At 46.9% G+C, this 127326-nt stretch overlaps 4 protein-coding genes and 2 long non-coding RNA genes across 14 annotated transcripts; 3 read left to right on the forward strand and 3 right to left on the reverse strand.

The window, feature by feature from the left end:
- Positions 1-31723: 31723 nt before the first annotated feature.
- LOC113934746 lies at positions 31724-53235 on the reverse strand. Its single transcript, XR_003523783.2, has 5 exons — positions 52984-53235; positions 35503-35925; positions 35184-35295; positions 34520-34777; positions 31724-31869 (listed from the first exon to the last, which is right to left on the reverse strand). It is a non-coding gene; the product is annotated as an uncharacterized LOC113934746 (long non-coding RNA).
- A 1703-nt stretch (positions 53236-54938) lies between these two features.
- Positions 54939-70975, reverse strand: LOC113934745. Its single transcript, XR_003523782.1, has 5 exons — positions 70635-70975; positions 69850-70043; positions 60808-61715; positions 60007-60176; positions 54939-55322 (listed from the first exon to the last, which is right to left on the reverse strand). It is a non-coding gene; the product is annotated as an uncharacterized LOC113934745 (long non-coding RNA).
- Positions 70976-76337: 5362 nt separating this feature from the next.
- On the forward strand, positions 76338-79644 carry TEX48 (testis expressed 48). The gene is made up of 5 exons (XM_027614680.2): positions 76338-76350; positions 76739-76951; positions 77056-77119; positions 78076-78227; positions 79332-79644. Exons 1-5 carry the CDS (start codon positions 76338-76340, stop codon positions 79433-79435), a joined length of 546 nt encoding a protein of 181 aa, XP_027470481.1. The 3' UTR covers positions 79436-79644.
- Positions 79645-81762: 2118 nt separating this feature from the next.
- TEX53 (testis expressed 53) lies at positions 81763-85269 on the forward strand. 2 transcript variants are annotated; one of them, XM_027616117.2, is made up of 4 exons: positions 81763-82035; positions 83326-83495; positions 84173-84292; positions 84938-85269. In XM_027616117.2, exons 3-4 carry the CDS (start codon positions 84184-84186, stop codon positions 85036-85038), a joined length of 210 nt encoding a protein of 69 aa, XP_027471918.1. In that variant the 5' UTR covers positions 81763-82035; positions 83326-83495; positions 84173-84183; the 3' UTR covers positions 85039-85269. The 2 variants fall into 2 exon arrangements, with proteins under 2 accessions (XP_027471918.1, XP_027471919.1); XM_027616118.2 differs by lacking the exon at positions 81763-82035 and adding an exon at positions 83101-83184.
- Positions 85270-90467: 5198 nt separating this feature from the next.
- LOC113934675 (ubiquitin-conjugating enzyme E2 N-like) lies at positions 90468-92833 on the forward strand. Its single transcript, XM_027616116.2, has one exon. It carries the CDS (start codon positions 90488-90490, stop codon positions 91079-91081), a length of 594 nt encoding a protein of 197 aa, XP_027471917.1. The 5' UTR covers positions 90468-90487; the 3' UTR covers positions 91082-92833.
- A 724-nt stretch (positions 92834-93557) lies between these two features.
- On the reverse strand, positions 93558-121087 carry TMEM268 (transmembrane protein 268). Of its 8 annotated transcripts, XR_003523753.2 has the most exons (11): positions 120994-121087; positions 119993-120307; positions 116318-116505; positions 109471-109604; positions 107194-107301; positions 105914-106063; positions 101962-102072; positions 100649-100729; positions 99601-99786; positions 94175-96367; positions 93558-93968 (listed from the first exon to the last, which is right to left on the reverse strand). XR_003523753.2 is itself a non-coding variant. In XM_027616111.2 (10 exons), exons 3-10 carry the CDS (start codon positions 116424-116426, stop codon positions 96188-96190), a joined length of 1059 nt encoding a protein of 352 aa, XP_027471912.1. In that variant the 5' UTR covers positions 116427-116505; positions 120213-120307; positions 120994-121087; the 3' UTR covers positions 93558-96187. The 8 variants fall into 8 exon arrangements, 7 of the variants coding, with proteins under 7 accessions (XP_027471912.1, XP_027471911.2, XP_027471908.2 ...); XM_027616111.2 differs by having other exon boundaries at positions 93558-96367; positions 120213-120307; XM_027616110.2 differs by having other exon boundaries at positions 93558-96367; positions 109471-109580.
- Positions 121088-127326: the final 6239 nt, after the last annotated feature.

Genomic DNA, 127326 nt, shown 5'->3' on the forward strand with positions numbered 1-127326 from the left:
CCTTGTGGAGTCGATTTTTATGTGTTTATAAGGCAGTGGCTACATCTGCCTTTCACTGCTGGATCCCAGCACCTAGCACAGTGCCTGGAGGATAGTGGGTATAGAATGAAAATGTGTTGAATGAAGGAATACTCAACTGGGAAATCGCTTACTGAAAGGAAGAAATATAGATTTAAACATCCTTAAATATTTGCATTGAGTAGACTTATAGTGTTTCATTATAGTGAGTCAAAGACTTGAAACTTTAAGTTGAGATTGAAGTATAAAAACATAAACATCCTTATAAAGGATATTAATTCTATTCCTGAGACATGCTGACACTATGAAACATATAAAAATGTTGCAGTTTAAACATCATCATAAAAAAAGTCTTTAAAGCCAGAATACACCTACACTTACTCCTTAGTAGAAGAGTTCCCCATATGCTGAATTTTAAGCACACACGAATTTGATCTTAGTAACCTTAAGAATTCAAACTTTCATCTAATCGAGTAACTCCAGTTGGGTGAAAGTTATAGAAAGAGTAAACCTTAGCTTTTGCAAAGCCTTGGTTAAGATGGACAGAACAGAAAGGTTGTTCACACGGAACGCAGGAAATTTACAATGCATAGAGAACACAGGAGGCCTAGGAGAAAAGAACTGCAGATTTTCTTAACATTTGTAAACACTCAGGTAGAGGACCAATACACGCACACACATACAACACGCACATACACACACGCACCCGGGAGCCTCTTGAGATGTACATTATCCCATAAACCAAATTTACAAAATTTACAAGCATTCCAAAACTGAAATCCCCAGAAAATGAGGGTCCTTAGGGGTTTCTCTGTACAGAAAAATGTCCGCACCAGTCCATTAGGAAGCAAAGAAGTAAGCATCTTCCCAAATGAAGCCCCATTGTGATGGTAAATCTTCGAAAAAGGTCAACAAAGAATAAACCCCGGGAGGTGGTGTTCAGCGTGACTAGGCATGCAAGGCCTGGACTCAAACGCCTAGCTTCGTGCTCTCCATCGGGGTCCTGGCCTGCTAAGTGACTGTGGGCACACGACTTAGGGCCTGGAAGTTCCACCAGCTGCACAACCACGGGCTTCGCCCTCTTCATCAGCGGAACGAGGATGATAATGACACCTTCTCATTCAACTGTCGTGTGCATGACATGAGACCCCCGCGTCTAAACTGCTTAGTACCCTCTCCATTCTCCATAGAATGTTGTCTACTACTATTATTTTTATGTCAGACTTCTATTTCCGTGGGCTGAACACTAATGTTTTCATGCCCTTCTCCCCAGTTCTGCAAAATACTCAAGAAGGAAAAGCCAGAATTCTCTTGGGGGATATCAGCTCCCAAACGGTTTGATTCAGATGGTGTGGGCAAGCCTGAGTCCTTTTTTTCTTTTTCTGCTAATGTGAGCACATTTCTATCTTGTGCAGTCTGCCAGTTGGACTCGAGACCATCAAAGCAAGTTAATTTAAATGTTACTACAAGGGTGAAACAAGAATCCTGGGGAGCGTGAGATAAGCTGCCTGGCAGCTTCTCCAGCCAAAGACACAAGTTCTGTGAAATCAGGATTAACCCCTCAGCTCCTGCAACTAAGTGAGACTTCAGAAAAGATGTTCATTTTCTTCTCATTGTGTTGGCTCCCAGCCACCCCCCCCCACTCCCATTCCAGCGGCAGGTACAAGACACACACTCAAATGCAATTCACCTCCATGCTGACACTGACATATACACACACCGTCACACAATTTGGCCCCCTGTGTGCATACACATACATACACACACACACACACACACACACACGCACACGAACCCCCTCATGCACACACACATTCAGTCTCCCATGCTTGAACGCGTGCACACACGTATTCACACACATCTTCACCCCCACATGTGTGTACACACTTTCACAGACACATTCAACACCCTGTATGCGTGTGTGCACACAGATACTTACAGAGACTCTGGATCCCTTTGCTCTTCCTCACAGGGGACCAGTCTCCCACACCAGTGGCTTCACTGTCCTGTGGATTTGGAGAAGGAGCAGAAAGACCCCCATCTGGCTAGTCTTGTTGCCTTTGCCCTTGCTTTGGACGTTCAAAGGATGCTATGAGATGGTGCCCACCGAGTGGAAGAGTAAGATTAATTTGAAAGTCGGATCTAAGGATCTTTGTCCTCAACCAACAGCAATTCTGATATAATAGAACCCAGAGTTAGATTGGAGGGGCACAGGGGCGCCTGGGTGGCTCAATTAGTTAAGCATCCAACTCTTGATTTTGGCTCAGGTCATGATTTCAGGATCGTGAGATCGAGCCTGCTTAAGGTACTCTTTCTCTCCTCTCCCTCTGCATGCCACCCTGCCCCTCCCCATACTATCTCTCTCTCTCTCTCAAAAAAAAAAAAAAAAAAAAAAAAACTGGAAGGGCATAGCCCTTCTTCCCACAGAGCCCTTTATACTATGTTCCCAGAACATCTACTCACTTTGAACCACTCAAGGCTCTCCCTACGACTGTCGAAGTGACAGCCTTTGCAGGACGGTCCAAAGATCTGGAAAGCCTCTTCCCATCTTCTGCTCCCTGCCCTTTCTCAGTCTCCTCTGGCTCACTCCTACTCATTATTTGGGACCAGATGAGATGTCCCTTCATCCAGGAAGCCTTCTCTGACTCTACACATGCCAGTTGGGGCAGCTTCTCCCTCTTGGCTCTCCTGCAGGGCTGAGCTCGCCCCTGGCACTTACCCACTCTGCTGTGTCACTTCCATTGGCCTCTTCTACTGGACTGTGAGCTCTGTGAGAGCAAGGATTGTGCTCGCTTCATCTGGGAGTCCCAGTGTGCATCACATGGCTGGAACCCACTGTTTATGTGTGCGTGCATCTTGTTATTCACAAAGGTAAACAGGAAATGGAGAGCTACTGTGCATGACCACTTTCTAGCATATTTGGTTCTGATGTGTTTGGACTGAAAAACATGAGGATCTTGGGGCTAGAGAACCCAGAGACACTAAGCGGCCCCACCTGAGGACATTCCTGTGGGTTCAATCTTAAATTCTTACATTTCTTTTTGATGTCTAGCACCTAAATTTCACCCAATAGTTGTCTAGTGAGTAGACCAATGAATGAAGTGGATAACACTGCCAAAGAGTGGAGAACTCAATGGAAAGCTCTAGCCTGTAGGAATAAGGTATCCAGGGTTCCAGTTTTATTTGGGGGCATGGGATTCACTGTTTGAACCTGGGCAAGTCCCCTCCCTTGACCGAGTCTTAGCCTTCCATCTGCACAATTAAAGGATTGGACCAGAACACTGGTTCTCAAAGTCAGTTCCATGGAGACCTGGGTGGCCATTGAGCACTTTCTTGGCCTCTATAGAATAGGAGGGGACTCTGCACTACCTTGGACATGGGGCTTCATAGGCCACAGCAAGGGGTTTGGGGTAGATGAGCCTGAAGGGCCAGATCTTTGTAAGTAACCTGAAAGGAGCAAGACGTCCAGCCTGGTGGAATATGTCTAGAATTTTCCATGTCAACTGGAATAAAACCAAGGCTCTAAAAGGGGCAAAACTTAAAAATCAAGGGCAGTATCCTTTGACAAGTGGTTTTGAAGCCTTCATTTATTTAGCTCACAAGAGAAGGTTCTCCCAGACAGCAGTGATAGCTTCAGGAACTGGGAGAAGATGCTCTTTACCTGTCATAGATTCAGGAAGAAGAGTGAAGCCTTATGGTCAGGGCTTCAGCCTTACGTCAGCCACACCCAGGGCTGGGTGTGGCTTTGGAAGCTCAGTCACTTCCCCCATTGAAAAGGTTAAAGAAGTTACCCAAAGCATTAAGGAAGCTAAAAATTTTAAAGGACTTTTGAGTGAATGCACTAATTTCCCTTGTAGGTAATGAAGACATCCCAGCCCTCCCTCACAGGAAATGAAATCTACAAGGTATGGGGCTTGGAAATTCTACAATCATACACTAATATCAGTTTAGACCAGCTAAAAAAAAAAAAAAAGAGGGAGGCTTTTTTTTTCCTATTAGATTTTTGTTAAGGAATGTACAAGAGATCCTAAATTCAAGATGCAATGGGAAAATTATGGAGAGTTCCGTGTAAGAAGAGGGAAACACCCATTTCTGTCTGATGTCCCATTTCTACAACAATTCTCTTCTGACCTGGAAGCTCAACCAAACACTTTCTGGTCATGAACTTGGACTTTATCTCTCTCACACATGCTTCTTACAAGGTATAAAAAGAACATAAACCACTAGCCCAGTACCTGAGATGCAGTAGGTGCTCAACAAAAAAATGATAGTAACGTTCAGTTTCTGACATAATTTCTGAAGTTAGCCATTCTGTTACATTTGTTTAATTGTAAGCGTCATTCCCATCTAAGTAGGAAAATTCATAATTAATAATGTATGATCATCATTTCCCAACTTGTAAACATCTGCTGCACAAGGAGATCCAACTGAGGGGCACTCAACCATAGAGGCACACCAGAAACTTCAAAGAGGGTGTCAACATGCCAATTTTGGAAAGCTTGATAAATCACGATCTCTAGGATCAGGCCTGGAGAGGTATTACTTTACATCTTTTTATGTGGTGTGATTCAGTACCTCTGGTCTATTCCTTCTGGAGAGGAGTAGGTTGACACAGCCAACCAAACATGCATTAATCCTATTCTCTCTCTTGAAACCCTCCAAAGGTTTCCCATTGCAATTAGAACCAAATCCCCACTGTAGGATTTGGGGATGTGGTCTACCGGGTCCTAATAACCAGGACCCCTCCTGCCTTTGACTGCTATTCCTACCACCCCCCTCCAGGGATACCCAGGGACTTTGCACCGGATACCCTCATGCTCATCATGTTTTCCCCAGAATTTTGTGCGGCTTGCTCCTTCCCATCAGTTATTCTTAGCTCAGATGACACCTTCTTGGAGAGGACTTCCCCAACCATAGCAAGCCCGATCCCCACCCTGCGATTACTACTTTGTCCCACTTTCTATGCGCATGCAGCACTACCCCAAATCATGTTTGTTTGTTTTTATTGTCTCTCTCTCTCCACCCCCATTAGGATGTAAGCTCCTTGAGAGCAGAGACCCTGCATACATTGTTCATGGTCATGGCCTGATGCCTGCAGAACACGGCGTGACGCAAGGTAGGCACTCAAACAAACACTGATTAAATAAATGAACTGAGTTCATTGGCCTCCTAAAATGATGTTAAGTCCACAGGTCCTCTCTGTTGATATGTTGTGAATCTCAGGGAAATTCCCCTCCTGAAATTCACTGGGTTATTTTAACAAGGGATTGGAAATCCTAATTACTCAGTTCACACAATGCTTAATGAAGCTGCTTTCAGTTTATTCAATTAAAAACCTTTCTTTCTCCTGACCTTGCTGATTTAATAGCCTTTAGCTCTAAGAAGTGAGAATAAGAAGTGGGGTTGGGGGGGAAAGCACCTCGTAGCATTCTTTTTCACCAAAGCAGCTTGATTTAATCCCATGGATCCACATTTCTCATGATTGTATTTATGGCACAAGGTGCTGAATTCCCCGCTCCTAAAACTTCAAAGCAATAATTACCCTGCAGGCCTCGGGTCCTCCCCAAGACATATTGCATATGCGTATTACATAATGCGAATTCAGCAATTTGCTGAAGTATGAAGACTGCGTATAGAGCTGTGGTTTCAATATGTTAAGAGCAGAGCCTCTTTGTTTAAATGAAATGTGAGATGCTTTGAAAATGAGACACTTGGGGGGCAGGACCCCAAGCGTCTATGGTTACTGCCTGTGAACACAGATCAGCAAGTTAGATCACGTGGGAGTTCTGCTGGTCATTCCACTAGGTGAACAGGTGTGATGCAGGGGTCTCAGCCCACATGTCCTTTAAGAGTACGAGCTGAAGGTGGCTCCATCATTTCAAGGTATGGGTATGCGTTATCCATGCAACATGCCCAGCAATTGGAGGACAGTGTTGCTCAGCTGAAGGTACAGCAGCTCCACTTAAGAGAGAAAACTGGCTGTGATGTGTACGTTGAGAGTCCTGCCTTCCAAAGCCTCTCTAGAGCCTCTCAGAGCTGTGCCTTCCAAAGGGGTTTTCGCAGGCTGCCTTTAAAATCTCACCCTGGTTAGAATGGGATTCCACCAGGTGAAAACAGATAAAGCAGCATTGCTCTAATGAAGTTAGGTGGGAGAAATTCCAAGAGCCTTCTCCTCCCCAATGCAGCCTTCCCCTGACTCTCTTCACCTGTCTAGAAACTGAGTCCAGAGCTCTCTGTAAGATGTGTGTGAGGTGTGGCGCCTGCCACCAGGAGGGCTGCAGGAGATCACATGACTAAACAGCCAGAGCTCAGTCAAGGTGTGCCAGCCTGTTGGGGTAGGGCTGGGGGTGGATCCTGAAGGATCTGTCAAGACAAAAAAGAACAGGCATTTCGATGGTGGGATCAATGTGAAAAATACAGGAACAAAGAGAAGAGCTGATATTTAGGGAGGAACATGACTTCGCTGGAGAGAGAGATCGGCACAGAGCCGGAAGGCCAGATAAGGCCAAAACAGCCAGTGGAGCTGGTGTGGACGTCCTGAGCCGGGCTCTATTCTGAGAGTCCCAAGTGTCACCCAATGCTGTGAGGCAAGATGGTGCTTCGGGGAGACCCCTTTCAACTAGTGTGCTTCCTACCTTGGTGGCGTTTCTCACTTTTAATGTCATTTTATTTATTTCTGGCTCAAAGGGAGCAGAAAAAAATGAGGAAGTGAAAAAAGAAGGATTAATGACTATTCATTTCAGTTCGTATCTGTTGAGGGTCTACTACACACCAAACATTAGGATATCCAACAATTAAATAATAATGTCTGGACATTACAGAATTAAGTAAGAATGTCCAGACATTACTGCCAGAGACACCATCATGAGTAGCACAGACAAGATCTGTGCTCTCATGGAAATCATATTCTAATGGGGGAAACTGGTAACAAGACAGTCACTACCTGGAGAACTAAAATATGGTGATGGAATCAGGAGCGGTTGGGTGGGCAGAAAGGAACCAACTGCAGTTGATCAAAAGAGGGACATTCTAGGTACAGAGAGTAACTAGTGCAAAGGCTTTAAAGTGTGATGAGCTTGAAGTGTTCAAGGAATGGACAGAAAGCCAGTGTGGTCTAAGAAGAGGGGGGAAGGGGGAGCAGGGCTGTAAGATGAGGTCAGAGCGGCCAATAGGGGCCTGACCATGTAGGGCTCTGTATAAGGAGAGAGAGTAGGGCTTTAATCCACAGGCAATCAGAATTCATTATAAGTAAGCAAGACAGTGGGGGACCTGGGTGGCTCAGTCAGTTAAGCATCTGCATCTGGCTCAGGTGATGATCTCAGGGTCCGGGGATGGAGTCCCGAATAGGGCTTCCTGCTCAGCATGGAGTCTGCTTCTCTCTGCCCCTCTCCCCTCCCTCCTCCCTCCCCCTCGGTCTCTCCCCCATCCCCCTGCTCGCGTGCACTCTCTCTCTCTCTCTCTCTCAAATAAATAAATAAAATCTTTAATTAAAAAAAGTAAGCAAGGTAGTGACATAATCTGAGTTATATTTTCAAAGAGCAATCTGCCTGCAGTTTGAGAATAAATTGCAGTGGTGCAAGAGTGGAAAGGAAAACACCAATTAGGGGATCATTTGGATGATCTAAAGCAACAAAATGGAGCTATAGTCTATAGATGTAGATTCAAAAGAAGTGGATTACTTTGGATTACGTTTTTCAAATAGTTCCACATGATTTAATACTGGAATGGATGTGGGGGCTGAGGGGAAGAGAGGAGTCAAGGTAACACCTAGTTGTCTGGGCTTTAGCATCTGGCTGGGTGTTGCTACCATTTACTAAAGTGAAGTCAACCAGTGGAAGAATGGCCTTGGGTGTGGGGATAATCCAGAGTTATACTTTCACTATGTCAGTTTTGTGACGCCTTTTGAACAACCATGTGGAGATGTCAGACAAGTAATAAGCAATTCAAATCTACAGTCCTGGGAGAAGTTAACACTAGCCAATATATTTGGGTACTATCAACACAGAGATTTTTTTTTTTAATTGAAGTATACTGACTATACAGAGATATTTTTATTTTTATTTTTTATTTTTTAAAGATTTTATTTATTTATTTGAGAGAGAGAATGAGATAGAGAGAGAGAGCATGAGAGGGGGGAGGGTCAGAGGGAGAAGCAGACTTCCCGCTGAGCAGGGAAGCCCGATGTGGGACTCGATCCCAGGACTCCAGGATCATGACCTGAGCCGAAGGCAGTCGCTTAACCAACTGAGCCACCCAGGCGCCCCTATTTTTATTTTTTTTTAAAGATTGTATTTTATTTATTTGAGAGAGAGAATGAGAGAGAGAGAGAGAGCATGAGAGGGGGGAGGGTCAGAGGGAGAAGCAGACTCCCCTCTGAGCAGGGAGCCCGATGTGGGACTCGATCCCGGGACTCCAGGATCATGACCTGAGCCGAAGGCAGTCGCTTAACCAACTGAGCCACCCAGGCGCCCTATACAGAGATATTTTTAAAGCCATGGGCTGAGTGAGGTCATCTAGAAAAACTGCACGGATACCGATGAAGAAAGAGACCCAAGATCAATCTGAGACATCCCAAGATTTAGAGGTTGAATAAAAAAAGAAAACAAAGGAAACTGAGAAGTGTCAGCCAGTGAGATAAAAGAAAACCCAGGAGAGTGGGGGGTCACAGAAGCCAAGAGAAAAGAGCTTTTCAAGAAGCAATGCTGCTGGAGACCACACAAGGGAAGACCCAAGAAGTGACCACTGGATTTGACATCATAAAGACCACTGGTGCCCTTGATAAGCAGTGTTTCAGCATGGTAGTGAGCATCTGTTTCAGTCACCTATCATCGAGCGACAAGTCACCAAGCACTTAATGCTTTAAAAGAACAAGTTGTCATTTCTCAAGATTCTGTGGATTGATCGGCAGTTCCTCTGCACGTGGTGTCAAGGGTGAGCTGGAATGGTTACAGTCATCTGGAATCGAATCAACTGGGCTGGAACACCCAGCATGGTTCACTCAATGGCTAAAATTTGATCCTGGCTGTTGGCTGGGAGCTCCACCTGGGCTGTGGACCAGAGAGGCTACACCTGGCTTAGGTTTCTCACATCTCAATTCTGAGAAAGAGTGTCCCAAGAGGGACCAGTCCATGCGACCAACCCAGGCAGAAGATGCAGAGATTTTATAAGCTAGCTTCAGAAGTCATGGAGCACTGCTTCTATCATGTTCTATTGATCAAAGAAAGCTTAGAATCAAGGGCTTTTTTATTAAAGTATAGTTGCCATACAACATTACATTAGTTTCAGGTATCTGACATAGTGATTTGACAAGTCCATCTGTCACCCTACAATACTACTACAGTACCATTGACTATATTCCCTATGCTGTACCTTTTATCCAGTGACTTATTCATTCCATAAATGAAAGCCTGCACCTCCCACTCCCCTCCCCTCATTTAGTCCATTCCCCCCAACCCCTCTCCTCTGACAACCACCAGTTGGTTGTCTGTTTTATGGGTCTGTTTCCAGATTTCACCTTTCAATAAACTAGCAAAGAATATGTAGTTATATTTAATCTTCCATGGGACCATAGCCTAATGGAAGTAAGTTGAGAGGGGAATTTGAGGTGGGGAAGGGGAGCAAGAAGCCTCAGGTAACTCATAATTACCTACACACAAACTCATGAACTTGGCTAAAACAAAACAAGGTCCTTATTCTGATCCTACTAGTAATTCCTCCAAGCTTAACTCCCAATTTACAACCTTACAACTCAGCAAAACTGCGAAATATGAAATTAGATAGGAATAAAAAATCAGGGGTGCCTGGGTGGCTCAGTCGGTTTAGCATCTGCCTTCAGCTCAGGTCATGATTTCTGGTCCTGGGGTGGAGCCTCACATCCGGTTCCCTGCTCAGCACCCCCACCTCTGCTCACGTGCTCGCTCTCGCTCTCTCTCTCTCAAATAAATAAATAAAGTCTTTAAAAAAACTCAAACAGTAAAAGTCCTGGAAGAAAATAATGATAAAATAGTTATGCATAAAAAGGTGGAGGTCTTCCTAAGAGCTCTAACAGTAGAAGCTAAGAAGTAAAAGTCATTTGGACTAGATGAATATTAAAATTTCTATAAATCAAAAAGGATTTTAAAAATCACCAAAACGAACTAAATAATAAAAAATGAAAAATTAATTAAAAATCAACCAAAAACTATGAAACGTTAATAAAATCACTGATGAATTCTTACAAATCAAGAAGAAAAACAAACACCCCAATGGAAATGGGCAAAAAAAAAAACCCAAACAGCCAATAAATAGATAATAAAACATTGAAGCTTCTCTGGCAATAAAAAAAATGCAAAATAAAATGTTGAGATGGCATTTTCTGAAAATTTAATGGGCAATTGTTTTTAAGTCATCACTCGAGGTAGGCAAGTTTCAAGGAAAATGGCACCATCAGATACTGCCAGAAAAAGTACAAATTGGAATATGCCTTTCAGGAGGAGAATTCAGCATTCCTGAATTATCAAAATTCCCAGGTGGATACAGGGTACTATTGCTCTACAAACACAGACGGTTTTTCCTTTTCATCAGGCTTTTGCCAGACCCTTGCCCCCTCTCTGGGATTCCGTACCCCCACACTCCATTGGTAGGAAAATCCTGTTTGTCACTTAAAACCCAGCTCAGCTCTGAATTCCTACAACAGGACTTCTGTAAACCTACGTCTCTCCAAGGTGGCAGAAATCACACCTTCCCATGTGCTATTTCTGTGCCTTTCTCAAGTCTGTGTTGCCGTCGCGCTGCAATATAATTATCCACCTTTTAGCTGGGCCATCTTCCGCAAGGCTCTTAAATGACTCTCAAGTTCTTCATCTGGAAATGAAATTAATACCTATTCTGCAGGGCTGTTGGAAAAATGAAGATACTCTCTATTTGTTGATATGTAAACAACAAAGGACTATTTTTCAAATTCTTGCTCTTTTTATACTCTGTCCAGCTCTCCCCTGCTGCTCGGTAATGGGCTTCCTTAAACATGGTTCACTCCAACTCTACTTCTGTGCAGTCACCTTAAATATTAAAAAGAGTCTCATTTCTATTATAGCTTGGTCCATTTATTTTGTAATTACCATCGCATAAAATTCTCCTCCTTCTTTGCCCTCCAGCCCGGTCATGCTTGCAGTACCAGCAGCCTGGGGCAGGAATTGGATGTGGCAAACGCTCAGCCCTTCCATCTTCCCGCCTCTCTGCCTCCACTGTTGGGGTGGGAAGGAGGGAGAATGAAGGTGATCTTGTCCTTGCCCAACTATTGGTGGGGGACTGTCTGCTTCCTTCATTGCTCATGACACCCATTCCCTTGTGTAAGCAAACACACGGGCATCTTTCGGGGTGAAGGTGAGTCCCCTTCTTGTCAGGTGTCTCTGCTTCTTGGTCCACCTGTTGAAGGACTGGCTGTTTCTCTCTGGGGGCCAGTGTTCAAATGCAGGCTGTTTTGTAGTCACCTGTGGTTGTTTGGAGGGCTCTCCGGGTACTTCCCTCTCTCCAGCCCTTGATGGGGGAAACTGGGTGAGGTCTGACCTCTTCCACTTCTCCCAACTCCGCAACCCTAGGCAGCCTGTCCTATACCCCCTGTCTGCAGAGGCCTCTTACCCCATCAGTAGTCCCCTTGGAAAAATCAGCAAAAAGGTTTAAGCCCCAGGCACCTTCTTGGGGTCCACTCCCCCCAGGGGAGACTCCTCTATCATTTCAGTGGGAATGCAGCTCCCCACGCTTCTCTCAGATCCCCTGGCTCTCACCTACCCCTTCTCCACAACCAGCACTCAGCTGTAGATCAGTTTCTCTAAAGGTCCAGATGTTCAAAAGATTTCAGAAGTGAAATAATCAGCCCACTCCAGCTTTGTGGGGAGGGTGGGGGAAGAGATGTCAGGCTTTCCCAGTTTTTAGGAAGGAGAGGGGCAAGTCAAATGCCCCTCCATGAGGAGGGGAAGAAGAAGGGAGTGGAAAGTCCATGATATCAGTGCTCTCCACCCCCACACTTCTTCTTCTCCTGGCTTTCTTTTTTTCTTTTCTTTTTTTTTCTTTTTTTTCTTTTTTTTTTTTTTTTGAGAAAGAGAGTGAGCTCACAAGCGGGGAGGGGCAGATGGAGAGGAAAAGAGAATCTTAAGCAAGCTCCATGCTCAGCATGGAGCCTGAGGCAGGGCTTGATCTCACAACGCTGAGATCATGACCCAAGCCAAAACTGAGTCGACGCTCAACCAACTGAGCCACCCGGCGAGCGTCCCTCTCCTGACTCTTATGCCCCACTCCTTCGCTTCTCACTGGCAAAGGCCATTCAACTTGCTCAGCCTCTGGGACCTGAGGGCACACAGGAAGTCTTTCACCAAGAACTAGACCCCCTTAACCTGGATTTGGAGGAATCTACTAACTCAACAGGATGCAGTCTCCACTGCAAACCCAGTCCTGTCTGGTAACCTCCAGAGACATGAAAACATGCAGTTACAGACTAATCTGTTCATTCACAGAGAGAAAACAAGTACCTAGCATAGTGTTAGTGTGTGGTAATCAACACCAGTAGTTACCGTCTGTCTTGACGAGGGACTCTTTTAGAAAAGAGACTATATGTTGTTAAAGTCACTTCAATTCAATCTAACAATTATCAGTTAAAGACCTTCTGTGGCCTAAATACATGGCTAGCCATTATCTCAAGGAGCTTATGGCTAGTGGGGGAAATAACAAGGAACCAGATGATCACAGGAAAGGAAGGAGTGAAGGGGACATCACAGGCAAGTTTCCCAGTGGAAGGAACAACAGAGCTACTCTGCCCAGGCTGCATAGGAGTTGGGCTAGTGAACAGAGATTTAAGTAGAAGAGAGAGCCCAGGCAAAGGCCTGGGGATACAGGCAGACTGGTATGTTTGGGAAACTGGAGGGGATTTAATACGACTGAGACAAAAGCACTGGGAGTGAGGGGGGAGATCAAGGGACACAGAGAGAGATAAAGCCAAAAACGTAGCTGGAGCCGGGGATGAGATGCACTATAGGCAATGTTAATGATTTTCAACTTTCTCTGGAGGGTCCTGGAGAGCCATGAATGGACTTGAAACAGGGGAAGAACTTGATAAAATTTCTAGTTTGGAAAGATTATTCTGGTCTCACTCAGTAGTAAAAAAAAAAAAAAAAAAAAAAACTGGTCGGGGCAAGATTGGAGTCAGGAAGATCTATTGGGCTGTTGTTGCTGTCATCCAGGGAAGAGGTGACAGTGGCCTGGACTAAAGCATTGTCAGAGGGATGGAGAGAAGAGTGAAGACCAGAGATATCGTGGCACATCCAGCAGCCCCCAACAACTGATAGAATGTAGTGGTTGAAAGAGAAGGAAGCAAGTACGATGCCCACGTTTCTGGCATGAGTCACTGAATGCATGATAGTGCTACTCTCAAACTTGGGTGACCCCAGGGGAAAACAGATTTGACTCAGAGCATAGGATGGTGGTGCACTTAATAGTAGACATGGTTTGCATACCCCTTTCAACAACCCTGTAGGACAGATAACACTCTTTCGATCTCAGAAAGGGAGACACTAACAGTCTGGGAGGTGGAAGGTCATAAATCCAGGAAGAAGAGGAGCTGGGGCAGATCTCCTCTTGACTCCAGGGGCCCCAAGGAACAAGAGAACCCCAACAGGCCACATTCCCAAGACCAACTTGGGGCTGACCATCATTAATATCACCCTGGAAGCTCACGCTTCCTGTTTAGAGGAACAAAGGCAGAAAATCCAAGAGATATCACCCACAGTCATTTCTATCTATTTCAAATTCCCCACCACACAGGGTTGGGTCCTGGATTTCGTTATCTCCACCACACAATTTGCCAACCCTTCACGCACGGTTAAAATGGTCCCTGTAACCAGGGAGGTAACATCAGGCAAAAGGTAGCATTTCCTCTTCTGGGAGAGTTGTCCCCACCCATTCCCTAGGCTTACTTCGCACATCCACGGGTCCTTGGCTACCGTGGTCTTGGTGTCACTGCAGTGTCCACTCCCCTCACATCTTCAAGCAATCATGCAAAAAGGAAGTCATGCACCACCACAATTATTAACCACTTCTCTCTGCTCAGAGGCGAGCCTAGTTCCAGCCCCGCTATCTGACGTCTGTAACTTCTGGACTTCCAGAGCATGCAGACCTCAACCTTCTCCCCTCCCAGCAGTGTCTAACAGTCAGCCATCAGATTTGTATCGGGCACCATCTCTGAACCAGTCATCATGTCTGGAACCATGGAAAGTTCAGTCATGAGGACCCATTATAAGCCAGGGCAGTTTTGTGTATAAGACCCAAATTAAAGTCATAGATTAACAACACTGTTGAGCACCCACTAGATGCCAGGCAACCTATTAGTGCTTTCCAGATGGTAACTCCTTCTATCCTCATAACAAGCCATGAAATAGAAATTATTTTCCACATTTTCTATATGGTAGGAGACAAGACTCAATGTAGCAAAGACTGGGTAAACCCCCAATAAGCTCATTTCTCTTCTTCCTGTTCATACACATAGACTCCGTTTCTCAAACTCCCTTGTAGGTATCACTGTGGGTATGAGTCATGACCGATAGAAGTTACATGTGTCACTTCTGGACCTAGCCCATAAAAGCTCTGTGTGATCCTTCATCTTCCCTCCCCTCTGTCACATCCAAGAGAATCCTGCAAGTCACATGGAGAAGATGACTGAGACTATTTTGGCCTCATTCCTTGAATCACTGCATGGAGCAGAATGCCCCCTCCTTGGACTTCAAGAGAGGGAGAAAAACAAGTTCTATTTCGATAAGCCACCAAATTTCAGGGGTTTCCCGTAGCCAACATTCATTAATGAGTACAGTAGGCCCCAAGCACATCAAACCATTTGCACAAAGCCCACCAGCTGGTTAGTGGCAGAGAACAGATTTGAATTTAGGTTAACCTTATTCCAAAGACACTAATGTCATGCATCTCATCCATAGATTTGGCTGGTCTAAGGAAGAAGATGAAAAAGCCAGAAAGAAAGCTAGCAGTGAAAAGAGTCAGAGAAAAGAAGACATAAAGTATTCTTGAGGAACATGAACGGAATAAATGTTCTCTGCTGGAGAGTTACAGGAGTGAAGATTGGAAATGTACACTGAGTTGTAACAGTCAGCATAAACTAGGGCATGTTGCACTTACAAACAGAATCAGAATCTCAGGGGTGCCTGGGTGGCTCAGTCGTTAAGCGTCTGCCTTAGGCTCAGGTCATGATCCCAGAGTCCTGGGATCGAGCCCTGCATTGGGGTCCCCGCTCGGCGGGAAACCTGCTTCTCCCTCTCCCACTCCCCTTGCTTGTGTTCCCCCTCTTGCTGTGTCTCTGTCAGATAAATAAAATCTTTAAAAAAAAAAAAGAATCAGAATTTCAGTGGCTAAACACAACCAGAGTTTACTGGTGGCTCACACTACATGTCCAGGGCAGGTCCCCAGCAGTTTGGCACACGTCACTTCTGGTCATATTTCTTTGGTCAAGGAAAGTAATGTCACCACACATCAACTCAAATCAGGGCAAGTACAATTCTACCATATACCCAGAAAACAAAGATCTGGAAATATTTGGTAAGCAGTACTAATGGCTATGATCAGGTCAAAATGGGATAGTCCTGGAAATCATTCCAGGGGAATTGGGAATGGAAATTGGGAATTGGGAATACATTCCACTGGGAAATATTTCTATTAGAGGGTTAACCTTCTAACCCTTCTCAAAGGCAGGAATTCTTTTTTTTTTTTTTTTTCCAGATCTGGAGCAGAATTATAGATTGAAAGACCATATACAGGTTTTGGAAAGGAATGTATATTGGGAATATATACTGGGATATTTATTGGGAATTTTAAGAAATTTTGACCCCAAATTCCCTTTAAGTACAATAATTACATAATATTTATGCTCTTTGGTTCTGGAGTCAGCCATATCTGAAACTCAAATCCAGACTGCCAGCCACCAAGTGTGTAATACGGAGCAAGCTGTCCAGCCTAACTTAGACTTTCTCATCTGTAAAGCCAGAATGATGGCAGCAGTTATCCCATAAATACCAGGGTTCCATGTAAAAGCCCCTCACAAATTCTTTTTAAAATATTAGTCGCTGTTTAACAACCAAGAATTCACGATGGCATACACACTCTTCATAGCACTGCTTGTAATAGTAGAAAATTTGAAATTCTCTAAAGTGCCAGCCATATAAAAATTATTCCATGTGTGTGCAAAGGAACAGAGAAAGAAAGAATACCAAATAGTTATTTTTTAAAAAAATATGATAGAATCAGATACATTGATTTGGAAAGATATCCATAATCTATTGTGGGGTTGGGGAAAGCAAGTTGCAGAACACAGTGCACAGTTGATTTCAAGTGTGTGTCTATATACATTTGAGACAGGATAAGTATATTAAGTCATAATGAGTCCTATAAAAATATTTTGTTTTTTTTAAGATTTTATTTATTTATTTGAGAGAGAGAGAATGAGAGATAGAGAGCATGAGAGGGAAGAGGGTCAGAGGGAGAAGCAGACTCCCTGCTGAGCAGGGAGCCCGATGTGGGACTCGATCCTGGGACTCCAGGGTCATGAGCTGAGCCGAAGGCAGTCACTTAACCAACTGAGCCACCCAGGCGCCCCCCCTATAAAAATATTTTAGAGTATGTCATAGGCAGTGATTAGTTGGGGATGGGGTACCATTTGAAACTGGGGGATCAAAAATTGCCTTTCAGAGTTGAGCTGTGAATGGTAAAATGTTTTGTATAAAAAAGAAGGGCTTACATTAAAAAAGTGAAATCTTGCCATTTGCAACAACGTGGATGGAACTAGAGGGTATTATGCTAAGCAAAATAAGTCAATCAGAGAAAGACAATTATCATATGATCTCACTGATACGAAGAATTTGAGAAACAAGGCAGAGGATCATAGGGGAAGGGAGAGAAAAATGAAACAAGACAAAACCAAAGAGGGAGACAAACCATAAGAGACTCTTAATCTCAGGAAACAAACTGAGGGTTGCTGGAGTGGAGGGGGGTGGGAGGGATGGGGTGGCTGGGTGATGGACACTGGGGAGGGTATGTGCTATGGTGAGCGCTGTGAATTGTGCAAGACTGATGAATCACAGACCTGTACCCTAAAACAAATAATACATTATATGTTAATAAAAAAAGGGGGGCATGACCCAGCACCCAGATGTTGGTTTGTAATTCCACTCTCCAGTAAAAAATAAATAAATAAATAAAAATTTAATTTAACTTAATTTAATTTAAATTTAAAAAACAGGACTCCTTGGAGAAATGGCTGATTCTAGGGCTGGGGCAGAAAATATAAAAGATAAACCTGGAAAAGTTTACCTGACAGAAAGTAAGAAAATGTTCAAAAAAAAGGCTGTGGGCATATCCAAAGGACATAGGAGCCAACGAAAAAGAGCTTCCAGTGTCCAAAGTTGGGACAATTTTGAGCAACAAAATAAATCGGTAGTACTGGATTTTTACTCCAAAGTATAAATAAATATTTATGAGTCCATGCTGGTATAAATAAGTGAGTGAGTAAATAAACAAATGTGCTAGATAAATCTCCTATGACAAAGAATTCCAGATAATTTGTGTAGTCTGCCCTCCAGGAAGTGGAGCATAACTCCATAACTCTGTAAGTGTGGGCTGAGCTAAGTGACTTCCTTCCAGAAAGCAGAGTATGGAAAGCGGGGTGGGAGGGAAGGATAACTTTGGAGGGGAGAGAAATCTGACAAGCAATACTTCAACCAGGGAATCCGGTTTAACATCATCAGCAGTAAGTCGTGTTGATAGCATCTACCCTTATCATGTGATGAAGATGACACTCCGCCTCTGTGGTCTTCCTTCCCAAAACCCATAACTCCAGCCTAATCATGAGAAAAACATCAGGCAAATCCCAAGTGAAGGACATTCTATAAAATATCTGCCCTCAAAACCCTCTAGGTCATCAAAAACAAGGAACGTCTGAGAAACTGTCACAATTCAGAGGATCCTTTAAGAAAAGAGAAAGAACCAAAAAACCACTACATGTCATGTGGTATCCTGAATGGAATTCTGGAACAACCAACAAGAAAATGACATGAGGGGAAACCTAGGTGATTTAAACGCTTTGTGGACTTCACTTAATATTGTATCAATATGACTTCATGAGTTGGGACGAACTGTTAACACAGGGGCAAATGTACTATCTTTGAAACTTTTCTGTAAATCTAAAGCTACTCTAAAATGAATATTTTTTAAAAGATGAATTGATGTCCATGAACAGGAGAAGGAATAAATTGTAATATCTTCATACAATGGAATACTAAGCAACAATAGGAAGGAACAGATAACTGGTGAATGCTACAACATGGTTGTATCTTAAGGTTATTGTGCTGAGTGGAAGAAGCCAAACATGAAAGAGTACCTACTGTATGAGCCATGTACCTGGCATTCTAGGATAAGCCAAAATAACCTATGGCAATAAATGTCCAATCAATGGTTATTTGGAAATTACCAATAAGGGGAGAATCGACCGGGAAGGACATGAGGGAATTTTCTGGGTTGATGGAAATGTTTGGTGTCTTGATGTGCATTCATCAAAGTTACTTGAATGGTACACGTAAGATCCGAATTAAGTGTAGAGATTAAATATATATTATAAATAAATGTAAGATATATAAAAAAATGTGAAATTTAAAATAATATAGAATCAATGAAAATATATATTCACATGTGAAAGGAAGGAAGAAAAAGAGGGAGAGAGGGAAGAAAGATATTTTTGAAGCCTAGGACATTTGGAGTACAAGAAAAATTAAAATTCTAATCCTTTGCCTAGATAAAGTCATTTGTTTTTAACCTTTCAGACACATATATAACAAAAACAGAATCATTCTGCTCATTTTGGTCTGTAGGCATTTTCTCAGTGAACAATGGATCTTGTAACTTACCCTTCAATAACATGGCACCTACTGGGTTGCAAAAGCTTTGTATAGTGCAATGGTATCTTATAACCTGGATATACATGGCAAAAACTGCTAGTTGCCTTCTAGGGATTATTCCAAGGGGTACCTGGGCAGGACAATCTTAGGAAATCAATGATCATTCATGTCCATTTGGAGACTTTCCTAAAACTGACCTGCCTGAGAATGTATCTTTGTCCAAGACAAGGTTTTGGCCTCCCCTCTCCGGTTCCCACTTCCCCTTTCAAGGTCACTTTTTTCCCACCATACAATAGAAAAACACACTTTTCATCCATGCCGAATATTATTATTGATGATGATGTTGATGATGGGGTTGTCAAAAGGAACAACTCAGAATGTTGGTGTCAATGTTGAGATCATCAGTGAACCTAATGACTGAATAACAAATCTCTTTGCGAGTCAGGTGATTTCCAACTCTTGTTTCCAACAAAACTGAAGGAGTGAGCTGTCTGACAATCAATGATTAAAACTAATATCTGATGATATGCTACTGTGTGATTTTTGATATGCACCTCAGAAGAGTTCAGGGGATGTAAGCGGCATTGTTCTAGAATAACCCCCTTCCATCTCTGCTTATTTTTTGTGGAACAAGGTTTTCAATGTTTGAGTCAGTGAAAAAAAAATCAGAAATATAATTAAGGGCTATGTCTACTCTTCCTAGTACCAATAGTCATCCACAGACATAAAAATTGTTTTTTTAAAAGCCTCATTACTCTGAAACCAATATAACCACATATGTTAGTTATACTTCAAATCAATCAATCAATCAGCCTCATTTCGTGTTTTATATTGCCAAAAATATGCTATGTTTATATTATTTTTATCAATTGAATAGTATCTATAACTATAATGCTAATTCTAAGAAAAATTTTAGTAGAGTCTTATAGCCACAGGAAATTAAAAGTAAAATTTCTGTTTCTATACATACTGTTGTGGCCGAGAGGTATCCTAAAGTGATCAACAAAAGAAGTTCAACCAGAAAAATGTATGTTAGAAAAAAATCTGTAGAGGAAGTAGAATGAGAAAAAAAAGGAAGAATAGAAGATTTCCAACTGGGTAAGAGTTTGCCTGTTTATTTCTTAGAGGACGTGGCTATCATATCACAGTGGTATTTACCTTCCACTAGATATATTTTTACGGTGATACTATAGTTTTATTGTCTTGTGTCAATACAAAAATGGGCCAGAAATTGTCTCCTTCACGTCCATAGACACCTGTGACTAAAAAAAAAAAAAATTCAGGGACAATCTAAAAATGTACAAGGTGGTCAGTAAGTATTCAAAATTCTGTTGAGATGTGTGAGCAAAAATGTTTGAAGACCCTAGGCCTACCCACTACACATTTTTTTCCCTCTTTCTTTTATTCCTTAAGCCAGATCTACAGGCAATGTGCCCAGCTGAAAATCCACCCCCTGGTTCTCTTCGCAGATACATTTGGCCAAGGGACTAAGTGCTAAGGACACGTTCACTTTTGCCACTTCTCCCTTCCACACGGGGTGTGAACACATGGTTGGGGCACCAGCAACCACCTTGGACCATGCACGAAGAATAGCAGTGCCAAAGGACAAAGGAACGTGGGTTCCAGATGACTTAGTCACCCTTCCACGCCAACCCCCAAACGCTACCTCCAGGATTCCTTCAGGTAGAGAAAAATAAATCCATACATGTTTAAGTCACTGTTTTGGGGGGTTTTCTCTTACACACGGCCAAATCTAATCCTGACTGGTAGTGTGGCTACAATCAACTGTTGAACATTTAGGTTTTCTCCAGATTTTGCTATTTATTTTAACCGATACAGTGATCCTTAGTAGATGTATCTTCAGACACATTCATAGCTATTTTTCTAGGAGACGGTCTAGGAAGTTAATTCCGGGTGAAGAATGTTTTCATACATATTGCAAATTTTTCCCACGCAAAGGTTAACTTACACTCACATCAGTAGCGTTTGAGACTTCAGAATTCCACATGTCTCATCCCCATGGAGAAGTTTTCTATCTGAAATACTGAAATTTGCTAGAAAGGAAAAAAAGTCTCATTTGTACATTTGGTACCAAAAAAGGCAACGTTTTTTCCTGTTTATCTGCCATTGGCTATTCTGTATTTTTATTACTTTTAAAAATTAAGAAAAGAAGCCAAGGGTTCTTCTGCTCCAGGTGGAGTAACGGTTGGAGAACTAGAGGTGAGGCTATGCGTGAAAGTTCCGCGGCAGCGGCGAGATCATCTACCTCAACCTTTGTGTGGCGCCCTGCACACAGCAGGTGCTCACTAAATAGTACTTTCATGTATGAAAGACTTTCTCTTTTTTTTCTTTAAATTTTTTTATTGTTATGTTAATCACCATACATTACATCATTAGTTTGTGATGTACTGTTCCATGATTCATTGTTTATGCATAACACCCAGTGCTCCACGCAGAATGTACCCTCTTTAATACCCATCACCAGGCTAACCCATCCCCCCACCCCCCTACCCTCTAGAACCCTCAGTTTGTTTTTCAGAGTCCATTGTCTCTCATGGTTCGTCTCCCCCTCCGATTTCCCCCCCTTCATTCTTCGCCTCCTGCTATCTTCTTCTCCTTTTTCTTTTTCTTAACATATATTGCATTATTTGTTTCAGAGGTACAGATCTGTGATTCAACAGTCTTGCACAATTCACAGCGCTCACCACAGCACATACCCTCCCCAATGTCTATCACCCAGCCACCCCATCCCTTCCACCCCAACCCCACTCCAGCAACCCTCAGTTTGTTTCCTGAGATTAAGAATTCCTCATATCAGTGAGGTCATATGATACCTGTCTGTCTCTGATTGACTTATTTCACTCAGCATAACACCCTCCAGTTCCATCCACGTCATTGCAAATGGCAATATCTCATTCCTTTTGATGGCTTCATAATATTCCATTGTATATATATACCACCTCTTCTTTATCCATTCATCTGTCGATGGACATCTTGGCTCTTTCCACAGTTTGGCTATTGTGGATATTGCTGCTATAAACATCGGGGTACATGTACCCCTTCGGATCCCTACATCTGTATCTTTGGGGTAAATACCCAGTAGTGCAATTCCTGGATCGTATGGTAGCTCTATTTTCAACTTTTTGAGGAACCTCCATACTGTTTTCCAGAGTGGTTGCACCAGCTTGCATTCCCACCAACAGCGTAGGAGGGTTCCCCTTTCTCCGCATCCCCGCCAACATCTGTCATTTCCTGACTTGTTTATTTTAGCCATTCTGACTGGTGTGAGGTGGTATCTCACGGAGGTTTTGATTTGGATTTCCCTGATGCCGAGCGATGTTGAGCATTTTTTCATGGGTCTGCTGGCCATTTGGATGTCTTCTTTGGAAAAATGTCTGTGCATGTCTTCTGCCCCTTTCTTGATTGGATTATTTGTTCTTTGGGTGTAGAGTTTGATAAGTTCTTTATAGATTTTGGATACTAGCCCTTTATCTGATATGTCACTTGCAAATATCTTCTCCCATTCTGTCAGTTGTCTTTTCGTTTTGTTGACTGTTTCTTTTGCTGTGCAAAAGCTTTTTATCTTGATGAAATCCCAATAGCTCATTTTTGCCCTTGCTTTCCTTGCCTTTGGCGATGTTTCTAGGAAGAAGTTGCTGCGGCTGAGGTCAAAGAGGTTGCTGCCTGTGTTCTCCTTTAGGATTTGGATGGACTCCTGTCTCACATTTAGGTCTTTCAACCATTTTGAGTCTATTTTTGTGTGTGGTGTAAGGAAATGGTCCAGTTTCATTCTTCTGCATGTGGCTGTCCAATTTTCCCACCACCATTTGTTGAAGAGACTGTCTTTTTTCCATTGGACATTCTTTCCTGCTTTGTCAAAGATTAGTTGACCATAGAGTTGAGGGTTCATTTCCGGGCTCTCTATTCTGTTCCATTGATCTATGTGTCTGTTTTTTGTGCCAGTACCATATTGTCTTGATGATGACAGCTTTGTAATAGAGCTTGAAGTCCGGAATTGTGATGTCGCCAGCTTTGCTTTTCTTTTTCAACATTCCTCTGTCTATTCGGGGTCTTTTCTGGTTCCATACAAAATTTAGGATTATTTGTTCCATTTCTTTGAAAAAAAAGTGGATGGTATTTTGATGGGGATTGCATTGAATGTGTAGATTGCTCTAGGAAGCATTGACATCTTCACAATATTTGTTCTTCCAATTCATGAGCATGGAATGTTTTTCCATTTCTTTGTGTCTTCCTCAATTTCTTTCATGAGTATTTTATAGTTTTCTGCATACATATCCTTTGCCTCTTTGGTTAGATTTATTCCTAGGTATCTTATGGTTTTGGGTGCAGTTGTAAATGGGATCGACTCCTTAATTTCTCTCCCTTCTGTCTTGTTGTTGGTGTATAGGAATGCCCCTGATTTCTGTCCATTGATTTTATATCCTGCCACTTTACTGAATTCCTGTATGAGTTCTAGCAGTTTTGGGGTGGAGCCTTTTGGGTTTTCCACATAAAGTATCATATCATCTGCACAGAGTGAGAGTTTGACTTCTTCTTTGCTGATTTGGATGCCTTTGATTTCTTTTTGTTGTCTGATTGGTGTGGCTAGGACTTCTAGTACTATGTTGAATAGCAGTGGTGAGAGTGGACATCCCTGCTGCGCTCCTGACCTTAGGGGGAAAGCTCTCAGTTTTTCCCCATTGAGAATGATATTCGCTGTAGGTTTTTCATAGATGGCTTTTATGATATTGAGGTATGTACCCTCTATCCCTATACTCTGAAGAGTTTTGCTCAAGAAAGGATGCTGTACTTTGTCAAATGCTTTTTCTGCATCTATGGAGAGGATCATATGATTCTTGTTCTTTCTTTTGTTAATGCATTGTATCACATTGATTGATTTGCGAATGTGGAACCAACCTTGCAGCCCAGGGATAAATCTCACTTGGTCGTGGTGAATAATCCTTTTAATGTACTGTTGGATCCTATTGGCTAGTATTTTGGTGAGAATTTTTGCATCCATGTTCATCAAGGATATTGGTCTGTAATTCTCCTTTTCGATGGGGTCTTTGGTTTGGGGATCAAGGTAATGGTGGCCTCATAAAACGAGTTTGGAAATTTTCCTTCCATTTCTATTTTTTGGAACAGTTTCAGAAGAATAGGTATTAATTCTTCTTTAAATGTTTGGTAGAATTCCCCTGGGAAGCCATCTGGCCCTGGGCTTTTGTTTGTTGGGAGATTTTTTGATGACTGCTTCAATTTCTTTAGTGGTTATACAGGTCTGTTCAGGTTTTCTATTTCTTCCTGGTTCAGTTTTGGTAGTTGATACATCTCTAGGAATGCATCCATTTCTTCCAGGTTATCTAATTTGCTGGCATAGAGTTGCTCATGATATGTTCTTATAATTGTTTGTATTTCTTTGGTGTTGGTTGTGATCTCTCCTCTTTCATTCATGATTTTGTTGATTTGGGTCATTTCTCTTTTCTTTTTGATAAGTCTGGCCAGGGGTTTATCAATCCTGTTAATTCACTCAAAGAACCAGCTCCTAGTTTCATTGATCTGTTCTATTGTTCTTTTGGTTTCTAGTTCATTGATTTCTGCTCTGATCTTGATTATTTCTCTTCTCCTGCTGGGTTTAGGCTTTATTTGCTGTTTTTTCTCTAGCTCCTTTAGCTGTAGAGTTAGGTTGTGTATTTGAGACCTTTTTTGTTTCTTGAGAAAGGCTTGTATTGTTATATACTTTCCTCTCAGGACTGCCTTTGCTGCATCCCAAAGATTTTGAACAGTTGTATTTTCATTTTCATTTGTTTCCATGAATTTTTTTAATTCTTCTTTAATTTCCTGGTTGACCCATTCATTCTTTAGTAGGATGCTCTTTAGCCTCCATGTATTTGAGTTCTTTCCGACTTTCCTCTTGTGATTGAGTTCTAGTTTCAAAGCATTGTGGTCTGAAAATATGCAGGGAATAATCCCAATCTTTTGGTACCGGTTGAGACCTGATTTGTGACCTAGGATGTGATCTATTCTGGAGAATGTTCCATGGGCACTAGAGAAGAATGTGTATTCCGTTGCTTTGGGATGGAATGTTCTGAATATGTCTGTGAAGTCCATTTGGTCCAGTGTGTCATTTAAAGTCTTTATTTCCTTGTTGATCTTTTGCTTAGATGATCTGTCCATTTCAGTCAGGGGGTGTTAAAGTCCCCCACTATTATTGTATTGCTGTCAATGTGTTTCTTTGCTTTTGTTATTAATTGCCTTATATAATTGGCTGCTCCCATGTTAGGGGCATAGATATTTACAATTGTTAGATCTTCTTGTTGGATGGACCCTTTAAGTAGGATATAGTGTCCTTCCTCATCTCTTATTACAGTCTTTGGTTTAAAATCTAATTTGTCTGATATAAGGATTGCCACCCTAGCTTTCTTTTGGTGTCCATTAGCATGGTAAATGGTTTTCCACCCCCTCACTTTTGATCTGGGGGTGTCTTTGGGTCTAAAATGAGTCTCTTGCAGACAGCATATCGATGGGTCTTGTTTTTTAATCCAATCTGATAGCCTGTGTCTTTTGATTGGGGCATTTAGCCCATTTACATTCAGGGTACCTATTGAAAGATATGAATTTAGTGCCATTGTATTGCCTGTTAGGTGACTGTTACTGTATATTGTCCGTGTTCCTTTCTGGTCTATGCTGCTTTTAGGCTCTGTCTTTGCTTAGAGGAACCCTTTCAGTATTCCTTGTAGGGCTGGTTTCGTGTTTGCAAATTCCTTTAGTTTTTGTTTGTCCTGGAAGCTTTTTATCTCTCCTTCTATTTTCAATGACAGCCTAGCTGGATATAGTATTCTTGGCCGCAGATTTTTCTCGTTTAGTGCTCTGAAGATATCATGCCAGTCCTTCTGGCCTGCCAGGTCTCTGTGGATAGGTCTGCTGCCAGTCTAATGTTTCTACCATTATAAGTTACATATCTCTTCTCCTGAGCTGCTTTCAGGATTTTCTCTTTGTCTCTGAGACTTGTAAGTTTTACTATTAGATGTCGGGGTGTTGACCTATTTTTATTGATTTTGAGAGGGGTTCTCTGTGCCTCCTGGATTTTGATGCCTGTTTCCTTCCCCACATTGGGGAAGTTCTCTGTTGTAATCTGCTCCAATATACCTTCTGCCCCTCTCTCTTTCTTCTTCTTCTGGGATCCCAATTATTCTAATGTTGTTTCATCTTATGGTATCGCTTATCTCTCGAATTCTGCCCTTGTGATCCAGTAGTTATCTCTCTTTTTCTCAGCTTCTTTATTTTCCATCATTTGGTCTTCTATATCGCTGATTCTCTCTTCTGCCTCATTTATCCTAGCAGTTAGTGCCCCCATTTTTGATTGCACCTCATTAATAGCCTTTTTTATTTTGACTTGGTTAGATTTTAGTTCTTTTATTTTTCCAGAAAGCGTTTCTCTAATAACTTCCATGCTTTTTTCAAGCCCAGCTAGTATCTTTAAAATCATGATTCTGAACTCTAGGTCCGACATCGTACTAAGGTCCGTATTGAGTAGGTCCCTGGCAGACGGTACTACCTCTTGTTCTTTTTGTTGAGGTGATTTTTTCCATCTTGTCATTTTGTCCAGAGGAGAATCGATGAATGAGAGAACAAAATGCTAACAGGGTAACAATGTCCCCAGAAAATATACTCTAAACAAATCAGAAAAGACCTGAAACCAGGGGAAAAGAAAGGGAAAGAAAGAAAAGAGAGGGAAAAAAAAGAAAAAGATAAAAACAAAACAAAAAAAGAACAAAACAAAAAAACAGAATATGATCAAATATGATCAGGCTGGTGCATAGATCAGTGCCACACACTAGATTTTGGGTGTATTTTGGTCTGTTAGAAGAAAGTGCCTCCCAAAATTTTAAAGAAAAAAAGACTTATATATGTACAAAATAAGGGTTGATACAATGAAGGGATGGAATATGACTGTAAAGATGAAAATTATAAAAGATTTTATAAAAGGAATTGATAAGATAAGAAGCTGTTTGAAGAAAGAAAGAAGATTAAAAAAAAAAAGAAAAAAGGGGGGAGAGAATGTGATCAGGCAGGAGACTAGAACAAAGCCATACACTAGAGATTTAGGGTATATTTTGATCTGTTAGAAGAAACTGTATCTCAAAATTTTAAAGAGAGAACAACTTATATATATATGCCAAAAATAAGGGTAAATACTATGAAGGGATAGAATATGACTCTAAAAATGAAAAATAAAATTTTTTTTTTTTAAAGGGATCGATAAGATGTTGGTTGAGGGCACCTGGCGGGGGGGGGCTCAGTCGTTAAGCGTCTGCCTTCTGTTCAGGTCATGATCCCAGGGTCCTGGGATCAAGTCCCACGTCGGGCTCCCTACTCAGAGGGAAGCCTGCTTCTCCCTCTCCCACTCTCCTGCTTGTGTTCCCTCTCTCACTGTCTCTCTCTCTGTTAAAAAAAAAAATAAAAAATCTTTAAAAAAAAAAAAGATGTTGGTTGAAAAAGGGGAAAAGAAAAATTAAAAAAAAAAGACAGTTAAAAAATTAACTTTGAAAGACTAAAGAATCATGGTAAAAAAGCCATGAATTCTATGTGCAGTATTCCCCTAGCGCTGGAGTTCTCCCATTGTCATTGATCGGTAAACTTGCTCTTGGCTGGCTGTTCGTGCTGATCTTCTGGGGGAGTGGCCTGTTGCTGTGGTTCCCAAATGTCTTTGCTGGAGGCGGAATTGCCCCGCCCTTGTCGGTCCAGGCTAAGCAAGCTGCTCGGGTTTGCTCTCGGGAGCTTTTGCTCCCTGCAAGCTCTGGTACAGCTTTGGAGGACCAGGGTGAAAATGGTGGCCTCCCAATCTCCACCCGGAGGAGCTGAGAACTCGGGGCCCCGCTCCTCAGTGCGCCCCCAGAGAAAAGCAGTCACTCTCGTCTCCCTGGTCTCTGGCCGCACTCCGTGCTCACCCGGCCTGTGACCGAGCGTTTCTCTCTCTGGCACCCGACCCCGTGTGGAGTCTCCAAACCCAGCAGATCCCTGTGGTGCGCTCCCGCGCCGCTCCTCCCAGGGGAGGAAGGGGAGTCTCCCCGTCTCTGCTGCTTTTTGGGTCCCTGCTGGAGGAGCCGTGGCCCGACTGGGCCGCGGGTCACAGTCTATGGCAACCCCGAGCTGGGAGCCCGCGCCTCGGCTCCGTCTCTGCAGCCGGCTTCCCCGCTCTGATACCTGGGAGCTCTGCAGCACTCAGGCACCCCCGGTCTTTCTGTGACCCCGAGGGTCCTGAGACCACACTGTCCCGCGAGGGTTCCACCCCCCGCTTAGCCACTGCAGCGACGTCCCTCAGCGGAGCCGACTTCTATAAGTTCCGATTTTGTGCTCCACGGCTATCACTTGCCAGAAGCAGCCGACGGAGGCCCCCTCCCCCGCCATCTATCCTCCCGAATATCGCCTCCGATTCCCTTCTCCGCATGTCCTGCCTTCCAGTAAGTGGTCACTTCTCTGTTCCGAGAGTTGTTACTATTCCTGTCTTCGATCTCCTTTTGAGTTCATAGGTGTTCAGAATGGTCTGATCCCTATTCAGCTGAATTCCTGAGACCAGACGAAATCCAGGTCTCCTACTCCTCCGCCATCTTGCTCCGCCCCCAAAAGCCATTCTCTTATGATACGACTTTGAGCAAGCAATTTCCTGCTCTGGTCTCAGTTTCTGGTTTATAAACTAACAGGATTGGATGAGTCTATGCTCTGGTTTTTTCTAAGTGTAAGGACTTCTTATCTGGAGAGAGCCAAGTCCAACTAACACCCGCAGAGTGTCGGGTGGGAAGGACTCCCTTCCTGCGGGGCTAAATCTACTGCCAGGGGCACCAGAGGCACAAGAAGATAAAATAAGCAGAAAATGAGAATTTAACATTCCTTTTTGTTCCATTCCTTCTACTTTGCTAGATATCAAAAGCGTGACAAAGGCAGTAAGAGACACCCAGAAAGTCCCTCCTCTCCTGAAATTGCCTCTGAGGACCAACGATAAACCCTAGCTCCAGCCCAATGTCTGCTGGAGCCCAGAGACTGAGGTCAGAGGAGCCTGGAATTAATCAAGCAAAAATCTGTAAATGAGGGACGGTGATAGGGATCCCACAGGATCAATCGAGATAAGATACCTGCTCAGCATGCGGGAGGGGCTCGGTCACCAGTAGATTCCGTGGGTACCCCAGTCCCCATGCCTTGTAAGTAACAGGCAGCTGTGGCAGTGTTTTTTTCCTAGAAAAGCCCCCACAGTGGGATTGGTCACAGTTTCTGGCTACATAATTTCAGACTCTCGCTCTCTGGTCCTCCTGGAGATTCTGAGAGTTTCCTGATCCCCTTTCAAAAATTCCTTTGCCACTTCGATGAGCCCGGGGTAGATTCTGCTATCTGCAGGACCAGGACCGTTATAGCTCCCATCAGCCACTGCATTTGACAGATTATTTGGTCTAAATCCCAAAAGGAAAGAAGGTTTAGTCTACCCATGCAGCTCAGCGCCTGCTCTTGACTCTACCTACTAGGGATTCAAATTTTGTCCCAGTCAACTTGTGTGTGCTTTGTCCTCGGGGCTCAACAGAAGCCCCTTAGAAACAGAGGCGGCCTCTTAACGTCCAGTGGGAAATGGCCAAAGGAGTGAGGGGGAGTGAGGAGGTAAGGTCTGCGTCCACCCCTGGAAACGCATGTGGTCCCAAGCAAGTTCTTACAGTACCCGGGCCCCGTAACATGGGAAGGTAGCATCTGGCCCAGGCAACCGATGTGAGACCAAAATGACAATAGATCGGAAGACCCCTTGTCAACTGTAGACCTAAGGGACCACTTCAGCAGGGTCTTTTTTCATCTACCTCCCCTGGAAAGCGCTTTCTCTCCTCTTCCAGGACGCTTACCAGAGTGAGCCGGTCTCTCAGCCCAGGGGCGCGGTCAAAACACGGGACATAGCGCCCTCTAGTGAACGTAAATGGAAAGGGTACAGTTTTTAAATGGGTTAGAAAGCCACAAAGACCGAACTCCGAATTCTGGAATTCCAGAAGTGGAAGGAAGTTTTGAGATCATTTAGTCTAACCTTTTCGTTTACAGTTGGGATGATGACAAAAGGCCTAAGAGGGAGAGTGACTTGCCTGAGGTTATACCGAGAACAAACGTCAGAGCCAGGACCAGCCCCCACCCCCCAATGCCCATCCAGAGCCAAGGTCATGGTCTGGGACATGAAGCACAGAAGCCTTCACTGCTCGGTGTCCACGTGTCCCTGGACCCTTGGTACAGCTCAGCCATGCCTTCAGGGAACTGGGGCATTTCCCCTCCCAGTTACATTGTCCAAAATTACATTATTTCTATTTAAAATCTACCATGTTAATGTTCTAATTTTGATACAAACAAACCTAGCTGTAACTATGGCAACTTCTTGGCACCTTAGGAAGAAAACACTCTCAAGCATGACTGGCTAATTCTAAGAGAGAAGAACAACAGAAGGACTGATTTTTTCCATGAACTAGAGAAGTCCATTATTTGAGACACCAGTCCCTCCCATGGGTGGTTAACTCTGAAGCTATATCGCAGTCCAGAGGAATTCAAGGCAAATTGCCTCCACATGGACACAACTGCCCACCTGAGTGTGACTTACATAAGACCCACATTCTAATGGTGTCCAGTTAGCCATCTTAATAAACACCAAAGGAAATTTCTAGAAGCCTTTGCGTTAGCCCCTAAAACTTTTTAGAACCTCGAAAGGCCATGGGGGATGACTTCATCTAACGGAAGGCTCAGATAAGCCACCTGGCTCTGTCCTCAGAGACAACAGGTGGAATCTGGAGTGAATCATGTCCCCCACACACACCAGCTCCCAGCAGGTGCTGCTGGCCTAATAGGGTCACTGAGAGGATTGAGTGGGCTTTACCGCAGGATCAGAAACACCACAAATGTGCAGCCTATTAGTCACCCAAGAAGGAATAGCATGAGTACTTCTCTCATTCCTCGACAGGACCCTGAAGCTTGGCTTGATTCACTCCTCTGTTTCTTTATTATTATTACTCGACAAAAACAATTGAGTGTTTACAGTATCACTATTCCAAGAGGTTTGCACAGCTTAACTCAATCCCCACCAGAACTCAATAAAGAAGGCAAAATTATCCTCCATTTTACAGAGGGAAACGCTGAGCCTCAGAGAGGGGAAGTCACTCACCCAAGATCAAACAGCTCGTAAGTGGAAGAGTCAGAATTTGAAGCCAAGCCCACCTGACTTCCAAGTCGTTGCTCAGTCCCACGCTGAAAATTATCTGTGCCGATGTAGACCAACTTCTTCACCATCCCTTATCCCAGTAAGGAGTACTGGGACATCCCAGTAGGACGTCAGTCAGGGGTTGAAGGTCAAAATCACAAAAGGTTCTGTTTGCCTCCCCAAGGCTTCTCTAGATTGGCTTTCCATGCTCACTTTTTTTTTTTTTTTTAACGATGGGTTTCATGCTCATTCTAAGCATGTTTGCCCTCACTCTGCCTCCTTCTAGCAACACAGGTGTATGTGCACAATCAAAGTCAAGGGAGGAAGTGACACCACCTTGGGGGCACATTTGGTGTTTCCTCCTTCTGAAGGCAGCACGATGTTTCTAGAAAGAATGAAGGCTTTGGGGTAAGACAGACCTGGTTTGGAAACCCAACTCTGCTGTCTCGGCAACCTCTCTGTCCTTGGATATTTATTCACTCCAGACCTACTTCTCCACATCTTAGAAAATGTAGACAATAACATCAACATGATACGGTCATTGTGACGATTAATTCGGACCTACCTGTGAGTGGCCGGCAGTGGCTGGTAGGCACGCAGTAGGCGGTCAAGAAACGGTAGCAATTAGACCATCAGCCCGCTTTCACTCTCCTGGGATAGGGAGAGGCCGGGAAGGACAGCATGTGTTTTGAAGGGATGTTCTGAGCCATGAGGATGCTCCAAAGATTCCTAGGATCGAGACAAGAAGGTGCTGGGGCTCACATGCGGAAGACGCTAAGCGATCTGTAAATGTGTACTAGGCCACAAAAGCAGAGAGGAACGCCAGCCCTGCGGCCACAGGCAGGAGTGCTGGAGCCCACGGGCCCGGGGGGAAATTCTGGCTCCTCTCAGCAGCCTTGTAGTAAGCTGCTTAGCCTACCTGTGCCTTACTTTCCCATCAGTAGAAGGGATAATGACAGCATCTACATGATAGGGTTGTTCAAGGCTTACAAAAGAAAAGTCCACAAACTGTAACAGTCACAGTGCTTAGCACATAGCAAGGACATGAGAGAAGCTAGCTCTCATTGGCGCCGGGCCTCCATGGGAAGCCCAACTCTGTGTTGTCATCTGGACGCATGCATAGGCCCAGCTCCTTGCCAGTGGGGCCCCGAACTTTGACTTCCAGTTTCGCAAGCACAGGGAACATTTGCCATGTCACAACAGCCCTTGGACTTGGAGATCCCTTAGCTCCATATGTAGGGGAGGAAGCCGACTCATGAACTCATGCAGGTGAGGCGAGGATTTGAACCAGGTTTTCTGCCTCCAGTTGGCAGGGTTCTTTTCATAGCATGATCATCCCATAGAAAAATCTTTGTAGTGGGGAATCTGTATTCTTGGAAGGAAAAGTTTGTTTTTTAGAAATGCACAACAGGCATTCGAAGCCAAGATCAGCAAGGGAAGCAGATTTGCAAGTAGACCCCATAGGAATTTGACCTTGAAAGAGGAGAACAGGGGCGCCTGGGTGGCTCAGTCGTTAAGCATCTGCCTTCGGCTCAGGTCATGATCCCAGGGTCCTGGGATCCAGCCCCACATCGGGCTCCTTGCTCGGCGGGAAGCCTGCTTCTCCCTCTGCCACTCTCCCTGCTTGTGTTCCTTCTCTCACTGTGTCTCTCTCCGTCAAATAAATAAATAAAATCTTTAAAAAAAAAAAAAAAACAAAAGAGGAGAACAGAGTTTGGGATCTGGGGCAAGACGTGTTGCCAAACTAAGCCTCCGTTTCCTCATCTGTAAAATGAGCCTGTTGGACAACGTGACCTTGAAGGGACCTTTGGTAAGGGTTTGAACAGTGCCAACCCCGGTGGCCTCATGCTTGATGCTGGATGTAAGTTTAGCTAAATCTTGTTTAAATTATTGTTGACTTTATTGTGTAGGTGATTCCAAAATAACCAGGACAATCACTTTGACGGGCAAAAAGGTGTTAAATCTTACTAAGGAAAAACAACCCCCAACCATCTCCCGCCCCATCCCCAGTGATACTCCCCAAATCTGTTTGTTCAGCGACATAATCTCTAACATCTAAAATTAGCACCTGAGCTTCTCCCCTCTTCCACTTCATCATCTCTGAGAGGTTCTATAGATTGGAGAATTGCTTATAATGACGATGGAATAACTCATTTTAAAAATTGTAAACTGAGAATACAAGTCTTCTGCCTTATCTTTGGGCCTGAAAGGAAAATCCTGTCTACTACCAAATAAATGGGAAAAAGCAATTATCTGAGATGAAAACCGCCAACCCATCACTATGCGTCCGGAAGATGGAATTCATTGATCAGAGTCAAAGCTCCTGGTCTAGGTGGAAAAAAATAAGGTCCCTGCATCATTAATTTCAATAGAGTCTAAAATAATAGGATAGAGCCAAGCCAAAATACAATGAAATCTAATGTTCCCTGTTCCCTAAGTCACCTGCTCTCAGGGCACAGGCGGTGGGGGAAAGCTCGCTCACACTCAGCTGCTCAGAAACGGGTTTCAAAGCCACTGGGCTTTCTTCTCTTTTAATTATGATAGATTTCAAATATTTAGAAAAAGGAAGAGAATCGTACCAGTAAATACACGCTAACCCAGATTTAGTAAGTGCTGACATTTTGCCATATACACTGCAGGGCATTTTCAGGCAATAAAATGTTACAGATACCATTGAAACTTCACGGCCCAGCCCGCTTCCCATTCATATTACCACTTCCCTGAAATCGCCACTATCCTGAGAGGGGGCTCTGCACCTCCAAGCTGCTTTTCATGCACACTCATACATGTATCCTGCTTTGTTTTTTCTCACTGTGCCGAGGAAGGCATAATAAAAATTTACCACTTGAATCGCTGTAGAGCATAAAATCCAGTGTGCATTCACAATGTTGGGTAACCGTGACCACCATTCAAGCCCAGAACATTTCATCCTCACACAAGGAAACCTTGTCCCCTTCCAACAGTCACTCCCTGGTCTCCCCAGCCCCTAGCAACCACAAGTCTTCCTGATACTTCTACAGATTGGCATATTCTGGGCATTTTCCTGTAAATGGAATCATATGACCTATGGTCTTTTGAGTCTGGCTTCCTCCACGTAGCATGGCTCATCCATATGGCAGCACGTGTGAGCCCTCTGTTCTTTTTCATGGCTGAATAATATTCCCTTTTGTGGACATACCACATTTCCTGTACCCACTCATCTGTCGGTGGGCATTTTGGTTGCTTTCACTTTTTGACTAGTGTGAATAATGCTGCTATCACCATTCATACGCAAGCTTTTGTGTGGACAAATGGTTCTGGGTCTCTTGGGTATACATCTAGGAGTAGGTTGCCTGGTCATATGGTCACTCCACATTTAACGTTTTGAGGAATTGCCTACCTGTTTCCAAGACTTGCCATGTTTTTTAATAGGTATCCTCCCGCATCTGCCTTCTCAACTTGCCATGATGTTTTGGAGAGTTTTCCAATTTTGTAGTTAGCTGTAGTTCAGACATGCTGTTGCATGAACAAAACCACTGTCCATTTGCCATTCTCCTATTGCTGGATATTTAGGTTGCTCCCAGTTTTCCACGGTCAGAAATCGCACTGCCATGATGGGAGTTTCCAAGTCGTTGGTCTGTGGACCAGATCTGTAAAGCTAGAGACCCTCACAGTGAGACCCCCTTGTCCTGTTCTTGTTTGACAGCCACCCCAGCCCCAAGTCTCTTCAGGTCATGGTCCTGGGTTATGGGTGGAGACTCAAAATGAGCAAGCTGAAGGAACATACCAGACCATGCGCCCAAAATACCTGAAAGTTCTCAGAACAGAGGGCAATCTGCGTGTTATTATTTCCAATTCTTGGCTGTCCTCCTTGGAAGAGGATTATCCCGCCCCACCCATTGCTCTGTGACCTGCAGGGCGTCCTCAGAAGAGGGTGGTCCTGTCCCTGGCCCCACCCCACCGCAGACATCAGGGTGTGGCCACGTGATTGGTGTGGCCTCAGGCTGTGAGCAATGATGGCGTAAGCAAGACAGGAGCAGGAGTTTGGGAAGCCATCTGCTAACCTCTTCCCTTGGCTGGAGGAATGGTACATCCCAGAGGAGGGCTGCTTCCTCGGCCTGGACCCCCGAATGAAGTCAAAGCATGTAGACAGAGCCACAACAGGCCCACAGGGACCTACAGAGTGAGCAAGACAATCTTCCATTGGTGCAAGCCTTTGACATGGTGGTGGTGTTCATCCCCGCAGAAAAACTTAGCAAGAGCTAATGCAAAGGATTTCTTCTTTACCCCCATCCCACAGAATTCCCGGCAATTTTGACCTGGAGGTCCACCTGTCTAATGTTTAAACCCTTGTAGGCATCATTACAATTAAAACACATTTACCAAGTTTGGACCCTTCCTCTGGCCCAGCCCAGAGCTTGGGATTGCTAAACACGGGACGACGATCCTCCTGGCTCATGTTCACAAGACTCCACTCTGGGCCAGGCACCCTCGTGCAGACAGCGTGTCGTTTCTCTTCATGGTCACCCGAATGAGGCAAACATTGTCGTCATCCTCATTTTATCGAAGAGGAAATTGATGCTTCAAAGTATTAAGTGAGTGTCCTCAGATGACATTTGATGTAGCAAGAGGCCACCGGAAGGACAGCACCCCGGCACTCCCGCTGGTCCAACCTCTAAGACACAGAGCTTGCCTCCCACGAGCTCCCAGGCGCCTCGTGGAGAAAATGTCCTCCCGTCTCACCAGCTGTCTGTCTGTGCTGGGGACTCGGCACAGGAAAGCAGGCAGACGGGCGCAGTTCTTACCCTGGGGGAGACCACAGAGAAGAAAAATTGTTTAATGCTAACTTCATTCCATGAACATGAAATACCCAGAACAGGCAAATCCATAGTGACAGAAAGCAGATCGAGGGTTGGGGGGTTGGGGGTGGGGGCTGGGAGTCGGGAGAACAGGGAGCAGCTGCTGAAGGTGTGTGCAGAGATGGTGAAAAATGTCTGGAACCAGATGGTGGTGGCAGTCGAGCAATACTGTGAATGTACTAAATGTCACTAAGGGTAAATTTTATATTATGTGTATTTTATCCCAATGAAAATAAAGCCAACTGTACAAATGTGTATGATTGCACTGAGTCCTGTAGGGAAAGCGTTCGGGGAGCCATCAGCCACCAGACAGGGAGGGCTGCCTCGGTCTGGGGGGCTCAGGGACGCTTCTCAGAGGAACCCTGTTATCACCCCGCCGTGTCCTGGGTGCCTCAGTGGAGAAGGGACAGAGGTCGGCCCCGCAGATTGCACCTCCCCCCCCCCCCCCCCGAGTGCTGCAAACCTCCCTCTTTGTGGTGGCCACAATGCATAAGTATTTACTCACTTGCCCACTGGAAGCAGACTTACTCGTTCGGTCACCAGGTATATTTCCAGTGCAGAGCCTGTGTAGACCCCAGACCGTGGTAAAACAACAAAGCCCCTGCCCTTGGCCGAGGGGGGGTGGTGTCTGTAGCTTGAAGGGGGGAGAGGTGCCCGATGGGCCAGCAAGTCAGCACAAGGCAGTTGCAACAGGGGAGCGGAGGAAAGAAAGAAAATGAGGCCAGGACAGAGAGAAGAGGCGGGCCACACGGATGCACCTGCCCCGGGGGCGAGCTGTAAAGGAAGAGGAATCGGCCGTGCACAGAGCAGACAGCAGAGGCTCCAGGCAGAGGGACCAGCAGGGACAAAGGACCAGAGGCTGCCAAGAGTTTGGCACATCGGGGCGATCGACAGGAGCCACGGAGAAGGGGCTGTTGTTTTAGATAATGTCTCCTGGGTGCTTATTATGTGCCAATGTTTTAAGTGTTTTGCTTGCCTTATTTCACCTATCACAAACAGCACTATAAAACAGGTACTATTATCTCTATTATACAGAGGAGGAAACTAATGCTCAGAGATGCTAAGTAACCACCTCAAGGTCACACAGCAAGGGAGTGACAGGGACCAGGCAGGATAATAGTGTCTGCCTCTCCAAATCACTGCTGGAACGTAGCTAACTTTTACTGACCCCTGACTGTGCTAAGCACGTGTTTTAAGCAGAATAATGGCCCAGCAAAGATGTCCTAATCCCTAGAACCTATGAATATGTTACTTTATTGTGGCAAAAGGGATTTTGCAGATGTGATTAACTTAAGGACCTTGAGTTGGGGAGATTACCCTTTTATCTGGCCTAATCTGAATGATCAGCCTAATCACTGGGTCCTTGAAAGCCAAGAAACTTTCCCGGCAGTGCTCAGAAGATGTAACCATGGAGGAACAGGTGCTCAATACATAGAATCCCCCCTCTTCTCTTGCCTTATTACCATCTTTGGGATTTTATTTTGGATGCTTTATCATGTCCATCAGAAGTCATTTCTTCACAAGGAGGCCTCACCAGCAGCCCAGGCCCCGTCCATCAGGACTCTAAAAGTCACTGGTCTCAGATGCCACCAGACATTGAAGTTTTTAAAATCTGCCCAGGGATTCTAACAAGCAGGCAAGTTTTCGGATCACAGGTCTGCAGCCACATCCCAGGACTTGGGTTGTTGACTTTCCTGCCAGTCCTGAATAAATGCACGGAAATCAGATGCAGACCAAGTCTTCCTCCAAAATGTATTAATGAGCAAGAAGGCTGCCCAGCATCTTCTCCCTGCCCCCACCCTCCCAGAAATTCTGGGGCAACATTGACAGGCTCCCAGTCCGGGACAGTACCCCTTGGTGACGGCAATCCCCAAATTACTAGAAGTGTCAAATCCGTGAAGCCACATCCCGACATGCACTTCGTGCACAACAGGCATCTTCTATTTGAGGCTCTTTGCACTTTCCTTCCACATCCTTAACCCATGGCTGACTCCAGGCACCCATGTTCCCATTGTGCAGACAATGAAACTTGGACACAGTGACAAAATGCTTTAGGAAAGCACAAAGTAATGCTAGAAGTCAGCTCCGAACCCAAAGTCCAGCTCATCCACTCCTGTGATCTCCTTCAGCAAGCTCCTTACCTCCCTGAGCCTGAGTTTCTCCATCAGAGGTCACCGACAGGATCTGGAGGGTAAAGCAAATGTATGTTGAGACCTTGGGAGTAAGTGGGAACAGAATTGGCCTTGCTGCTTCACCCTACAGCCTCACTCCTCACGGGCGGCCCTCAGTGAAACTCATGACTAATGGCTTTTGGGGGGCAGAAAGACCCTTACTATTCCATGACCGCTTCTCTGGTAGGATCTGTGGGGCCCAGAAACTAGGATGAAGTCAGGGTTCTCAGAAAAGACAGCACTTAGGCTGACACCTGAGGGATGAGTAGGAATTGGTCAGGCAAAGAGAGAGGCCTTGAAGCAAGAGAGGGGGGTAGAATATTCAAGTCACCAAAATCAAAGAGGTGAGACCTCCTAAGGACTGGGAGATTGTGTGAGTGGGAGGTTTCCAAAACTCCAGGGAGGATGACCTGTAGGCATCAGACTGGGTTCTGTGAGGACGAAGATGGTAAACAAAGCAGGGTCGGCCAGACCTGACGTCCAGGAAAGCAAAGACAAGGAGAAACCACCCCAGACCGCCCCAGAGGTATCAAGATCTCCAGATCTCTCGGCACAGGGGGCCCCTCGATGGAAGGGCGCTCCCCTCCCTACCCCACCTGGAACAGGGGCCTATGGGGAGCTCTAGGAGCATGGACCCACCTGCCCCCGCCAACAGTCCCAGGAGGGGGCCCTGTGAGCACAACCTCCTGTGTGCATGAGGACACTGAGCACCCAGGGGTCACACAACTTGTCCTAGGTCACAGAACTGGCAAGGATGAGGCCAAGACTTAAATCCCAGCAGACTGGCTTCAAGGGTGCGTTCTCCTAACCGCTTCACCTGATCAGCTTTGGAGATGAAGAAACACATCTTTTCTCACTCTCCTCACCCCAGTCCCAGCATTACCAACCAATTTCTGACAAGCATGACTACGGGGAACGAAGTGCCCCTGCAGGCTCCAGATAATCCAGACCACGCAGGAGCGTGTTCTCATGAGAAACTCCCCTTGACATCGGGGCTGTGCGTGTGTGTGTGTCTGTACCATTCTTTTCGAGTTGATTGGTGTCACTCGGTTCTGGAGCCAAGCAAAATCTGATTCACACTTTACTTCTAGGCCCTACAAGCTGTATTGGAGGGCAAGCCAGGGGAACTCCGGGAGCCACCATGTCCCCATTTGTAAAGTGAAGAGAGGGTGGTACTTGCCCCCATGGGGCTGCTGTGTACAGCACCAAGGAGGCGCCTGGCACAGGGGCAGAGCCCAGTTAAGGGTGGCTGGTGATTTCCATTCTTGGTGGGCTGACCCTGGGGTTTCTGAACTCACAGAGCTGAGGGCCACCAGGCCCCAAGATGAAGATCTCACCAGGATACCTGCCGCTTTGTGGGCCCAGGTCTGGTTGTCAGCAGGTCTCCCAGGCCACCTCATGAGGCCCATTTCTCTCACACTCCTGCCTTCTCTGCACACCGCCCCCCCGGGATCAGAAACCCCATTCCCAACTCAGGAAACAACAGATGTTGTCGAGGATGTGGAGAAAGCAGAACACTTTCACACTGTTGCTGGGAATGCAAGGTGGTGCAGCCACTCTGGAAAACAGTATGGAGGTTCCTCAAAAAGTTAAAAACAGAACCAGCAAGTGTACTACTAGGTATTTATCCAAAGGATACAAACAGAGTGATTCGAAGGGGCACATGCACCCCAATGTTTATAGCAGCAATGTCCACAACAGCCAAACTATGGAAAGAGCCCGATGCCTATCGACAGATGAATGGATAAAGAAGATGTGGTATATATACACCATGGACTATTATGCAGCCATCAAAAGGAATGAAATCTTGCCATTTGCAACAACGTGGATGGGACTGGAGGTTAATTATGCTAAGTGAAATAAGTCAGTCAGAGAAACAATTATCATATGATCTCACTCATGTGGAATTTAAGAAACAAAACAGATGAACATAGGGGAAGGGAAGGAAAAATATAATAAGATGAAAACAGAGAGGGAGACAAACCAGAAGAGTTGCTGAACTCGAGGAAACAAAGTGAGGGCTGAGGAAGGGGAGTTGGGTGGGGGATGAGGTAACTGGATGATGGGCATGAAGGAGGGCAGTTGATGGAATGAACACTGGCTGTTATATGCAACTGATGAATCACTAAATTCTACCTCTGGAACTAAAAAAAAGGACCCCTGTTTCCCAAAATGCCTGTGACAACCAAAGGAGACCAGGTATATGAGTTTGCTGGGACCGCCATAGCAAAGTACCACAGAGCAGGGGCGTCAACAACAGACATTTACTCCCTACAGTTCTGGAAACCAGAAGTCCAAGATCAAGGTGACAGCAGGGTTGGTTTTTCTGAGGGAGAAACCCTCTCCTCACCTTGCAAATGGTCATCTCCTCCTTGTGTGCTCACATGGTCCTCCCTCTGAGTGTCTATGTCCTAACTTCCTCTTCCTATAAGGACACCTGTCATACTGAATCAGGGCCCACCCTAATGACCTCATTTTAAATTAATTATCTCTTTTTAAACCCTCTCTTTACATATAGCCATAATCTGAGGTATTGGGGGTGAGGACTTTGACACATGAATTTCGGGGCGGAGGGACACCAGTCAGCCCAGAACATCAGTTATATAATGCATCTGGTGCAGTGCTTGGCATTTGTGAGCACTCAAGAAGTGGTACCAAAGGTGGGGGTGATGATAGAGGACAATGACTCCCTCCAGACTGGGAACCACTATGACAGGGTGGACAAGCCACAGCTCAGGAGCCATTGGGAAGTCCTTCCAGGTCAAAGAGGGTCCTGGGAGTTGGGGCGCCATGCACTTAATGAATGTGTGCATCCATTGACTTTGGGGTCAGAGCCACGTAGGGTTTGGACCCTCATGACAGCACTCAGGAGGTGAAGACCCTGAGCAAATCATCCCATGTATCTAAGCCTCGACTTCCCTCATGTGTCAAGGTGACACCTGACAGAGCCTGGCAGGGAGAGGGGCCCTGCACTCATGCTTTCCTCCATCTATAAGCAGGAAGACCAGTCTGGCCATCTACCAGTCACGACCGTGGGCAAGCCCCTCTCAGGGGCTCAGTCTCTGCAGCTCTTGACTGGGAATAATAATCCCAGCCCCTCCGGGTTGTCGTAAGGTGGAAATGAGTCAAGGTGTGTGAAAGCACTTTGTCAACTGCAGAATGCTCTTGTACGGGTCAGCTGCGAGCCTCCTTTCAGGATGCATTGCCTCAGAGGTCTTCGTGAGAGGCTGCTCACACCCACACACCCGATTCCAAGAAAACGCACAAGAGGTGGGGGCCGCGTGGTTTCGTCCCTCATGACTCAGAGAGGCTACTCCTGCCGGCTATTCAAATCCTGTGGCTAGAGCAGCTGTGCATTTTGACTATTCGACCAAGTTTGCTAACCACTCCCTAAGGTTGCACCTCACGCCCACTTTTCTCTGGTCCAGAGGGAGAGAACGGAGGGCCAAGGTGACAGGGAAATTTATCCCAAGGCCACGCAACCGTCACAGGGGAGGGGTGCCAACAGCAGGGAAGCCAGGACGGGGGGGAGGCAGGAAGCTTCCGGTCCAGGGGTGGATGCTCGTCTCTGACAGCAAGAGATCCAAGTAGAAAAGTCCGGGAAGCGGCGGGAGATGCTGGGTAGGGATGGGGCGGGGGGTGGGGGGGAGAATGATAAACGGGGATATCACTTGCGGTGAGGCTAGAATTGCAGAAATGAGAGTCAGAGCGCAGAAACGAGAAGAAAGAGAGGGAACAGGAGAAGAGGAGGGGAAGGACAAGGGAGCAAAGGGGGAAAGCTCAGAGAACACCGACATTCTGGATCTTAGGAAGAAAGGGAGCCAACGCGCCGATAGGTGAAGCAGAGCCACGAGGGGGCTGGCAGGGGTCTCGGCTCCGGCACCGGAATGGAGACCACAGGCAGGGCAGCTGGAAGAACAGAGGTTGGTTTTCTCACAGCTCTGGAAGCTGGTCGTCTGAGGTCAGGGTGCCAGCATGGCGGGGCTCTGGGGGGGCTCCCCTCCTGGCTGGCCGATGGGCCACCTTCTCGCTGCATGCTCACGTGGTGGAGTTTGGAGCATCTCTTCTCATGAGGACACTATGGCGATTGGATCAAGTCTCCACCCCGACCAAGCGGATAACCTAATCACTCCCCTAATGGCCCCGGCTCCAAATACAGTCACACTAGGGGTTAGGGCTTCAATATATCAGTGGGGGGGAGGTGGGGGGTGGTGGGGGACACCATTCAGTCATAGCAGGAGGGCAGAGGTGACATAAAAGAGGGAAGCTTGCAGCCCAGGTGGGAGGTCCTGGTATCTCACGGGGTCTAGAACACACACCACCAGAGTCTCCACCTGGTGGCAAGAGTCCTGTGTCCAGACCTGCCTCTGTGCCTCAAGGGGGGTGGACCGGACAAGCCCCTTCTCCTCCCTGGTCTGTTTCTGGGTAGCTACATTGCAGGAGGGGACCCTATTTTCCACGATCCCCGGGATCCTATCAAGCTGTCACGTAAGGGATGAGTGACTCTGGGGCTCAAAGAAGAGTCAGATAGTTTTCAAATAGGCCCATTCAAGGCAAAAAGAAGGAAAGAGAGGTAGTACAAAGGTTAGAGGCTTGAGAGCCTCCTTGAGATCGAGGGAGTCTGTCTCAGCCGGCCCCTGAAGCCCACTGGAAGAAGTTGCCTCGGGAAGGCTCCGTGCTTTGAGAGAGGGAGGGTGGAATGCTGCATTTTCCCGCCTACCCAACTCCCCCCTGCAAAACTGGTGGTGATTAACTTTAGATTAATTTTGAGAGCCATGATCTTCTCAAAAAAAGTTTGGCTTCAGAGCAAACACTGAGGCCCATTTCTTTGCATGTTTAATTAGGGGAAGGCTGTTTCCCTGATGTGACTCTGTGGGTCTCAGACTGTCATACATCCCTCAGAGTCTGTCTGGAGCCCATGACGAGAGGCCCAGCTCCGGAAAGGGCTCCCAGCACTGGGAGAGATGGGATGGGGAGGGCTGAGGTTGGGGGAAGCAGGGAGGTCAAGAGGAACACAGAAGAAGGGCATTTAATTGAACGGGTAGTTGCGGGGGAGGGAGGGAGGCAGATCTGGAAGGCTTCCTGGAAGAGGTGATATCTGAGCAAAAGCCTAGGAGTGAGAGAAAAGCTCATGCATTTGAGCCTGTCCCTGGTTCAGAGAGGAAGAGGGGACAGGTTGGTAGGGCCAGCACCCCAAGAACCTGGAAGTTCTGTGGTGAAGAGTGGACTCTTTCCCAAGGGCAATGGGGAGCCACTGAAGAGTTTGAGCAGGAGCGCAGCCTGATCCGACTTGGTTTGTTCTTTCCTTTGTACGTTTTGAGGAAGTGGGAATTGGACCTTGGATGCAGGCACCATACTCACGGTGCTGTTCCTCATCCACCTTTACAAAGGCCCTGCTGCTTTTGTCCCCCATTGATTTCCTTTCTGTTGAGGCAATAGATTTTTACTGTTTGGTTTCACCAAGCCTTCGAGGCACACGTGAAATAAAATTAGAACTGTTGCTTTGTGGAATGTAATGAAGAGCAAAAGTTACCTAGCCCATTTTATAAAGCTATTATAACCTGATGCTTAAACCCGATAGGGATCGCACCATAAAATAAAACGTAAGACACAAGTAAATATGGTCCTAGACTTTCTAAAATCTTCGCTGAAATGTTAGCAACTTGAATTTGGCAATGTGTAAAATATCTTATGATCAAGTATTACCACAAACATATTCCTCCAGATAATCCATTCATGGAATTTAGCTGTTATGAGCTGAACTGGGTCTCCCCCAAATTCACATGTTGAAGCCCTAACCCCCAGGACCTCAGAATGTGACTGTATCTAGAGATAGGGTCTTTAAAGAGATAATTAAGCTAAAATAAGGTCATCAGGGTAGGTCCTAATCTTGGATTTCTGACCTCTAAAATTATGAGAAAATAAATTTCTGTGGTTCAAGTCACCCAGCCTGCGGTACTTTGTCATGGCCACACCCTAGCAAACTATCACAGAACCACAGTGAAAGAGCAAAGGAGAAAATCTATAGAACCTATCAGCAAATACAGTAAAAGTTAGTAAAATTCAACCTCTCTTTTAAAACTTTCTTTGAGGGGCACCTGGGTGGCTCAGTCGTTAAGCATCTGCCTTTGGCTCAGGTCGTGATCCCAGGGTCCTGGGATCGAGCCCCGCATCGGGCTCCCTGCTCAGCGGGGAGCCTGCTTCTCCCTCTCCCGCTCCCCCTGCTTGTGTTCCCTCTCTCGCTGTGTCTCTCTCTGTCAAATAAATAAATAAAGTCTTTAAAAAATAAAACTTTCTTTGAAGGGTAATGTACCCACAGAAAACTATGCAAATCCTAAGTGTACAGTCAATGAATTTTCATCCACTACACACACCTCTGTGGATCAGTAAACAGAAGAAGCAAGTATCCCAGCGGCCTCCTCATGCCCCCTTCAAAATCAATGGGCCTGTTAGCTTCTGAATTGTTTCCCCTGCAAATGCACGTGCTGAAGCCCTAACCACCAGTATTACTGCATTTGGAAATAGGGCCTTTAAGAAGGTAATTAATGTTCAGCGAGGTCATAAAGTAAGGCTCCAACCCAATAGGACTGGTGTCCTTATAAGAAGAAGAAGGGACACTAGGGAGGCATGCATCAGAGAAAAGGCCATGTGAGGACAGAGCAGGAAGGAGGCCATCTGCAAACCGCGGAGATCTCAGGAGAAATCAAACCTGCCGACACCTTAATCTTGAACTTCCAGCCTCCAGAAGTATGAGCAAATAAATTTCTATTGTTGAATCCACCCAGCCTGGGGTATTTTGTTATGACAGCCTAAGAAGACTGATAAATACAACGCCTCCCTCCTGTTTTTATTTTTATTACTTTTCATTATCGCCCGCCCTTGATATATATATCCAACTCTTTATAAAATAATGACCTACAGTGGCATGAGGAGGAGGGTAATAAAAACAACAGTGCCTGGCACACCATCAGCTCGGAATAAGCCTTAACCTATATATCGTGGTGCTGAGCGAACAAAGCCAGACACAGAATGGATTTAGGGGCATGTAAAGCACAGGTGTGCGTGTTCTGGTAAAAATGTGCACACACGTATGTTTTCAATTCACCTACACAGCCTTTGCAAAGATAGCATTCAAAGCTAACTGTGTTCTCATTTATTTCTAATTTTTTTCGAGTAAGTCTTACAATTGTTTAAAATCTACCCACGCTGGTGTATGTAGAACTGGTTTGTGGATTCTGGCCGGCGCGTACTGTTTTCTCACGTGCCTGTGCCATATTTGACTTTTCCATTCCAGGGTGCCCCGAAGAGCCACAGTCATCCTGCTACCAAAGGCAATGCTGGGGGGAACATGTTTGAACATGTCCCCTTAAGGAACTGTGCAGAGGACCTGAGTGCTCACCAGTGCGTACGGATACATTACCTGGTCTACATTCTGTATGCTGGCTCTCCCCAGTCACGGCATCAGTCTACACCCCACCAACAGTGTGCAAGAGTCCCAGGTTCCCCACATCCCTGGGAACACTTGACCTTATCTGACTATCTATGTTTGCCAGTCCAGGGAGTGTAACAGTTCACTGTTGTGTTAATTTGTATTTGATCCTTAGGGACTTTGAGGGACTCTTCATTTATATTTATGAGCCAGTAAGTTTTCCTTCTCTGTGAATTGCTTATTTGTCAATGTTCTGTTGGGTTCCTGTCTTTTCCTTAATAATTTATAGGACTTCCTGAATATTCTGGGTTTTAGTCACATGTAGGTTTTAGACGTGACATCTGTTTGTGACACTTGTCTACAGGAGGATTTCACAATCAGCACTATTGACATCTTGGCCAGATACTTCTTCATCAGAGATTTGTCCTCTGCGTTGAAGGATGTTTACCAACATCCGGGGCCTCCACCCACTAGACGCCAGTAGCAACTCCCACCCAGCTGTGACAACCAAAAAAATCTCTCTAGATATTGCCAAATGTCCTGGGGTAGGGAACAAAATTATCCCCTTGTTGAGAACCATTGGTCTATAGGTTGTCTCTCCATCGAATGCTGATCGCATTGATTAGAAACCTATAATTTTGGTAAAAAAAATAAAATAAAATTCATTCATTTTTCATGTTATACTTTGTTTTTGTGGGTTTTGTTTGAAAAGACGTCGTCACTCTCAGTTTATCAAAATCTTCCCTTACATTTATCCAATCAGCTTTATTGTTTAACTTTTGACATTTAAGCCTTTAATTTATTTGGAGTCCACTTTTGTTTTCCAGGTAAAGTAATAATGATCCAGTTTTATTCTGATATATGTAGTCAGCCAGTTTTCCAAAGCCATCTAGAAGTCATTGGAAGCTTTCCTGCTGATCTGTGGTGCTGTGTTTGTTACATGTCAAGCTCCCTTCTAGTAGGCATGGTCTGTCTCTGAACGCTCTGCCCTCTTCCATTGGTCTGTTTCCCTGTCTTTCCATCGGAATCCTGTAATTCTTCTATTACTATGACTTTTTCACATATTTTAATATCTAGGAGATAGGTCCCTCTTCTTTTTAAAAGTTGACTCAGTTATCTGCAGACCTTTATGCTTTTTAATTTCAGGATAAGTTTCTCGAATTTCTCACCATATCTGTCTGGAATTCTGACTGCAATTGCATCAAACTTATAAATCAGTTCAAAGAGGTACAATATTACATTATTCTATCCTGAATATGGGCTAGCTCTCCATTTATTCAAAACTTCCTTTTCTGTCCTTTAATTAAATTCAAAGTTTTCTTCCATAGAGGACTTGTTTATTCCCTGATAAATGAATCCCTGGGTATTTTGATGGCTCCTATGAATGACATCATTCTTTCCGTTATATTTTATGGTTGGTATTTGCTGGTAGGGAGACACGCTATGGATTTTGAGTAGTTGATCTTGCATCTGGTGATCTTGCTAACTCCTCTTATTAGTTTTAAAAGAGGGTCTGCTGGTTCAGCTGGCTTTCTTTGGAGATGGTCAGAGCACTTTGTCCCTATTCCCAGCCCTGGGGACAGCTTTGCTGACGACCGGGCCCCTGCATGGGATCGGCAGTGGCCCAGGCTCACGCTTCAGGTTATGGCTCTTCAGTTCCTGCTCACCAGCTCAGCGGGACTTCTGGGGCATCACCGTATCAAGGAATGAGGACACAAAGAATCACACAGAACAAGTTTTGAGCAGTGACATCATGTAACCATCACAGAAGCAAGGACGGCCACGGACTCTCCTGGCTCTTGAGCAGAACTCATCCCTTACACCTTACACCTAAGAGACTCCCTAAGATTCCTAGCCATTTTGGGGGGTAGCACAGAGCCTCCAGGGGGAGACAGGGAACTTCCTGCTAATCGGGGCAAAGGAGAGCTCATACAATTCATTCAAAAGAAATTATAAACAACCCGAGTGTCCATCCACAAAAGAACAAATAAATAAATTATAGTATGTCCACGTGGTGAAATACTATACAGCAGCGAAAAAGATGGGTGAACAAAGGGATTCCTTTGTAAAATATCATGTTAGGTGAAAACAAAAATTGCAGAAAAACACACGCAGCGTGACATAATTTAATAGAGTCTTAAAAGCCCACAAAGCAATGCGATACAGATGCAGGCATGCTGAGGCAGTAAGAGTAGAGGAGAAACGGCGGGGGCTGATAAAGACCTTATTCTAGGGACGGGTTTCTTGTTGGGTGAAAAGGTGGTGGGGAAGACATAATAGGGAAGAGATACCCAGGGGTTTCCACACGATTGGGAATGTTTTGTTTCTTAGGAGAGGTTGGGGACGCCCAACTCCCACGATTCTTTAGGCCCTTCTGCCTTTAAGATATATTTCCTAATAACTTCCTTTGGCCATGTTTAGGCCCAAAGCTGCAAACACAAATCACAGTTATCGTATTTATGAACAAACCTGTCTCCCCCGCTGAGGCGTGCAGACACACGCCCTTGAGGCCAGAAGCAGCCAGCTAGAGGTGCCCCCAGGTCCCCAGCCCACTGGGTTTGGGAGTAATTTTGTTACAGAGAAACAGAAAACAATGACAAGGAAGCACTGAGTATTCTTGAGCAAAGCAGGGACACCATGAAAGTGGGATTTTTACCAGGCTACCCTGTGGCCCCCGAAGACCAAAGAGCTATATTTATTTGTGATCTACAAAGCCTTAGGTGGTTAGCACACACCCAGAAGAGCCTGCAGCCCCAGACTTCGTGGGCGGGGCAGGCGCAAATTAGTAATTTTTTACTTTTTTTGATCAATCTACTTGTGTCAAAGGGACACTCCCTGAGGACAAAACATCGACCTCAGGCTGCTCTGCAAACCTCCAGAACTCAGTTGGTCATAGGGAAAGAGCAGCTGATCTATGCTGCTTCCAAGGAAGTGAGGAGACCATCCCCAACCCGGCGGGAGATACCCTGCAGCCATAAAGGACCAAGTGGCCAAGAATGGAACCACACACCCCTAACTTTGCAGCCTGGTAAGACACTACTCCAAGTTTGAGGTCCCATTTACTATCTTAACCCATGCTTCCCGTTAGCACAGAGGTGAGGGGTGGGGTCGTGATGGCCAAAGGGACGCTTTCAAAAGCCACACCCTTTAGGGAAAAGACAAAGCATTTGGCAAAGGGAGCAGTCGTTTCCCCCTGGGCTATAGTTTCCAAAGCCGATTCAAAAACCAAACCCTGCTGCCAGGTGGAAAATGGGCTTTTCCCTAAAATAAGCTCTCGAAATTGTTCACAAATTGAGCACTTGTAAAAAGAGAGGACAAGGTTGGTGAAAGAAAAAGGTTCAGTCCCCTGGGTGGGAAATGTGTGTGTCTTCCTTCCTGTGTGCTGTCAGGAGCTCAGCTTGTGCCCGGGGCAGGGAGACTCTGCTTGTTAGGATCAGAGGCTTCAAAGCGAAATTTCACTCCCCCATTTTGGGGGGTGGAGTAGAGGAGAAGGGTCAACTATATTTGGGCACAGGTCACACTGTAAGAAGAAAAAAATGCCCGCCCCCCAACAACCAGCAAAACGGGGTTTGAGAGAGTTGCTGTTGTTTGTTGACATAGATCAAAATTGAAAGGACAGAGGAAGCCAGGATCTCCTTCATTTAATGCAGATGGAAAAGCTGAGGTCCTGAAGAGGGAAGGCGTGGAGCCAAGGTCGTCTGAAGGTTATTGGTGGAGTCAGAACAGAAGCCAGGGGGAACAGCCTGGAAGTGTTTGAGCCTTCGGTTCAGAGGGAGAATGAATGTGAGGGTGAAGAGCTGTGCATCTAGGTGTTAGCTACTGCCGTCCCCAATCCTGTAGGTCACACAAGATGCCGTGGAGGGAAGAGGCCTAGAAGACAGGAGCGGGCCCACCCGACAGAGCACGTGCACGGGAGCAGCATCTGGGTCCCTGGGAACGAGCTCTCTCACGTCTGGGCGCACCAGGGCCTTCCCCAGAAGCTGGGCCTGGGGACGAATCAGATTAGAAATATGGGGGCACACCACTTGAAAAAGAAGGGGTCCTGGGCTGAATGAAAAGGTAGAGAAAGGCAGCAGGGGGAGTGGCTCAGCACCGGAGAGTCCTGATGTAAATCCCAGCTCTGGCCCTTCCAGGGGCATGGCCTCGGGCCTGCACGCCCCGAAGCTTCCAGTTCCTCCTAAAATGGAGACCATAAATATGCATCTTGCAGTCAGCTAACGGTATAGAAGAAGGGCTTAATAAATGTTATTAGCTCCTGAATCCTGAGCTAAACAAAGACGCCCCCCACCCTTGCATGCACGCGCACATAGATCTTCTGACAAGACTTAGGGCTGTTTTTAGACCATCCCTGTAGCTGCCTTCATACATACGGGTCTTCTGATGATAGACGTTCTGGACACACCTTCAGTCTTGACCAAATCTGGCTCTCCAATGGACCAGATGAAATCTCAGTGGGTTGTGGAACCAAGACACCCCAGACTCTCCCTTCCCCCTCATTTCCACCAACCCTGGCTGTGCCCATGACGGCATAGAAGACAGCGGGCAAGAGCGTGGGTTCTGGAGTCAGGCAGTGCTGGGTTCAAATCCTGCCCCCGCCTTGAACTGGTTGGGTAAACTTGGCCAAGTGCCCACATCTCTAAGTCTTAGTTTCCTTTTCTGTAAAACTGCAATAACAACAAAGGCCTATTTTGCAGAGTTGCTGTGAAGTTTAAAAGAGAAGTCATCAAAGCCGGGTCGGCCAGCATTTGTGGTGGTTGCTGCTGGGAATACCGGACGCCATGAATTCAGGGCAGGCTGCCTTCCCCAGGACAGGTGGCCAGGTCTGGTGAGTCAGAAATTCTGCCCGTGCTGTGTAGTAGTGGTGTGATCCTGAGCAAGTCACTAAACCTTCCCTGAGCCTCCATTTCCCTCCTATGGACAACAGACATAATGCTGCCCAGATCTCAGAGGGCTTCTGCAAAATCCAGCTAAGACAATGGAAATAAAAGCAGTTAGGAGACTTTGTGGGCTGACTCCATCCAAGGATGAGTATTACTCAGATGTGACTGGACATCTGTAATGCGAAAATGCTTTCATCCCATAATTACCCAGCATGGGGGCAGAAAAAGAGATGAAAATTAGTAATGAGAAAGCTAAGAGGAAATCAAAGGATTTTAAAACATTCTAATGGCATAAAAATTCACTTGAAGTAGAACATCAGAATGTCACCTGAACTGGTTTTGGGTTGCTATCCTTCTCTTTCAGCTGAGATTTTTTTTATTTTCCAAGAATATTTGTCTTTTCTCTTTTCTCTCAAATTACTAAACCCTATCAACATTCCACCTAAGAGCTTTAGTAAGAACAATCATCCATAGGATTTGTCAGAAGCCAAAATAAAATTGCACGAGACAACATACACGAGGCCACTCTAAAGCAACATTGGCCGTTCCCAAAATGGGATGAGGCAGTCCAGAGCCCCTTAAAAGCATCAGTTCCAGAAGTGCACTGTCTTTTCTAGGCCTTGAAAAGTAGCTAGAAGCAGGACACTCTGCATGCCTTTTGGCCTTTCAACAACACAAGTAGGTCAGTAGATTGGGACTCATGAGCACCGCCTTCGTGTTGACCAAAAGGAGTCTCGGAGGAGTGAAGTGACTTGCCCAAGGTCACACTGGGGATGAACAGGAATGAATACTTGTGTGCCTCCAGGGTTGGTTCCATGGGCCTCCAAGCGGGAGACCAAGGGTGCCAGTCCCCACACAAAATCCCCTACTCAGGGAGGAATTCAAGACCTCAGTCTCCTACTGGAGAGTCAATGTGACTCAGTCACCCCGGGCCCGACTCCCCCACCTCCGACCTCCCCCCACACACAGAGCGGCCCAGCTGACCACAACGGGGGCTTCTGACAACTGCTGCAGGTGGGCAGGCCTGGCTGTGACTGGAAAGCCAGAAGGTTCTGCCCCACAGTTTCCAGGATCTGACGTGTCCTACCGCTGCTCACCTGCGGAGGGAAATCTCTCTCCCCAGACCTCATCAGCCCGTTTAAGGTAAAGTCATCTTCTGTAGCTCCCAGCCCCAGGCCCTGATTAGTCATGTCCCCTCCCATTTCCCTTTGATATGGGAATACAGAGATCCCAGAAATGGAGGAAACCACCGCCATTTTTTGAGCCCCACAAGGCCCTGCACATCTAGGCTACCAGCACCCCCAGACTTCTAAGAGTGGGGGGAAAAAAACAGACTATCTAACCCAGGGATGGGCAAACTTTTTCTGTAAAGGGCCACAGAATAAGTATGTCAGGTTTGGTGGATCACATCCATTCGCCATAGCATAGTCTTGTTTTATTTTTAAAACACCCTTTAAGATTGTAAAAATCATTCTCACTCAGGGCTACACGCAAGCAGGCCTGTGGCAGAATTAGGCCCAAAGGCCATGGTCTGTGATCTCTGATTTATCCAACCCTCACATTGCACAGACAGAAAAACTGAGGTCTGAAGAGCTTATAGTATATTTGTCCAAGGTCACTCAGCAATAATGGACTGTCACTCATACTCTGATCTGACTCCCGGGCCACTCTGCCTCTAGAATTAGAAGTACTTTATTTTATTCTATATCTTCAAAAATCTGTTAACCCCTAGTTTTTAACCAAAATACTTAATTGCATTTTTGGTATTTAATAGTACAAATGCTGTGCAGGAATGCAATAGAAAAAAAAAATGTTATTTAAAATCGAAACTACCTATGATTGCTTCTGCCTCCCAAAGACAAGTAAAAACATTCCTATCAGGGCGCCTGGGTGGTTCAGTCCGTTAAGCGTCTGCCTTGAGTTCGGGTCATGATCCCGGGGTCCTGGGATCGAGCCCAGGGTCGCCTCAGTCTCCCTGCTCAGGGGGGAGTCTGCTTCTTCCTCTGCCCCTCCCCTTGCTCATGCTTGCTTGCTTGCTTGCTTTCTCTCTCACATTCTCTCTCTCAAATAAATAAATAAATAAATAAATAAATAAAATCTTAAAAAAAAAAAAATTCCTATCAGAAGAAAGATACAGCTGTGCAGTGCCCTCTTCTCTGGCAGAGTTGATAGAGAAAGGATAGGCTGATATTTCAAAGCTTGTCTTGGTTCTCACCAGTGAAAAGGCAGGTGTGGGGGGTGTTGAAGAAGACTGTCATTGCTCTGCTGTCTTTGTGCAAAGGGAGACCCCCAGGCCTAAATTGCTCTACTTAATAAAAGAAGGAGAATTGGGGGCTCAGGGGTGGAGGTCCTAAGAATGGGTACAAAGAGGGAGTTAGAGGAGAACACAGGACAGCAGAGGGACGTGAGGATGTAATGCAGACGGAATGGTAAGATCAGGGATGTCTGATGTTAGCATTAAGGGATTTGCATTAATAGGCGCTAACCGCCACCCCCTCCCCCCATAACCGTCAAACCTCTCCTACAGTGTGCGGAACACAAAAGCCTTCCTTGCAGGAGCATCTTTGTTGTTGTTGAGCAGATTGAAGGAGAGTGGGTGGACGAAGGCAGCACACACACAGGCAATCCGAGAACTGAAGGAACACATCCAGCAGAGTCAATGTCGGGAGAGGTGGCCAGGAAAATATGAGTCTCTCCTCACCGCAGAATCGCGAGCTCAGTATCCTTTCCCCTTTCTTCTTGCCGTCAGAACCCCAGTCCTGTTGGGGGCCACAGAGTGCCCGACCCTGTTCAAGATCCTCAATTTCCTAGAAGGAACAAACATGGCTTGCGCCACCACGTTCTGGCACGCGCACGCACGCGCACACACGCATGCGCACACACACACGATAGCTAGGGTACAGGAGCCATCTTGCAGTTATCCAGTAGAACTCTCCACCGTGATGGAAATGTTCTCTATTTGCACCAATTTCATGCAGTGGCCACTACCCTCCTGAAATGGTGCTAGCATGACCGAGCAACTGAATTCTTTGTGATTTTTATTTTTATTGAATTTTGATTAATCTAAATTTCAACGGCTACTTGGCAGGTAGGGGCTACCTTATTGGACAGCTAGGCTAGAATCGTAGGATCTCTGACCCTGATTAGATGCCACTTACCCCCAAACTCATTGTGTAAGAAAAATAAATCCCTAATTTTTAGGTCACTGTAAATGCAGTTTTCTGGTACCTGCAGCCAAATGCATTCTAACTGACCGTACTGGGGAGAGAGACTGGGAGAGCCCCAGAACTCCCACTGTCCAGGGGATCATATCCAAGCCATCGACCCCATTTTATTTGCATCTCATAGGACATCAGCTAACATCAGGGTAGGAGAATATCCCAAACAGAAGGGAAAGGTGAAATGGAGCCGTTCCCTCCCTCACTCAGATTCTCTCTTTGACCAAAGACACAAAGGCCTAAACAGCCAAGGTTGGGGGAAGCTGGCAACCTGGGATCGAAATGAATATAGAGGTAGAGGTACCTGGAGGCCACTGTGTGCTGGCTTGGATCCTTTCCCTGCTGCACTCACCTGGGGCAAGTCACTTCCTCTCTCTGAAGCTCATATCCCTCCTGTGGAAAGTGGAGGACAATCAAGCTCTTCCTGCCTACCTCAAGGCAATAAGGCATAGGGCCCAACTAAGAAGGGTTAGAAATACATTTCATACACAGCAAAGTGTGCTAGTGAGTCCCACAGAAGGATGTTCCTGGAAGGACTGGAGGCCTCATAATGTGCCAGCACCTGGTCTGAGACACAGGAGCACCTAACATCCTGGTCTGGTTGGCTCTTCAGATTCCATCTTTAAGTTGGAGAGAGTTCTACTAGCCTTACTAAGGGCCAGAGAGGGAACATGGGGTGGCCTGGAGCTGAAGGAGTCCAATTCTCATAAACAAGTACGGCGAAGGCACAAGGCACCAACCCCTTGAGTGACCACGTCAGGAGGTCCCTGGAATGACCGCAGATCAGTACCCGCAGACAGGTGCAACCTAACTGAGTCCTTATCACTGCCCCATGGGAGGGATTTACAGCCCCCCAGTCACAAGGAGGGGGCTCCAAATACAGAGTAGGTAGAAGATTAGCAAGTTTTCCAGGGTAGCTTCGAAATGGGGAGCTAGGAAGAATGGATCCCCTCCCAGGGAACAAAAGAGAGAAATCCAAGGGGGCAGAGTATTTGTGGAAAACAGTTTGGACCAGGAAAATAGCCTCTCAGCGGGAAGTATAGAGAAAGGCTTAATACATCCCCACCTTCGGCCATTACCTACCAACAATGCCAAAGAGATCCGTGTTGTAGTTCTGTCCCTATTGTTTAAGGACAATCTCCCTTTTAAAGAGACATAATCATGACTCTCATAGAAATATAAAATCCACATGTATCAAAGATTTTGTTTAGCTCATTAATTAGTGAGGGAACTAGTGGGATGCCAGTACCGGTTTACAGAGTCACATATACGCAAACAAGAAGAAATGCTGCAGTGAAATCACAAAAAGACACACAACTGGCTTATTCCACAAGGGGTGTGGTAAACCAGTTGTACTTCCACGGAGGGGAAAATATCATTTGTCTATCCCTGGACAAGAACCTTTTGCATTGCTCCCGTTACCTACAACTTAGACAGCTGTGAAAGAGTTCAAAGGCAGCGAAAGGCACAGAGGCTTCAGAGACACCCCGTTTTCCACTGAAGACACTCAGTCAGGTTTTCGGGCCAGGTCAGAGTCTGGCACCATCTGTCCTTCAGCATCTAGGCGGTACCTCTCAGCGATGTCGGTGGGATCGGCCCTCACAATGGATGCCAACATTCCAGGAAGCTCAGGCTGGGTTCTGGAGCTGGGAGACAGGATGTAAGCACTAAGGGTGTGCAATATAGGATTCTCCAGCTCAAAGAGACCAAATACTAAGGACTTTATCTTATAGAAGCAGAAACTGAGGCCCAGAGAGGAAAGGGTTTTTCCCAAAGACAGAGCAGAGCAGGAATGACACCTTATCCTCTACTACATAACACTTTTTAAGGCAGAGGGACTGCAAAAGGAGATTCCAAGAGGCTACTCATGCCCCCTGGCCTCAGGAGGGTGACCACGGGAGCCTGCCCCCACCTCTTCCCTGTGTTCTTTCCATCCCTGAATCATGCTTGCAATAATTCCTCCCTCCCTGTGCTGGACAATGTGAGGTTCAAAAGGCATGATTTACATAAAATGCCTCCTAGCAGGTGCCTCACTGGAGTCATTTCCCTTCCCCCTCCTGAGTGGCCCTGTGACCCCAGGGCAGCGACAGGGGTCATTCTGCTTTCACTCCCCTGAGGGGTTGCAACAAAACAGAAAGACCGCAGCCTCTTGCCCAGGATGAGTCACACGCTCCTTTCTGGCCCAGATTCAATAAACCCGGAACGGCCTCGAGCTACCACGGTATTTCCTGTGCCAAGCTGGCCCATTAAAATCAGTTTTGAGGAAAACACACAAAAAGAAGAAAGCACACCAAAGAGTAAGTCTAACAGTGGCTCCCACCAGGAGGGGCTCAGGGGCGGGGGTCAGACAGTGGGTGGTAGAGACGGCTAGGCAGCAGTGGGAACAGGGACCCAGAGCCCCGGGGAATATTCCCCCCAGCACAGGGAACCCGCAAACAGAGACACTGAGTTTGTTTCCCAGCAGGCTAAAGTCGGCGTGACCTTCAAACAGCCCGCAGGGCAGGGCTCTGTGCGTCTTCTGGGTCCTGATATGACTGAGCATCCGTCACAGAACCATGTTGTGAGCAACTCGGGCTCAGTTCTCTGCCACAGTCTCAATTTCGGGGCATCCCTGATTTCCCTCTGAAGAGGCCCCAGGCTAGAAAGTGGTGGGGTTTTGTTTTGTTTTTTTCCAACACGCACACTCACACCAATGGGCAACGGAGCCTTTCCCCTTCTCTGGGAGGAAAAGTGGGCAAAAAGCATCAAAGTCAGACAGGAAGGGACCCCTAAAGCTTCGGGCTCCAGCCCGCTGACTTCTGCGGGGTCAACCAGAAACCCCAGTAAGGGCAGAATCCTGATCAGGACTGATCAAAATTCAGACCTCGGAGGAAGGCCCTGTCATTTCTTCTGACACTTCTGAGTTTACAGACCAGTTTCTTGTCCGATTTGAGAAAAATCTGACCCTCTTAAGCCAGATGAAGAACTGGGGACACGCAGCTAAGCCAGGATTAGAACCCACGTCTTCCATCGTAGATGTCAGCTGTAGCGATGGGGAACTGAGGCCAGAGAAGGGAAAACAACCTGCCTGAGGATACCCAGCAGGTAACCAGAGGGGCTGGGATTGGAACCTGTGTCCATCCCAGCTCAAAGCTCTTGCATTCTACCACCTTGCCTCTCTCCTTGGAGATCTCCAACCACAGAAACTCTATCTGTGGAACCAGAGACATTTGGTTCTTAGCGCAAGGATGGCAAATAGATTTCCTCTGAGGTGGATGGGTTGGCAACGGCTGCCTTGGAGCTCCCTGTTGAGAAGACCACGGGTGCACATGAGCTCAGCAGAGAAGGGGACATTCGCTGGGCCGTGTCTGCCATCCGTATTAGAAGTAGACTGGTCACTCTCGATTTCCTGTCCCTGTCCAGATTCTATTTTCACTCCCTTTTCTCCTGTGTTGAGTGGCATTACTGTAGGCAGACCATGAAAATGGCAGAAAACAGTCCAATCTGGAGCTCAGTCTACTCCCTGAGACTGACAGTAAGACAAATGTTGACCTTCAACTCCTGAGGGCTGCCATCTTTAGAAGAATTCCAATCGCTCTTGGAAAAATCAAAGTTCATAGCTTGAATCCATAGCTACCCTGGGAGGGGAAGTGCCTCCCACTATGCGAATTTAACATATTTCTCTGCAGCGGAGTGGATGGCTACTCACAATTCCTCCCGCCTTGAAATTACTATTAGGACTACATATTCTTTTTGCCCTGTGACTTGACACTACCTCTGAGTAGAAAAGGTAAAGTACGCATCCAAGCCCATCAACACTTAAGAAGTTGGTAAGAATTTGAGCTGCTTCCAGCTTGCTGCTCTGCTTCAAGCCGGTACGAGAGCCAGGGCCTTTCCCGTTCAGCCTGTATCTGGTCCCCTGGGGTGATGGCTGCATGGATGGCCGTCCTAGCAGTGGGGAGGCTGAGGGCAAAGAAGGACAAGTGATCCTCTGTAGAGAATGAGAAAGCGATGCAAGGTTAGGGTCTCTAAAGACTCACTCCCAACTCTAGCACGCCGGATGTCTCCCAAACCAATACTCTAGAGTCGGCATTTTCATCCTGTTTAGAAGAACACAAACTATAGGTAAAGAAATCATTGCAAATCATGATCCCAGAGGCAAGCCCAATCCCGGCCAGCGTCAGCAAGTGAGACCGGGACTATTGCTTCTCTCTGAAGAAGTAAGACTCCAGATGCAAGGATTCAACTCGAGGAATCAGCAGGTGCATCTCCTGTATTAGAAGGTCTCATTCTGCCCACAGGCATCATTGTCCCATTTGAATCAAAGGGACAGGACCAGAGTCCCTGGGCCACACTCCTCCTAAGATCGATTTGCCCTCTGATCAAAGGAGATTTGAGGCATTCCCGGGAGCCCTTCCGTCTCGCAGCTGTCAGTGCTGGGTGCTGACACCTTCAATCTCATTCCCATCTTGAATTCTTAGTAACAGGAAATCACAAACCATGCACCAAGACAACAAAGTCCTCTCTTCGATATTCCAGTGCAAGCCACGGAGAAAAGGGCTAAAAAGATTGAGACAGAATGAGACAGGCCCTGGATCTATTTAAAAAACTTACAGGGGCGAGGCTGAGTGTGCTCAGGTAATGAGCACATGAAATAGCTTTTGTTCCACTTTCCCCTGGGACAACATTATATGACCTTGTTTTCTCTCTTCGGAAAGCAGATAGAGAAATATGTTTTGAATTAGTGCTTCTAGGAACCGGGAAGTCACCATTTAAAGGGACATGACCTGTGTAGGATGGAAGGACCTGATCTGATGCAATGGGCGGAGGAGGATCCAGGGTACCAGGTGGTCCCCTGAGATTGGGCAAGTCTCTTTCCTCTCCCGGTCCTCAGTATTCCCCGGAATTTGAGGGTTGCGGAAGGATCAGAAAAGCCCAGCTCAGGCATTCAGAATTCAGCTCCTCAGAAATTGTCCTGCTTTGGTGCCCTTGACCTTGACCCTGAAAAACCAGCAGGATCTGCAGATGGCAAGGAATTGGATCTAATTCTGTTTGCATTTAAACCAACTAAGCAAACAAAGCATTTACCTTGTGTTGAAGATTCAGGAAAACGGCCAGAATCACTTCTATGACAGAAGGAAAATGACCAAGTGTATTCATCCTAACATCATCGAAACAAATTAAATTTTTCCCCGACTTTGAGGAAAACATGGTCACACTTAAGTGCTAAATCTCTTGCATCGACTATTATGAAATTTAAAATCATTAATTTTCACATTAACGATGTTCTGCTTTAATTTCCACACTAACCATCATCTTATGACTTTCATTTTTACTCCAGGCATCATTTTATGACTTACACAAATACTTAAGCATTATTGTGGAAGTATTTAAAGCAACTGATGACAAAAGATCTTCAATACATATAATAGAAAACTAAATTACCAAGTTTATTACCATTGGAGGAATTTTCATCTTCTTGAAGAACATATTATCAGGGGGCACCTGCGTGGCTCAGTCAGTTGAGTGTCCAACTCTATTTCAGCTCAGGTCATGATCTTGGGGTTGTGAGATCGAGCCCCACGTCAGGCTCTGTGCTCGGTGCGGAGTCTGCTTGTCAATCTCCCTCTGTTCCTCCCTCCACACCCCCAAATAAATAAATAAATAAATAAATAAATAAATAAATAAAATCCTTTTTTTTTTTCAAGAGAATATTATCAGGAGCTCAAACATGAAGACTGAGAGAAAATGTGTTTGTTGTAGCCTTCTCTCTTGCTGACAAGTACTATAATACTTGGAAATTGCCCAAGAGAAGCTCTTATTTGTGGTGTTATTTTTTCTGACTTGGCAGAGACGGCACTGAAACCCAGGTCCCTTGCTTCCTAGTTCAGTTCTCAGGCCACAGCACAACTGTCTTCATGTTATGAATTAGCTCTCTCTGAAAAGGCTTCTTGTCTCCAAAATAGGACTCTTCCCAACCACTAGGTAAAGCTTGTGAAGGCTTTCATAATGACTCACGCAGAAGCAAAGATTCCCCAGCACAGAAGCAAGTCATAATATAAACACCCCACAGCCTGGGGCTGTGACAAAGCTCTGGTCCCGGTGTGCCATGGGCAGTCCCCAAACCAAGATGGCCCCAGCATGGCTAACCCCAGAGAGCACTAGAGACTTAGGAAAATGCCCTCTGGTGACTCCTTTGCCCTTATCAAGGACACAGTGAAGAGAACTTCCTCCCACTGTCTGCCTTTTTTCTCTCTCTCTTTCCACCCATCCCTCTTTCCCTTCAGTTGTCTGTCTGTTGTAGATCGGATCCATTAAGGCCCCAATTCTCATCCCATGCTATGCCCATACCTTTGCCGTGTAACAGTGAAGCGCTGTCCCACTCTGTCTTTGGCTCCTACCCTGAGATTTGTTTTGGCCAATGGGATGTTAGCAGACATGTCCCAAGCTGAGGCAAGAAAAATTACCGGCATGTTTCCACTCATTATTTGTGGTCTCTTCCACAAGTGTGGGCTAGCCTGCTGGGATATGAGAGACACATGAAGCAGAGTCAAGTCACCCTGGCTACAAAGTCATGGCCACCCTTGATCATCCAGTAGCTAGCCAACTCTCCAGACGTGTGACCAGCTCAGCCAGTTTCAACAGAGCTGACTAGTTGACCACCCCAGACATGAGTAATACACAGGCATTGTCATTGTCACCTACTGAGGTTTTGTGGTTATTTATTACTCAGCACTACTGTGGCAATAAATAACTGATACAAGATCCAGCAACATTTGACCAGTGTCTTCTACGTCATAGGCTGACTTCTGAACAGTAGAGGAAAATCAGCCATGGCCCTTCCTCTTGGGATTCCAGGCTACTAGAAAAGACACACAGAGCACCTTTCTATCTAGGAGGATCTTGTCCCACCACCCCCTAGCAGAACTCCCAAGACCTAGCTTCTGTCCCTTTACCAACAAGAACACTGATCTGAAGGCAGAATGAGGTAGTGGAATCTCATTAAAGACAAGGTCCAGGTGCAATTGACAAATCATTTTTAGGAAAAAACAGCTGTTAATCACACATGGTTTTATTCTCCCACATAAAAAGCCCAGAGGTGAGCATTCCAGAGAGTGTATAATGTTCTGCAAAGCCACCCAAGATCCTTACCTGGATGCTCCACCGTCCTCAGCAGGGCTTCCACCTCATAATCCATGACAGCTGCTCAAGCTCCAGCTATTACCTCCACATTCCAGCCAGCAGGATGGAGGAAGGACAAAAGAATGTTTCCAGAAGTCACACAGGACACTACCACTTATATGTCATTGGCCAGAACTTTGTCTCATGGCCACCTCTACTGCAAAGAAGACTGGAAATGAAGTCTTTTTTTCCAGACAGCTCTATGCCTAATCACAAATTGGAGTTTCTGTTATTAAGAGGGAAGTGGAGGATGGAAATTGGGAAACAGTTAGTAGTTTCTGCTGTAAGTACAAACTGGTTTTAGTTCAAAAAGACCTAGGTCCACAAGACAGCTCAACCAGGGGCTCAACCTCTAACTTTGGGAAAATGCTTTCCCTCGTTGGGCCTCAGCATCCTAACCTATATCTTGGGGCAAGGGAGAGAGCAGGTCTGCATGGCCTCTTAAGTCCCTCTGGCTCCTTCCTTTCCAGGATCATAGAGTAAAGATTCTGAAGGGATTGGCCTTCCATCAGATGCTGGCAGAGATACACCTATTTATACACTCAGGTGACATTTCCCCCTCAGTCTGAACGCATTTATGGAACAAAAAGGCGAGCATCAAGCACAAACTTGCATCAGACATATGGAGAGAGAGCTACATGAGCTCTTTCATGGCCGCTTTTCAAGTTATATAGAAGTGGCAGTCTTGGGGGTCTAGAAACCTCTTGGCTGGCCTGAGCCATAACCCTCAGGCACCTAGTAATGGTCAGAGAACAAAGATTTGATTATGCTGTTCAACTCCTACCCCAGACCCAGTACAAGGAAGCTGTGTGACTCAAAAAGACTTGAGAAGGGGCAGTCAGATATGCAAAATCCAGCCAGGCAATGTTTATGTGGCCCTGTTTAGAGAGAGAAGAGAGAAAAATACATTTTAATTTACCACCATCAAATTATATAGCCTATATGTGTACTTTATAGAGGGAAGAAACCATTGCTCGGAGTCCAATTAAGACCTTCTACAAGTGTTATAAAGCCTTACAATTCTGTGATTAAACTACCTACTCCCTTGTGGGCTGGGACAATATCTCAAGGCTTTCAAATTTTATAGAGTAAAAGTGTCTTCCATCTAATATACATAAAAACAGCTTCTTTCCAAAAATGCCTAGATCTATGGGCTTTGTCTTTATCTACCTGGAAATCATCGTTACTGGATTTGTGGCCAAAGTTATTGCACTTTTATAAATCAGATGCATTTAATTTCCAACTCCAAAATCCACTTACTTTCAGATTCAAGTATTTATTTCTCTATCTCCTTGGGAGGAAAAAAAAAATTCAGAATGACACTGAAACCCAGGGCCAGCAGAACATTCTGTCTGCCATGAAATTCATGGCTGCCCTGAATTTTGTATGAAATGTCCGAATAACAAAAACAAAATGGCAACATTAGGTGTGGAATGTTGACCCGGAACTTTGAGTTCAACATCTCAAAGAATCCTTAAAAAACTCAAAGAGGTATTATGATCTCATTTATAGGCACGGACATTGAAGCTCAGAGAAGCCACATAACACGTCCAAGGTCACACAGCCAACACACAGCTGAGTTGAGATTTCATCCTCCGTAGTTGCTCCAGAACAAAGCACTGAGTACAATCCCTGGCACATGGTTAAGACTCATAAATGTTACTATTATGCCAACTCCCCATGAAATGATTCTTGGCAAGGTGGTCCCGAGGTGGGCTCTAACCCCATGTCATGCTGACATCCGCGGGAGAAGTCATTCTCCTGTGGGGTACCAGCCCCCCACCAACCTACCAAAACCAGAGGATTGGTCTTATGTTGTTGGTTTCTGAGAATGTTGCATTTCACTTTTTAGGGTTCCATCAGAATAGTCTTAAGAAATCATCTCTTCCATCTCCCCAGGGAGCTAACAAACCATATTGGAAATCAGTTATAAGGTTAAGTGAAGAATCATCATGAAAAGGGAGGAACCTCTCAGTGGTGTCAAACCTTCCTTCACAAAGAGCAGCTTCTAACGTATCCACTGAGACCACTGATGAAGCACATTTTAGATGGTCAGATGTTCGAAATGGAAAAGGTGCTGCATGTTGCATGCCCAGCAAAGGACCGAGAAAATCCTAGAAGAATGGATGTGGAGACACCAGTAGATAAATCCACTGACTTGGAAACCTTGAATCTCCTTGACTGTTTTCAAAAATGTGCTTTCTACAAGAACTTGGAGTTTGCCTTATCGCACAGGGCTCTCCTGCCCCCTGTATGTTTTCTCACCTCCCCTCTGTTTACTTCTTTCAAGCAAGGCAACAAGAAAGAGAGATTCTTACTCAAATCCAGTTATATTTATGCAACATCTTCCATGTCTATACGGCACTGTGCTGGGATCTGTGTGTAATATAAGGAGATATAATCAATGGTATTGCTGTTCAGATGCCAAAAGCTTGCCCACTTATCCTTCGGTCTAGTTACCATCCCCTCTGGGTCAGGTAAAATGATGGAGCTTGTGAGCACAGGGATGTGGGTGTCCACACAGAGGCAGCCCTGTGTGACACCAGGGAGGGCACCGATGTCCTTCCAAAACCCAGCACAGAGTGCCATGCAACAAGCAACTTCATACACGCGGGTCTTCCCACCCTGGGCAAGGCGGGAATTGGGGCCGCCATCTTAGACATGAGCACATGAGACACAGAGAAGGGAAGTGATTTGCCCTGAGTGGAAAGAGCAGAAGTGTGACTGCACCGAAGGGTGAGTAATCTTTGGGGCCGTGGACCTCCCAGATGACTTGGTGTTAAGGGGAAAACATCCTTGGAAGGAATGGGGGAAGCCCACATTGTCTCTGCATTATAGGCAGCCCTACACGGCCGTACACCATCCGTCTCTACCTGCTCCCCTAGAAGAGGAGGGAGGACGAATGTAGTTCAGCACCAAGAGGGATTGCCCACCAGGCGTTCCTGAGAAACTCTGTCAGCGCAGCACCTCAGGTGAGAGAGACTCGCCAGGGGCACGCATCCCCTCTTCGGAAGCTCAGGCCTCTCAGTGGCAGCCCCAGAAGGCCCAGAATGAAGCCCTCTGTCTCTGCACCACAGTAAATCCTGCCACTGTGAAGCTTCACCGTAATAAAGAGATGATTCAGGAATGACTCAGAGAAACCATAGAATTTCAGAGATGTTCTCCTGGACCCACAGCAGGTACGGTGATGCGAGCTTTGTCTTCCCCCTCCAGCCTTTGTACTTGGTGTCAGATCTGAGTAATAAGTGATATATTAAATGACTGGTGACAGTCCTTACCCTTCCTACCTCCCCACCCCCACCACACTCAGAAGCCAGCGTGACAAAATTTCAATACCAAAACCTTCACCGAGAACAGTGAAACTTTTCTTCTCTTCATTTTCCCACAAGTCTCAAAATGATACTGGAAATTTTTTTCTTTGTCTCCAGTGTAATTGAAAAATATGTCTTTATTTAGAAGCAATCCAAAAGTCAAGCCTATTTTTAGAATGTGAATTTACAGAGGATTTTTCCAAAGGGTTCTTAAGTATCGATTGTGTAAGAGCTACAACAGGGTTTTATTTGTGACAATCACCTTGGGGCTTTGGAGGGGGCCCCGGGGTTAGGATTCCTGGAAATTGAGAAGCCTAAATCCTTTGAAAGAATAAACCAAATTTCCAGCTCAAAAAGTAGGGACAAGAGATGAGTTCACATTCAAAACGATGCTCTGTAGAAGGGACCCATAAATTTGTCCGATAACGTTTATTATATAGGTCACAGATCTGCTGTCACACAACGAAACAGTATCTCCTAAACTCCACGTAGTCACACAGCATCCTGACTCCACTTCTTATCTCTACCATCATTTCCTTAATCTTTTGCTTTAAACCGTCTTATTCTTTTACACTACAACAAATGTATAATCCTATTACATCCGTGGAAAATTTCCACACAAAAATAAAGACAATAGAAACAAAATAAGGTGCTTAAATTCTGGGCTGATGTTGGCATCTGCCAAAGACTCTGAGCCTATAGGCTGCTTTCTTTTTGTTGAAAAGGGAGATCAGCAACTGTTTATAGGCCTTACAGAGCGGGTAGCATCTCACTGAGATCTCTCCCTTCGTGTAACTGAAAGGACTACAAAGGTCCTTTCATTTCTCTTATATGTGGAAACTAACAAACAAAACAAACAAACTAAATTAGCTCATATGTATAAAGAACAGACTGGTGATTGCCAGAGGTGAGGGGCGTGAGGGGTTTGCGAAATGGGTGGGTGGGGAGTCCAAAGGTATAACCGTCCTGTGATAAAATACATAAGTCATGCAACGCCATGTACGGCAGGGTTATTGTAGTTAATAACACCGTTTTGCATATTTGAAAGTTGCTAAGAGAGTAAATCTTAAAAGCTCTCATCACCAAAAAACACATTTTTGTAACTACTTATGGTGACAGATGGTAACTAGACTTATTGTGGTGATCATTTTCCAGTGTATACAGCTATCAAATCACCTGAAACTAATATAGTGCTACTCGTCATTTATACCTCCATAAAAATAAATAAAAATAAAAGCGAAAGGATTAAAAAGGGATTCTCTCTCCCAAGCTGGGATTCGGTGCTACGTAATATCATGTCCATCCTCAACATTACATCCTCCTACTTCCCACCAGGGGACTGTGCCCCACACTTTGGGAAAACATCGTGGTAATGCCCGCATCTATAGCAAACATCCTGAGGACTCTAAATGATCAGAGCTCTTATTCAAACAGAAGTAAACCTAAAAGAAAGTGGAGTGAGCAATCTCAGTCTTTCCTCTCATGTGGACAGTACTTTGTGTATATAATGAGACCTCATGCCCTGTGTCTCACTTAACCACAACTGTGTGCAAACCACCCCAGAACTCAGTGGTGACAGTCACTTATCATCATTTCCTTGTGTGTGAGTTGCATGGGGGTTGACTGATCTCAGCTGGGCTTAGCTGGGGTGCACATCTGGAGTGACCCTGATCCATGTCTCTTCTCCTCCTCCTGGTCTAATGGGCTAATCGGGCCATATTCTTTTGTGTCGCTGGCAGAAGAGGAAGAGCAGAAGTGGCTTGAATTCTAACACTGTCCCTTTTGCCCACAAACCATTGACCAAAGCAAGTCACTTAGTCAAGTCCAAAATCAAAAGCAAGGAAACACACTCTGCCCATGTTCCATGTTGGTGCTGTGGCAAAGGTACGACCACAGGCAGGAGTGAAGAACTGGAAGCAACGATGCCATCTACCACACTCCATATCTCATCCAACCTTTCTGGAAATCTTCACTTGACTGTCCCTTACAGTATCAACTGCAACATGCTCAGAAGTAAATTTAAGCTCCTACATTCATGGTCAACTGATTCTCCGCAAGAGTGCCAAGACCATTCAATGGGGGAAAGAACAGTCTTTTCAACAAAAGGTGCTGGGATCACTGGATATCCCCATGTAAAACAACGAAGTTGGACCCCTACCTCACACCAAATACAAAAATTAACTCAAAATGGATTAAAGACCTACATGTAAGAGTTAAAACTATACAACTCTTAGGAGAAAATATAGAAGTAAATCCTCATGACCTTGGGTTAAGTGGTTGGTTAGACATGACATCAGAAACACAAGCAACAAAAGAAAAAAAATATTAAATTGCACTTCATCAAAATTAAACCCTTTTGTGCTTCCAAGGACACTACCAAGACAGTGAAAAGACAATCAACCAAATGTGAGCAATATTATAAATCATACACCTGATAACGGTCTAGTATCCAGAATATGTAGAGAACTCTTAAAACTCAATCCAACTTTTAAATGGGCAAAGGATTTTAATAGATATTCCTCCAAACAAGATGAACAAATGGCCAATATATACATGAAAAGATGCTCAACATCATTAGTCAGTAGGGAAACACAAGTCAAACTATAATGAGATACTACTTCATACCCACTAGGATGGCTAAAATAAAACACAGACAACAGCAAGTGTTGCCAAGGATGTAAAGTGAATGGAACCCTCATACATTGCTGGAAGCACTGAAAAATGGTACAGCTACTCTGGAAACAGGTGGGCAATTTCTCAAAATGTTAAACACAGAGTTACTGTGTGACTCAGCAATTTCACTACGAGGTATACGTAGATATATATCTGCATACAGATGTATATGTGTGTGTGTGTGTATATATATATATCTCCAAGAATTGTCTGTGTATATATATATATATCCAAGAAAAATGATAACATGCCAATCAAAAGACTTGCACACAAGTATTCATAGTGGCATTATTCACAGAGCCAAAAAGTAGAAACAATGCAAATGTCCATCAACAGATGAATAGATAAAATATTATATATTCATATAAGGGAACATTATTTGACAAATAAAGGACTGATACCTGTTACGATATGGATGAACCTTTAAAGGGGTTACGATAAGTGAAAGAAACCAGACATAAAAGACTACATGTTGTAGGATTCCATTTCTATGAAATGTCAAGAATAGGCAGATCCGTAGAGATAGAAAGTAGATTCATAGTTGCCAGGGACGGGAAGGAAGGAGAACAGAGAGTGACTACTAATGGGTATGGAGTTCCTTTTGGGGTGACTGAAATATTCAGGAATTAGTGGTGATTGTGGCATGACTCCAGGAGTGTAATAAAAACTGCATTTTCTAGAAGTGTGAATTTTGTGGTAGATGAGTTATATCTCAGTAAAGCTGCCATTTTAAACATGAATTTAAAAAACAATCCAATTAGAAAATGGGCAAAAGGCACCAAGAGACATATTATCAAAGAAGGTGTGTGGGTAACTAGCAAGTGCAGTAAAAGATATCACACACCATTAGCCATTAGAAAAATGCATATTCGATTCACAATGAAACAACAACACACACCTGGCTAAGTGGCAAAAATAAGAAATAGTGGGGGAAAAAAACCCACTGGACGAGATGCAGAAAAATAGGATCACTCATGCCTTGCCAATAGGAATGAAAAATAGGACACTCTGGAAAATAATTTGGCACTTCCTTTCAAAACTAAAAATGGATTTACCATACAATCCAGCGATAGCACTCTGGGGCATCCAGCCCACAGAAATGAAAACTTATTTTCACATGGAAACTAGTCCTTGAGTGTTCAGAGTAGCTTTGTTTGTGACAAAGACCAGAAACCATTTAAACATCTCTCAGCATGTGAATGGTTAAATACACTGTGATCCATCCATACCATGGATTATGACTCAGCAATTCTAAGGAATGAACTACTAATACACACAGTAACTTGGATGAACCTCAAATTATGCCAAGTGAGAAAAAAAAAAACCCAGCAACCTCAAAAAGATACATAAGTACTGCATGTTTCCATTTATGTAACATTCATGAAATGACATAATTCTAGAAATGGAGAAGGATTGGTAGTTTCCAGGGGTTAGAGATGGTGGGGAGAGAGGGTAGGTGGGACAAGGAAGGGGTAACACACAGGATCCTTGTGGTGATGGTACTTAGGTGTCTTGATTGTGGTGTAGTCACATGAACCACACATGTAATGAAATTACACACAGCGATGCGTGTACACGTACACCAATAATACGTGTATAACTGGCGTACTTTGCATAAGCTCTATGGATTGTAACAATGTTCATGTCCTGGTTTTGATAATGTTTGTATGCAAGATGTTAACACTGGGGAAGTCTGGGTGAAGGGTTCACAGGACCTCGCTGCATATTTTTTGACAACTTCCTACAAATTTGTAATTATTTTCCAAACGAAAGTTTTTAAAAGCCTGAATTTGTCCTTATCCAAAAGTGCTCCTCTTCCTGACTTCTCCCATTTCACATTCACAGAGGCAAAAGCTAGACACAAAGGCTTCTGCCCATTCTCGTCATCCTTCCCTCTCAACATCAAATAATAATAATGACAATAGTGACAATGAAAATATCAAAGCAACGTTTATTGAGTGCTTCTTCTCTACCCTTCTACTTACAGCATGCAGGCTGAATTTATTCCTCACATCGACTCTATTACCTTTAAAATCATCCCATTTTAAAGGTAAGGAAACGAGGGGTCCAGGGGCTAATAACTATGGCCAAGGTAATACAGGAAGCTAAGAAGACAGGCCTCTCACCCTGGAGGTCTGACTCTATTGCCCATGAGCTGTGGAATCACCAAATTCAACGTCCACCCTCTCAATGCCGGCCCGTGTCTTAGTTCAAGATTTCATGATCCTCTGCCTAGACCAAGAATCAGTACAGGAGCCTGCTGGCTGGTCTCCTACCCCAGACTCAAGAGGAAGGAAGCAACCATACCATATATCCTTGAATGGTAAACCACCCCAAACAGAAGACAATCCCCCAGTTTCTCATGCAAAGAAGTCTTCAAGTATTTTTGCCAACTTGCATAGTTAAATGTTCAGTGCTATGGATGAAATAACCAAGCTCTATTTATAGGGATCCAATGCAATATGTATTTACAATGGCATATTACATGAAACACATGAATTTGGACGTACTGCTATCCTCACCCACTTTCTGAAACAATTCCATTTAAATGCTTCACAGACATCTTTAACATCAGCCTTGATCTCACACAGCTTTTCCAAAGTATATTATCTCAATTTCTTATTTGAAAAATAGTGCTTTTGAACCCATTTATGATGCTGTCCTTGAAGAGCTAAAAGGACTCATTCATACAACATCAAGAAAATTTAGTTTTTTTACATTTGTTCTGTAGGTCAGTGGTACTCAACACTGAAGGAGAATTAAAAGTCATACTGTATTTAAAAAGACAAGGAAAGGTCAAAAAAATCATACTGTATTATAAACTTCAAAGCTGCTAAAAGACTAGATTTTAGCATTCTCAACACAAAAAGGAAATGATAATTATGTGGTGTGATAAAGGTGTTTACTAATGCTACTATAGTAAGAATATTGTAATATATTCATGTATCAAACCAACATGTTATAGACATCAAGCTTACACAATGTTACATGTCAACTATATCTCAACTTTTTTAATTGGGGGAATTACCTGGAGAGCTTTAAAAACTATCAAAGCTCACATAGTGAGTTTACCGGCCTGGAGTGGACACGGCGTGTGGCATTATTTCAAGTTCCTCTCATGATTCCAAGTGCAGCCTGGACTGAGAATCACTTGTTTACAGGCACAGAAATCTCCACAAGGTAATTCTGCAGTTCTCAGTCTTCTTTATACACAAGTATCACCTGGAAAGTTTTGTAAAAATCCTGAAGCCCAGACGCCACTCCCCACTCCCCCAGAAAACTCTAATTTAGTAAGGCCCCGGGGCATTCTCACATTTCAAAAACACCTCAGCGGGATCTCATCTGCAACCAGAGCTGAGAACCTCCAACATTGCCACTTAAGAGTATTGCTTTATAAGTGAGGTTCAAAAGACTGTTTTACCCACTACCCAATACTTATAACGGTAAAGTCACATCTCCCTCCCACCTAAGCCCCTGCCCCACTGACCCCATGACTACAAAACTGTGTGGAATGGCTTTGCTTTTTTCTGTTTCCTGTGTGTCAGGTGACCTCTATAAGCATCCAAAGAGAGCACTGATGGAGAATGCTTTAACCTAATTTGGCTTCCTCAAATAGTGCCTGCTTGTCCTAAATAAAGGAATTGAAAGAGTGTCCCTTAAAGTGAGAGATTTTGTGAGAACTCAAATACAAAGCAATTCTTTTATCTGAAAGATAGATGGGGAAGGTGTCGCTTTATTTTTGCATATATTATTAACAACTCTTTCTTGAATGCTTACTATACGTAGGCACCATGCTAAATGTCTTATATCTACCTGTTCTCACTTAGTCCTGAAAGTGTATCTAGGACATGTAATCAGCATTACTTCCATTTTGCAGAGTTGAAAACCTAGAGGTGACGTCCATTTGCCCAAAGTTAGCACCCAGCAGGTGCACAGAGACAGGAGTTAGACCCAGATCTTTTATGTCCAGCGCTGTTCGGCCCGCTTCTGGCCCAGCAGTCCTCGAGATGCTTCCACAGGGGGCACCAGGACTTCTGTTCTGGTGCCCAGATGGACACCATGGCAGAAAGCAAGACCTCGTGGACAGAGGGAAGGGCCACTGGAGAGAGGATCCACAGTTCTCTCCCCTCCTCCCTGACGTTGTGGTCCAGTCAAACCCCTCTGCCCCCAACATTCCCTGGTTCCCTGGCTCTGTGACATCACAGCCTCCTCTCTGCTCTGCCGGCTAAGCAGGAGGGGGTATATTTCTGTACTTAAAGGGACAGTGTGTCCACCACTCCTGGACACCTTTGCTATAGGAAGCAGACGCCACCCCTAACTTGCCTTGACCCCACCGTTTCTGTCTCTGGGCCCCAGTCTCCCCACTTGTGCTGAAAGAGCCCTAAGGGCTCCTCCAGCCCCAGAAGGCTTCCTGTTGGACCTGGCTGCGTCTTTCTTGGTCTGGTCCAAGTGCTGTGGGTCACTGGACACCTGAGGCTCACAGCCCAAAGGGCATAACCCAAGGGCCCTTTTCTTTGGCTCCTCTCACCATCTAGAGGCGGGTACCGGGAGTGCAAGCAACTTCGCACCCTCGCCCCCCCACCCCCAACTCGACATCATCGTCAGCATCAACATTTACGTTTACGGAGCTTTTGCAATGTACCAGGCAGCTGTGCTAAGCACTTTCCATCGCTAGTTAATCCTCACAACCACTTTCTAGGGTAGATACTATTATCGTCATCCCCATTTTTACAGATTTAAAAACGGAGCCTTAAAGGAAGTAAAATTCTTATAAACTTCATAGCTTAGTAAGTAGTAGATCCTTAAGAATTATCCCCCAAAGAATGTGCCTGTAACTGTTAAATTACCTCCCTTGAGAGCCTTTCCATTTCTGAAGAGGGCTCAAAAGTCCAACACTGTTTGCTACCAAGACTCAAAGGAGAAAGTGTTTGTGTTCCCCCTCTTTTTCTCATGAAATTGCTGGCCGGAGTAAAGGTATGGAAAACATTGGATAGATTCAGACAAACCTACATTTAAACCCCTGCTGCACTGCTAATATGTACCGATCTCCAGGCTATTTGTATCTATGAGCTGCCGTAGAGAAAGAGACCTTTTATGACAAAGTCAAAGCTAAGGGCTGACATACAACGGGTTCCAGGAGATGTTGAGTTGATGTGAGGTGGCATTTCAGAGGCAGGAAGTGCTGCGGAATGGTCAACCAGCAGCTGGGGAAGGGGACCTACCATTGTGTATCTCTTACTTTCAGGAGCACGATCACTAAGGCAAAGTTTCATTAATAGACGAGTTTAAAATGGGTTCTGGAGATTAGCTGTTAACCGTGGTTAGAGCCATCGGTCTTTACTTAAGAGAGTAGGAACTTCTCTTTTATTCTCAGCCTCCCCCTTTGGGTCCTCCTTCAACCAAAGCTGTGTGAGAGACCCTCAGGGATTGCGCAGGTGTTCAACCACTGTTGTCCACTTTCCTTGAAGAAACAGTTTCCCTTTTCCACCTACAGCGATCTGATGTTCAGTCTGAGCATCCGCCAGCCGGATGTCTTTTGGTTTTGTCTTTGAATCCTCTGTGGAGCTATATGTCGGGCCAGTGGCCACATAAGATCCTTCGACTCTCTGGACAGCAGTCACTAAATGACTATGGGGCAAACAATATTCATTAAAATGATAATAATAATAATAATTAGAAGTTTAATTATTAGATTAAATAATTAGATTAATTAAAAGAAGGGTCTGGAAAGCACTCCAGAATCATGATCCACAGTTTCCTAGGCGTGACGAAGAAAATAAATTTCAAATGATTCCCTGTGTTCTCTTTTAGATAGCCAGCTTGCCTTTGTTTGGGGCTGAGAACCCTCACCTGTGGTATTAATCCAGGTACACCATGAAGTGCTAGCAAAGGTGCATCCCCTCTCTGATTAGCCGAAATAAAATCCAAAGGCATTCTATTATCCATAATTACTTGAGCTAAGGATTTTCAATCAGTTGGTTGTGCTCCAGGGTGTGGGCTGTATTATTTGTTATGTCAGCCAAGGTGAGAGAAAATGAGCACCTTGGGTTGTCCAGCTCCTGCGGAGGACTCTCTGTCCTCAGAAGTCAGGTCCACCTATTGGTATTTGATAGCCCCAGGAAGGGTTTCATTCCGTCCAATACCATGTGAGATGACACAGTCCGCTGCGGGGGGGGGGGGGGGGGGGCTATATACATGGAATGGTCCAAGGATTCGTCATACAGAATAGTCCCGGTTCTAGTTGGCATTGAAGAGTCTGATTTCCACCTAAGAAACGAATCATGTCAACAAGCAGTACTGTCTGTCTATATTTATCAACAATTCCCCTTGAGAGTTTAGAGGAAGGGTAGGAATGTGTTGAGTGCTAAGATCTCCTCAGAGTGGCATCACTGGACAGATTTGAGACAAGAGTTCTTTTTTTTTTAAAGCTTTTATTTATTCATCTGACAGAAACAGAGACAGCGAGAGCAGGAACACAAGCAGGAGTGGGAGAGGGAGAAGCAGGCTTCCCCCCGAGGAGGGAGCCCGATGTGAGACTCGATCCCAGAACCCTGGAATCATGACCTGAGCTGAAGGCAGACACTTAACCGACTGAGCCACCCAGGTGCCCGAGACAAGAGTTCTTCCAATGTTTTTTTTTTTTTTTTTTTTTAAGATTTTATTTATTTATTTGACAGAGAGAGAGACAGCGAGAGAGGGAACACAAGCAGGGGGAGTGGGAGAGGGAGAAGCAGGCTTCCCGCTGAGCAGGGAGCCCGATGCTGGGCTCGATCCCAGGACCCCGGGATCATGACCTGAGCCAAAGGCAGATGCTTAAAGACTGAGCCACCCAGGTGCCCCTTCCAGTGGTTTCCTGCTCACAGTAAACACAAGTGCCTTATCAACAGGCTCCACATTCTTTATGGACAGAGGAGTTTTGGTTCTGTTTTTATTTCAGGAGCCACTTGTTTTTTCCAAGGGGCCGTTTCTGGTTAATTTTGGAGAACTCTTTGAAAATGATCAGGAGATCTAAGTTGGCATTTCCCATTCCAATTTATTTTATCTAAGTTCCCTATTTTAGGTCTGAGCCCTTCTCAGAGAAGGAAAGGCTCCCTTTACTTAAGCTGTTGGTCTGCCCTAGCATTTCTTTGAAAGTGTCCTGAAGTCTATTAAATCTCCCAGTAATTCATCGTGACTTTGTTTGCCATTTTGAATCTTTGCTCAATCTACCCATAAGAGAAGGACACTTGAAATAGTTTTATATGGTACATTTCCTATTTTTCTTCTCAAGCCCACTTTTTTGAATTATGTGTAAGTGGGTTATTCAAATCTTCTGGCCTTTTCCATCCTGCTGCTCTTAAACATTTTTCCCCCTCATTGAAGGTCAACCATTAAGTGAAGGGATTGGTACAGATGCGATGGTCAATAAGAGTGAGAATAACTAACAAAATCCTGAGTTTAATACAGCCACTTTCTGCCATTCTGAAATTTGGGATGATTCTAAATCTTTGCCCTCAACTCCACTGTTACCCAGGGTTTGAATTCAACCTCTCTGGACCCACCTCCTGGTACAGGAGTTTTAGGGGGATATTGTGCAATGTTGATTGTTCTTTTCTACAGAAATGAAGGGAGTTTATTTAGGTAGTCATGGGAAGGAATAGAAAGAGTGTAAGTGGGTGGTAACGATAAAGCCGGGTGGAGAGAGAAAAAGAGATGTAAAGAAAGTAGGTTTCAGAAGGTTTGAGTAGGAGTACTTTTTTTTTTCTTTCGGAGGCCAGAACATGCCAATCAAAGAAGCTCTCTCTACTGAGTATCTGCTGTTTTTGTCTTCTCTTTTTTCTAGAGTCCCTCTGAAATCTCTTACTATTGACATTAAACGTTTGCCATAGTGACCATAATTCCAAGTCATCTGGTGAAACATTTCCATTTATTAATATAAGCACACACATGAAGGGACACGTAGTAAGGGTGTATATATGAAGCAGGAGTTTTTCCAGGAAGAGGTAGCAACTTTAATGTAGATGAGACCATGACAAACAGAAGAGAATACACCACAGTTGACCACAGTTATGCGTGGTATCTTGAATTCCATGGCCTAAGAGAGCCTCAACAAGGCCATCTGATCAGTAACCTGGAAATCACTCACTCCAGAATATGGGCTGAGGAAAGTGACCTTTCACTAAGTTAACAAGACAGAACAGGTGCTCATGAAGGTTTGGAGGGACCCAAGGCAGAATTTCAGCAATTACCTTTATACACATTGATCACCACCTAGCAGACCTCCCACCGACAGTCCTCAGGGCTGACCTGTGGTGAGAGCTTGTCAGACCTATGCTTCCACTCCTTCCTTAGGAAACACTTCCTTCTACATTCAACATATGCGAGGCAATCTAGAACAAAGCAAAATCCCATGAGGCAGGAATTTACATGAGGGAAATTGAAACTAAAGCAAGCAACAGAATAAGCATATTAATGGCAAGCAATTTGCTAAATGGTGCATCTCCAAAACAAAAGAACTCATTGCCTTATATAAATTTCCACCTTCTTTCCTAAGAAGATACGGTAAGTTCATTAGAGAGCTCAAGGAAATACGTCAGAGATCAAATCACGTCAAAAAACTCATTTGGCAAAAAATCCCAAAGACTGTTGGAGATGGGGGCTCACTGGACCCACGGAGGACCCCTTGGGTCCAAGGATCCCGCAAAATGGGGACATTCATATGTGTCTAGTCTGCTGAATGTATCTGGCCACAGCACAGAAATTTTGCTATTATCAAAGAGCGTATGTGCCAGAAGTTAAAGATTTTGTATTAATATAAGAAGTCATGGGTAAAAGAAACAAAGAGATCAGTTAGGAGGCTATTGTTCTAATTCAGGCAAGAGAGGCAAACAGGTGGCTGGGACCAGGGGAGAGCAATAGTGAAAATGAGAAGCAAGTGCCCATGAGTGAGGCAGCTCACATAGTGAATTGGGTCTTGTGAGGGACATCAGCCAATACCATGATAAGAATTTCCTAAAAGGGGGTCTTGCCACAGAAAGGGGAGTGCGAACAGGACGTATCCAGAGACAAAGAAGTTTGGGACTAAAAGTTTTATAATTCTGGACCATCAGAACCAGAAAGATCCTTGAAGACACCATCTAGCCTAACTCCCTCTTATTATTGATGAGGCTCCTGAGACACAGAGATCCACATGGACACTTACCCGAAGCCAGTCAGCAAGTTGGTGGCAGAACCAGGACCTAAACTCCCAAGACTGTGCTTCGTTGCCATGTTCCCCTGGGACCTGGATCAGCTGGAATATCTTGGAGCCAACAAACCACATGAAGGCAAGGGAAAGGGAATGGAATGACCATGGGGCATTTATTGGGTGCCAAGCACCACAGGGGTGACTTTTCATATACTTAACCCTTTATTTCTACAAATAGGCACTTCATTCCCACTTTCCCCATGAAAAGAGTGAGGTTCAAGAAGGTTAAGGCATCTACCCAAGAATATGTGCCTAGAAATGGGGCAGAGCATGTTTGTACGCATTTCGGCATGAGCCGGGATTGTGCGGTCAGGGGATTCCATCTAGAGTGTAAGCACAGGTAAAGGACTAGCGTTTTTTATCCACAGTCTTGTGTTTACTTAGGAAACAGTCCTGCTCAGGGAACTGGGCTCAAAGTCAAGATCAGCTGATTCAACAAGGCGCCCCTGCAGGCAAAGCTGGCAGAATAAAGGTTTCAACTCCTCTCCATGGGTGAGAAAATTCTGTATAGAATGGGAAAAAATGGCTTTAAGAGAGGGCAACCTAGACAGAAGGGCCTGGGTCTGCTGGCCATGGGGAGCTATGAAAGATTTGGGAGCGGGGAAGGCTATTCTCTCTTGGGAGAGGCTGACCCTGTATGACACCCCTCACAGTGAATTTCCAATGGCCCCCATTCCTTTACCTCCTCCAGCAGCCCACCAAAGCCTGGCCTCGAAGATCTTCTGTTTATGCTGCAGAGACTGTGAAGAGCCCTGTGCCGTGCATGACTCCAAGGTCCCCAGTCAAACCCAAGAGCCTCAGCCATTGACCTGCAGTAGGTCCCAGACAAGAACGCCCCGCCTGGCCTCTCTCGACCTCATTGTGTTCATCCCTCTTCTGCTGAGATATCCTCAGATTTCCTTCAGCTTTTGAGTGGCAATTCCAGCCTAACATCAGGTGGGGCTTCTAACCCAAACTGGTAAACAATAGGCAGGGAGTCCATGGAAGTGGCTGGCACGGTCCCCGTAGGCGAGATGGAGCAGTTCAACAGCAGGAGAAAAACTCCCATGGCAGATTTTGCCAGAAATCCGCCGTGAGGGTTTTTCAAATCTCCCCCCAGAAATAATTTCACAATAAAAACCCAGAGCCTTACAAACGTCAATCCTTTTTCCCAAGATAATAACCATGATAGTGACTGAGCCCCTATTACATGCAAGGCACTGTCTAGGCATTAGGGACCCGCCGTGATCAGGTGAGTCCCCCACTGTTTCAGAGCGGACACAGGAGAACAGCGATATGATTTGATCCCTACAATAACCCTAAGAAGGGGACATGATTACCCAAAATGGATGTGTCATTTTGCAGCTCTGAAAACAGGCATGGGAGGGGAGCGATTTGCTGCAGTTACACATCTAGTAAAGGACAGAGCTATTTGTTACAGGACACAGCTCAGTCGGCTGCTATACTTTTAAAAATTTAGAAGACTATAAAAACAAAGTCTGATATACAACCACATTCACCATAACGGTATTTATGCAGTGAAAATAATCTAATCCCCCCAAAAAGAATATTGGTTAAATGACTCTTGAATTACCTGCAAAATAGAATATTATATAACCATTATTTCTTAAAATTTAGTGACCTGAGAAAAATGTTTCTGATATATCATATATGAAAAAAAGTACAATGTATACATGACATATAGGGTATAATGGGCCCTGTAAAATATGCGTAAGAAAAGACGGGGACTGTGATCACATCTGAAGGGATGGGTGTTTGGGGCATTTCTATTTCTACTTCATACTCTTCGATATTTTGCAGCTTTTCTGTAATGGACATGCACTCACATTTATAAGCAGAGAAAAAGGTAAACTTTATGTTTTGGAAAAAATATATGTATTTTGAACCCAGCATGTGCGTATGAGCGGGAACACTCAGAAGACCGGAGGAGGGAGACCCAGGTGGGCCCCACCCCATAATAACCACCACCGGCCCGCATGCAACACACCTTCACTTCTGTCACCTCTCCTGAGCCTCCCCACCTGACAGTGTGGAATTATCACTACCAGGCTTGCAGAAGGAGGAGGTGGCCAGCAAGAACTCCAGTGTAGATGCTAACGAAGCCTCCCGCTTACCTTTGGGACAACCTCTCATCCACCCAGAAAAGAGAGCCTCCTCCACCAGCAACAATGAGTATGAAAGTGAGTCCCGAACTGGGGTCCCCACACTGACCAGGAACCCCCATTGTCCAGATGACTAAATTCCCCTGATATATGAGCTAAGCCAGATGGGGTGACAGGAGAGACAGGACCACTCCCACCAGGAAGCTACCATCATATTCTAGAACATGTGGGAGCAATTCCAGGAGGCTGAAACCTGCCTGCATGACCTCCCGAGCTAGGAATTACACGAGGAGCGGCAGGTCTGGGAGCAAAGGACACATATCCAGGCTTCTCTGCTAAACTCATGTCTGCACTGGCCACTAGAGGGTAAGTCCCAGGAAGACAGCTGTGTTCCCCCAAACCCAGCCAGGTGCGTGGCAAGTCAACAATGCCAGAAGATGCTTGTGGACTAGAGTGTAGTTCAGCTAGCGGCAAAACGCCTCAGGGGCATGGAAGAAGGACAGAATCCCAGTCCAGGAAGAAGAAATGCCACAACATGACTGCGCACCGACACCACTTGGGTGACCTGGCTTAGCTCACGGCCACCCTGGGAGGCCGGCTGCTGACAGCTAAGGACCAGCCCAGCCCAGACATCTCAGAATTCTCAAAACAGCTACACCCTCCTTGCAAACAGAATCTCACACAAAGTCCAACTGCAATAAAAGAGCAAAGGTGTCCTGCTGGACTTGAATCGTGAGTGGGGCCTGGGAGCCCCAGGAGCTCTGCTTCTCCCTCCCTCATGCCTCCCAACCCCCACAGGGCTCCATGGAACACAGTTTAAAAACCCACCTCCCGTTGTATAGAGAAGACTGAGGCCCACAGGGGGAAGGGACTTTCCAAAAGTCCACCGGGAGGTAAGGTTAGTATTAGAACCAGAATGGGCCCATTGCTCTCACTTTCCAGGCCACTGCTCTTTGCAAGTCACCTGATCATCACTGAATACACCAATGAAGTACAAACACAGAACCTATTGACATGTGTCCCTGTCACAAAGGACTTCTGAGTCCTGGCCTGGGGTCCAGGTGGCTCACCCAGTATTCCCGAATCTGATGGTGATCAGGGCTGGAGGTGACCAGAATGGTCCATCCAAGCCCAATGCAAAGGTTCCTCCCAGCGTCATCATTTCTTCCTTTCTTCTTTTAGAACGGAACACACATGTGTGCCCAAGAGGCTTTTACAAGAGAAACCTAAACTGCTACTCTCAGGATCACTGGCCATTCCAGCCGTGCCACATTGGGAGACCCTGAGCATTCTAGTCCACAGCTCCCAGGCAGGCCTCCAGTACTGCATGCTGCTAGAGGGGCTCCGGGAGGAAGGGGGCGGTGAGCAGGGGCCATGAAGACAGATTCAGAAACTCCCCCGGAGGAGAAGAAGACGTCTGAGCCACCTCTGTGCCACCAGCAAGAATCCCTTCAGCTCCTGAAAAAGCCACTGTGGGGGGAGCTGCCTCCAATTAAAGCCCTTGGTGATATCACAAGACTGTGTCTCCTCTCCCCACCCCACCCCCCCCGCCACAACCAGGGAGTAGCTCTTCCAAATGCCTTACTGCTTCTAAATACATTGTCACGTCTAACTAAGCTAAAACAAAAAACTTAAGGCTATGGATAGCTTTTTTTGGTCTTGCAATCATCTTTTTTTTAAGATTTTATTAATTTATTAGAGAGAAAGATAACAGGAGCAGAGGGGCAGAGGGAGAAGCAGACTCCCCACTGAGCAGGGAGCCGGATTGGGGGGAGGAGGGGGCTTGATCCCAGGACCCTGGGATCATGACTGGAGCTGAATGGAAACACTTAACCCACTGAGCCACCCAGGTGCCCCCGTTTTGAAATCATCTTGAACTTACTGAAAAGTTGCAATAGGACAAAGAACTCCTATTTACCTTGCACCCAGATTCCACAATTGTTTACATCTCCCCCACATGCTCTACCCTGTCTTTTCTCTCTTCCTGTTAGTTTTTCTGAACCACGTGAGAGCGAGTGGTGCACATCAGATCCCATTACCCCTGAATACTTCAGGGTGCATTTCCTAGAAACAACGATAATATTCTCTTACATAACTTCAGGACACTTCTTGAAAACATGAAATTCAACACTGATATACTACTATCATCAATTGCCGCCCCCCCCCCCCCCCGCCCAAACCTCTTCCAGCTGCTTTGTTGCCCCGTGCAGGATCGAATCCAACATCATGAGTCCCGTGGCATCGTCATGTCCCCCTCAGTGTTTTCTAATCTGGAACAATTCTGTCCCCCATGAGCTTCACATTTCTGAAGCATACAGGCATGATTGTCTAAGGCATCCCCCCAATTTGTGTTTATCTTAAGATGCCAGTTTTGCATGTTTGGCAGGAAGACCACAGAAGTGACACTGTATCCTCCCCATATCAAGGGACACCTGGTGGAGGTAGGTCCTGCCATGGGTGACATTAACTAGATCCCTTGCTTAAGGTGGGTTTTGCTGCCAGGCTTCTCCACTGCAAATGACTATCTTTCCCTTTGGAATGAATGAGTCATTTGGGGAGAGACTCTGTCAATATCCCATTGCTCATCAAACTCTCCCTCACTAGTTTAAGTGTCTAGAACCCGCCCCCCCCCCACCCCGAGAAGAAGCTGGGCATGCTAGCATGCTATTCTAAGGAGAAGAGATGCATGGGGCAGAATCGCCGAGCTGATCTGATGGGCATGGTGCAGAGCATAGCCTCATGCACAGAGGGAAGGGCCACTGGAGAGAGGATCCACGTCCTCCCCCACTCCTCCCTGACGTTGTGGTCCAGTCAAACCCCCCTGCCCCCAACATTCCCTGGTTCCCTGGCTCTGTGACATCACAGCCTCCTCTCTGCTCTGCCGGCTTCAGGTGAGTAAGCCTCAAAGGTTAGACCTGAGAGCAGGAGGGGGTATATTTCTGTACTTAAAGGGACAGTGTGTCCACCACTCCTGGACACCTTTGCTATAGGAAGCAGACGCCACCCCTAACTTGCCTTGACCGCACCGTTTCTGTCTCTGGGCCCCAGTCTCCCCATTTGTGCTGAATGAGCCCTAAGGGCTCCTCCAGCTCCAGAAGGCTTCCTGTTGGACCTGGCTGCGTCTTTCTTGGTCTGGTCCAAGTGCTGTGGGTCACTGGACACCTGAGGCTCACAGCCCAAAGGGCATAACCCAAGGGCCCTTTTCTTTGGCTCCTGTCTCCATCTAGAGGTAGGCACCGGGAGTGCAAGTAACTTCGCACCCTCCCTCCACCCAAGCAAGCGTCTCTCCTATATCACCCTCGGCCCTGTGATTAAACACTCACCACGTGGCAGACACTGGGCTAAGCACTTCACATCTTTACACCACCCAATCCTCATACAACATTCTGGGGTAGGTTTTACCATCCCCATTTTACAAATAGGAAAGCTGAGTTTCAGGGAGGCTGAATTGCTCTAAATGACACAGCAGGGTGCAGCAAGAATTACACCCCCCAAGTTATCTCAGTAATAAAACATACACTCTTAACTGCAATACTGCTCTGCCAAGCTTCAAGGAGGCCTGTTTAAAAGCCACCTGCTGTCAACTCTCCGGAGAGGAGGAGACGTTTCTGAACTTCTCTCTGCCCCTGGAAGTGCCAAGGTGAGGCCCTGAACAGCAGAGGTTCGGGTAACAGACAAAACTATGTTAAAATCCCAGCTGCTCCTCTTGGCTGTGAGACCTGAGAGGCACCTTCGTGGGGCTCAGTTCCACCATCTGAAAAGTTAAATGAGCTCAGAGATGTGAAAGACCTGCCCAAGAAGCTCAATGAAGGTCAGTGTCCTAGACACTGTGGCTCTTTCTCTTGCCCTGTTAACATCCAAGACTGAAGTCACTGGGGACAATGAGGTAAGTACAGAATCAGGATGTTTCTATCCATTTCTATGAGCAGGGAGTAAAAGGTCTGTTAGTGGAAGGGAGAGTAGGGATAATAGCGTGTATATTGTCCAACAGTCAGAGAGGGCTTTTGTGTTGACTCGGGTCCCATTGGAAGGGTACCTACTCTGTGCAAAGCCCTGTGCTCAGTGCTGGGGTCCAAAGGGGAATTGGATGCATCCCTGCCTCCTAGAGAGTGGGAATCTCTCGCTCATGTTCACTGCCATATCCCTCACCTCGTGCCTGGCACCCGTATTCCTCAATAAATATATGCGGAACAAATTTTTAGAACCACAGATTGGAGTCTAGTCTCACAACCAAGCAGGCAGTGAAAGTAGTGTCCATTCAACAAATATCTATTGAGCACTTGCTATGGCATCATGCAAAGACAGGCAATGGCCATGACCCAGGAAAGCCGGGGGGTCTGTGGGAGCACTGGAGAGGCCCCCAATTCCTCACGGGTAGAAGAGATGGCTTCCAGGAGGGAGTAGCCCCTGAGCTGAGTCTCCAGTGGGAGGGGTGAGGGAGGTGGGGAGAAGGGCGTGTGCAAAGGCACAGTGGTGACACGCTGAGAGCAAGTTTGGGGCACTGCCGGCAGCTCCTATGGCTGGAGGGCGAGGGGCGAGGCTGGGAGAGAATGAGGCTGGCAGAGCCGGCAGGGCCACAGCACCAAGTAGTTCCAAGTAGTAGAACGGGAGCCACTGAGGGCTCGAGGCAGAGGATGACGATGGGATTGGCGCTGGAGGCAGACCGGCTTGCAGGTGAGCCAGGGACATGCGGGGGAAGCTGTGGTCATGGGGGTCCCAGCGAGGGCAGGGGGTGGAGAGTGACAGGCCATGGAGGAGATATCTATGAGGTAGGATCACAATGCCTTGATGGATGACTGAATGTGGAAGGAAGGGGAGGCAGGGGCCAGGAGGAGAGGGGTGTCCCCTTCTCTGACTCCAGACACAACGTGAATAGTGGGACCTGATCCCAGAATAGGGGACATGGGAGGAGCAAAAATATTTTTTAGGGGGGGATAGGGGAATAAATAGGGAGAATTAAATAGGGGAGATAGGCCTAAATAGAGGGAGAAGGCCTCATGAGAAAAGGTGACATTTACACCAAGCCACGGAGGAGGTGAGGGATGAGTTCCATGGATCTCCAGGGAAGAGCATCCCAGGCCGAATGTGCAGCTGGGACGGAGGGGAGGGGAGGGTGGGAGGAGCCAGCAGGGGAGGGGTGGGTGAAAGTAGTGCTGAGATTATCGATTTTTTACAGGGGAGGCCCAGAGAAGGACTTCGGCTTTGATTCTACATGATACGGCACGGGGAGACTCTGAGCTGAGGTGCGACATGACATGACTTGATATCCTAAGAGGATTTTGCCTTGTTAACACTAATGAAGACCAGGGCAGAAGAAGCAGTCAGGAGGCCATTGCAATGACCCAGGTGAGACAGGGTGGTGGCCAGGAGAGGTGGGAAGCCAGTGCCCAAGGGGGAGGCCCTGGAGTGAACCAAAATGTGCAGGGAGTGAATACAGCCGCCATGATGAAAACTCCCCAGAGTGGGGCTTTGGCCACAGGGAAAGGGAAATGAAAACAGGAGAGGGCCAGAGGCCAAGAAGAGAGAAAGAAGTTTGGGAATAAAACAAGGACGTACGACCTTGGATCATCAGAGCTTGGAAGTATCCTTGGAGAAATGGTGCAGCCAACCCCTGCCTGTTTAATGGGAGCCTAGGCCCAGAGACAGACATGGATAAGCCCAAAGCCACACAGCAAATCAGTGGCAGAGCCAGGACTTGAACCAGCTAAGTTGAGCTGTGTTATCAGCTGATGTGCTGATTCAACAAGGCACCCCTACAGGTAAAGACTGGCAGAGTAGAGGCTCCAAGTCCTTTCCACGGGTAAGACAACTGTGGACAGGAGAGGAAGGCCTGGTCAGATGTAGGCCCACATAGATGGGCCTGGACGTGCTGGCCACAGGGAGCTACAGGAGGTATGGGCGGGGAAGGGGCATGATACCTTGGGAGAGGCTGGCCCTGTGTGACCCAGTGCTTAAATAACAATGGGCTTCTGGGATTGGGGCTGCAGAGCCAGATGCCCCAATGCCCTTTCCTCTTCCCACAGCCCACCAAGACATGGCGTCAAAGATCTTCTGTTGTTGCTGCCCAGCCAGCGAGGGGTCCTCTACCACTGCTGTGTCACGTAGTCCCAGGATATCCCAGCAGCATCAGCCGCGGTCCTTCAGTAGGTCCTGGAGTGGATGTGTGGTAGCTGGCAAGAACCCTGGGGTTCCCTCTCTGGGTTTCGGTCTCCCCAGCCACCCCCCGCTGGGACACATCAGATTTCTTTCAGTCTTTGGGGGGTTTGGGACTAGTTACCCAAGCCCGTAATAGTGCAGCCTAATGATAATTTATTAGACATATTAGTTAAGATCACTGATGTTAGTCCTATATACTAGTTAAATTCTGCCTCAGCCACTTCCTGAACTTGAGCATGTCACTGAACCTCTCTCTCTGAGCTTCAGCATCCTTCTTTACAAACTGGGGATAATGATAGTACATTACCTACCTCTCAGGTTGTTGGGAGGGTGAGATGAGGCAACCTATAGACATGCCTAGAATATGGCTCCACATGGAGAAGGCACTCAGCAGACGCTGAGTGTATGTGTTCTGGTCAGGACCAGCAAAGCTATGCTGATGTAACAAGTAAACTACAAAGTCTCGCTTGCTTAACCCAGTTTGGGGTGTTTTTAGCTCAAGCAAGCAGACCTTTTTTTTTTAAAGCCATCAATAACATGAGCAGTCCCCACGTGGGCTGTGACCAAGACTGTTTATCCATGTGTAATTCAAAGCCTTTACCGAGAATCAACATTTTCCTTCACTCTTTCAGATCTGAACACAGATTCTCGCAAGAATGGTTTCCAAAAGAGATACGCACACCACCCCGCCAACAACTGGATACTGAACGGATGCACTCTTGGGAGGCCCTGAGCATTCTAGTCGGCAGCGCCCATGCTGTGTGGCTGCTCAAGCAGCTCCTCCAGGAGGAAGGGGGCGGTGAGCAGGAGGCTATGAAGATGGATTCAGAAACTCCCCTGGAGGAGGAGAAGATGTCTGAGCCACCCCTGTGCCACCAGCAAGAGTCACGCCAGCCACTGCGGGAGGGGCTGCATCCAATTAAAGTCTCTGGTTGCATCACAGGACGGTGTCCCTCCTTCTTTCCCTTCCCCTGGTCCTGCTTCTGAGATTCCTTTGAATGTGGAGCAATTAGAACCTGGCATCTCTTGTAAAGAAATGTGGTTTAATCATTCTCAAACACTCTCAGTCACTCCTAACCAGCCTAACGAGGAAGTGCGTCGGAGAGGCCGGTGAGTGTAACGGATGGCTCTAAGTGGATGCTGTTAATAAACATCTAGAGCTTGAGGGCACAATTCTCATCTGCTGTGAGACTCCATTTGGGGCTCAGGGCCATCGTGAACAGTGGGGCAGGTTGCACACAACTCTGCAACGATCCAGCAGCCCTAGGGTAATGCAACACACCGCCGGTGCAGAGGTACCGTGATGCTTGTGAAACACAGCGCATACGCTGGAGACCCTGTGTGGCTCCACCTTTAGCCAGTGAACCAGGCACGGGAGCCTATCACCTCAACATAATAGGACAATTTGGGGGGAGTAAAAGAATGGGAAGCATGTGGCAACCAACATGGGGGTTTGGGGAAGGCTTCCTGGAAGAGACAGTTGCTTGAGTTTTCTGGGTGTTGAAAGGGAACTCACCAGGCAAACAGGAGGGGTATGGTATTCCCGAAGGGGGAACGAAATCAACGAAGTTGGAAGACAGAGGCACAACGTGGTATGGGTGTGAAGGTAGCGAACTTCCATGTTTGGAATGACTGAAGTGAAAACTTATAGAAGGCTCTGAAGGTTACACCAAAGGCAGTGGCAGAGCTGAACCCTGAACCCAGGAAGCCTGATTCCAGAGTTGACACTCTTAACCAACCAGTTATGCTGCCCTTCACAATGACGGGAGAGTGACATCCAGTTAATGCTCTTGGCTCCCAAATGGGCTGTGCATTGCCTGCACTTCAAACAGGGAGCTGGGTCCTTGAAATCTTTTTCCTTTGGCAACTGGTGCAATGTTAAGCCTTGTCAGTAGGAGGCACTGGAGACACTTGAGGAAGAAGGGTCTTTCCCTCCTGGTTCCAGTGCACTCATCTTAGCAGGCTCCTGCAGTCCACGCAGTTCCTCCAATCATCTGGTTTTGGCAGTGCACACGGCTTCCCAAGCACCCAGTTCCTGCTGTGCAGAAGCTTCTCCAACATCAAGCTCCTGCAGTGGAGACAACTTTCCAGCACCCAGATCCTGTGTGGTGGTTAGTAGTACTTAGCAGTGAACAGCTTCTCCCAGTGCCCACCAACAAACTGGGAAGTACCTCCATCTCTCTATGATAGCTTTCCCTGGCACCTTCAAGTGCAGATTTCTAGAACATTCTATCAACACAGCAGCTCAGAGATTTCTCTGCATCCAGGAAGCCATAGCTATGCTATGTCCTTCCCTACAAGGTCCAGATTTCATCTGGGGACAGGGTGTGGAGGGAACTTCCCTTGGGGGCTCGCTCTCCACCCAAGGGGTGGTAGCTAGCTGTTCCTTCCATGGGCCCATGGGCTTTTCTATATTCTTTGGCATCTCTTCTTACTTACCAATCCATTATGCAACTTCCCTGTTACACTTAATCATTCTTTCTATCAAACTTCCCATATTCGAATGACCGTGTAGTTTTTGCCTTCTGATGGGACCCCGACTGACACAAACACCTCAGGAGAGGCGGCCAGGGTGGTTAGCCACAAGAGGAGCCCCGGGACGGAGAGGAGAGCCCCGAGTTACAGTAGATTTCTCAGGCAAAGCTGGCCAGTTCCTAACTCAGAAGCATACAGAGAAGAAGGTTCTGGGAAAGGAGGTTCTTGACTTCTGCCACGCAGAGAACTGAGAAGGGAGGTGGGCTTGAGGTCAGGTTGACAACCCACAGAAGATCATTTCACCTTGCGCTAGGTCAAGCTGCAGGAGCCTAGGGGATGTCTAGGGGGCCACCACTTGAAGGAGGTTGGAAATACATAGCTGGAAAGGATAAAAGAACAATGGTTGGAAGGAAGCAAGAGGGCTTGCTAATTGCGTATGCCTTATCAGTTCAGTAGGCTCAAGCACCTCTTCCACTCAGGGGAAGACACCCCGGGAGCGTCGGTCAGGTGGAGAGAAAGTATGTTCCCCTGGGGCCCCTTTGTCCTCCATCCTTCTCTCCTACCAGTTGTCACACTGCACGCCCGGGACCCACCCTCTGACCCAGCTTCTTCTCATCCTATGCATTCCTCCCCACCTGCCATGCAAGGGCCCACCTTCCTTCCCCAGAGAGCCCCCGTGTTCCCGAGGTGCTGGAACGGTGGCCTGCAGCAGGTGCTCCTGAAATGTCACTTCCTGCTCTGATCATTTAGAAGCCTCTCCACAGAGGGATGAGCAATCTATCCCAACCCTACTCTTCTCAGAAGCAAAAGTAAATCCACTCTAAAGGATTATCCAGAGTCTTGTATATCTCTTCAATTGTTCACTTTTTAAAAGGAGTCTAGCACTCAATCAAAAGATACCAAGAACACCAGAAGATAAGAGAGACCAACTGACCGAAAAGCAAAAGAAACGCATCTCACAGAAGAACCAGAAACTGGAGTCAGCAAACATGCACTTTAACATATTGAAGAAAACAGGCGACGAGATGGGTAATTTCATCTGAACACTGTAACCTGTATTAAAAAGTTAATTAAACATCTTAGGACTGGATCCCAGGCGAGCTGAAATGAAGAACTCAATCGAAAGGATTAACCACCTATCGTTAACACAGAGGAAGGCAGGAGGAATGAAGCAGAACGGAGCAGTAGAAAACGTTCAGACTGAATCATGAAGAACCAAAACCATGGGAAATGCAGAGCCATCGAGATGCAGAGAAAAGTTGTTCGACACATGGCATGAGAGCCTCAGAGGGAGATGAGAAAGAACAGGGGAGAAGCTATGATGGAAGAAGCCGTGTCAGGGATCCCGGATGTGTCGGGGAGCCCAAGCAGGAGAAGCTAAAGGAAGCTACACCTGGATGCACACACCACGCCCGCCAAAGCCCCCAGCAGATCAGAACAGCAACAGACAGAGAGCTGACTTTGCAAATGCAAACAAAGCAAGCCAAGGACATCTTCCAAAGTTGATGTGGTCTTGAGTTTTTTTTTGACATCTTCCAAAGTTGGTGTGGTTGTGGGTTGTTTTTTGTTTTTTGGGTTTTTTTTTTTTTTTGACATCTTCCAAAGTTGGTGTGGTCGTGGGGGTTTTTTGACATCTTCCAAATTTTTATTTATTTTTATTTATTTTTATTTTTTTAGAATGAGAGACAGAGCATGAGAGGGAAGAGGGTCAGAGGGAGAAGCAGACCCCCTGCTGAGCAGGTAGCCCGATGCGGGACTCGATCCCGGGACTCCAGGATCATGACCTGAGCCGAAGGCAGTCGCTTAACCAACTGAGCCACCCAGGCGCCCAACATCTTCCAAATTTTTAAAGAAAATAGCTGTAGTGCCCTAGAATTCTTGATGCACCAAAAATATAGAGGCTTTTCGGCAAACAAAAACTCCCATCTGTCAGCCAAGAGTCTGTATGGGTAGGAAAATGCCAAAGGTAGTTCTAAATGTACTGCATACTCTCCTGGACTGAAGAAAAATTCCAAAGGTAGTTCCAGGAAAAGGAGAATAATCATGGATAAATGTGTGGAAATGCAGGAAGAAACAAAAAGAAAAAGGTAACAGATAAAGAGTAATAAAAAGTAAACATGGTGATAAATCTAAGTGCTGGTTATATAATAATGTCTGTTGTGGTTTAAGACAGAGAATTGAGGGGCGCCTGGGTGGCTCAGTTGGGCGTCTGCCTTCAGCTCTGGTCATGATCCCAGGGTCCTGGGATGGAGCCCCGCATCGGGCTCCCTGCTCGGTGGGGACTCTGCTTTTCCCTCTCCTCTGCTCCTCTATCCCTCACCCACTTCTGCTCTCTCTCTCTCTCTCTCTCTCTCTCTCTCAAATAAATAAAATCTTAAAAAAAAAAAAAAAAGCAGAGAATTCTTTTTAATCCCACATGTCCACAGGAAGGGCTCCTTAAATATACAAACACAGACAAATTGAAAGTAAAAGATGAACAAATATATACTGTGTAATTAATCCAAAGAAAGCTAATGTGTCAGACAGAGTAGATTTTAAGGCAATAATCTAATAGAGATAAGGAGGTACATTTCATAAAGATGAAAGGGCCAAGCCATTGGGAGCTTTTACCAATCCTAAATTTGTCTGCATGTGTATGACAACAGAGTGAAACTTGTCAGCAGTGACTAAGAGAGGGCGCCTGGGTGGCTCAGTTGGTTAAGCGACTGCCTTCGGCTCAGGTCATGATCCTGGAGTCCCGGGATTGAGTCCCGCATCGGGCTCCCTGCTCGGCAGGGAGTCTGCTTCTCCCTCTGACCCTCCCCCCATCATGCTCTCTCTCTCTCAAATAAATAAATCTTTTTAAAAAAAAAAAAGTGAACTAAGAGATACGTTCACACAAAAACTTATACGTAATTGTTCTCAGCAGCATTATTCACAGAAGCCAAAAAGTGGAAACCCAGCTGAAGAAGGATAAACAAAATGGGATATATCCATGTAATGGAATATCATTCAGGAATAATAAGGAATTAATAATTAATCATAAGGAAAATGATACATGCTATAACATGGAGGAATCTTGAAAACATTTTGTTACTACTAGAAAAGCTTGACATAAAAGGACATATACTGTATGTTTCCATTTATAGGAAATGTCCAGAAGGGGAAAATCCAGAGATAGAAAGCAGATCAGCAGTTGTCAGGGCTGGGGGGCGGGGGGGGGGGGGGGGGCAGAGCGACTGCTAATGGGTATGGGGTTTTGGGGGGAGGCATGGGGAAGGTGATGAAAATGTTCTAGAATAAAATAGTTGTCATGGGGGCGCCTGGGTGGCTCAGTTGGTTAAGCGACTGCCTTCGGCTCAGGTCATGATCCTGGAGTCCCGGGATCGAGTCCCGCGTTGGGCTCCCTGCTCGGCGGGGAGTCTGCTTCTCCCTCTGACCCTCTTCCCTCTCGTGCTCTCTATCTCTCATTCTCTCTCTCTCAAATAAATAAATAAAAAATCTTAAAAAAAAATAGTTGTCATGGTCATGCAATCCTGTGAATATACTGAAAACCACTGAACTGTATACTTTAAAACGATGAGTTTTGGGGGGCGCCTGGGTGGCTCAGTCAGTTAAGCATCAGACTCTTGGTTTGGGCTCAGATCATGACTTCACGGTCATGAAATCAAGCCCCAAAAGGTTCAGCATGGAGTCTGCTTGGGCTACTTTCCCTCTGCCCCTCACTCATGTGCGTGCACATGCTCTCTCTCTCTTCTGGAAAAAAAAAAATCTTTAAAACAGTGAGTTCTGGGACTTCCACTCGTGCGCGAGGCAAGCGGAGCCAGAGTCGAGACCAGAGGCCGAACTCGGGATCTGACAAGATGGCCGGGCTGCCCCACAGGATTATCAAGGAAACCCAGCGTTTGCTGGCAGAACCAGTTCCTGGCATTAAAGCAGAACCAGATGAGAGCAACGCCCATTATTTTCATGTGGTCATTGCTGGGCCCCAGGATTCCCCCTTCGAGGGAGGGACTTTTAAGCTTGAACTATTCCTACCAGAAGAATACCTGATGGCAGCCCCTAAAGTACATTTCATGACCAAAATTTATCATCCTAATGTAGACAAGTTGGGAAGAATATGTTTAGATATTTTGAAAGCTAAGTGGTCCCCAGCACTGCAGATCCACACAGTTCTGCTATCGATCCAGGCTTTGTTAAGTGCTCCCAATCCAGATGATCCATTAGCAAATGATGTAGCAGAGCAGTGGAAGACCAACGAAGCCCAAGCCATAGAAACAGCTAGAGCATGGACTAGGCTATATGCCATGAATAATATTTAAAATCGATCTGATCATCAAGTTCTCCTGTCCTCCTGTTCTGCCAAGACTTCTTCCTTTTTTGTTTGCATTTAATGGACACAGTCTTAGAAACATTACAGAATAAAAGCCCAGACATCTTCAGTCCTTTGGTGATTAAATGCACATTAGCAAACCTATGTCTTGTCCTGATTCACTGTTGTAAAGCATGAGCGGAGGCTAGAAGTACCATCCGGATTGTTGTGAAACGTTTAAAAGCAGTGGCCCTTCTCTGCTTTTATTCATTTCCCCCATCATGGTTTGAGTACAAAGCACTGTGAATGAAGGTAGTTGTCAGGGTTAGCTGCAGTGGTGTGGGTGTTTTTATTACTTTTTTTGAGGGGGAGAGGTAGTTTTATTTTAACTTTATGGGCTCCTTTCCCCCTTTTTATGGTGATCTAATTGCATTGGTTAAAAGCAGCTAACCAGTTCTTTAGAATATGTTCTCTAGCCAAGTCTAACTTTATTTAGATGCTGTAGATGGACAAGCTTGATTGTTTGAACCAAAATGGGAACATTAAACAAACATCACAGCCCTCACTAATAACATTGTGACTTGCTGTCAAGTGTGGAATCCTTCCTTCAAGAAAAAGCTTGTGACCATTTTGTATGGCTTGTCTGGAAACCTCTGTAAATCTTATGTTTTAGTAAAATATTTTTTGTTATTCTACTTTGCCTTTGTACAGTTTATTTTACTGTGTTTATTTCATTTTCCCAATGTGACAATCGTATTTAAAAATTAAAACTGATGGAACATTCTCTTTTGGTCTTCACCATCTGACAAGTTGATCCGGCAGGAGGTGGAGTCTGCCAGTTTCTTTTCCCTGAGGCAAACTTGTGTTAAGATGTCACTGATCGGAGTATTTATAAGCTGGCCCTGAGCATGCATAAAGCATTGGTATTTGATATTTTTTTTACCTCCTAGAAATTTGAATAAATGTGTTTGTGTTGTCTGATTAGATGATAAGTGTCTTGCCATGATGTTTGAAACTTACTGTACAGGAGAGTCACAGCAAAGCGGCAGTTGTGACTGACTGTGTAGGACTCACATGTTGTGCCACGTTTGTGTCTGGCATTTGGGATATGACCTTTTTCTTAGTTCTTGTCTGGAAACTTCATGTGTAACCACTGGTATGTGCTACTAGGAAACACCAATCTGATAATCATTTGGGGTTGCTGAGCCGTTTATGAGGCTTCCTTATAGACCTGATGAGCAGATCTCAAGCAGCCAGCTTGCGTTTAAGTGTCATCTGAAAGGTTTCTTCCTTTGAGAGTATCAGATCCTCAGTTAATGACTCTTTCATCCTTCAGTATTTGCTGTGGGAGCTCCTATTGTTTGATATTCAGTAATTTTTTTTCTGCATTGACAGAGTTCCTCCCCTCAAAAAACCGTTCTTTCCCACCCTTCTCCATATCAAATTCCCTATCCTTGTTCTTTTTAAGTCATCAGTGTAGCCAGTCCTGAGTATGTAAATGTTAACCCGCAGGTTGGAACCTTTGTCTCTCGCAATTTAAGGTAATGGATATTGTAGCCCGTCTGAATTTCCCCCACTCTTGATTCTCATAACTTCTGGAGTTTCTTCAGAATGTGGTGTATTTTACTGTGCTCCTATGTAAGATGAAGAATTATCTATTAAAATTACATTTTCAACATAAAAAAACAGTGAGTTTTATGCTATGTGAATTACATCCATCTCAATTTTTTAAAACAATGTAAAAAAAAAAAAAATGTGTCAGAAGTAAAAGGCAAGGGGCGCCTGCCTGGGTGGCTCAGTCATTAAGCGTCTGCCTTTGGCTCAGGTCGTGATCCCAGGGTCCTGGGATCGAGCCCCACATCGGGCTCCCTGCTCCGTGGGAAGCCTGCTTCTCCCTCTCCCACTCCCCCTGCTTGTGTTCCTCTCTCGTTGTGTCTCTCTCTGCCAAATAAATTTTTAAAAAGAAGAAAAAGAAGAAGTAAAAGGCAAAACAGAAAATCGACAATCGTACTTGGAGATTTTCCTCCCTCAGTCACTGATAGCACAAACAACCTGAAATGGGTAAGGATGCGGATTTGAGCAACGCAGGTCTGAACGGGCACTAACAGACACGGGGAGCCAACAGCATGCAGCAGCGGCACAGAAATTCGGTCGCTGATGGAGCCCTGACTTTGGACCATACTATGGCCCAGACCTTGTACTTCCCATGCAACACCTCAGTTAATCCCCCTATCCTCACACCCTCCCTTATGGGTGAAGAAATGGAGGTACAGGAGGAATAGAGAGGGTGAGCATGTGGCCCAAAGTCACCAGCTTGCTGCTACCTCCCGGTACTGAATTTCAGAGAGACTGGACTAGAAGCTTTATTCACATAAACACATCCCACGGTGCTGGAGTAACTGAGGTCTTATGCAGACTGAATAAACATTAACTGTTGATGATCTACTACATCAATAAATATATATATATATATATATCCTGGGCACCTGCGGTATATAAGACATAGTGAGAGATTAAAAATAATAATAATAAAATAAAATAAAATATATATATATACATATAGCAACAATTTATTGTGCTCTTACTCAAGCTTGCAACTCAAAGTTGCAAGTACTTTACACTTCATCTTCACAATACCTGCCAAGGAGGTACTCTTATCCTCATTCCACACGTGAGGAGTCACACCCAAGGATGGGAAGGACGCTGCCCCAAAGAGCAGAACCTGGATCCGAGTCAGTCTAGGAGCCAAGCTCTGAGTCACACCCTCCGCTCCCCTATCAAGACACCACCTCCGTGCCTGTCCTTGGCACACAGCCTTCAAGCAGAGCGTGTCCCCTGATGGGTTCTGATCCTCACACAACCCTGGGAGGCAGGCAAGGCAGAGATCACAGGATTTTCTAAATGGGGAAACCAAGGGGCAGATGCAAAGGAAGTACCTGGGGGCACACCTGAGTGTTCTACCCACCACTTAAACCACCAGAAACTTGGAGAGGAAAAGGCAGGAAAGAACCCTCCCAGGAGGGTCCCGTAAGTCAGCCTTAAAATGCAGAAACAGCTGTTCCGTCATTTAACAGACACATTTTTATTCTCTTACGAGACTTACCAGGGTTTTATGGGTGGATGACAAAGACAGGCTTCTACAGATCCTGTCCCCAGCCCACATATCCTCTGCAGCAGGGGAGAAGGACAGCGACTGCCTCCACGAGTTACTCTTACTGAGCATAGCTGCCCTCGGAGAAATCTCTAAAGAGAAATGTCTACAATGGCCATTTCCGAGGGTGGGTCTATGTCCACAATTTCTCTTCTCTGGCTCAGAGAAAGAAAACGGTCAGACTGGTCTCTTACACAGCAAGTCACCCACACAATTACCTTTCATGTTCACCAGATCCATTTACAAAGGAGTAAACCGGCCCTCGGACAGGGTAAGTGACGTAAGCCAACGGTCATGCTTCTAGGAAGCTTCTCACCTGGGATGAGTATCCAGGTCTCCTGCTCGCTAGGCCTGTGTTCTGTCCAAAGGCCCATCAGGTCTGGGACACCTTGGTCATGCAAGGCTAGAGGACTCTCTACATGTAGATAAAAACATAACAGGCCAAGGGCTAGACTGGAACAGAAAAAGCCAGAACTTTGGCTTTGGAAGGGCAATTAAGAATCATCCAACCTGTCCACTATATATCCTTTTATATAACGATGAGTAAACTGAGGACTGGCTGAAAGTTGCATAGCCAGAAATGTCAGTCAGGACCAGAACCCAGATCTGTGCCAACTTCATCATTCAACCGAGTAGAGAGCACAATCTGCAAATGTTACTATGGAGATGACAAAGCACTCAATCCACTGGATTTTTTTTTTTTCTTAGCAGGTCCAGGCCATGCACAAAAATTATAAGGTGGGCTCTTTGTCCTTCAGGAGCTTAGTCTAGCTCTAAAAATACACATGTGCGTAGGAAAACAGAATAACATAAAACCTCAACAAAGGCAGCAGCTACATTAAGAATTTAAAGGAGGCAGAGAAGGAGGGCATGTCCTATGTTGAAAGGCTTCGTGAAGGAGGGGTAAGTAAAGCTGGGCTTTGAAGCATGCACAGGAGTTCAACGGATGCAACGGAATAGGTATGTTAGTCCAGGAAAGAGTTTCAATTTAGCAAGAAGTTCTGTGGGAGATGAAGCCAAAACCACAGATGAGGGCTGGGTCCTGGAGGTTGGGGAGCCTTTGCATGCCAGGGCAGGTCTTTTGGATTTGGGCCTATGGAATAATTGGTCTTCAAACTTGCTCAGGAGCAGAGAACCTGGAAGCCCCCGAGCTCTTCATGGAACGCCATGAGTGACAGATTATGCTTCATTCCAGGACAGTGTTAGTGTCAGAAAACACAGGACTGTGGCTCCAGGCCTGAAGGAGAACACCACAACCACAAGCATGCATGCCTTTAAACAAAAGACATCCACAAATCAGAATCGATCTTTTCCAAAGAGTTCCATCATCAGTTACATGCTGTTGGTTTCTTTCTTCTGCCCCCTGGAAGTGTGTGTGCTAGCAAACAACATGGGGCCATTGTTTTTCATAAAATAAAGGGCAGGAGAAACTTGAAAGTGGAGAACATTCTGAGAACTGACTTCTTCCCTTCAGATTAGGAATTCTAGAGGACCAAGGTAATGCTACAGAGAGCAGAGTCCTCTCCAAGGCTCAGTTTCCCCATCTGACATGAAGTAGCTAAGGATGGGAGCATCATCGGAGACCAAGCTTTGGACACATGGTTGGCCCAGTAGGGTCCTCTTCACATTTCCTGGGCTCTCCAAACAATGAAAGCATGGGAGAGTGGCCTTCCATCCGTGCCCCTGGTTCTAGGCAGCACAGAGTAGTCTGGAGTGGGACCAGCTTGGCTACCAGCAGCTTCTGAAAAGGTCAGGGGTCAGCATGGGATGTCAACAGGCATTTCTGTGCAGAGTCCGGGAGTGAGCACGATACCACCCCTGCCACTGACATGACTGACACTCTTCAGCGTGTTCCTAGATGCTTCTCTCCTCACCTAGGGGCTCGCCTGCAGCCAGCTGGGGCGCCAAGCCTTCCCGATGTCTCACCTTCAGTCTTGCAGGAAGCTGGGTGCCTTCCTCCCTAGGTCACCTGGCCAGGAAGGGGCAGCACCCAGTGCCCAGGATATGGGCTTCTATGAGCTGGCAGGGGCAGGGAAACCTTGCAGAGTCTGTGTGTCGTGTCCCCATTGCCTGGGGGAGCTGCGAGGTCACCAGGAGCCGGATGTAGTAGCCACCAAATACCGCCAGCAGGTGCTGGGCCATTTCCTGGAAGAGACAGGGGAGCAGAGTGAGGGCCACCCAGAAGCAGCTCATGCACGATGGGAAAGCCAAGTGGTCCTCACAGCCCTGGACCAGCAGAGATGCTCACTGGGAAGAACCCTGCCAGGCCCTCACCTGGGGCTCCTGGGAGACGCCTGGACTGGTCTGGACCCCCAGCTCCGCTACTCACCCCATGGAGATGCCGGCAGCCTCAGCTTCCCCACCTCCAAGGTGGGTCACCTAACTGCTCAGAGGCAATAAGAATAACCACAAAAAAGCCATGGAGCCTCAGAGTTCTAGAGAAGTGACCACTGATTTATACCAACCAATCTCACGCGCACTGTTTCCAGCTCCAAATGACCGCGAGACTATAAAGTGCATGGGGTCAAGGTAACGCACTTGATGTCAGTCATTAGTAAATGGGGGTGGGGTGAGGGGATCATTCCCATGCTGGCAGTATCCTTCAATTCATACCAGGCACCTGCTGGATTTCTTGAGACAAGTACTCCTACCAGACTAAGAGTTTCTTTTAAAAAGTAGATTTATCACAAGAAAGACAAATAGTGTATATATGAGTTTACTTATCTGAAGCAGGTAGTAGTAAATTCAGAGACAGAAATGTGCTTTCCAGGGGCTGGGGGAAGAGGAAAAGGGGGAAGTTCGTGTTTTGTGGGTATGGAGTTTCAGTTTGGGAAGATGAAAAGGTTCTGGAGATGTTTCATGCTGATGGTCGCACAACAATGCAAATGTACTTACGGCCCCTGAATCATACATTTAGAAATGGTTATGGTGGCAAATTTTCCACTATATATTTTTTACTGTAATGAAAAAAAAATTTTAACAGTAAAAAAAAAAAGAATTTAAAAAATTGGATTGAAGGTGCGCTTGGGTGGCTCAGTCATTAAGCGTCTGCCTTCGGCTCAGGTCATGATCCCAGAGTCCTGGGATCGAGCCCCACCCGCATCAGGCTCCCTGCTCAGCGGGAAGCCTGCTTCTCCCTCTCCCTCTCCCCCTGCTTGTGTTCCCTCTCTCGCTGTGTCTCTGTCAAATGAATAAATAAAATCTTTAAAAAAAATTATAAATTAAAAAAATTGGATTTAATGCAAGCTCTTAATTAACACATTTGATCTCTTAAGTTCTATTTGTTGGACGGGCAGTTGGGATCCCAGAGGAAATGCTTGGTCCCGTCGGCGTGACACTGAGCATTTTTCAGTCTCTGTGTCCAGGTGAATGTAATAAAGTAAAATAAAGTAAAATAAAGGTGTGGGTCACATCAGGCTGTTCACATGGGGGGGGGCGGTCAGTGATTGAAAAGAGGCTTCCGAATCAAAGGGCCTGAGTGGGCATTTCTGCCGGGCACCCTATGACAGACCCTGACAAGTCACTTCCCCTTGCTGAGCCCTTTTCTTCAACAGTAAAAGAGAGAAAATCACAGCACCTATCTGGTCTAGCTGGAGGGAGGATTAAAGGAACTATTCGATAGAAAGTCCCCCACCTCGTGCTCAGTGTCACCAACATCATCATCATTATCATAATTCTAGAAAGCAGAAACTCCACCTAGCTCTGTAGGGTTGGTGCTTCCTTTGAGTCACCCTTGGTGCTAGAAAAATACTGAAAACCTCAAGTAGTCTACTACTCCCTAACTCAGATTTATCTCCTGGCCAATCTACTCTAAAATGAAGAGCGTAAGGAAAGAACTATGGCAAGAAAACCGCAGAATTAGAATTAGAATTAGAATTAGAATTCGCAGGGCTGGCTTCTGCCCCTGGCTTGGCAACATTCTCCCTTGCTCTCTGACCTTGGGCAGGTCAGCTGACCTCTTGGAAGCTTATTTCACCCAACCAGGAAGAAGGAAAAACACTCCATACCCAGGAGGGTATGCTGAAGGATTTTATGTATGATGAGAAATCTGCTACAATGTAAGAGGTGATTATAACTACTTCTCTGTCTTTCAGAGGTGCTGGCTTCCTGTTGAAATATGATGGTCTGGCCCATGCTGGGACTCGGGCACTGATTATATTTTCCCTACCTAAGTTATAGAGGGCAGCTACTTTAAAAACATGTGCACACACACTTGATATTCATGACAGAGTATCATATTACCATTGGTTTGAATGAATTTGAAAAAATAATTTTAAAAATCCATCAGATTTAACAGGCTATGTCATATCCCAGGCTTGCCACAATAAGTACATGACCTTATCAATCTTTTTTGTTCTCTTAAAAAAAAAAAACGGCAGTGGGGGCGCCTGGGTGGCTCAGTCAGGTAAGCAGTTGCCTTCAGGTCAGGTCATGGTCCCAGATCGAGCCCCGAATCAGGCTCCTTGCTCGGTGGGGAGTCTGCTTCTCCCTCTCCCTTTGCCCCTCCCTGCTGCTTGTGCCCTCTCTCGCGCTCTCTCAAATAAGTTAAATCTTTTTTAAAAAATAAAATAAATTAAAATTTACAAAGTCAGTGGGATTCAAGTGAAGAGATTAATCTATTTATCATTTTCTCTTTTGATGGGTCCCATTTGTCAGATCCCCTACTCCTCACCGAGGCAAAAGGGAAAGTCTGGGCTGGTTTGGGCCTTTAATCCCCAAATCTGTTGGCTGAAAAGAAAACCCAGGTGCCTCCCTGCATCACAGAATGCCTGAAGTCACCCCTTGGTGCTTGTCTCCCAGACAGCGAGTCTTGTCCTCACAGAAGACACAAGCTGAAAAACACATTATCAGATACCTGGTCTACCAGCGCTTGTCCATACCCAACAGAGAGCTTGGGTGGCAGGACCTGACAGAACTCTGGGGCTGGGGACACTGGAATTCAACAGAAATGCATATAAGAAAAAGCATATATATCTGACTGCAATTTAAGCAGGTGGATGGATAGATGACAGACTGATTGCAAAACAGATTTTAAAAATGACCCAAATATTCACGATCACGTTTATGGCTATGTAGGCTACGACCCATCAACATGCAACTAGATATCCCATGGAACTACCAAAAAAGAATATCCAAGATATTTAAAGATGGGGGAAAAAACCAGGAAGTAGAAAATGATTCCTATAAACTATTTTTTAAAGTGCTAGAGTAAGGAAAAAAAAAAAAATACTAAGAACTCGTAGGCTAGAAGATTTGCACAGCTTCTACCAACTCAGTGAAGTCATGTTCCCTGGGATTTATAACCTGAGGCCCCACATGGACTCCACACAAATGTCCCGGGAGGAAAGATGGCCCTGAACAGCCCAGGTGCCCCTTACCTCCGGCTCAGCCTCAGGAACAAGCTGGCGGAGCTCAGTCTGCATGAGTGGCCTCTCCTCGGGATGAGGGCTGCCGGGCAGTAGAGGAGCTTCCTCCAACAGGTTCTCGGGCCCCTCCTCTGTCTCGGGGCTCACCCCAGTTTCCATGACAACACACAGCTGGCTCAATCTGCTTCGCAGCAAGGACTGAAAAAGAGAGGGGAGGTGGATGGTGTCCCAAGGTGGGTGGTATGTCAGAGGCTGAGTCACTCCCGGCGCTGCAGACTCACAAAGCACTGGTGGATCCATCTACGGACTCAGATGCTTACCTCAGGAGAATCTGGAACTCAGCCACATTCAAGAGGTCAGATAATTGCCTACAAAATTCCCTACAGTCTCTAAGAGGTTCCAAAACACTTTTCCGTCCATTTGCTCTTCAAAGCGGCCTGCGTCATGGGTTATCTTGATATATACCTTGCAGGCGAGTGAAGCACAGCTCAAAGGCCTTGCCCAAAGCCATACAGGGATGAATGGGCTGGGATTGGGCTAAACCACAATCCTAACCTCAAGACCCATGACAGCACTTACAGGGCCCAGGAAAAGGCTGATCCCAAGGAAGGAGCCCAGGGCTCGGAGACAGGAGGGTTGCGCTCCAAACCTGGCATCACCAACCAGCCCCGTGGCTGCCTTTGGGGGGCCACAGGACTTCTCAGAGGCTCAGTGTCCTTGTGTATGGGATCAGAGTAAGAGCACCCTGATCATAAATGGAAGGAAGGCATTTCAAACAAGTGAAAGTCGTCTAAATACCTGGTACTTCCCTCTGCCAGAATCATATTACTACTATTAATTGTTAATATAATTGTTATCAGGAAATGTGGAAAATGCAACTAACTGAAATCTTGTTAAGAAAGAACAATTCCCTAAGCAGAAACAACCACTGATCCCAGGTAGGCATTCTTCCTTCCAAGTAACGTCTCCTTAGACATTTTTCCAACCTTAAGGAAATGCAATCTGTACAATTTGGCCTCCTGGTTTATTTTTGTTTGTTTTTTCATTTATGGTATCTTACCTCTTGGCTCATCTTCATCTCTTGAATGTGGTCACACAAAAACTGCACACAGTCCTCCAGGTCGAAGTAGACAAACCAGAGCTGGGGAGAGAAGCCATGACGGCAGAGGCTCAAAGCCAGCCCGACCTTGAACTCTCCCGTCCCTGACACTACCTTCCACCTCCTGCCTCCTCCTTGCCAGAGGTCTGCCCCTCTGGGGATGAGCAAATTTATGCCCGGTCTCTGGTAGGACCATGCCTCTCTGCTCTCGCCCAGAGTCCTCATAACATAGCAGAGAGTCCTTTGTACAGATGGGAGAAAAATGGCTTTGTGTGCACATTTGGAAAATGTCCAACCCTGTTCAAAATGGCCACAGCTCCATTTGCTCCAAGTCACTGAGCATCCCAAACCATCCTGGACATCATGTATCCAGCTGGGGCTACCTCCTTCATCCTCAGGTGCTGGGGTGCCCTGCTGTCTGGAGCCCCACAGGCAGATGAGTGAAACACTCCAGTCACTCACCCCTACTGCCCAAGGCCAGGCGGGAGCAGATCCAACTTGGGTGCTCTGGGAGCGGGGGAGTGGGGTAAATGTTCACCCCACCTTTACCTCCCCTTCCTCCTCAACCTCAACAGTCCCCAGAAGGTCAGGTGAAACGCAGCCAGGCCGACACCCCCCCCCCCATGTACACTCATTACATCTGGTTGGGACCACACCTGCGTCACATCACACCTGAAGTTCTGTGAGAAACTGACGGCCCATGCCTCACGCCTCCAGCGACTGACCGCTTCCTCTGGATCCCAGACCTCCCTCCTCCCAGTGACTGACCCATGAGACCCAGGGTAGCAACCCTCTTGCCGACTAGTCTCTCCCCATTGTCTCCCTGACCCCCTGTGTGACCTCAGACTTGTCACTTAAGATCTCCCCGGTGCACTTGGAACAAAGAAAATGACCAAGCCAGGTAGACAAAGCCTCAGGGTCTGATGTGCCTCTCCAGGAACCTTGCATGGGCCCCTGAGTGCCTGTCGAAGGGCCTGGCACAGAGGAGGCCCCCTCTGTTTGCTGAATAAATGCTGAATGAGGAGCATGGCTTAGACGGTCTCCGAGTTCCCTTCCAGCCCTGCCCCGTGCAGCTTCCAGGCTGCGGGTCACCACCCAGAGATGGGTCTCCGGGAAGAAGCGCTGGAGCAGGGAGAAAGGGAAGGGCTGCCCACGCTTGTCTCATTAGCAGACTCCAAGACACCATGCAGACCAGGGGATCCTGGGGCCGCCTCTCCCCACCAACCCAGCCCTAATGGGGGCACCCAAGCCGAGGTCCCTCCCAGACACAGTACCTGAATCACACTCTGACAGCCTTCCACCGTGTCCGTCACCCCCAGCAGCACCCGGTGTCTCAGGAGGGCTCCGTTGGCAGCCGCCAGCCTAAGGTCTGTGTTGCTGTTGGCCTATAAGACAAACACCAGGCTTGTGGCCCAATCCCCACGCTGCCAGGGAGCTCCTGGGCACTGGGCAATACCCACACACTGTCCCGCCTCTAGACGCCATGGGGCAATCCTGGCCTTTGAGACATACCCATCGCCCCCCACCCTAAAATGGGATTGCGGGGTTTGGGGGACAATAAATTCAACAGTGTCAGACAGCCCTGGGTTGAAGCCCAGCCCTGCTACCTCCCAGCTGTGTGGCCCTGGACAAGTTACACTCCTTCCCCGAGTCTTGCTTTCTTCAGTTGTAGAATAAGGAGAAAGAGTGTCAGGGTGTCCCTGCCTCCTAGGAACACGGTGAGCTGGAACGTGACCGTGTGTGCACTCTTAACCAGTGCCCGGGAACAGTCTGGTGTGCTGACAGAGGTATCTGCAGGAGGAAGCGGGGTGGGGGGGTGGGCAGGTTTGAGAGCTGCTTATTGTGTAAATAAAGCACCTACTTTCCAAAGCACCGAGCACAGTGCGTGGCCCTCGGAAGGAGATTCTGGGAATCCATCTCCCTTCTTTCCTACCCAAACCATCCAGACACCATGGATCTAGTTGACTAAGTAGATGCTAACTAAGCAGGCCGGGGAGGGGAGGAGGGGGGAGGAGGAGGAGGAGGACCTCCTTTGGGGTTTGTCAGGACCCAAAGTGCTGGTTTGGGGTAGAGACCCCATAAGGATTTAGAGACGCAACTAGATGACAACCCCATCAAGGACAATCGAGGTCCCCAGGAGGGCAGGACTCCTGCAGGGAGCGTTTGAGAATGCAAGAAGGCCCTGTGGTTGTCACAGGGATGGGACGGGCTATGTTGGCACTTAGGGACAGGGACCAGGGATGCCTTCCGCCGAAGGCCGTGTCCCATGAGAGACGATCCCGCACTCGGAAGAGCAGTCTCCTGCCCTACCCAGATTCCACGTTCCCCACCGGGCGTGAACACAGGTGAAAAATCTACTCACGGTTCTGAACGGCCAACCCAGGTCCATTTGACATGGAAACCTAAAGTGTTTTTTTATTTTTTAAATGGATCTAAAATATAGTGAATTTTCCAGGGATGCCACAACTAGGAAAACATGGGGTGAGTACATTTTGTTTAGCCTGGAGCCTTAGCAAGGGTTGCACAACCTTTCCAAAACCTGCGCCTCGGGGAGTTCAGACCTGGGCTCTGCCTCTCACCGCCTGGTAACCTTGGCCAAATTACCCCCACCTCTCCATCTCCATCTCATCTCTGAAAAATGCCCTCATCCTATGAAATGAGCCAACCCGTGTACAACACCCAGAAGAACAAACACACAATGCCCGTCAGCTCATGACATCAGTTCAGTGATGATACTGAGTCGAAAATATCTTTTCCCCCTGTATCTTGTTGGCCACAAACGATTATTTTTAGGAACTTCCCACATGCTTTAGCAACATGCTTTTACTCCGTCTGTGATACAAGGCAGGGTCTTGCATGCCTTCACACACCTTCCAATCCTGAGGAGGGCTAATAACGCCCCAAACAAGGGGAAAACAAGGCAGTGCGTGCAAAATGCTCAGGCTCTCAAGGATGCTACGGTCCAAGTAGGACAGGAAGAGGGACAAGAGTGGTCAGGAAGGGAGGGCTGCAAGGTTCAAGTGATGAGGGATCCAAGCAGGAAGAAATCCTTGAGCTTAGGCAAGACCCCAGGAGCCTGTGTGACCACAGACGGGTTACTTAACCTCTCTGAGCTGTGGCTTCCCCACTGGCAAACAGAGTCAATAATCCTAACAGTTCATACTTATCGAGCATTTACATTATACCAAGTACTTTGCACGTATTAAATCATTTAATTCTCCCAATCATCTTATGAGGGTGCTACAATTTTCTTTTTTTTTTTTTTAAATATAAGCTCTATGCCCAAAGTGGGGCTTGAGCTCAGGACCATGAGATCAAGAGTCGCATGCTCTACCGACTGAGCCGGTCGGGCGCCCCGTGGGAGCTACGATTACTATTCCATTTTACAGACGAGGAAGCTGAGGCCCTGAGGGGTGAAGTAACAACTTACCCCAGCTTGCAGAGCTAGCCAACGGCAGAAGTATTCTGCCTCCTTGTCTGGTTGCTGGCCATAGGCGGCAGGTGCCAAACAAAGGCACACAGTAGGTGCTTATTAAATGGTGGTCATTATTAGGAGTGAAAGAACCTCAGGTTCCCTGAATGAGCAAACACTGATGACAAGAGGGCCACTGCATACCCGGGGCCTCCATGTTGCACCTGTGAGTAAAGACACAGGGTCTTCTTCCTCTCTGTGCCATGAATACCAGCCAAACAAGGAAGGCAAAGAAGAGGGCGGACGGCCACCACGGGCATTCCCTGAACTGCGTTCATTACATCTGCCTCCTTGAAGGCTCGCCCTGACAGGTGCCAGGTATTTCCCTTGCTCTTGCTAAGGCAGGATACTTTGCTTTTTCCCCTTGCCAAGAGAAGTTTCTCGCTGCAGGGGCAGCCAGTTTATTTTTTATATGCCAAGTACAAGAGCCATGAGAGCTTCCACGGAGCCCAAGGGCAGCATCATTTTGTCAGCCTTGTCGCAAAGCCCAACAAAGATCTTTTCAGGACGATTAAGCCTTAAAGTTCCTAGCTGTCCCTGTGAGCATAGGAACTAAACAGAATTCATACCCCAAACTCTGACCACATTTCCCAGCATCCCTCTCCTCCCGAGTCAGGCAAGAACGGATCTCCGAGTCCAACTCTGTGCCGGGGGCTGGGGGAGCGTCTTAAGGAGCTGGGAAGACAACGGAGGTGTGGCAGGCAAGCACGGCCCCCAAAGGTGCCTGAGTCCTGCTCTCCCGAAGCCGTGACGCTGTCCCGTTACACGGCAAAAGGGGAATTAAAGTTGTAGGTAGAATTAACGTTGCTAATTAGCTGACCTTAAAAAAAGGGAGTTTGTCCCAGGTAATCCTGGCAGCTCAAAGAAATCACAAGAGGCCTCCAAAGTGGAAGAAGGAGCCAAAAGACTCAGAGTCAAAGATGTGGGAAGAGGGCGCCTGGGTGGCTCAGTTGGTTAAGTGACTGCCTTCGGCTCAGGTCATGATCCTGGAGTCCCGGGATCGAGTCCCGCATCGGGCTCCCTGCTCGGCAGAGAGTCTGCTTCTCCCTCTGGCCTTCCCCCCTCTCATGTACTCTCTCTCTTTCTCTCTCTCAAATAAATAAATAAAATAAAATAAATAAATAAAAAATAAAAAAAAAAAAAAAGATGTGGGAAGAACTAGACCCGCCATTTTTGGCTTTGAAGACGGACAAAGGAGTCATTAGCCAGAGAATGGAGGGGGGGACTCCAGGAGCTGGAAGAGGCAGGAAATACATTCTCCCCTAGAGGTTCCAGAAAGGTTTGGACACAGCCCTGAAGTACAGAACTCTAAGATAATACATTGCATTGTTTTAAGCCACTATGTTTCTGGTCACCAGAGACGGCAGCCATCTGCACACCGCCAACGCCGTAGGATATCGACTGAGAACAAGGCCTGGGATCTGAGTGCCCCGGCCTTGGATCCCAGCTTGGCCCTTCTTAGCGTGCAAGGGCTCGGTAAACCCAACATGCCCTCCTCTCCCCGTCCCAGACTCTCTCCCAACACAGCTTGCTTCCAGAAAAACAACCCGCAGGGATTAGACAAGGAAAAACAGAGAGGAATTAATCACACATGTGATTTCATTTCTTTTAGTCACTGGGCCCAAGGGCCCACATGAATTTTCATGGCTGGAGAAATTCCCTGGGGCAGGGAAAAGAGAAAGATCGGAAATGGGATTCTTCTGCCAGCACGCCCTTTCTGGAGGGAGCATGGCTGGGGTCTCCTGACAACTCACCTTCCTCTGGTGTCTCTCGAAGATGAGCACGAGGGTCAGGGTCAGGCTCATGGCTGCCAGGGTCACGAGCAGCACACCCACCCAGTGGTTCCCCAAGGCAAACATCTGACTGGTGGAGTAGATGTTGGCCCACACCACCACATAGAAAACCTGCGAGAAACCAGAGAAAGCGCACGATCAGGAATACCGGTGCGCGAACGAAGCCGCTCCGTTCAAAGGGAGACACCCCTCGGACACGTCCGACGCCCTCCTCGGAGACCACGTGCTCCCAGGGCCAGGAAGGGATGATCGGGGTCTGTGAGGAGGAGCCCTTGTTCCTTGTCCATAAGCAACAGTAGAGGAAAGGGGTCAGGAGAGCTCCTCTGAATCCTTGCTTACTCTGACTTGAAATAAAGCAGGAGAAGGGCAGGGGGTCCTGGGAGTGAGAGAAATTTGAGTCAGAAACCCACACCGATCCTTCAACAGCTATGTGTGGCCTTGGACAAGTCATTAACAATGCGCTGCGCCTCAATTTCCTCATCTGTAAAATGCGGACAACACCTGCTTCACAGGTTTGTTACAAGGGTTAATCAGACCATGTGTGTAACAGCCTAGCACTTGTTCGAGAACTACCAAACGCCAGTAGCCATTCCTTTGCCTTCCCTGGCAGCAGACATGGGAGTCAAGGGTGCTACTGGGCCATGCGCACGTATGGAGAAGTGGCAGATCAGAGTGGTTAAGGGCACAGATGCCGAAGCCAGATTGCCTGCGTTCAAATACTGGCTCTGCTATTTGTACCTATATATGTATGCAGATGTGCCTGTATGTATGTACATAGGTGGGTATGGATGTTTATATGTACGGGCCTTCACGTATGTATATATGCACATACACATATGTGTTTATACACACTCATGTAGATATGATCAGAGCTGAAACGGACTTATCTGTTGAACAGATGGGGGAACCAAGTCCCAGAAAGAAGACAAGTCTTAACCAAAGCCAGACATTGAGTCCAAAGTCACAATGATAGGTCCTCAGATTTCCACTCCCAAGCTCTGTCCTTAGTGAGTAAATTCAGCCTCTCATCCTTTACATGGGGATCTAGTTACGACTCTCTCCCATTGATTTCCTTATACCACATCCAGGTCCGTGTGTACTGCTCTGTCCCAGGCAGCTGGACCACCAGCCCCAAACCCCTTTCCCACACCAAAAGGCTCCAGAACACAATGCCAAATTCAGCCACACCACAGGGGGCCGCAGCAGGGTTAAGGTTAACGCAGCACCCCCACCCTCCTTACCACAGCAAAGGCCAGCCGCATGGGCCTGGAGTTGTAGATGATGTATCTTCTCACTTGGGGCTCCAAGAGGGCGCTTTCAGCCAAGCTCCTGTACTGGTCGGCAGGGACCTACTTGGCCGTGCAAGGGAAAGAGACCAATCAGCCATGGGGAACCACTCCCACCTCCTTCCTGCACACAAGTAAGTCATTTCCAGTTCATGTGACTATCAGGTGGAAGGGGGATCAGGCACCATCGAGGCTGCCCCGGAAGGCAGAATGAAGAGCTCAGAGCACTCAGACTGGGGATCACAGGATGCAGCCCTCAGCTCAGGGAAGGCTGGGCACCACAGGGGAGGTGGGACAACTCGAGATCCAGGAGGACAGCAGCCTTGCGGGGGGGGGGCATCCTGCAGCCCCAGGCTCAGGGCTCATGGTCATGAGACCCACGATAGCCTAACGGTTAAGGCTCAGGCCCTAGAGTCAGGAGCCTGGGTCCAAACCTTGGCCCTTCTATTCATGGGCCATGTGACCTGGAGCAAGGAACCCCACTTCTCTGAGCCTTAGGCTCCTCCTCTGCAAAATGAGGACCATAAGTATACCGCCCTTGTAGGGGTGGCTTGCATATTAAATACCATACCACATATACAATTCTAACATGTATATTATAAAATAAGTGTAAGTATAACATGTACATACATACGGACATGTGGGGGCCTTTGTTCTGCCTACTCCGGTGCTTATGTGTCACTTTGACAGATGTGTGCATACAGCTCAAGGTACTGGAAACTGCCATCTTCCTGCCACCCCCAGCCCCAGAAAAAATGGCATAGCACATCAAAGCCCTACAAGAGTGGACTGCTTAAAAAAATAGAATTTAGGGGCGCCTGGGTGGCTCAGTCCGTTAAGTGTCTGCCTTCAGCTCAGGTCATCGTCCCAGAGTCCTGGGATCAAGCCCCGCATCAGGCGCCCTCCCAGCAGCGGGGAGTCTGCTTCTCCCTCTCCCTCTGTCTCCTGCTCTGCCTACTCATGCTCTCTCTATCAAATAAATAAATAAAATCTTTAAAAAAAATAGAATTTAACCATTAAAGAGGATATTTAGGAATACAGTAGAATATTATGTAAATTGTTCCCCAGTTATGGAAACCCCATCTGCAGACAACAGTTTAAAAAAAATGTTCTTTTGGACAAAGGCTGAATGATACACTGGATGATAAACCAGCCACTGTTGCTGGCGTGGGCTTAGTACCATCAATTTGCAAAGTTTCCCTTTGAATGATACAATGTTGGTGGAAACAGGAACAAGCAATTCCGCTCGAAAGAAGTAAACTCTAAAATCTTCAGGGTAAAATTAGCTGTGTGTCTTTCCCCCCCATAACTGGTCCTCCCTAGGTGGTGCAGAGGAGGGCCTGGTGATGCTGGGAGCTTCGAGAACAGAGACCGCCACACCTATGGCTACTCTGTAACAACAGCAACACCTACAATGTATAGAACATGTACTACATGCCAGACAGAGTGCAACTATTTCTCAAGCACTAATTCACTTCCTCTCACAAAAACCCTAGGTAATGGATATGAATATTGCCCTCATTTTGTAAAGGATGGAACCGCCACTCAGAGAGGTTAAGTCACCTGCAGAAAGTCACGCAGTCAGGAAGCAGCAGAGCTGGATCTGCACCCAGACCTACGGGTCTGAGAAGCCTATGCCTCAAATCACTATGCTTGAAAGCACTGCATTACCATCTAACAAATCCAGGCAGCTTCCCTTTGAATATACAGTTCCCTCTTCTGAAATGCCCTTCCTCCTGTCTACCCAGCAAACTCCTATTTTTCCTTCAAGACCCCAGATCAAGTATCTGCCCCTCCGTGACGCTTTCCTAACCACTGCTCCCCCAGGTGAGTTCATCATTTTCTCCTGTGAATGGCTTCAGCACCTTATACAGTCCACTACCACGGTGTTGAGGTCCTGCTGTACCCGGCGTGAGTCCATCTCCTGCACTGGACTCTATGAGCAGTAGGACCCAGCGCCTGTGCTCACGGTCACCTCCGTGGTACCTAGCGCCCAGCTCAGCGCCTGGCAAAGGATGGGCACCCCAAAATACCTATCTGTTAAGTGAAGTAACTGGGAGGAGGGGACACTTCTCATACATCTTCCCTACCTGCCCCACCCCATGGAGCACAGAGTCCGTGTTGAACAAATATTTTGTGAATAACTGGATGAAAGGATAGATGGATGGGCAGACAGGCGGGTGGATGGAAGGAAGGAAAAAATGGCAGAGTCTCAATAAAATGAGCACTCACCTGAATGCCCCAGGTCTGCAGTTGCTCCTCCACGGCGCCCAGATCGAAGGAGATGGGTGCACAGGTATTGTCGATCCGGAGAACCGTGAGCACCTGGCCATTGTGGAGCTCTGAAAGCAAACCAGAAGCTCCAGCTGGCTGGGCGAGAACTACTGTGGACAAGCCCAGAGCCTGCTGGCATCACCTCCTCTTGCCATGAGACCCTTACTCGTGACAAGGAGAGACTTTGAATCTCTATGCGAGAAGCACCGAACTTGACAAGAAACCCCAGCAGAGGCAGAACTGGGACAAGAGCGTGGAGGCGATCTGGACACAAGGCAAGACCAGAGAAGGAAGAACTTGCCAAGAAGGAGAGCCAACAAAGAACTGGAGGGAACGAGCTCCCCATCGCAAAAGAGACTTAAACAGAGACTGAACAACAAATACATGGAAAAGGTGATGTATCTGACATTTGTATGATCACCGCAAAGGAAGATCACCCAAATTATTATACTCACAGTGGGCTCAGTCTGACTGGGGTAGGCAGAACAATGAACCCCCAAAGATGTCCCCGCTGTACTCCCCAGAACCTGCGAATAGGTTACCTTACACAGCAAGGAGAACTAAGGGTACAGATGGAGTTAAGGTTGCCAATCAGCTGGCCGGAAAAAGGGAGATTCTCCTGGATTGTCTGGGTGGGCCCGATGTAATCAGAAGGGTCTTAAAAATGGAAGAGTAGCTTTCTGCCCGTGGACGCCGCAGAGTAAGCATCGTTTAAGTCTCCCCTCCCACCGCCGTCATGTCTAAGTCAGAGTCTCCCAAAGAGCCTGAACAGCTGCGGAAGCTCTTCATCGGAGGTTTGAGCTTTGAAACAACCGATGAGAGTCTGAGGAGCCATTTTGAGCAATGGGGAACGCTTACGGACTGTGTGGTAATGAGAGATCCAAACACCAAGCGCTCCAGAGGCTTTGGGTTTGTCACGTATGCCACTGTGGAGGGGGTGGATGCAGCCATGAACGCAAGGCCACACAAGGTGGATGGAAGAGTTGTGGAGCCAAAGAGGGCTGTCTCAAGAGAAGATTCTCAAAGACCTGGTGCCCACTTAACTGTGAAAAAGATTTTTGTTGGTGGCATTAAAGAAGACACTGAAGAACATCACCTAAGAGACTATTTTGAACAGTATGGGAAAATTGAAGTGATCGAGATCATGACTGACCGAGGCAGTGGCAAAAAGAGAGGTTTTGCTTTTGTAACATTTGATGACCATGACTCTGTAGACAAGACTGTCATTCAAAAATACCATACTGTGAATGGCCACAACTGTGAAGTAAGGAAAGCCCTCTCTAAGCAAGAGATGGCTAGTGCTTCATCCAGCCAAAGAGGTCGAAGTGGTTCTGGAAACTTTGGTGGTGGTCGTGGAGGTGGTTTTGGTGGGAATGACAACTTTGGTCGTGGAGGGAACTTCCGTGGTCGAGGTGGCTTTGGTGGCGGTCGAGGTGGTGGTGGATATGGTGGCCGTGGGGATGGCTATAATGGATTTGGTAATGATGGTGGTTATGGAGGCGGCGGCCCTGGTTACTCTGGAGGAAGCAGAGGCTATGGAAGTGGTGGACAGGGTTATGGAAACCAGGGCAGTGGCTATGGCAGGAGTGGCAGCTATGACAGCTATAACAACGGAGGAGGCGGAGGCAGCTATGGCGGTGGTAGTGGAAGCAACTTTGGAGGTGGCGGAAGCTATAATGATTTTGGCAATTACAACAATCAATCCTCAAATTTTGGACCCATGAAAGGAGGAAATTTTGGAGGCAGGAGCTCTGGCCCCTAGGGTGGTGGAGGCCAATACTTTGCCAAACCATGAAACCAAGGTGGCTATGGTGGTTCCAGCAGCAGCAGTAGCTACGGCAGCGGCAGAAGGTTTTAATTACTGCCAGGAAACAAAGCTTAGCAGGAGAGGAGAGCCAGAGAAGTGACAGGGAAGCTACAGGTTACAACAGATTTGTGAACTCAGCCAAGCACAGTGGTGGCAGGGCCTAGCTGCTACAAAGAAGACATGTTTTAGACAATACTCATGTGTATGGGCAAAAAACTCGAGGACTGTATTTGTGACTAATTGTATAACAGGTTATTTTAGTTTCTGTTCTGTGGAAAGTGTAAAGCATTCCAACAAAGGGTTTTAATGTAGATTTTTTTTTTTTTTTGCACCCATGCTGTTGATTGCTAAATGTAATAGTCTGATCATGACGCTGAATAAATGTGTCTTTTTTTAAATGTGCTGTGTAAAGTTAGTCTACTCTGAAGCCATCTTGGTATACTACCCCAACAGTGTGAAGTTAGAATTCCTTCAGGGTGATGCCAGGTTCCATTCGAAATTGATTTGCAACCTGCTTGGGCACAGAAGCCATTGTCTCCACAAACCTTGGTGTAGTTGAACTGACAGTTAATGTGTTGTGACCTGGAGTTCACCATTAAAAGGGTCACCCAAGCAAAGTCCTGGAGTTTATTTGGTCATTAATATGATTGTTGGCACATCCTATGCAATATATCTAAATTGAACTATGGTATCAGATAAAATTATAGATGGGATTAAAGCTTGTGTATCATCCATTATCATGTGTAATCAATAAACGATTTAATATTCTCTTGGAAAAAAAAAAAAAAATGGAAGAGTAAGGCGGCCGAAGTGTCGAGAGCAATGTGATGGGGAGAAGAGAGGCACAGAGCTGGAACGTGGCTGCCTTTGGAAATGGAGGAAGGTTCACGGGCCGAGGAGCATGTGCAGCCTCTGGAAGCTGGAAAAGGAAACAGACTCTCCCCAGGCTCCTGCAGGAAAGCAGCCTGGCTGACATGCTGACACGGAGCTATAGCTCAGTCCACACTTCCAACCTCCAGAACTAGAAGAAGATGGATTTGCGTTTCGCGAGCCCCTCTGTGGGTGGCAATTTGTTACAGCAGCTACAGAAAACTAGTATGCTGATTTTTTTTTCCTAAAGATTTTATTTATTTGTCAGAGAGAAAGAGAGCACAAGCAGGGGGAGCGGCAGGCAGAGGGAGAAGCAGGCTCTCCACCGAGCAGGGAGCCCAATGTGGGACTCGACCCCAGGACCCTGGGATCATGACCTGAGCTGAAGGCAGACGCTTAACCAACTGAGCCACCCAGGCGTCCCCTAATACACGGATTTACTGGTAACCCCGTCCCCAGGGTATCTGCAACTCACTCAACATTTCAAAAGCACCAACTGAATTAAGTCGAACCTCAACAAACTCGCCGCCGCATCAACCCAGCCTGGTCACAACAGCTGTCAAAACTCTCCCTGAAGGACTGCAAGGAGACCACGGGCAGCAAGGAGGCCAAACCAGTGAGGCCAACTGGGGTGAAAGCTCCGGACTGAAAGCCCCTCAGGCCCAGGGAGGACCAGCCACGGAATGAAGCCGCATCTACCTTCTGTTCTGAGTAGAGAGACTCTGGACAGAAGGATCGAGATCTCCTTCCACCAAACCATGAGACCCCGTGAGCCCAGGTCAGGTCAGTAGGCACGGGGCTGGGGGATGCCAGTGTTCGGCCATGCAAGGCTGGGGACTGGGTATGCTGGTACATTTTCTGTGGGCACGGCTCAGAAGATAAAGCAGCATGGAAGAGATCAAACCATCAATATGTTATCTGCTGGCCCAAACCTGTCCCCTCAGAGGCTAGCTCTGGGCAATACCTGAGTCTTTAAAGCAAAATGCCTAGTCCTACCTGCCTGGGAATTCCTGGCCCACCCACTCTCTCTACCCCTTCACACAGCCCCTCTCTGGGCCCTGTCAACTGGGCCAACAGAACATCTCTCAATTCTACACACCTCTTGGCATGTCCTCCACACCTGGGCCAGGCTACTACCTTCACTCTCCGTTGTGACCTTGTGGCGGCCTCCTCATTGGTGTCTCCATACCTACTCCTCCCACCTACAATGCACTCTCCGCACAACAGCCAGCACGCAAACTGGAGGACATCAATCCTCTGAGTAAAACTTTCAATAGCTTTTTGGTGCTCTACTGACAAAAACCAACCTCCTTACCACTCTCCCAGCCCTTAGAACCAGGCTCCTGCTAAACTCACCTCGGGCCATTCAGTGCTGTGTCGGGCCACACCAGCCTCCTTTGTTCTTGGAACAGGCAGTTTTCTCTCCCGCCCCAGGGCCTTTGCATATGCTGTTTCCTTTCCCTAGAACACTTCCATTGGACTTCACACAGTTAAACCCTACTCAACATGGGTATCCCCACTCATTAACCACTTCCTCAGGGAGTCTGCCCTGACACTATACCCTTAACAGATCAAATCCTGCTAAACTTACCCAGAACTGCTCTTCTCATCAAGGATAAGTACATATATTTGCAATTATTTGCTTACATATGTAATTAGTTGATTAAAGCCTATCTTCCGCACCAGACTATGTACTCCCATACTGGTTCTGCTCATCACTGATCCCGAGCTGGGTTCAGTACTTGCATACAGTAGGCACTAAATAAATGTTTGATGTATAAATGAATTGAGAGGACAGAACTCTGGTCCCCAACCCCAATAGGGTTCTTTTTTTTATGCCCTGGGGTATCGCCTATGAGCTCGAGTGACAGAGCATTCGACCCCCTGCCAAAAAGAATTTTATTTGCTTTCTTTTTTTTTTTTTCTTAAGGTCTTTGCAAGAGGTGAGGGGTATGGCGGCAAGGTGGCAAGGCAGGGAAAGCACACACTAGAGAGCTTTAGGATTCAAAGTGTGGCCCAGCCTCTTGCTCACAGAGGAGCCTTGAAGAAGTGACCTGAATCCCTGGCCGGCTTCCTCACTTGGAGGGGGATCATATCCGCCACAGAGGGCTTTACAGAGAAATAAGAGGATGAAAATAAAGGCTTGGCGCAACATAACTGGCCACTATTGTTGCCAATTTAAAAGCAAGCTTGCCAGGACTCAAAAGTTGCAATAAAGCAATCCACGTGTGTGGATTTAGTTGTATTTGTTCTTACCCTCCCACACCTGCTCCAGGAAGGATTTAAGGTCACTCACTTCATAAAGTAAAACAGGAAAAGATAAAATTAGATTTAAAAATAAGCAAATGAGAGAAACTGGACAAGAAGAAAATAAAGGCAGAAAGAAGACAGAATCAGGTAAAATAAGACTAGCTTCCAGGTGTTGAGCCCTCACCAGGCACGAGGCAGGGAACTTGGGCTTCAAGGTCCCAATCGCATTTCAGCCTCTGAGAGCCCTCAGAGATGGATACCATTATCGTGGAAAAGGGAACAGAGCCTCTGAAAGGCAAACAGGCCTGCCCAAAGCTACCAGGGGAAATGAAAGTAAGAAAGAGAAGCAGCTGGAGCCAAGGCAGTGCCCAAAAGGCAGGCAGGCAGGCCAGGCAGGGCCACAGATCAGCTCTGCATTTCACGGCACAGAACACAAAACCCAAGTGGACCGGAGCACCAGGCCCACGGAACATCAACGGCTCCCCTAGCCTGGCTCTTTGCACCCCGAGGAAAATGCTTTGCTCCAGCAACGCCAAGACTTTTTGAGGTGCCTTTGTTTGCCTTTCAAACCAAGTTCCTGGATTCTTGGCAATAATCTCTCTCATCCGTTCCTTAGAGTGGGAACAGCAAGTCTCTACTTAGAGATACTTTTTTTACAACTAGATAAGAAAAAGAGCTTGAAAAGCTACCAAAGAAGTGGGAACGCACACGTGTGTGTGTGTGTGTGTGTGTGTGTGTGTGTGTGTGTGTGTGTGTGTGTGTGTGTGTGTGTGTGTGTGTGTGTGTCAGGGAGCAATTTCCTGCAAAGGAGCAAGAACTGGCTTGCCAAAAACCAGTGGGGCAATGTCTTCACAGTTCTAAAGGAAAATCATTTCATCCCATTTTATTCTAGTGGTGTGTGTGTGTGCGCGCGTGTGTGTAAACTGCTTTCCCAATACCAGTAGTAGTAAAAGAAACCCTTTTAGTTTAGTTGTAGTCAAGTTTCAAATCATCTAAGTAACCAGCTACAATTCAAAATGCCTACACTGAGCCACCCATTCATTCTGTTCACTCAGTAAGTGTCTACTATGGGCCAAGCATGTGCTAGGTACTGCAGATGCGGGGAGGAACAAGACAACACAAAGCCCCTGCCCTCATGGAGCTGACATCCTAGTGGGGAAGCTGGACATTCAACACTTTATGACACAGGTCATTATTTAATTACAGACTAGGATAAGTGCCGTGGGGAGAAGCAGGAATCTATCAGGGAGTCCTGACTTAGGATTCCCCACAGAAGGTATATCTGAACTGAGCTCTGAAGCAGGACTAGAAATTCATCAGAGGAAAGAAGGCAAGGCAAGAGCATAACAAGCAGAAGAAACAGCAGATGCAAAGGCCCTGAGGCAGGACAGCATGCCAGGAACGGAGAACATGGGCGGCAGGAACCACTAAGACAGGCCTTGCAAGCTGGTGATGGACAGATCACCAAGCCCCATGCGAAACACTGAAGCAGGAAGTGACATGGTCTGTTCTGCATTTTTAAAAGCTCTCCCTAAATGCCATATAAATGGAAGAGGCAAGGAGGAGAGATCAGCTAGGAAGATAGGGCGGCAGGGGTCCAAGCAGAAGGTGACAGAGACTTGGTCTAAAGATGGGGATAGAGAGAATGGATAGAAATGACAGACTGCAAAAACTAATGATGATGGTGATTAACATAACAATAAAAAATTAAAAAAAAAAAAGAAATGACAGACTGGACTGTAAGTGTATCCCAAAATGCCCACCCTTAGCTAAAGGCCCTTCTGTGCCCTCCACCCCCCCTCCCTTCCATTGTGTTAGGTGAGTCCAGCTCCGCATCCGGGGGAGAGGGGGAGGGGGGAAGAAGGGTCATGACCTTACCTTGCCCCCAGCCCGGAGGACTCCCTCCAGGCAAGGCGCTCCAGCCCGGGGAGGAGGTGGGCAGTGGGCTGGCTGCCCCGCTGGGGCCCATCGGTGGTTCACAGGCCATAGCCGAGCGCCAGCTGGGCTCTACTTCCCCTTCTTGGAGCCGTGGTTCATTCTGGAGCAGCCAACGCCGCTTCGCTTGCCTTCAGAAAACAGCACAAGAAAGAACTTCAGGCCTGGGCAGGCTGGGTTCTTTGGCTCCTCCAAGGCCAAAGTCATCCCCAAGGCCAGAGAGAGCCACCGAGAGTCCTTCTACTGACTTTGCTCTTTCCGGTCATGCTGAGGGGCATTCTCAGGAGTGAAGAAGAAGAAATAAAACCCTCCTCCAGGGGAGAACTGAGAACTTCCCTCTGGTCTTGGGTCTTCTCCAGCTCAGACACATCCAGGCACTCACCGGGAACTCAAGAAGTGAGCAGGCCCTGCTCCCAGGCATCTGGGATTTCTGTTCCTTTACTGACAGCACCCCAGGCACCCCAGGCAACCAGGCACAGTACCGGTATATCCATCATGGGAAGCCTTGTTTATGCAAAGGATCTCAAAGAACTTCCCAGAAAACATTACAAAATACAAATGAAAAAAAAAAAAAAAAATCAAGATGGGGGAAATACAGATTACAAAAAATAAGAGTTAATAACAACAACCATGAAGAACAAAAATACCCAGATATTCAGGCAATCAGAGTCCCTGGCAGAGGCAGCAAAAGTCTGCGCTAAAGGACATGAGCTATCACTGTAAACACTTCTACTACCTACTTGTTACGTAAACTTGGGCAAGTGCTTTAGCCTCCAAGAGATTTAGCTCCCTATCCACCAACAGGGGTGTCTTTCCCACAAGGCCGCAACAAAAGAATCGGTGGGAGGGTCTATAGAAAGCACAGACGGGGGCGTCTGGAACAGAGGAGGCAGCCCACAAATACTCGCTCTCGCTGTTGTTGTTTCGAGGTTTGGCACAGTTGCCTGAGCCAAGAATTTGGTTTTGAGCTTCCAGGCGGCCAGAACTAAAAGAGAAATACTGCCGGTGAAGCAGTCGCAGGCAGTTCCTGTTATCTGTAAGGAGGCAAGAAACAGGACAGTGAGGAAAGCAATGCATTTTCCTGGCATCTAGCTCCAAAAGGTCTCGGAAATGCTTTTTCCAAAGCCCTGGGAGCTGGGTCAGTGACAACACAGTGGGCATGATCATGACCCTAAGACATTTTCGTCCGTAAAGCAGAAATGTCCTTCAAGGGGATTTTCTTGATGCCAAAGCGGAGTCTCCAGCTCCAGAGTCACACTCTGACTGGAGCCTGCACCCTCATTCTTTCTGTTATGTGTCCGCTTGGGGCTCTGACAAATCACCCATCGCCAAGGAAGACCATGCCTGAGTCCCTGGGATGACACACCGGCCTGGCTACCCGTCTTGGTGAAAAGTCCAGTAGAACTGGGTTTTGCTGCCATGGTTCCTGATGCTGGTTGAAAACAAGTGTCCAGTTGGCCCACATCTGCTTGGTTCCAAGCTGGCCTGGGGGCTGACCGCCACCGCGCAGGTCCCCTAACAAGCCTGACTCCCATACCCCCACCACCCTCCATTTCTCTCAGTCTTTTAAAAAGGACCGGCTACATAATCTTTGGGGCCCGGTGCATGACGAAGAATTTCAAGATGGTGACAGCAGGGGCGCCTGGGTGGCTCAGATGGTTGAGCGTCTGCCTTCGGCTCAGGTCACGGTCCCAGGGTCCTGGGATCGAGTCCCGCATCGGGCTCCCTGCTCCTTGGGAGCCTGCTTCTCCCTCTGCCTCTCTCTCTCTCTGTCTCTCATGAATAAATAAATAAAATCTTAAAAAAAAAAAAAAAAAGATGGTGACAGCAGAGCATTCCACCAGGTGAGGGGGCGGCTTTCTAAGTGGGGAGCCTGTGTGACAGAGCAGGCTGCAGGCACCTGGAGCCAGCTGTGAGGTAAGCTCCAGAAGATCACTTGGGAGCCCCCACCACCAACCAAGAATATACAAAAATGAGCCGTTGGCTAACAAGTATCACACCCCTGCCCCGCACCCGGCTCTGGGGCCAGAAAGCAACAAAATGTTATGAAAAAGCAAGGACTTGAACACCAGAGAGCCTGGATTCTGAATCCCTGCTCAGCCTTGTCTCATGCTCTGTGGCAAGGTACTTCACTCCCCGAGCCTTGCTGTCCTCATCTGTAAAATGGCTTCAGGGAACCCCACCTAGCACAGCTGCTGCAGGGACAACGGAAGGAGACACAGGGATGACATCCAGTACCCAGGTCACCCAACAGGCCTCTTGCCTCAGAAGGAGAGAAAATGGAGAGGCAAAGACGTAAAGAAACCTGCCCACGGTGGGGTGGCTGGAAGCCAGAGGGCCAAAATGGGAACCCCAGCCATCTGGCTCCATAGTCCAAGCCCATAATTCCTAGGCCCTGAGCCTCAGGACCCAGGTCTCGGAGCCTGTTCTTTAATCCACCCTAAAAAACGAAAAGAAAAGAAAGAAAAGAAAAAAAGGGTGGGTCAGGGGAGGCTCCCTCTCCCGGGTGCCTGCACAGCAAACTCCTGCTGGTTTCTGACACTCCATCTTCCCCCTCCCCTAGCCTGAGGCCTGCCCACAGCAGGCATTCCCAAATACTGCTGAACATTAACCAGTCAACTGCACCACCCCTTACTTCCTTCCTCTTAGCCTGCACCCCCTCAAGAGGCATAAAAGCAACAACAGCCTGAGGAAGTCCGCCCTGCACCTGACAATCTCAACAATCTCGGAAGCCCTTCCCTGCCTCCTCTGCTCACCTCCAGGGCCCGAGAGGCAAATATAATCCTTGGGCCCATTTCCCAGACAAGAAAACTCACTTTTCCCAGACATCCCAGCGATGTCAGAGCTAGCAGCCTGCAGCCCAGACAAGCTGCACTGGTGTGTCAGAGAGGCCTGTGGGACCCAGGAGCCCACCCCCTCTCCTCCAGGCAGGAGGGACCACCCCCAGGCTGGAGCTGCCCAGATATCCTTCCCCCACGGAAAGTTTCCATTGGTTGCAAAAATCCCACAACTAGTGTCTTTGAGGAGAAATCCCAGCACCACAGTTGGCCCAATTAGCCTCCTGCAAAGTCTCAATCAGAATTCATTCATTCATCTGAAATAAGGAGTAATGGTTAAAAAGTACCGGTACAGTCCTGCCGTTTCCCACCTGTGTCACCTGGAGCAAGTCACTTAACTCTCTCTGCCTCGGTTTCTTTACATGTAAAGGGGGATAATATGGTAACCGAGGCTCAAAGAGTTCACGCGTGTACATCACTCAGAGCAGCACTGGGCAAATAGGAATTGCCCAAGGAATACAGCTGTCACTATTTTTACTCTACAAACATTCCCTAAGAACCTTGAAGTGTCAGGCCCTGTGCTTTCTCAACTCAAACACCAGAAATAAAATCTAAAGTCCTTGGTCAGCCCTCCCTGCCTGGGATCCCATCTGGTGGGAAAGATGAACTCAGAAAAAGAGAAAAAAGAGACAATGACCAAACAAGGCAGTTGGAGGGAGCGGGCATTACCTTGATGTGGGAGAAAGGCTTTGCAAAGGTGGAGGTGAGCGAAGGACTGCCAAGTAGAGAGAGGTACAGACCAGAGGCCAGGCTGGGCCCAACGACCGCCCTCTGCACTCACCCTGCAGCTCCTGGTCCAACCTGGAAGCTGCAGAGGGTGGGAGGGGGTTTGGCAACACCAGCCTTGGGCAGATGTGGACCCATCACCTTCCAGTGTGTCCTGAGCCCACCATTGTGCTCAGTCCTGCCACCAGCCGGAGGGAGACTTGGGAGACAGAGCGGACACCAGGGTGGAGGTGGAGCCAGCAAGTGAACACAGCCCGGAGGCTCCTGCAACTAACCGGTCATCCACTCCCCGGTTTCCTTAGTTTCCTTTGCTGATTCTGCATTTTAACCAGACCTTCCAGTCGTGCTTCCTTAATTAGCTGGTGGGCCCCTGAAAAGGAAGATATCCTTAAGTCCCGGAGCAAAGGTCTCCATTTCTGGAGACAGAATGCCCGGTCTCCCCAGGAACCGTGTGCCTCACTGGGATGGACGTGTGAGAGAGAGAGCAAGAAACAGCTTACAGTTTTCACAAATCAGGTTTTGTTTTTGTTAAATTGGAAAGCCCCAACAAAAGCCCATAAGAGGGCCTGACACTTAAGTTTTAGGGTGGAAAAGCCTTGAAAGGCAGTAAGTTCGAGCTCTCCATTTTGCAGATGAGGAAATTAAGACCCAGAAATGAAAGTGAACTATCCAAGGTCAAAGAGCCAGCCCAGGACGGAGTCTGAGCGATACGGGGATGTCCCACCACACCTGGCCTTGGCCATGGACAGCTGTCTCACCCCAGTCTCTGCCTTCAAGTCCTGTCCGGAGGTCTTCTGCCCAGGGTCTCCTTCTCCCCGGAAATCCCCGCCCCCGGCCCCAGACCCCCAGGAGCCACCCGAGAGCCGCTCCCACGCCCGACCCGCGCGGGAACGCGGCCCCAGGCGCACTGAGAGCCCGGCCGCGGCCGCGCCGCCGACCCCAGGCCAGGAGAGGCCGCCTAGGCGGCCGCGCCGCCGCTCCAATCTGGGCTCGCAGCCGCCCGCGCCCGCGCCCACGCAGGAACCCGGGCGCGCGCCCCGAGCCGCGCACACTCACCGCCCGCGCCGCCGCCGCCAACGCCCCGGGTCGCGGAAGGTCGGGGCCGCAGCAGCCCCTCCGCGCCGCAGCCTTCGGCTCCCGCGCCCCGCCCTGCCCCGCCCCGCCCCGCCCGCCGCGCTCCTGGGTCCCGCCCCCGGCCGGGCCAGCCCCGCGCCGTTACCCCACCGGGAGGGGCCGCCCGCCAGGCTCCTGGGGCCCAGAGGGAAACCGGCTCCCTTGCATCAGCCGGGCGCCCTGCGCGCCCGCCGACCAGTGCACGCCTCTGGGGCCCGCGGGGACCCGGGCCGCCCCTCCCGAGCCTCCGCACCTGGGGACGGGCGGGGCACCCGGCGGATGAGGCGGTCTGGGGCCCAGAAACTTCTCAGGGGCTTGCTCTTGAATGAAAAATCCTGGGCGCATCACGATGAAGAGCATCTGCTGGAGAATCAGGCAACCTGAGCTCCAAGCCAGTTTCTCGGCTTTTTAGATCATCCCGGGTCAAGTAGTTCACCTCTCGGTGTCTTCGTTTTCTGGACACAACAGATCATTTAATGGGCCTGTGTAAAGCTCTAATGAGACAGTCTGTATGAAGTGTTCACAACCCCAGACACAGGATAGCTGCTCTCTCGACGTCGGCTGCCGCCCCCACCTGTACCACTTGGGACTCAGAGGGGTCCACAGTGAAAAGTCCGCCCCTCCACCCCCGCCTCGGGAAAACACTAACCTTGTGTATTTTTCCATAGAGAGTTCCCTGGCATTCACCTCATGCCAGAACCCTCGGCTCTACTTCCCTTCTACGGGGTCCATAAACCTCCAAATATTGTAGGAAGGCTCCTTCTTTCCTGGAGGACACTTGCGGGGGCCCACTGGCTCCCAGGCCTTGCTAGGATGGTCAGAGCCACCGCGCTGCCTACATGCCAAGCCTGCGTTTCTACAAGTGGACTTGCTGAGTCAGAATGGATGCATTTTTAATTGCCAACAGATGTTGGCAAATTGCTGGGGGCCTCTGAGGCCACAGGACTTAGTTGGCTGTGGCCCAGCCAGAGGCAGAGGTGAAGTGCTTGGGGGTCAGCGAGCAGCCACTGAGGAACAGAACAGCAGATACTGTCCAGGTGCCCTCACTGACCAGGCGAGTGAGGATCCAGACAGTAGGTAACTAGAGATGAAGTTCATTCAATTACTCGGCAACAGAGGACACTGGGTGCCTGCAAAGTGCCAGGCATTGTACTAGGCAGCAGTGAACACGATACACAAGATCCCTATTTAGTTGGCCTAATTTCCTAAAACATGATTTGGGGGCGTGGGAGCGAGAGCCCCGTGGGATATTGGAGCTTTCCTAACTGCTGATGGGACCTTGAAAGGGGTCTTTTGACAGGTGTGTGGCCCGGTCAGCACCCATCCAAATCCCATGAGGCCAGATAGCCTACTCCTGCCTCTTCTGCCAGGCGACCTTGACTCCGCATTCTCACTGCGTGTCACTCCAGCATGAACTTCCGTGTGGACACATCCGTCTCCTTTGCTGGGGAAGCACAGTAGATGTGGGCCTTTGGAACTGGCTGTCCAGGCTCCAGCACTACTGGCTCGTGAACTTGAACTGGTGGGCTCACCCCTCTGAGCTTCGGTTCCCTCCTTTATGGAAGGGAACAATATCTGCTGAACTGAGGGATGGTAAGACTCAGAAGACGCAGTGCATGACGGGAAGTCTTCGGTGGAAGTGAGCTGCATCCTTGGACAGCTAGGCAAAGCTCCTCTCGCATCTCTGAAACTTCAGCCCCCAGTAAGTCCTGGCACCAGAGCATGAGGGAGTAGGGGCCCCACACATATAAAGGTGAATAAAATCCAGGAAAACGTGAGTAAAATCTAGTCAAGTTCTCTGGGGATCAGGCTTCAGTAGCAATATCTTGATGGATTCACAAGGCTCTGTGTGGTGAGCCCCAGCCCGTCCCCACCCCAGCCTACCCTGGATTCATGTTTACCCGCTCTTCCCCCAACCCCCAAAACCCCTAAGTTCCAAGAACACAGAGCGCTTCTCAGTTCCTCCTAAACCCCATGCCCTCTCTCACTTCCAGTTCTCAGCAGTTGCCATTCCTCTCCATCTGGAAAGTAGCCCCAAACCCCATTCCACCTCAATACCTGACTGACGGACCCACTCTCAGGTCTCAGGTGAAAGGGCCCTTCTTCTGGGAACCCGTTTCTGTCCCAGGCCCCGGGGAGACCCCACTCCCCCAGCCCCCTGCCCTCAGGATCTGCCCCACGCATCTTAAGTAGTGAATGAAGAGGTGTGAATGAAATCATCAGGCCTTCAGCTACAGATAAATCCAAATAACCACAAGCTCCAGCCAAAGCCACCATTACTCAGCAGTTGCACCATCTGTCCTGTCGTGATTGCAAGGGTTGCAGACACGTGTCTGAGGGCTGGCTGCCAATTCTCTGCCAACCTGGATGAAGTGAGGAGGAATGAAGTTCTTCCCAGCCTGGCAGGATCTTCAAGTGTGGCAGCAGATGGGACATGGGGGGCCTCAGAACTGCTAGGTAAGTGAAAAAACAAAGCACAGACATTAGATCTTGTTTTTGAAACTGGTCTGCCTATTCTAGATTCACTGACTTCCTGACTCTTTTAGAAACAGACCACTTAAGACGTTGCCATGGCCTGAACAGCTTGAACTACATCACACAGAGATTCGGGTTGGGAAGCCAGACAGACCTGGGTTCAAATCCAGACTATGCCACTGATTGGCTCTGTGACCTTGGGCAAGTGACTTTATTGATTCGCGCCTCCGTTTCCAAATGTGTAAATGGGAATAATCATACCTACCTCAGAGTGACAGTGGGAAAATTCGATGTGTATATAAAATGCCTGGAATTTTTCCTGATATAAAACTGATGTTAGTAAATGTGAGCTATTTTTAAAATTATTTCCAAAGCATGCCCAACAGAATTTTCCTTGGCTAACGACTCCATTACGTTGATTTGAAATCCTGGATGCCACGATGTGCAGTGAGCTCTTCACTACGAGATCTACACAATATAGGTCAACAGCACGTGGGTGCTTAGAACTAAACACACAGCTGTCCTTGTCAGGAGGTGTGCAGGCAATAAGACGAGTCACATGCTGTTGGTTGGGAAACTGGGTCAAAACCAGGAGAAATACTCTGAATTCCTGTCAGGAAAGCCTGGGGTATAAGGCATCTGTTTCTACACCGTGCACAGGAAAGCAAGAGCCACAAACAGGTACAAAGAGAGTAAAGGAGAGAGAGAGCTCACATCTGGTTGGGAGAGCGGGGAGCAATTGAAAGTACTCAGGCTTTTAACTAGCAAGCTCCACCCTCTGGTCTTTTTACCTTTGAAAACTGCACAACGGTAGCCAACCCAGTCGTGTTCTTGGAAGAACCAGCCTGTCTTCTTCCATAATCTTATCTTCAGCTGCTGCCCCGTGTTCCAGAATGCTGCTGCCCCGTATTTCAGAACGCTGCCACTATTCCCTTGTAAGTTACTTTCAAGTAGGAGCAGAAGGGGGGCTGTGTGCCCCTGGCCCTCTAAGCCCACTCATCCCCCTCACTCATCCCCTCCAAACACAGTGAGCTATGGCCTTGAGTTGACATTTGACCCACCAGCCAGTGTCATTTGAAGTTTTTCAAAAGCCAGAGATGATAGATGTTGACATGATCTGGCAGCTTCCTCTCCCAGAACCACTGGCGAAATCTTTCAGTAAAGAGTGTGCCTCTCCTGCTCTTCAGAGCAGCCTACACAGGGGAAGGGAAGTGGGAGGGAGCAAAACTGGAATAGCCTGCCTTGTGTGGAAGCTCGTTCAGTAATTTAAGAGCCACTGAAGTGGTAGGAGACCAGTTGACAGGAGAAAAAACACTCTTCAGACCTGCAGACTATCCCTGAAGGAGAGAAAAAATACAAAGGGTGACAGATGAGGAGCAAGCCAGACTCATCGGAACAGGTCCTTTTCACCAAGCGGCTTCCTTTGACTTCTGGTACCATCAGTCTTCTGGCGGGGAAGACCGAACGTGCCAAGAATGTTAGCTAAAGGCTTTGAAGCTTTAGGGAGGCTGGAGGCTGGGTACTCCACCCACCATAGTCCTCGGAAAAGGCCTGGAGGCAGAGCAGGGAAGGTTTTCCCTTGCAGCCTTCAGGCTGATCCGATTGGACTTGATGCCCACTCTGTCACTTCCTTGCTCTGTGAACTTGAGCATTCTAGAAGCCTCTCTGGGCCTCAGCTTCCCCATGCTTGGAAGTGGGATCACACGCCTAAAGTGCAGAGCCATTGTATGTTTACCTGAGTGCCTAGAACATAGGCTCCCTCACTTGGAGCACTCAGATTCCATGTATGGCCTCTGACAAACGGCCTCACCTTTCAGAAACTCGGGGTTTTTTTCCACCCATAACATGGGAATGGTACATCTTCAGGGAATCTGTAGATATTACACACAAGGTGTGACTTTCTAGAAGCCATTTTATGCCTTCTACCAAGAACTTAAGTAGGTCTGAGCTATGGCACCAAATAGAACGGCCAGAGTTTCTGTGCTTGTAATGGGCAATGCTGAGGGCATCCTTCTCTCTAGACAATGGGTTCACATGACACAAAATTGCCCGGAGGAGGGGCGCCTGGCTGGCTCAGTTTGTAGAGCATGATCTCTTGGTCTCAGGGTCGTGATTTCAAGTCCCATGCTGGGCTGGGAGCCTACTTAAAATAAAATTTAAAAAAAGAAGAAATTGCCCAGAGGAGCAATTAATCTAGGATGTGAGAGCTGTAAGGGAAAAGGATCACATAGGTGAGAAGCATAAAAGGGGTGACCCATCTGCTCCGTGCTGAGTGCAGGCAGTGGTTAAGCACAGATGCTGAGCTAGACCGCCAGTCTCAGGCTCCAGCAGCGTTCATCCTTGCAGCCGCTCTGCCTCATAGCCTGCAGAATAAAGTTGCTGTGAGGATTAGTTAATACCAGTGCAGTTCTCAGAACATCAGCCAGCATGGAGAAAGCTGTTAACAACTGTAGCAGACATTCTTTACTCACCAAATATCCGAATATCCCTGGGCTCTCCCTTTTTTTTTTTTTTTTTTTAAAGATCTTATTTGACAGAGAGAGACACAGCGAGAGAGAGAACACAAGCAGGGGGAGCGGGAGAGGGAGAAGCAGGTTCCCCCCTGAGCAGGGAGCCCGATGCAGGGCTCGATCCCAGGACCCTGGGATCCTGACCTGAGCCGAAGGCAGACACTTGACAACTGAGCCACCCAGGCGCCCCGGGCTCTCCCTTCTTAGACTCCTTGCAGCTAGGTCGGCTCATGCAACCCATGCTGGTCAATGGGCTGAAAACAAGTGTCACATGTCATTTCCCGACTGAAGCGTGTTAAGAGCTGGTGCCCGTTTGCCAACTTCTCCTTCCCCTGCCTCTGCCATCATGGAAACCATGTGCTAAGATAGTAGAGCGGCAAAGTGGAAGTAAACTGAATCACTGACACCGCAGGAGGACAGCTGCCCTGCAGTCACCAAACTTGTATCCAACATTGTAAGAAATAAACCTTTTTATTAAGCCACTGGGATTTCAGTGTATCCTATCCTGACCAGTAACAGCTAGTTATTAGACATGCAAATCAGGGATAATTAAGAGGGGGAAAGGACAAGTTTTGGAAAATTAGGAAACATTTGCTGAGTACTTGGAATGTTCCAGGAATCATGGGTGGTACTTTAAGAATTCTGAGTTGCTATAGGACAGTGGTTCGTAACTGGGGGGGTGGTCTGGGCCCCCAGGGGACACCTGACAATGGAAGTATTTTTGGTTGCCACAGCTGAAGGGGTTCTACTGGCACCCAGTGGGTAGAAGCCAGGGACACTGCCAAAGGACCCTGTAAATGAAGAGCGCAAAAAGAAACCCTCCCGTCACAGACCCTGTCTTGAGAGTAACGACTAGCACCAGTTTCTTCTATCGTCTGTACATACACATACAGGCATGTGAGTATCTTTTTTTATGCTCAATGGGAACAAATCACACACTGTTCTACATATATGTGTATCTTGGAGTTCATTCCATGTCAGAACCAACATCATGGGCCTTCATGGTCAAAGAACCAAACAGATGCTAGTTTTTCGTGTCAGGCCACAATGGAAGGCCCTCCCCAGGGGAGATTTTAAAACATCTTAGTCCTGGCCCCATTCCCAGAGATGGATTCAACTGGCCTAGCAGGACACAAACACCCATTTTCCCTGAGCACCATCCAGCTTAAAGGCTAGAACTAATCCCATCTGTGCTCCAGCTCCTGTGGCCTCCAGACCCCTCGGGGCTCTCACTCCACCCAGAAGACAAGACCTTCTCCATCTCGCTCCCTCTATTCCCTTCCCTCCCCAC

This window comes from Zalophus californianus, chromosome 13 (assembly GCF_009762305.2).
Source record: "Zalophus californianus isolate mZalCal1 chromosome 13, mZalCal1.pri.v2, whole genome shotgun sequence".
NCBI lineage: Eukaryota > Metazoa > Chordata > Mammalia > Carnivora > Otariidae > Zalophus > Zalophus californianus.

Coding starts and splice junctions, on each gene's coding strand:
- TEX48 (XM_027614680.2), top strand. Junction 77,120..78,075: donor GATTTTGCCAGAAATCCGCC/GTGAGGGTTTTT, acceptor CCCACCTGACAG/TGTGGAATTATCACTACCAG. Junction 78,228..79,331: donor CAGCAACAATGAGTATGAAA/GTGAGTCCCGAA, acceptor TTCTTCTTTTAG/AACGGAACACACATGTGTGC.
- TEX53 (XM_027616117.2), top strand. CDS start 84,184: ATGGCGTCAAAGATCTTCTGTTGTTGCTGCCCAGCCAGCGAGGGGTCC. Junction 84,293..84,937: donor GCATCAGCCGCGGTCCTTCA/GTAGGTCCTGGA, acceptor TCACTCTTTCAG/ATCTGAACACAGATTCTCGC.
- LOC113934675 (XM_027616116.2), top strand. CDS start 90,488: ATGTGCGTGCACATGCTCTCTCTCTCTTCTGGAAAAAAAAAAATCTTT.
- TMEM268 (XM_027616107.2), bottom strand. CDS start 120,075: ATGGGTCCACATCTGCCCAAGGCTGGTGTTGCCAAACCCCCTCCCACC. Junction 107,302..109,470: donor TGCAGACCTGGGGCATTCAG/GTGAGTGCTCAT, acceptor ACGGCCAAGTAG/GTCCCTGCCGACCAGTACAG. Junction 100,730..101,961: donor GCTGTCAGAGTGTGATTCAG/GTACTGTGTCTG, acceptor TTCTCTCCCCAG/CTCTGGTTTGTCTACTTCGA.